The sequence below is a fragment of the Jaculus jaculus genome, chromosome 3, assembly GCF_020740685.1.
Source record: "Jaculus jaculus isolate mJacJac1 chromosome 3, mJacJac1.mat.Y.cur, whole genome shotgun sequence".
NCBI lineage: Eukaryota > Metazoa > Chordata > Mammalia > Rodentia > Dipodidae > Jaculus > Jaculus jaculus.
In genome coordinates, this window is record NC_059104.1 from 167,859,575 (window position 1) to 168,002,694 (window position 143,120).

At 47.6% G+C, this 143,120-nt stretch overlaps 2 protein-coding genes and 1 pseudogene across 5 annotated transcripts; 1 reads left to right on the plus strand and 2 right to left on the minus strand.

Annotated features, from left to right (window-relative positions):
• Nucleotides 1-18,124: 18,124 nt before the first annotated feature.
• Nucleotides 18,125-85,371, minus strand: Slco2b1 (solute carrier organic anion transporter family member 2B1). Of its 4 annotated transcripts, none has more exons than XM_045146063.1 (15): nt 85,072-85,371; nt 71,953-72,135; nt 67,322-67,455; nt 65,786-65,923; nt 62,972-63,134; nt 59,103-59,336; nt 58,794-58,892; nt 54,447-54,628; nt 37,197-37,299; nt 31,720-32,077; nt 25,636-25,801; nt 22,972-23,135; nt 21,260-21,324; nt 20,809-20,929; nt 18,125-19,611 (listed from the first exon to the last, which is right to left on the minus strand). In XM_045146063.1, the coding sequence occupies exons 3-15, from the start codon at nt 67,430-67,432 to the stop codon at nt 19,431-19,433; spliced, it is 2,085 nt and encodes a 694-aa protein (XP_045001998.1). In that variant the 5' UTR covers nt 67,433-67,455; nt 71,953-72,135; nt 85,072-85,371; the 3' UTR covers nt 18,125-19,430. The 4 variants fall into 4 exon arrangements, 3 of the variants coding, with proteins under 3 accessions (XP_045001998.1, XP_045001996.1, XP_045001997.1); XR_006636294.1 differs by lacking the exon at nt 71,953-72,135 and having other exon boundaries at nt 18,125-18,820; nt 19,377-19,611; XM_045146061.1 differs by lacking the exon at nt 71,953-72,135.
• A 15,620-nt stretch (nt 85,372-100,991) lies between these two features.
• On the minus strand, nt 100,992-101,793 carry LOC105943892 (annotated as a pseudogene).
• Nucleotides 101,794-136,082: 34,289 nt separating this feature from the next.
• Nucleotides 136,083-137,265, plus strand: LOC101598963 (olfactory receptor 2AT4). The gene is given in 3 exon segments (XM_012948308.2): nt 136,083-136,160; nt 136,403-137,132; nt 137,135-137,265. Coding segments are annotated over 3 exon segments (939 nt in total).
• Nucleotides 137,266-143,120: the final 5,855 nt, after the last annotated feature.

The following is a 143,120-nucleotide window of genomic DNA, read 5'->3' on the forward strand; positions in this document are numbered from 1 at the left end:
CATTCATTTTCTATTCCCTGGGATCCTGAGCATTCTAAGGAATTCAAAGTGGAATGAAATACATTGTCTGTCTGTCTGCCTGTCTCTCCATTATTCTTAGAGGAGTACATAAAAGCAGATAAATCAAAAATGTTTTGGAGATTAAGAGGAGGGGAGTAGCACCTGACTGAAGTGCTGGACACTTGCTGGGCAGGGAGACATTTGGTTCACTCCTTAATGGAATTGTAGGCTTTGGATGTATAGGTGCATGGAACATAATTATAAGCAGAAAGGGCACACAAAAGATAATGGTGCCTAAAGATCATGGTTCATATATCAATTGAAAAGAAAACTTTATTTATTTTCAAGCAGAGAGAGAGAGAGAGAAGAGAGACAGAAGGAGAGAGAAAGAGAGAGAGAGAGAGAGAGAGAACACCAAGGTCTCTAGCGGCTGTTGCAAATGAACTCCAGATGCATGCACCACTTTGTGCATCTGGCTTTACATAGGTACTGGGGAATCAAACCTGGTTGTTAGGCCTTGCAGGCAAGTGTCTTAACCTCTGAGCCATCTCTCCTGCCCCTATTGTTTTAAAAAACTTATTTTATTATTATGAACTTTGCAGTATGAACATATTGCATATTGGCCACATTCCCATCAGATTATATTCTCATATCTCATCTCTCCCATACCCATTCCATTAAGGGCCCTCATCAGTGGGGCTGTTGGTATTCACTGTGGAGTCATGAATGTACCAGTCAGTCTCAGTGTGGAGGGGACAACCATGCCTCAAGATATACCTTCCTACCCTGTGGCTCTTACAATTTTTCCACCCCATCTTAAGCACTGTCCCCTGAGCTTTGATGGGCATGCTATAAGTCTACTTTAGTGTTAAGCTCTCTGTAGCCTCCATATTTCTGCTTAGATGAGTGCTGAGTCTCCTCAGTGTTGACCACCGTGTCCCTGGAGGAAGTTGTCAGGCTAGCAGTGAGAGCAGCATTTGTGTTCAAAGCGTAATTTCCTCTGTAGTGTCTCCTGGGGCCTTGAAGATGTGGTAGAGATGACTCACCTCCTGCTAGGCAGTCTGCCATCTTTTCTTGTCTTTCTGATGGATGTTGGTTCTCTCCAGTATTTGTAGCCATCTGTAAAAAGCAGATTCTCCAGCCAAGAGTGAGAGTAGCATGGATCAAAGGAGGTAAACATAGTCCTTCCCAAGACTTTTTGATGGAATTACCTTCTCTTTTTTAGCCAGAGAACAGTGGGAGCATTTCTCTCGAGTCCATGACCTTCTGTCCATAAGATCCTGACTTGGTTCCCAGTGCCAAGGATGAATTCACTCCCATTGAGTGAGCTTCATCCAATCAGAGAGCAGTAGATTATCCCTATAGCCTGTGGACCACTATTGCAAAATCAGTGTATACAACTGATTTTGTAGCATTTAGGATCCCATTCTTGTTCATGCTGTGGGTGACCATTATTCCCCAGCAGCTTGCATAGCCATTTCTAGCACTATGAGGGCTAGCCAGCAGGAAGCTGGCTGTCTTCACAGTTCCAGTGAGATCTCTCATATCCTGTGCTCACAGCCTGGGCTGTCTTTAGCTCTGGTGGGGAACCAAGTAATTTGGCAATGGTTTGTATTGTTTGGGGGACCTCATGGGCCTACTTGTCATGACCCATTCTTTAAAAAATGTTTTATTTGAAGCCAGGTGTGGTGGTGCATGCCTTTAATCCCAGCATTGTGGAGGCAGAGGTAGGAGGATCATAGTGAGTTCAAGGCTACCCTGAGACTACAGAGTGAATTCCAGGCCAGCCTGAGCCAGAGTGAAACCCTACCTCGAACCCTCCCCCCCAAAAAAACTGAATCAAAAAGTAAAAATGCTTTATTTGTTTGCAAGCAGAACGAGAGACAGAGAGAGACATGCACACACAGAGAATGGCACACCAGGGAATCTAGCCACAGTAAATGAACTCCAGATGCATGCACCACTTTGTGCCTCTGGCTTTACGTGGGTACTGGGGAATTGAAAACTGGGTCGTTAGGCTATGCAAGCAAATCCCTTAACTACTGAGCCATATCTCCAGCCCCATGACTCATTCTTTATATCCTTGCCAAGGTGCTTGTCAGGAAGCTGGGCACACAATAAATGTTTAAACTATATTTGCTGACAAATGTTTCCATTTTCTCCTTTTCTGACAGGGGCATCTCAGAACTTTATTGAGAGAACAATTCATTCTTTCTTTAAAAAAATCTTTAAAATATTTTATTTATTGATTTATTTAGAGAGAGAATGGGTATGCCAGGGCCTCTAGCCACGGCAAATGAACTCCAGATACATGCATTACCTTGTGCATCTAAGCTTACGTGGGTACTGAAAAATCAAACCTGGGTCCTTAGGCTTCTCAGGCAAGTGTCTTAACTGCTAAGCCATCTCTCCAGCCCTAAAAAAATATTTGGGCAATTGGGTGGAGAGATAGCTCAGTGGTTAAAGGTGCTTGTATGCAGAGCTTGACAGCCTGGATTCGATTCCCCCATAGTCACATAAAGCTGGATGCACAAAGTGGCACATGTGTCTGGAGCTCATTTACAGTGGCAGGAGGCTCTGTCATGTCCATGCTTTCTCCTTTCTGTGTGCCTCTTTCTCTCTCTCTCTCAAATAAATAAATCAATATTTTATTTATTAATTTTCAAGGAGAGAGAGAGAAAGAAAGAGAGAGAGAGTAAGATACTGTGAACGAATTCATGTGCCACTTTGTGCATCTTGCTTTATATGGGTACTGGGGAAATGAACCCAAGCTGTCAGGCTTAACAAGCGAGCACCCTTGGCCACTGAAAAATCTCTCCAGCCCCACTCTTTCTTTCTTTATTTTTAAAAATTATTTATTTATTTATTTGAGAGCGACAGACACAGAGAGAAAGACAGATAGAGGGAGAGAGAGAGAATGGGCGCGCCAGGGCTTCCAGCCTCTGCAAACGAACTTCAGATGCGTGCGCCCCCTTGTGCATCTGGCTAACGTGGGACCTGGGGAACCGAGCCTCGAACCGGGGTCCTTAGGCTTCACAGGCAAGCGCTTAACCACTAAGCCATCTCTCCAGCCCCCACTCTTTCTTTTAAAGAAGAGTCTACAGGTGCCTTTCTGGATGGCTTTGGCAAATCCCCAAACACTTCTGGGTTTGTATGGACCCCGAATCTCCATGGTTTGTGTTACACTCTGTTCTCTTCAGAGACATCAACTTTTCTACACTTAAAAAATATTTTATTATTGATTTGAAAGAGAGAGAGAGATAGAGAAAAGAGGAAGACAGAGACAAACAATGGGCGTGCTAGGACCTCTAACCACTGCAAACGAACTCCAGATGCATGCACCACCTTGTGCGTCTGGCTCTACATGAGAACTGGGGAATCTAACTGGGGTTATTAGACTTTTCAGGCAAATGCTTTAATGACTGAGCCATCTCTCCAGCCCCCTTTCTATATACCGTAAGTACTATTTCCTCTTGTTCATATAATTAATATAGGCTTCCCTCTTTTCAAGTTCCCCAGCTTCTATCCCCGGCGAGGCAGTCTGTGATACAGATAAAGGGTTAAGTTCTGTGCAGGGACGATGGCGGTAGTGTGGAAGCTGGAGGCCATGGAATCAAGTGGCTTTGCCATGAACTTGCTCTTTCTTTTTTTCTCTGAGTGCGCATGCACACGCTCTTGTGTAAGTTCTCGCCTGCAGATGTGTGCCCCCTGTGCGTACACATGGGGAAGCCAGAGGAAGACATCGGCTACCCTCTTCCATTTTATTTCCCCAAGACACCGTCTCTCAGTGAGTCTAAAGATCCTTGCTTTTCTGTTGGACCGGGTGACCAGGGGGCCTCAGTGATCCTCTTATCTCCAGACCCCTCAGCACTGGGGTTATAGGTCTTCCCACCTTTTAAAATGCATTTTGGGGCTCAAACTCAGTTCCTCATGCTTGCATAAGATTCTGAGGAATTCAGATTTGAATAAAATAGGTTCTCAATTTCTCTCTCTTTCCCGTGGAATCACTCCCCCCCCCCAGTCCTTTCCCCTCTGTTTTTATGGTTTTGTCCCATGGAATCACAGCACTGAACAGAGCAGTTTAGATTGTCCAGTTCAACATCTTGACCTTGAAAATGGAAAAGCAAGCTCAGAAAGAAAGGGCTAAAACTCAAAATTTCCTTATCTCCAATGTAAGAGATTTTGTTGTTGTTGTTGTTGTTGTTTGTTTGTTTTTTAAACCCAGCTACCAAGTTCAGTGTCTGTGAAAGCCTCTTTGCATCCCTAGAAGAGAGAGAGAGTTTCCTTTTCCACCTCCACTGCCCAGGAAGAAACCTAGGAGTCTTCCAAGTATTCTGGTTGTGTCCTACTGATTCATGCCTGGGCTGGAGCTGGGCAGGCAGTATTTAAGAGCAAGTATCCCCAGCCTAACAGAGTTAATTATGTTCATCAGGAAGAGAGAATAGAAAGGAACAAGGCGCTCTGGTTATCTACTGGGCTTTAATCAAATTGAAAAATGAGGAAATCCATCCCCCAGAGGCAGAGGGGGTTGGAGAGCTTCGTTTCCGCTGGCTGCGGGGCCTGTAATGGATTGGGCGTTGTCCAAGGTGCTGACGTCTTCACTTGCAAGGAGTTCCTGGGAGGAGATGGGAGAGGACCACTCCAGCTCCTAGGAGAGAGTTCAGGAGATACCTAGGGAGGGTGCGAATCGTTGGGAGAGACTAGAGTTCCAGCTCTGACTCCTGAATCTTCCTTGAAAAACATCCTGTCTGCTTTCAGGAAAACATTCCCTTTGTGACCAGAGTCCTGGGTGCACAGAAGGAGTATAGAGAGGGAAAAACCCTAGCTTTCTTGCTGTCAAGAAGCAGTGTGAGAGCGAGGGCACAGTCTTTGACCTTGGAGGCTTCCTTATCTTAGAGGAACATGTGCTTTCTGATTTTCTGCGCTCGTCGTTTCAATGACAGAGACATAACGTTGCCTTTGGGAATTTATTGATCTGGGGAAGAATGTCACTCAGCTTCTCACTGGAGTAGAAGCATGATGTAAGGAAGGCACAGCCCATGCCTACAAGGAGCCTCCAGTCGGACTGGAAGACCTGCTCCCAATCTAGCTGAGGATTCAGGGAGACATCTTACATATAGATATGGAGACAGGATAGATAAATTACCTGTGTGCACAATAATCAGTTAAAGAGCTCAAAGCTTTACACGTATGAGTGAGGTTACTGGTGTCAGATATTTAATGACAATCATGGAAGGCTTCCTGGTAGAGGTAAGTTTGAATTGAATTTTTGTTTTTTACTTTTCAAGGTAGGGTCTTGCTCTAGCTCAGGCTGACCTGGAATTCATTCTGTAGTCTCAGGGTGACCTCGAACTCACAGCAATCCTCCTACCCTGGCCTCCTGTCTGCTGGGGTTAAAGGCATGCACCACCACACCTGCTCTGAATTGAGTCTTTAAACAGAAGTGAAGTCTGGACAGCAGTTAAAAGTGCTTGCTTGTAAAGCTTTACGGCCTGGGTTTGATTCCTCAGTAGCCATGTAAAGCCACATGCACAAAGTGGCGCATGCATCTGGAGTTTGTTTACTGCAGCAGGAAGCCCGGGAGCAGCCATTTTTTTTTCTCCTCTCAAAAAAAAAAAAAAAAAAGTGGGAAGATGGGTAAGGCTGTGTGTGCTTTTAATCCTAGCATTCAGGAGTCAGAGGCAGGATGATTGTGAGTTTGAGGCCAGCTTACGCTGCCCACAGAAACCCTGTCTCAAAATGCAATAAATAAATAGCCAGGCGTGGTGGCACACGCCTTTAATCCCAGCCTTTGGGAGGCAGAGGTAGGAAGATCGCTGTGAGTTCGAGGCCACCCTGAGACAACAGAGGGACTTCCAGGTCAGCCTGGGCTAGAGTGAGACCCTACCTCGAAAAACTAAATAAATAAATAAATAAAAAGAAAGAAAGAAAGAAGAAAAGAAGGAAGGAGAGCAAAAGCAAGAGATTAACCTTAGATATTAGGACCCTTGAGAACCAGGACCAATCTTCTCATTCTAGGTTATTTTTTTTCCCTTTGGGATAACTGCAAGCCTGGTTAGAATGAAGGTTCTCATTTGATAAACTGCCAAACACAAAGAGCGTGAAGGAGCACATGTGGTGGGGGTGGAAGACAGCGGGCTGGGTGGAGCAGGCACCCAGTAGGGCCTTGGTTGGATGGGAGGGGGGCTGCGGCTGGGGTGGTGGGGCGATGGTGGGTGGTTGGGAGGCCCAGTGGGTGCCCGAGCCTCTGAAGCACGGCGTTTGGAGCAGTTCCCTCCTGTGTCTGGAGCTGAGGAGAGGCACTTTATCGAATCTTAAATTGTTAAAGCTGGAGACCATTAAATCACAAAGCCATGGGCTTTTCGAGCCGCACAATCATGGCAAGTTCAAGTATTAAGACCATCATATATTAAGGACGGCAGGATCAGTGTTTTGCAATTACAGATCTGCAGAATGTTGGAGCCATAGAGAAAAAGAAAATCCATACTAGAGATTCTTAAAGTCCAAGAACCTCAATGTCAAAAGGGAGAAACGCCCTAACAATTTATCGACCTCTCCCCCCCACTTTTATTTTACCCACTATGGGTGATTGGAATATCCTCCCATTATCCCATTTAATTCCTACCATAAGTCGTAAGTCACTCAGTTTTGTCCCTACTCAATGCCAGACTTATGACAAACATTTATCAAGCACAGGCTTGTATAACCTCCATTACAGAGGAGTCATTACCTCTGGGCACAACCCCCCCCCCCACCTGCCAAATGGCAACTAGAAAGTTCTCCATTATGTAAGTTGCACTCTATCTCCCTGTAGTGTCTCCACATTGGTCCATTTCAAGTCCTCCGAGCTACAGCGAACAAGTCTAATCTTCCACTCATATGACAGCTCTTCAGCTGGTTAAAGACAGCCCTAATTTCTTTCCTCTCTAGGCCAAGCTGGCTTGTTGATCATCTAGCTAGAAATGGGACAGAAAATCAAGGCATATTTGTACTGGAGAGGCCCTTGGAGGTCACCTTGTCTGGATGCTTCCTTTTTGCTGCTAGGTCGCATAGCATGTGAGGCTGGGAGCCTGGACTTTGGAAGGGAAACAGTCTGAATTTGGAACCCAAGGATATAGCATGAACTTGCTGTGCAAACTCGTGTTTCTGGACCTCCGTGTCTTTACCTATCAAGTAAAGAGAAGAGTAACACCGACATGATAGGGTTGATGTGAGGATAAATGGGATAATGCGAGGGAAGCTCTCAGCAGAGTGCTTGGCACACAGCAGGCAGTCGATAAATATTAGCTATAATTATTAGAGGCCCAGTGGGGGCAGGGACTTGTTCAGGATCTCAATGCAGCTCAGTGGCTGAGCTGGGGTTAGACCAAGGACTTCTGCCTCCAAACCCAGGTGCTGTCCCACGCTTCTTTCTATGATCCTCAGAAAAAAAGAGCCCCAGAGAGAACTGGGGTCCTTGTTCACTAAACCAGTTAGAATGCAAAGAAAAGATAGCCTGCCCTAGAGAGGATTCTATCTTCTGTTCCCCTATCAAGAAGGCTGGAGGAGGGCTGGAGAGATGGCTTAGCGGTTAAGGCACTTGCTTGCAAAGCCAAAGGATCCCCATTTGATTCAATTCCCCAGGACCCATGTAAGCCAGATGCACAAGGTGGCAAATATGGCTGGAGTTCATTTGCAGTGGCTGGAGGCCCTGGTGCATCTGGTCTCTCTATCTGCCTCTATCTTTCTATTTCTCCAATAAATAAATAAAACATTTATACACACACACACACACACACACACACACACACACATATATATATATATATGAGAGAGGCAGAGAGAGGGAGGGAGGGAAGGAAGGAGAGGGAGAGAACGGATGCACCAGGGCCTCCAGCCACTGCAGATGAACTCCAGATGCATGTGCCCCCTTGTGAATCTGGCTTACATGGGTCCTGGGGAATTGAACTTGGGTCATTAGACTTCCCAGGCGAGTGCCTTAACTGCTAAGTCATCTCTCCAGCCCAATAATATATATATATATTAATATATAAAATATATTAAAAAATATATATATATATATAAAAAGTCAGTGGGGAAAAAAAAGAAGGCCAGGGGAAGGTGGTCCCACCATTTCACATTCAAGCCATAACAGGTGGCAACCAAGCATGCCCGGCGAGTTCAACCCTATCTTCTTTCAAGAACGCCTTCCACTTCCTGTGCACCTCTGCCAGGAAGTCTCCCCTTGCCTAGCACACGCTATTCTACCGTGTAATTGAGCATTGCCTAGTTAGAGCTGCCTCCTCTTCCGTACTTTCTCATTTTTCATGTCCACATCTTGTCTTCCCAGCTAGGTTGTTATCATTGTGAGAGTAAAAGAAACCACTAACGAAGGGGCCGGAGAGATGGCTCAGCAGTTAAGGCACTTGCCTGCAGAGCTTAGCTACCTTGGTTTGATTCCCCAGTACCCATGTAAAGCCAGATGCACAAGGTGGTGCATGTATCTGGAGTTTGTTTGCAGTGGTTGGAGGCCCTGAAGGCCCTGATGTGCCCATTCTTTCTTTCTTATCTCTCTTCTATTTCTCTCTGCTTGTGTGAGATGAATAAATGAACACATATATATATATATATATATATATTGGTTTTTCGAGGTAGAGTCTCACTGTGGCCCAGACTGACCTGGAATTCACTATGGAGTTTCAGGGTAGCCTTGAACTCACAGCGATCATCCTACCTCTGCCTCCTGAGTGCTGGGATTAAAGGTGTGCGCCACCACGCCCGGCTAATAAAAATATTTTTTAAAAAGAAACCACCAGTGAATAAGTACCTACTATGTGCCAGGCATTATTCTGAACACTTGTGGGAGACACCTTCCACACAGCCTCAGTGAAGCCTACACACCTCCTCTTGATAGCCACACTCATTTTTGGGCTGTGTGTGTGTGTGTGTGTGTGTGTGTGTGTGTGTGTGTGTGTGTGTTCATGTGTGTGACAATGCACATGTGGCAGTCAGAGGACAACTTTTGGGCGTTGGTCCTCACTTTCTACCTTGTTTGAGGTAGGTTCACTTTTTTTTTTTTCTTTGAGGTAGGGTCTCACTCTATCCCAGGCTGACCTGGAATTTACTCTGTAGTCTCAGGGTGGCCTCGAACTCACGGCGATCCTCCTACCTCTGCCTCCTGAGTGCTGGGATTAAAGGTTCACTTTTTGTTTACCACTGCATTCATTAGGCTAGCTGGTCTTTGAGCTTCTGGAAGATTCTCCTGTCTCTGCCTCCCATCTCATCCTAGGTGCTCTGGGATTATAGATGCCCGTGCCACCGCCACCGAGCTCAGGGACTCGTGCTTGCCCAGCACGAGCTTTCTCCACCGAGTCACCTCGCCAGCCCCCTGATGATCATACACTTTTGCATCCTCCTCCCATATTGCACTAAGGTTGGTCTGGGTCACAAACAAAATTTGGCAAAAGTCATAGTGTCTCATTTCCAAGACTGAATTATTTATAACAGGACACCAGGGCTTCCCTCTTGGCAGCACATACTCTTTCATGGGTCATTCACTTTAGGGAGGAGAAGTTAGCTACCTTGAGACAAACAGTCATTACAGAGTCCATGTCAAAAAAGAACAGAAGGTTCTGGACGACTGCCATCCTGGGAGTGGATCGACCAGCCCCGGTTGAGCTTCAGTGCTGGTGGACACTACCCTGCCACCTCAGTAAGCACTTTGAGCCAGCATCTCCTATTTAACCCACCAGAGGGTTCATGACCCTTAGAAATGTGTGGGGTTAAAAAATACTGCTAAACTTTGGGGTCATTTGTTACTCAGCAAGAGATGACTGATACACTGCTACGATTGTATACTCACTCCCTGGTAGGGTTTTGATGGTGGAGTTTGTTTTGCCCTTTTCCAAGTTAATAAAACCAAGGCGCACTCAAGTGTGGTGACTTCCAACATCTGGTAAATTGACAGCTGAGATCTGCCTTCCTGTCCGCTGAATTCCAAAGCTGAGGGTCATCTCACTGTGCCTCCTCATGCTTCCCGCAGAGCCTGAAGAAATGGGGACAGGAAGAAAGAAGTCTCTCTGATAGTTTTTCTCCCCTTCCTTTTTCCATTCCAACCTGGTTAATTAACATCCACTCCATCTACTGTGTGTCTGTGGTCCAGAGACACACAAACTTAAATAGAAGCAGTATGAGGATTTGAAAATGGGCATACCTCAGCTCTTGAGTAACCTTGGACAAGTCTCTTGAAGTTTCTTTTTCTGTTTTTTTTTTTTTTAATTTAAAAAATGTTTTTTGAGGTAGGGTCTTGCTATGGGCCAGGCTGACCTGGCATTCACTATGTAGTCTCAAGGTGCAATCCTCCCACCTCTGTCTCTTGAGTGCTGGGATTAAAGGTGTGTGCCACCCGGGCATGGTGGTGCACGCCTTTAATCCCAGCACTTGGAAGGCAGAGGTAGGAGGATCACCATGAGTTTGAGGCCACCCTGAGACTACATACTGAGTTCCAGGTCAGCCTGAGCTTGAGTGAGACCCTGCCTTGGAAAACAAATTAATTAATTAATTAATTAATTAAAGGTGTGTGCCACCATACCTGGCTGTTTCTCCATTTCAGTTTAATTTTTTTAATATTTTGTATTTATTTCTTTATTTCACAGAGAAAGAGGGGGAGAGAGAGAGAGAGAGAGAGAGAATGGGCATGCCAGGGTCTCCAGCCACTGACAACAAGCTCCAGACATGTGCACCCCCTTGTGCATCTGACTAATGTGGGTCCTGGGGAATTGAACCTGGGTTCTTTGGCTTTGCTGGTAAACTCCTTAGCCACCAAGCCATCCCTCCAGCCCTGATTTTTTTTTTTTTTTTGAGGCAGGGTCTCATGTAGTCTATTCACTGTGTACTCAAGGATGAGTTTGAACTCCTGATCCTCCAGCCTCCTCCTCCCAGGTGCTGGGATCATAGACATTCACCACCATGACCAGTCCTCCAAGTCTTTGTACTTTCTGGGCCTCCGTTGCTTTCCATATTACATGGGAAGAATGACCCTTCCTGCCTTCTGTCCTGGTGAACCATGGAGTGTGGGCGAGCAGGGAGAGGTTTGTTTTGAGCAAGGAGAAACTGTGCCTTGGGAGGGCACCCAGCCCAGCCCCACCCAGCTCCCTCTGTGTCCAGGGGACAGAGGATTGTGAATGTCATCAAAAGCCCTGGCCCACTCTCCAGCCGCTGCACATCATCATGTCCACGCTGTCAGGCCCCGCTGAGGCCCGCAGAACTGGTGGAAATTTCCTCCAGCTGCCGGGAGCTTTCTGGGTGCCTCTATCTCTGCAGCTCCCTCTGCGCGGACACCCTTCCCGACTTCAGCCGATGCACTCCTGCTCCTCTTCCCAGACAGCCGATGCCCCGCTTCCGGGATGCCTCCTGATTACTGCTCTGGCCTCCTGCCTGAGCTCCTGGCTTCCAGCTTTGCCCTCCCACCCCGAGACCCCGTGACCCAGCCTGTGGCCTTTCTGAAGTCCAAATCTTGCCCTGTCACTCGCCGCTTAAAATAACCCATCGATGGAATAATCCATCAATCAATGCTTCAAGGGCTCTTCCTTGCCCTCAGGAAGGCATCCACAGCCTGGGGCTGGAACTCCAGGCTTGGGCCCTTGTTTCTCCTCGCTCTCCTGCTGATGTCACGTGCAGTATACTCCTGCCACGTTGCTGTTGTCCCCGTATCCCAGACACTGTCTTGTTCATGCAGTCATTTTCCCCATCCATCTTCATGCCTTCTGTCTGGAGAAGTCCTTTCTCCTCTTTAAGGCCGGCTCTGTCATAACCTCCTCCAAGAAGCCTTTCTGGGCTGTTCCGTGGGTGCCTCCCTCTTCCCTTTCATTATGTGACCGCCCAAGCTTTTGTTACTGCGTGTCCGTCTGCCCGGAGCTTCCTGAGAGCAGAGCGTGTCCCACACCTGGCTGTGAACCTGTAGGATATGTCGCCTGTGGGGTGGAGTAGATGAATGAATAAATGAATGGGGCTGAGTCCATGCCTGAAGTCTCACTTCTCAGCAGCCCAGAGCGACTTTCCCATGGCAAACCCATTTCAGAGCCAAAAGGGAGGCACAACGCAGGGAAGGCTCTGGAAAGGAGGAAGAAAATCAATAAAAATGTAAATCTGGTGGAGAAAAGCTGTCCCAAGCTGGCTGTGGCGAGAGATAAGACTGGGCTACTGAGCACTGGCTGACAGCAGGGGAAGAGATTAGGGGACAAGTGGAGCTGCGAGCTGAGGCCAGGGGGCCGGGCAAAGGAGGTGCGCCTTGGCCCACTGTTTTCTCGGCCTCTCCCTCATTCTCTTGCTCCAGGTGCCCATTAAACTCTTTCAGAGACAGGAGAAAGAAAGGAAACTTACAAACCCTGATCACTAGGTGCTGAGTCCGCCAGCCTGGACGGATGGTATCTTATCTGACTGCTCAGCTGTGGCAGAGGGAGACAGGTCCCCTTAACCTCACCTCGCAGGTGAGAGCTGAGCCCCGAGGAGTTCAGTCCGATGTTTAGGGCCCCGCTGTAAGAGGCAGCCTCAAGGTCTGAACTTCAGTGTATCTGCCAGGCTTGGACCTTGTTTCCGCCCCCCCCTCCTCTTGAAGGTTTTTGATCTGAGACACTGACCTCTTAGGAAGTCTGTTTATTTATTTATGGATTTTTCAAGGAGAGAGAGAGAGAAATGGGCATGTCTCCTGCCACTGCAAACAAACTGCAGATTGTATGGACTGCTTAGTGCATCTGGTTTTACATGATACTGGGAATTTGAACCCAGGCTGTTAGGCTTTGCCAGCAAGTGACTTTAACCGTAAAGCCATCTCCCCAGACCCTCTTTAGGAGTCTGTACTCGGGCTGGAGAGATGGCTTAGCGGTTAAGGCGTTTGCCTGCAAAGCCAAAGGACCCTAGTCCGACTCTCCAGGACCCACATCAGCCAGATACACAAGGGGGCGCATGCACCTCGAGTTTGACTGTAGTGGCTGGAGGCCCTGGTGTGCCCATTCTCTCTCTTTCTCTGAAGTTAATAAATAAATAAATAAATAAAAATATTTTTAAAAAAAGAAGTCTGTACTGGATTTCAGAGGTGCTTGGCTTCTAAAATCGCATACACATCATGTACATTGTGGGTTGGGTCAGGGTAAATTAATTAATTTATTGACTACTTATTATTACTTGTTTATTTAGGTTTTTAATATAAGGCCTGGCTACGTAGTCCAGGCTAACCTCTTGCTTCAGCCTCCTAAGTGATGGGATTATAGGCATGTACCAGTATACCCAGCTTGGATTAAAAATAAGTTTTTTAGGGCTGGAAATTGGCTTAGCTGTTATAGTACTTGCCTGCGAAGCCTAAGGATCCAAGTTTGACTCCCTAGAACCCACATATGTCAGACGCACAAGATGATGCATGCACATACGGTGGCACATACATCTGGAGTTTGATTGCAATGGCTAGGGGCCCTAGTGCACCAATTCTCTCTCTCTTTCACAAAAAAATAAAATATTAAAAAATAAATTTTGGAGCCGGGAGTGGTGGCACACGCCTTTAATCCCAGCACTCAGGAGGCAGAGGTAGGAAGATCGCTGAGAGTTCGAGGCCACCCTGAGACTACATAGTGAATTCCAGGTCAGCCTGAACCAGAGTGAGACTCTCCTACCTCGAAAAACCAAAAAAAAAAAAATTAATAATAATAATAATTTGCGGGCTGGAGAGATGGCTTAGCAGTTAAGGTGCTTGCCTGCAAAGCCTAAGGGACCCATGTTTGACTCTCCAGATCCCACGTAATCCAGACTTACAAAGGTGAGGCAAGCACAAGGTCGCACATGACCACTAGATGGTTCAAGTGTCTGGAGTTTGATGTCAGTGGCTAAGGCCCTGGTGTGCCAATTCTCTCTCCCTCTCTTGCTCTCTAAAATAAAAATTAAAAAAAAATAAATTTTTTAGGGCTGGAGAGATGGCTTAGTGGTTAAGGTGTTGCCTGCAAAACCAAAGGTCCCAAGTTCAATTCTCTAATACCCATGTAAAATCAGCTGCATAAGGTGGTGCTAGCATCTGGAATTTGCTTGCAGTGGCTGGAGGCCCTGGTGCGTCCATTCTCTCTCTCTCTCTCTAAAAGGTAAATGAATAAAATATTTAAAATGCCGGGCATGGTGGCACACGCCTTTAATCCCAGCACTCAGGAGGCAGAGGTAGAGGATCACCACAAGTTCGAGGCCACCCTGAGGCTACATAGTGAATTCCAGGTCAGCCTGAGCTAGAGTGAGACCCTGCCTCGAAAAAAACAAAATTATATATATGACTTTTAAAATGGAGTATATGTCTAAGAATGAACAGTGGGTGGAAACCAAGAGGACGGCTGGGTAGAGGGAGCAACATAAGCAAGGGTGTGTCCAAGGCACGCTCAGGCAGTGGTGAGGAGCCTCCTGCGCCCCTGCTCCTCAAGGGAATCTGCCTGCCCTGGAACCTTGCAGCTTCTACAAGCACAGGGAACCTGAAGCTGTCAGTTCTGGGTCCCCTTCTGTCCGCTGCTGGGGTCTCCGGCTGGTGGAATCTGATGCGGGCTGGAGAGACACTAAGCTTGTGGCTCTTCTCTGACCAGAGATGTGCGTTTGTGGCCAGGTGGGGGAGTGCTTCCTGGAGCCTCACAGTGCCATGCACCCCCCCCCCTTGCTTTCTCTGTGCTCTGTTTGGCTCTTGGCTGCACATCTCCCTAAGCCTTCTTATTCAACCTGTTGGATGACTTTAAGAAATTTTATTTACTTGAGAGAAAGGGAGGGAGAGAGAGAGAGAGGGAGCATACCAGGGCCTCAAGCCACTACAAACAAACTCCAGATGCATGCGCTACCTTGTGCATCTGGTTTATGTGGGTCCTTGGGAATCGAACCAAGGTCCTTTGGCTATTGCAGGCAAGCGCCTTAACCGCTAAGCCATTTCTCCAGCTCCTCAACCTGTCAGAAGACTAAAAGAAGGACAAGGGTTTCTTCATCTCTCCAGCTCTCAGCATCCCCCAGAGGCAAAGGCTCCCCAGGTAGCAGGGATTCTCAGGCCCAAGGAGGCACTTAACAATGATTCCTATTGGCATACTTTGTGAAATTTTATAAGGGTGAGACACACTTTAACCACTTTTTTCCCCATTTCAACTTTCTTTGTGGCTCAGTGAGTCACTGGCATTTCTGGGACCTGGTCAAGGAGAAGGCAAGTTGGGGGTGGATTTAATTGGATTCACTGGAATATATTTATGTCAATCTCGAGTTGTCTGTATATAGGTAAATCACCGTAGCCATGTCTGCATACAGAATGGCTTCCAGGAATATTCTTACCACTCACTCACTGCCTGCCTCATTTGGCACGGTGACATTAAAGTGTCATAGGCCAAGGTCATGGGCTATGTCTGTGTGGTATGTGGCCCTGGAAATATGATGGAAATAGAGGAAGAAGAGGAGAAATATCTGAAATATATGGAGTCAGAAGACAGTCACTGGGAAACTTTTGTAATCATCAGTGTTAAAATATATTTCAGAGGTATGAAAAGCAGATATTTTATTTTATTTTGGTTTTTTGAGGTATGGTCTCACTCTAGCTGAGGCTGACCTGGAATTCACTATGTAGTCTCAGGGTGGCTTCAAACTGTCACCGTTCCTCCTACCTCTGCCTCCTGAGTGCTGGGATTAAAGGCGTGCGCCACCATGCCCGGTGGTATTTAATTTTTTTTTATTGAGAACTTTATTGTAAGAACATATTGCACAATATTCATGCTCCTATTTTGTTATACATTAAGTTCCCTCTTCCCCACCCCCACTTCACTGAGGTCCCTCCTCGGTAGGTTCTCGGTATGGACTGTGGAGTCATGAGTGCACCAGTGTCTGTGGACAACATGGTGGGGAATGCCTCAGAAAATGCCTCCTCCTGTGGCTCTTACAATCTTTCCCTGAGCCTTAGAGCATGTGTTCAAAGTTGGGCAAGGCAGTTATGTCATTGAACGAATATGCTATTTTTTCCGGATGAATTGATGTTTTTACTTTTTTTCCTCATTCTAGGTAAATGTTTGCTTTCTTTTTAAAGGTTTAATATAATAACCCTAATATGAAAATCCAAAATTTGAAATGTTCTGACACCAAAACTTTCTGAGTGCTCACATCATAGCCTAAGTGGAAAATTCCATACCTGATCTCCTGATATGTGATGGGCTTCTGTCGCACGCAGGAGTTGTGACAATGCTGTATAAAATTACCTTCAGGCTATGTGTATAAAGTGAAGATGACACACGGATGGATTTTGCATTCCCAAGACATCTCATGATAACTATGCAAATACCTCAAAATCTGAAAAAAATCCCAAACCCCAAATAATTCTGGTCCCAGGGGTTTGGATAAAATATATTCAACCCATATTTATAATTTTGAATTATTTTCCTTAAACATATCTCCTCACATAGTGTTAGCTTCAGTTTCCACAAGACCCGGATCTAACTGGACCCACCATTGATTTTTTGTTTTTCAAGGTAGGGTCTCTAGCCCAGGCTGACCTGGAATTCACTATGGAGTCTCAGGGTGGCCTTGAACTCACGGCGATCCTCCTACCTCTGCCTCTGGAGTGCTGGGATTAAAGGTGTGTGCCACCACGCCTGGCTCTGATTTTTTTTTCTATAGTCTTGGGCAAGTTATTTAACCTTTGAGTTGGCCACTGTTCTGTAAGAGGCGCGTGACAATTAGACAAAAGGACAGGGACAGCCTTGTGACCTTATTCCATTTTTTAAACCATTATTAGAGGAAATAACGAAGCCAAAGGAAAATTAGACCAGAATATAAAGAGAGAGGGAGATATAATCTACTAGATATAATGAACTCAGTAAAACTGAAATCTAAACAATTGGGAACAATGTGGTTGATGCAAACCTCTAATGCAGTTTATGTGGAGAAACTTCTGTAAAGAAGAGACATTATGCAAAGACAAATTTAATAATAAGCTGTATTTATAATTCAGGATTATTTCTGCACAACCTGGGGAACAGGAGGGAAGGAGAAGGAATGTAAATGTACTAAGATGAGACTTTGAAATTCTTGGTACTATTTAGCATAGGCTCAGATATTGTTTAAACACAGTCAACTGTAGAACAGAGTAGGAATTAAATCTCTCTTCCTCCTTCTTTTCTTCTTTTCTCATCTCCTTTTTTTTCTTGTTTGTTTTTAAGTATATTTTATTTATTTGAGAGAAAGAGATAGAAAGAATGGGTACGCCAGGGCCTCCAGCCACTGTAAACGAACTCCAGATACATGCGCCCCCTTGTGCATCTGGCTTACGTGGGTCCTGGAGAGCTGAACCAGAATCCTTTGGCTTTGCAGGCAAACGCCTTAACCGCTAAGTCATCTCTCCAGTCCTCTTCTTGATTTTTTTTTTTTTTTGAGATAGAGTTTCATGTAGCACAATCTGGCCTCAAACTCACAGTGTAGCCAAAGTTGGCCTTGAACTCCTAACCCTTCGGCCTTCACGTGGCAAGTGCTGTGTATCCGTGTGCGTGTCACCACGCCCACCAGAAGTGATGTCTATACCTTCTTTCTTTCTTTCTTTCCTTCTTTCTTTCTTTCCTTCTTTCTTTCTTTCCTTCTTTCTTTCTTTCCTTCTTTCTTTCTTTCCTTCTTTCTTTCTTTCCTTCCTTCCTTCTTTCTTTCCTTCCTTCTTTCCTTCCTTCCTTCTTTCTTTCCTTCCTTCTTTCTTTCCTTCCTTCTTTCTTTCCTTCCTTCTTTCTTTCCTTCCTTCTTTCTTTCCTTCCTTCTTTCTTTCCTTCCTTCCTTCTTTCCTTCCTTCCTTCTTTCCTTCCTTCCTTCTTTCCTTCCTTCCTTCTTTCCTTCCTTCCTTCTTTCCTTCCTTCCTTCCTTCTTTCCTTCCTTCCTTCCTTCTTTCTTTCCTTCCTTCCTTCCTTCTTTCTTTCCTTCCTTCCTTCCTTCTTTCTTTCCTTCCTTCCTTCCTTCCTTCCTTCTTTCCTTCCTTCCTTCCTTCCTTCCTTCCTTCCTTCCTTCCTTCCTTCCTTCTTTCTTTCTTTCTTTCTTTCTTTCTTTCCTTTCTTTCTTTCTAAGGTAGGGCCTCACTCTAGCCCAGGCTGACCTGAGATTCACTATGTAGTCTCAAGGTGGCCTCGAACTCACGGTGATCCTCCTACCTCTGCCTCTCGAGTGCACACCCCACACCTGGCTCTATCTATACCTACTTCTGAACAGAGGACGAGGGCCAGGTGCGCTTTCCCACCTCAGAACTGGGCACACAGTGGGGGTGGGGGGTGGAGCCTCTGCTGTTGGCTCCCTCCCTGTGGGACATCTCTCTCCTGGTTTACAGCTCCCTGCCAGTGGGTATGTGACAGTCACAGACTGGACTGGGAGCAGATCAGAGCTCCCTCTCCCGCTGCCTGTCTTAGAGAGGGTCTGAGAGGTCAGGGGCTTCTGACCCAAGCCTGCTGCGGTGTAGCTCACTGCACAGACCTGGAAATTGCTCTTCCCTGTGTTAAGCCTGGGCCTCACCCTGACTTGGGCATCCCAGATAACATCTCAGAGAACCAGAGGTCACCCCCACCTTGTGTGACACAGAATCAGATATTAGCTACATAACCCCAGGGGCATGGGAAGATAAACAGACACGGGCCCCAGAGGAGAGACTAGGTTTCTATTTGCAAATGTCACGGTGACTTTGATGGCCCCTGGGTCAAGCTTGGAGAGCTTGACAATGCACAGATAACAAGGACCATGGATGGTGTTGTTGGTCTCAGAAGTTACAGGGTCTCTAAAGCAAAGACTGGACTTCCCTCACAAATTATGGCTCCCTCAAGAAGAAGGCTGGGACATTCTGAATGAGAGGGAGGGAGGGAAAGAGAGAGAGAGAGAGAGGAGAGAAAGAGAGAGCATGAATCTTCTTCAGTCAAGGCTCCTGCCCAGTCCCCATCAAGGCCCTTGAAGTCCTTAGGATGAGGCCAGCTCGGTCCTGCCTACCGGGCTCCTCTTAGAACCAACTCTGGGATCTGTCTCCAGGGGGCGCCAAATAGACACTTCTTGAAGGCAGCCAGGATTTGGGGGGATGGAATTGTGTAGTTGCAAGCAAATGGAATCTGAGACCTAGAGTCGACTCCCACCTGACGAGGAGGTAAGCAGAGGCCCCAGATGGAGGGCAGCCTGGTCTACTCTGGCTGATCTTCCTGAGAGCTGGGGGAAGATCACAGCGCAATCCCTCTATCCAGCAGAGCTTGGCTCTGGGTCAGTTGTCCGGCTGCTTCAGAAGTGCCCCCCCCCCAACAACTCTTTGGTTCTAATGCACAAAGGCTCAGAGAGGGCCAACTGGGGGCTCAAAGTCACGCAATGACTTGGTGGAAGGCCCAGAACTGAAATGCAGGGCTTTTGACACCCACCATGGATGGGCACAGAGCTGCTGCCTCTACCGGCCCAGCCAGGGCAGAGACAGCTCACGCCCTGGAATTCTCTGGTTTCTTCTCTGATCCGGCCACTAAGAGCTGCTGCTCAGGGGCAGGGCTGGCTGCAGTGGCCTTGTTCTTGGCCTCTTTGTTCTGCTGCCTCAGGATGGTCAAAACCAAGGCAAAGCACACGAGGGAGCCCGTTTTGAAGAAGCACTGGAGGCCGATGAACCTGAAGGAAGGACAAGGAAACCTTGAACTCGGGAGCCTGCGCTCGGGGCGTAGTGGGGTCGCCGGTCATCCAAGCAGAGAAGCCGAGGCACGCCGAGGCCTGAAGGGATACTACGCAGGACCCACTCCTGGGAGGGAGATGGCTCTGTGGAAGGGTCCTGGGAAGAAGACTGAACATCTCCCCTCCTGCGTCCCTGGCTGCTGTGTGACCCAGGCTGGCTCTGTCTGTCCCACCCCTTCCCCACCTGCCCCATTCCCCACGCTTCCTCTCGAAGGGCTGGGGGAGCGTGGCAAGCAGAACTTGGCTCGCCCCATCTCCACAGGGCAACAGGCCTCCCCTGTCTTGCTTAACTCACCCAGGATTTTGCCTGGCTTTTTCCTCTGCTAAGATGCCTCCATGGACAGCGTCCTGGCTGGCCCTGGTGCGCAGCTGCAAATCTTCCCACATCCATCCGCCCAGCCCTTGGGATCTATACCTTGGGGCTCCTTTGAGCCGCCCACTGTACAGCTGGAAAGACCGAGCCCCAGATTCCTGCATTGCCTCTGCCTGCTGACAGCTTAGGGGTTTGTTTGGTCTGGCTGTGCTAGGTGGGTTAGGATGTGGGACCTCCTACTTTCACTGTCGCTTTCCTCATTTATAGAAAGGGCAGCTGGCCAGGCTTGGTGACTGACCCCTGTAATCCCAGTACTCGGGAGGCTGAGGTAGGAGAATTGCCATGAGATTGCAATCAGCCTTGGCTACATAGTGAGTTCCAGGACAGGCTACAGAGTGAGACTTTGTCTCAAAAATAAGTAAACATATACATGAAGCTGGGTGTGGCGGCGCACGCCTTTAATGCCAGCACTCAGGAGGCAGAGGTAGGAGGATCGCCGTGAGTTCGAAGCCACCCTGAGAATACAGAGTGAATTCCAGGTCAGCCTGGGCTAGAGTGGGACCCTACTTCGAAAAAACCAAAAAACAACAACAACAACAAAAAAAAAAAAACATTAAAAGAAACCATATAACTGAATGTGAATTAATGCATGAATGGGGTAGCCAGTGTCTGGCTTGTAGCCTGGGTGGGTTCACCATAGACATAGCACCTATCACTTAGCAGATGCTCTTCTATGGGACCTTCTCCTCTTCTGGAGAGCTGTCTGGGGTTCAGGTTGTTTGGTTTTGCAGCACCCTGTCCATAACCCCGCCCCCAGGCCTCACCGTTTTCGCAGAAGGTCGTGGTCATAGTAGCGGCAGACGGCTCTCCGGCCACAGCTCAGGGCCCAGTGCATGCAGGTGGTGTCTATGGCACTGCCGTGGATCACAGGACTGAGCATCCAGGCTAAAGGAGAAGCCACTCAGGGGATGGCAGAGGCCCACATCCTCAGTCCCCTATTCCCACCAGTACATAAAACCCCTTGGGGTGCTGGGCCATGGAGGGTCTTTTACCTCTAGCTATCCCTTAGCACATATTCCAGGCAGTCTCCATCGGGTTTGGTGGGGCCAAGGCATCCCACCTTCAGACACCTGGGTTCAGTCTGCCATCCCGTGCATCTGTGAGCGCTAAGGTCCGGAACTGGGTCCCACTAACGCTCGGGTCCCACGGGCCTGATACCCAGAGGGCATGTGGAACCCCATCACCACCATCAAGGGCCCCCAGCAGGCTCTTTACCCAACACTCTCAGGAGCATGAACTGCATCCCCACGGCCAGGGTCTTGTCTTCTTTCTTTACTCCCCTAACGAGCGAGCGAACAGAACACAGCAGAGAGATTGAGGGGCCGTAGAGCCAGGCCGCAGCAGCCCACTCACATGAGCCCCTTCTCTCTCCCAGCACACCAGCCTCCTCCCAGGCCCCACACCTATCACCCCTGCTCCCCACACCCAAGCTACAGAGCCTGGTTCTCCTCCTATCCTAAGCCTACCTGTTGGCCGTCAGGGTCCAAGAAACCACCCTAGTTTCCCCTTAACCCCTGGTCCCATCAAATTCTCTGCTTCTTGCAGCTTGGACAAACAACACCTGGCCCAGTTTCCCCACTACTGTACTGGGATCCCAGCACTCTCAATTTCTCTTTCTTTTTATCCAGCCTGTTGTCTTTGAATATTCCCTTCTAATTTTTCTAGAAAGCAATGCATTAAAAGTACCGGAGAGGGCTGGAGAGATGGCTTAGAGGTCAAGGTGTTTGCCTGCAAAGCCAAAGGATCCTGGTTGGACTTTCTAGGACCCACGTAAGCCAGATGCACAAGGGGGCGCATGCATCTGGAGTTCGTTTCACAGTGGCTAGAGGCCCTGGTGTGCCCATTCTCTCTCTCTCTCCCTCCTTCTTTCTCTCAAGTAAATAAATAATATATTTTTTTTTAAAAAAAAAGAGGGCTGGAGAGATGTTTTAGCGGTTAAGCACTTGCCTGTGAAGCCTAAGGACCCGGTTTGAGGCTCGATTCCCCAAGACCCATGTAAGCCAGATGCACAAAGTGCAACATGCATCTGGAGTTCGTTTGCAATGGCTGGAGGCCTTGGCATGCCCATTCTCTCTCTCTCTCTGCCTCTTTCTTTCTCAATCTGTCTGTCCCTCTCAAATAAATAAATAAAAGTTAACAAATTAAAAAAAAATATTTGAAAGTTTGTAAGGCAGAAATAAGAAAATGGCCAGGCATGGTGGCGCACACCTTTAATCCCAGCACTCGGGAGGCAGAGGTAGAAGTATCACCATGAGTTCAACACCACCCTGAGACTCCATAGTGAATTCTAGTCAGTCTGGACTAGAGTGAAACCCTACCTCAAAAAACCAAACTTAAAAAAAAAAAAGTACCAGCAGAATAATAATAATAATAAAAGCAGAGTTGTGTTGCTCGAAGGTCTCTTTGTCCTAGCCACTACCCCAGGAGCCCCTCAGGTGACAGGCAATCTGTCAAGCCCAGCAGACACTCTCAGGATGAAGGCCAGGAAGATCTCGGACCAAGGGGAAGCACTGTGCACGGTTCTCAGGGGCCCTTCTTTGCACTTGGTGCCTGGAGAAGCCACAGGAACGTTCTGACTGTTTTGCTAGCTCCTCTCTGTGCTCCATGCATTGCGAGAGTGGTGGATCCGCCTCCTCCTCACCAGAGGTGCCCACACTAGGGAACTCCAGGGCAAGGCCTTAGGCCTCCCCTCCCCTGGGGCAAAGAAGGGCCTGAGCTACCAGACTGGGACCAGGTCTCTGAGCCTGTTTCCACATCTTCCAGATAAGGAGAAAGTCTCCCTTGAGCATGCTGCCGGGGGGCTAGCAACTAGAGCTGGAAGGCCCGGGTCTGTTGTGACATTTGAGTGTCCTTGTTCCTCCAACCCCGCTCCCCCTTGAATGCTTTGTGCTCTTGGTACACACCCGCCTTGCTAGTCCTGCTCTTACCTCAGGATGAGCATGAAGGAGGGTGTGTGGGTGACACTGGCCACCGCGGCCCCCAGACTGACCAGGAGAACGAAGGGAAAGATCAGGTGGCTGCAGGCAGATTCGCAGGAGCCTGCAGACACTGGGACGCCCTCTGCGACGCAGCTGCAGTTGGTGTAGAAAACCTGGGGGTGGGAGAAGCAGGGGGAAGAGAGTCTAAGAGCTCCCAAGGGCAGCAGCTGCGGGGGGCCTTGAGGCCTGGGAAGCTTGTGAAGGGGCCTGAGCGCCCACAGCCAGACAAGTAGAGCTAGCTGGCTGGAGTCGAGATGGGCCATCCATCAGCTGAACGCTGATGGTTTGTGGATCCAGGAAAGATGCCTGCACCCAAGCTGGCTGTGTCTAGACTGGGCCATGACGGTGAGGCCAAAGGAAACAGGAAAGGGAGCTGGAGAGATGGCCTAGTGGTTAAGGTGTTTGCCTGCAAAGCCTAAGGACCTTGGTTTAATTCCCCAGGACCCAAGTAAGCCAGATGCACAGGGTGGCACATGCATCTGGAGTTCGTTTAGAGTGGCCCCAGGCCCTGGCATGCCCATTCTCTCTCTCTTTTTCTCTCCATCTTTTGTTTGTTTGTTTGTTTTGTTTTTCAAGGTAGAGTCTCACTCTAGCTCAGGCTGACCTGGAATTCACTATGGAGTCTCAGGGTGGCTTCAAACTCACTGTGATCCTCCTACCTCTGCCTCCCGAGTGCTGGGATTAAAGGCGTGCACCACCATGCCCAGCTTTCTCTCTTTATCTTTCTGTCTCTCAAATAAATAAATAAAATAATAAAAAAGAAACAGAAAAAGGAGACAGCGCTAGGGAATACCCCAGGCTAGTTCCTGTCCCCCTCCCCTGCCCCCGTGTGTGTCTGATGGCAGCCTTCAGCCAGGGAAAGCTGTCTGTTTGCAAAACCTCCCACCCCCCTTTTCCCTCTCCCCTAGTGTTTATCATGAGCAAAGCCAAGCCCAAAAGTTTGGGCTTCCCTTTCCTGCCTCATAGATCATGGCTTCTTGATCAGTGGGTCCAGCCACAGATCCCATTCGTTTTCAAGGTGACCCTGCTGGACTGGGGATACTGAAGCCACCCAGGTCTCTCACCTCCCACCATGGCAACCTCAGACACTTTGTGAAGCCGGAAGCCCAAGGCGAAGCTGGGGCCTTGGAAGGACTTAAGCTCAGAGGCTGCTAGCGTGGACTAGATAGATGGCAGGCAGCTGGCCTTGGTGGCCTTCCTCAGACCCACACAGAACATACTGCTGCTGCCCTCATTTACCACCTTAGAGCTCCCTAAGGGCCAGGCCCCTTGACTCTGGGTCCTTAGCCCTCTGCACGGAGTCAGACCCTAGGAGGAGGGAGCTTGGTGAAAGTTTGCTGATTGACTGACAGCGCCAGTCACAGCAGCCTCCTCACTGGTCTGCATCTGCTCTTTATTTATTTTATGCTCTGATTTTTCAAGGTAGGGTCTCACTCTAGCCCAGGCTGACCTGGAATTCGCTATGGAGTCTCAGGGTGGCCTCACATTCACGGTGATCCTCCTACCTCTGCCTCCCGAGTGCTGGGATTAAAGGTGTACACCACCATGCCTGGCTGCTCTTTATTGTTATTACAGAGAGAGGGAGAGAAAGAGAGAGAGAATGAGCATGCCAGCGCCTCCAGCCACTGCAAATGAAGCTCTATACACATGCACCACCTTGTGTATCTGGCTTACATGGGACCTGGAGAATCAAACCTGGGTCATTAGGCTTCGCAGGCAAGTGCCTTAACCACTGAGCCAACTGATTAGCCCTGTATCTGCTCTTCTCTATCCAGTGGAGCCTCAGGTGTGATCAAGCACAGATGTGCCCATAGATACCCCTGATCAGCCCACGGCTCCCCTTTGCTGTGGAGATAAAGGCTGGACTCCCCTGGCATTCACAGCCCCTACTTTGCCTTCCACAACTCTATGCTGTTATCCCACAAATTTCCTCTGCTGTGTGGGGAGGGATGAGGAGATGGCTCAGTGGTTCAAGGTGCTTGCTCGAAAAGTCTGCTGGCCCAGGTAGGATTTCCCAGCACCCCTGTAAAGCCAGACGCACAGTGTGGCATATGCATCTGGAGTTCATTTCCAGTAGCGTTCTCTCTTTCTCACATAAATAAACACACAGTTTTAAAAGAAGAAACACTGGGTCTGTATTACAACTTGTGTGTGCTTTCAAATCTTTGTACACACTGTTGCCTTGGACTGGAAAGCCTTTCCTCATAGGTCCTAGCTTGTTTATTCACCCTGAAGGATCTGAACACAGATGCCAACTCCCTGGGAGCCGTCTGAGACCCTCCTGGGCACGTTGTACCTCCTCTACCCTTATGTGCTAGGAAGCACCAATTCTGCTTATTTACAGCCTGGTCTTTCCTGTAGTGTATTGCCTTGACTGTCACCATTGTGAGGACAACTGGTAGCAAGCTCGGGTTCACCCCCCAAGACCCAGGCTGGCAGCAAAGCTTACTGAGAGAACAATGCTCCACCTCTTGCCAATGGCAGAAGGGAGAGCAAATGACAGAGGGAAGCAAGCTAGAGTGACAGCGTGCAGAGGTGAAGTGACAAGCTTGCAGGGACAGGCAGAGGATACAGGATGCAGGATGCAAGGACTGGGCTGGAAATCGGCCTCACCTGGTGTTTGTCCAGAACCTGCTGGACCACTCGGCCTGTGCAGCCGGCCTGGCAGGGCGTGATGTATTCCACGCGGGCGCTGCTGTCGCACACGGGGTTGAAGTCATCTGATGGGCAGGCGCAGGGCTCTGCGCAGCTTGGAAAGAGCCTTGTCTCTGGCTGAGGGCTGGGCGGAGAGAAGGCGGGCAGAGTTGGTTAGCTTCCCTTCCTCAGGCCACCCAGGGTCCCAGAACGATGGATGGCCGGAGGTTTCAGCCACAGTAGGGTTTTGCAGCCTCACAGAAGGAGCTGTGGGGAGCTTTTTGGGTGGGAGTAGAGGCTGAGCGGGGAGAACGGTTGGAGCTCAGGGGCGTCTCCTAATGGGAGAAGAGGTGAGCCTGGGTCACAGGCGGCTGAGCACCCTTCTAACCCTATGCATTTCTGCAAATATTCCTGCACCTTGGCGGAACACAGGAGAAATTCCTTCTAGAAGCGAGTGTTAAATGAAGAGGCCATTCCTTCCATGAGTAGGATGATTATTTTTTTTTTTTCCCTCAGAAATGCACTGCTGCGCATGGTGAACAATCAGGAGACCAGCCACCCATGGGGGCTTCAACCTGCGCCTGTCACCAGGCCAGGTGCGCTTCTCACGACCTCCCTCTTCACTCTGGTGCCCTGCTCACTGTATCCAAGGACCCCCTCCACTGACAACCTGCTTCCAAATCCCAAGGGTGCCCATGACCCACCTGGCCAGAGTGGACAGGGACAGGAGTTGAGAGAGCGGGGAGGTGGAGTTCCAAGGATCAGGTCACCCTGGGGGGTGGTAATGGGGTGGACCCTGGCACATGAGGTAGGGGGCAGAGGCCCAGAGAGGCTGGGGCCAGTGGCCAGGTATCAGTGGAGGGTGCTGTAACTCGCCCTCTTAGGGTTACGGCTGGAGGTTCAGGTTGATCAGTGGGCCTGGCAAGCTTACCAACATTTTGGTCCTGTTTAAAGGGGGCTGGCAGGGGTTCAGGAGGCTGGGAGAGGACAATTGTCCAAATGTCCCCTAGAAAGGCTTAGGGGAAGGGCTGGGGAGATGGCTCAGTGAGTGAACTGATTGTTATGCAAGAAGGAGATCCAGAGTTTAGAGCCCCAGCACCCACGTAAAATGCTGGGTGTGGCAGCACACACCTATCATCCCAGTGCTGGGGTGGCAGAGACAAGAGGTTTTCAGGGGCTCGAGCCTTAGCTTGTCTAGATAATTCAGTGAGCACTGATGAAAGAACCCGTCTCCATAAATAAAGTGGAAAGCTCTAGAAAGAGAGAGATGACATTCACCTCAGCTCCCCCCACACACAGTCAGACATCTGCATGCACTCCCCCCACATTTGTGTCCATGCACACACACACATGCACACACCACACACACACACACACACAAAGAAAGTAAGCTGACAAGAGAGGAGGTGGGAATGCAGTGTAGGTGAGAGCCTCCTTCCCTAAGGCGAGTCTTCCTCTGACTAGGGAGGAAGGTCCTCCTCACCACAAAGGGCTTCTGTGTCTTATAAGGCCATGTCTTGCCAGTTTTCTCGTGAGAGGAAGGCTGGCTGGCACTGAGAAACACCAGAAGGCTGCCCAGACACTTCCCAGAGCCCACGCCAGCAGCTGGAAGGCTGAAGAGATTGGAGATGAGCGAGGATCTCCCTCAACGGCAGCTCTCCTTCTCGACCTGCTTGCTGCTGTGGGGAGTGTCCTGCTCCAGGCTCCATGGGGGCTCAATGGGACATAAAGGAGGACCTGCACTTGCTGGGCATGTGGAAGACGCTGGCTATGGGCAGCTGTGCAAATCACTGGCTGTACAGTTATAAGAAAGCGTCTCAGCCAGGCATGGTGGTGCACACCATGAAACCCAGCACTGGGTGGGTGGGGAGGGGCAGAGGTAGGAGGATCGCCGTGAGTTCGAGGCCACCCTGAGACTACATAGTGAATTCCAGGTCAGCCTGGGCTGGAATGAGACCCTACCTCGAAAAACAAACAAGCAAAGTCTTCAATAAAACCCAGAGCTCAACAAAATATGTCGTAAAACTATTGGCTAGGACGTGGACATGGTGTGATGAGATGCCAAAACTGGGGAGAGGAAGAAGACACCAGAGCAGGAAGGAAGGGCTTATTTCCCGCATGTACTCTGAACAGTTGTGGGAAAATATCCACTTACTTTTCACTTAAAATATCACTGGGCAGACCTGCCCCTCTCCCCCCCGCCCCCTGCCCCGCTCTGACCAGGAGTGTCTGGAGGGCACAGCTACAGAGCCCAGGATTGGCTCTGCACAGGGCAGGCCCTACTCCAGACAGCCAGGCTTTTTGGGAAAAGGAGAGGGAAGGAGAAAAGGTTGAGGTGATAAGAGTGGGAGCCAGGGTGCTTTGGCCCTGAGCTGAGGTGCTCCCCTGCCCCCTGCAGCCATATGTAAGATCCCAGATGAGGGAAGCTGGCACCTGAGGGCAGGGAAAGACGCCAAGGTGGTGGGTGTAGGGCAAAGAAGTGGGGGAATTCTATCTGGGTATTGGGCCAACCTAAGCCTGGAACCGTTTCCAAGAAAAGTGAGATCATTCTGGAGAAGAGGCAGGAAACGAATTTTCAACAACCTCTCCCAGGAGTTGGATGGGTGTGGTAGTTTGAATAGGTGACCCCAATATATTCAGTGTTTTATTAGTTTGTAATTTGCATCTGCAGCCACCTGGATGGAGGTGGTATCACTGGGTGGATTTCAGGGTCCAGCCCTAAGGTGTGGTGGTTGGTTTGAAATTCCAATATAAAGATTTGCAAAGTGTGCCTAGCTGGAGTTCCTGAAGTGTGCTGTGTGGCTTTTGGGCTTGTGGCTTCTTTCTCTCTCTCTCTGCTTGGACCTGTGAAAGCAGGGCCAGCTTCTTTTGCCATTATGGAGCTTCCCCTGGATCTGTAAGCTTCAATAAATATCCCTTCCTCCATAACTGCCTGGTCTGGAAGTTCATCTCAATGAACCTGAAGCTGTCTACTACAGAAATTGGTGCCAGAATGGGATGAGATTAATCTGACCATGTAGACTTTGGTCTTATAAAACTTTTGTTTTGGAGGAATGGACATGGACTTTGTGCTTACAAGTGAAGATATCTTCTGAAGTGGTAAGCCAAGTTTTATGGACCATTATGATGAGAGTTTGAGAATGCTAAGTGCAGAGAGAAGTGAACTTAGAAGCTTGGCTTATGAGCTTTCTAAGGGAAAGGAAAGATGCCAGAGGACTTTGTTGGAACTGGGCTACTGGCATAAAGGCTGGCTGCGTTCATCTGTCCAGGCCCAGAGAGTTTGATCAAGGTTAAATTTGTAATGGACTGATGTGCTTGGCTAAAGATACTGAACTGAGAGATTTAAGATTTTAAGTTGGAAAACCTCAAGCAAGTTAAAATTACAGGCACTGAGACTGGTTTTAGGTTGCTGAAGCTGCTATAGTCAACACATTAGCAATCTTTTTTTTTTAAATTTTATTTATTTGAGAGAAAGACAGATAGAGGGAGAGAGAGAGAGAGAGAGAGAGAGAGAGAGAGAGAGAGAGAGAGAGAGAGAGAGGGAGAGAATGGGCGCGCCAGGGCTTCCAGCCTCTGCAAACGAACTCCAGACGCGTGCACCCCCTTGTGCATCTGGCTAACGTGGGACCTGGGGAACCGAGCCTCGAACCGGGTCCTTAGGCTTCACAGGCAAGCAGTTAACTGCTAAGCCATCTCTCCAGCCCACATTAGCAATCTTAAGGAAGCTGGCCCAACTGCTTTACATTAAAACCATGGAGAAGATGCCTGAGGAAAGACTGATAGAAATGCAAACTCTTTTGGAAAGAGTTGACTGAAGAAGGAAACTGCTTCTCAAGGTTACGATTTTTGTTTTTGTCCCTGAATTAAGAATATGGTAGTGTCTTGCACACCTGGTATTAGTTTTAGAAGCATAAGAAATGTGTGGAGTGGTCATGAATTGCACATGGTTCCAGGAGCTGCTGCTGAGATGTGGCATGAAGCAGGGCCTGATGCTCTGATAGGCTGGAAGAGCCTTTGGAAGATGGACCATGGTTTGCATGGAAACCCAAAGATGTTTTGGATATACCAGGGCTGTGCAAAGGCTACCATGGAGTATACTGTTGGCCTGGGATGGAAGTGTTCCCTGGCTACTCTGCCCAGCTGGAAGGGCAGAATTGGAAAATCTGGAGAGTGTCAGTCTCTGGTTATATTAGACTTGAACTGCAGAAGTTTGGTGTTTGTTTGATGGTGGTTGAGTTTGCATTGTTCTAGTCTCTCCTTGCTGTGCCTTATACCAGTTGAAAAATGTTTACTCTGCACCTTTATATGTTGGAAGTATTTAACTTGTTTGGTTTTACAGGACTCACAGCTAAGAGAAAAATCTTAAATCTCAAAGGAGACTTGGGACTTTGGAGCTGTCTTAAGTTGGTCAAGACTGTGGGGACCTTTGAAATCAGACTAAATACAATTTTAAATATGTGATGGTTTTGAATCTATTGGGGGCCAGAGGAGGAATGTAGTACTTTGAATAGATGGCTTCCAATCTATTCAGTGTTTTGTTAGTTTATAGTTTGTATCTGCAGCCACCAGGCTGGAGGCAGTATTACTGGGTAGATTTTAGGGTCCAGCCCTAAGGTGTGGTGGTGAGTTTGACATGCCAATCTAAAGATATGCAAAAGTGTGCCTAGCTGGAGTTCCTTAGGTATGCTGTGTGGCTTTTGGATTGTGGGTCTCTCTGCTTGGACCTGTGAAGGCAGGCCAGCTTCTTCTGCCATTATGGAACTTCTCCTGGATCTGTAAGCTTCAATAAATGTCTCTTCCTGGGCTGGAGAGATGGCTTAGCGGTTAAACGCTTGCCTGTGAAGCCTAAGGACCCTGGTTTGAGGCTTGGTTCCCCAGGACCCATGTTAGCCAGATGCACAAGGGGGTGCATGCGTCTGGAGTTTGTTTGCAGTGTCTGGAAGCCCTGGTGCACCCTTTCTCTCTCTGCCTCTTTCTCTGTCACTCTCAAATAAATAAATATTTTTTAAAATCTCTTAAAAATAAAAAAACAAAAATCTCTTCTTCCTCCATAACTGTGCCTGATCTGGAAGTTCATCTCAGCAAATCTGAAGCTGTCTGCTACAACGGGGAAGCAGAGGGAACAGGAAGGGCGGGAGAGTGCAAGACACCACACACCTTTCTCTGGGTGGTTCCTCACACCTTTCTAGAGGCATTCTTGAACATTCGGGAACAACAGAACCTAAGAGCCTAAGAACCCTAAGCCCTTAGATCCCTAAGGTCCCTAAGAACCTATAGGACCACAGTTGCTAGCCCCCAACTCCCATTCCTCAAGTCTCCTCCACTGCTTTTCTGAACGTGACAACCCAGTCTCTGTTCACCGCCCCCTCCTCCCCTCCGGGCAATGGTGGAGCTCGCCTTCTCTTGGACAGGTCTAATCCTAGTTGGGAATAAAAAGCCTCCCAGCCTCTGGCCCATCCCAGACTTGAGTTTTCCTATTTCCAAATTTTTATCCTAATTTCTATGTTGCTGATGAGAGAGAGAGAGAGAGAGAGAGAGAGACAGACAGACAGACAGACAGACAGACAGACAGAGACAGAGAGAGAGAGAGAGACTGCCTGTCCTGGAGCTGTTAGGAAGGGATAGAGCACTGTAGCCAGAGTGGAGAGGTGTGGCGGTTTGATTAGGTGTCCCCTATAAGTGCATGTGTTTTGATTGCTAGGTGCCCAGCTAGTGGCATCTTGGGAAATGGAGCCTCTTGGAGGTGATGTATAGACGGGGGCGGGCTTATAGGTGTTACAGCCAGCTTCCCTTTGCCAGTTTTTGGCGCACTCACATCCTGCCGTGTTCCACCTGCTGTTGGCAGAGGTGATGTCCAGCCTCTGCTCCCATCATCTTTCTCCTGCCCATCACGGAGCTTCTCCTCCTGTATGCCCAAAAAAACCCTTCCCCCCTCACAAGCTGCTTTTGGTCGGGTGTTTTATGCCAGCAACTGAGAAGGCTAGCGGCAACAGGAGGTGAGAGTGAGGCGGGTGGTCCTCTGACCCGACCTCTGTCTGTCTACTCACCTCCCTGCGTACTCACCCCGGGTGCTGGGTGATGCCTGCGATCTGGTGGGTGGAGCAGCCAAGGCCGAAGAGGGGCAGGCTGAGCAGCAGGCACAACAGCGCCCCCAGCAGGCAAAGGACGCCACAGCGCAGGGGGCTCAGGTGGAGGCGCTTGACCAGGACGCCTCCCGTAACGATGCCCACGATGGCCAAGGGGATCATGAGGCAGCCAATGAGCAGGTTGGCGAAGGAGGCTGTGATGGAAAACTGGCGCTCCAGGAATTTAGGCAGGAAGGTGGCCATGCCTGCCACCATGGATGACATGCACACCTGGGCCAGGACCACCAGCAGAAAGATGGGGTGACGCAGCGTCCGCAGCAGCACCCTGGGGAAGACTGTTGGGGCGATTGGGGATGAGGTCAGCGCGGGAAGCCCACCACTACCCATGTCTGTCCCCTTGCCCTGTTCTTTTCTGCTCTTTCTTTCTTTTAGGTTTTTTTTTTTTTTTTTTTTTTTTTGAGGTAAAAGGTCTCGCTTTAGTCCAGGCTGACCTGGAATTCAGTCTGTAGTCTCAGGGTGAACTCACAGCAGTCTTCCTACCTCTGCCTCCCGAGTGCGGGCCTGCTTTGTGCAAACCCAGCCCGTTCTCTTCCTGTCTAGGCCTTCCATTCCATTCGACTGAATCCAGTTCTACCCCGTTACATTTGACTCATTTCCATTCAATTCTACTCTATATTCTGTTCAATTCTTCCATTCCATATATATTAATATATAATATTTAATACATATACATATACATATATATATATATATTTTTTTTACTCAGTGTATTTATTTCTATTCAATTCTGCTGGATTCCATATAGTTCTATCTCATGCCATCTCATTTGGTTCTACTTAATCCACCCATCTCATTTCTTTTCTTTTCCTCTATTTCTACGGAATCATTTCCCTTTTGACCCACGAGGCCCCTTCCACCCTGCCTAGATATGAACCTGGGCTTGTCCTCCCCTCTGTGTCCCCAGCCCCAGTCCCCATTCCTCATGGCTCGTCCAAAGTTCTCCTCAGCACACTTGACCTAACAGACAACACATTTTATTCACTTAGCTGTTTTATTGTCACCTCCTGCCCCACCATCCCCACATTTTATTTCATGGCAACTTTTTATTGGGTTAATTACTTTATCTCCAGAGCCCAGGATATAATAGGCACTTGGTAAATACGGTTTAATGAGTAAAGAAATGGACATTATGGACTAACAAGTGATACAAAGATTCAAATGCCTGGAGCAGAATCTCAGGCCCCCTGAGCCAATGAGCAGCCTTGGGTTGGGAGGAGGAGGAGATCTGGAGGGGGAGGAAACGGAATTCCCAGTAAGGGTGCAGCACAGGCAACAGCTTGGTGACAGGGAGCTGTTGTGGCACCAAGAATTTCCTCCGTCCTCAGCTAGCTCCTGCTTTGTGCCTCACTGCCCACCCTGCAAACCCGCTAAGCCAAAGGGCTCTGAATGATGAGAAAATCCTTTGCCTCCTACCATCAGCGCCCTCTTGAGTAGGGGTACCCAGGGATGTATAAGGGCAATTCAAATATTTATTTTTATTTATTTATTTGAGAGAAAGAGAGAGAGAGAGAGAGAGAGAATGGGCACCCCAGGGTCTCCAGCCACTACATACGAATTCCAGATACATGGGCCCCCTTGTGCATCTGGCTGATGTGGGTCCTGGGGAATTGAACCTGGATCCTTTGGCTTTGCAGGCAAGAGCCTTAACCTAAGCCATTCCTAGGGCAGTTTTTGTTATGAAACAATCTACTCTATCTCCACTGTTAGACATGAGATATGTGTGTGTGTGTGTGTGTGTGTGTGTGAGAGAGAGAGAGAGAGAGAGAGAGAGAGAGAGAGAAAGAGAGAGAGAGAGAGAGAGCGGGAGAATATGAATGAGAAGCAAGCCATTTGCCAGGCTGGGCTGGTAGGGGGAGGCAGCTGTGGAGGGAGAGGGCAGGTGGGCATTTACTCTTGCAGCAGCTGGACCCAAGGCCTCTGTGTCATGGAAGATAAGTTCTGTTTGTTCTCAGAGTACAGCCAAGCCAGCTAGGTTCTTAGTCCCATGGGCTGGGCCAGGATCTGTTTTCTTTGAAATCAGGACATAAGGCAATTCAAGAGAGATGAGGGGGGGCTGTGGGATTTCCTCCCTTCCAGCCCCACACTTGCCTCCCTTGTCCCTTGCAATCAAGCAATGTATCCAGCTACCATTTGGAAACTGGTGGGTAACGCTGACCCTCCAGTAGCTATTGTAGTCTTCCTCCCTTCCCCCTTTCTCTTCTTTTTTTCCTTCCCTCTCTCCCTCCCTCTCTTATTCCCTCAGTGAGCTTCCCAGGGCATTTTGTCCAATATGAGCCAAGGAATTTTAATATGGTTTGGCCCAAGGTGTATAGGTGCCTTTGCTATAAGGTGTAATCCAGAGAGGGGCAGGGACATACCCAGGTTTGTCCAGAGAAGCCAGGATGAGGCTGGGAGTTCCCCAGGCTCTCATAACTCCTAGCACAGAGCTGCACCCCATTCTACTGCACCCCAGTTCCTGCCCTCCCTGGCAGCACAGCTCCAGGAGGTGCATCCCGCCACCTCCGCGTTGCTCATTGCAGTGGACTGTGTGCCCATCTGCAGCAGCCAAAGCTTTCTCTGGTGCAGATGGAAAATTCCCAGAAAATGCCTTTCACTTAGCTACCTGAAGGGGAATTCCACAGCCTGCCTCCAGCTCAGAGGCCAGGGCCTCCCTCAGCTCAGACAAGGTCCCGCCATCAGACATGTTAGAGCCGCCCTAGAGAGAGAGAGAGAAAGAGAGAGAGAGAGAGAGAGAGAGAGAGAGAGAGAGAGAGAGAGAGGGAGGGAGGGAGGGAGGGAGGGAGAGAAAGAGAGAGAATGGGTACCCCAGGGCCTCCAGCAACTACAAACAAACTCCAGACTCAAACACCATGTGCATCTGGCTTACATGGGTCCTGGGGAATTGAACTGGGTTCCTTTGGCTTTGCAGGCAAACGCCTTAACAGCTAAGCCATCTCTCCAGCCCTCAAGGGCCTTCTTTAATTCAAGGGTGATGTCTCCCCCATCAGACAGGGGTTTCTGCTAGCTTTCAGGCCAGGTCTCATCCTTCAAACAGATAAGTTCTCTCTCCACTCGTACACCGTGGAAGACCTTGTATCCCCCTCCCACGCCTACTAGACATTCCAGCTAGGAATATTGTCTTCCCCCGAGAGTTCCCTCTTTCCTCTGCCTCCTTCACAAGCTTCCAGATGGTCAAGGCCAGGCCCTGGGTCAGATGGCCCCTCTGCAGAATCCTAGAAGCCAAGCTGGGTAACCAGCCTATGGTCAGCCCTGCCTCCACCTCCCCAGGCTCCCGTGGAAGCTAAATTGCCAGAGAGACAAGATGGCCTAGAACATCAGCTCTAGGATTCACTTTCACAATCCAGCCCCAATTGCTTTCTGGGCAGGAGCCAAAGCAGTGATTAATAAGCTCTTCCGTGGTGCAGCGTTCTGCAGCTGGGGGTAACCTGAGGTCAGGGAGTGCAGGCCCCTGCCTCTAGGCCCAAGCTGATGGATTCCAGGCAGCCCCTCTCCTTGGGAGTGATGGAGTACGGAGGGCTAGATTACTGACACCCCAGCGTTGCATCTTAGGAGACTCTGCCCCAGAATTGGGCTCAATTCTTTTTTGTTTGTTTGAGATAGGGTCTCACTCTAGCCCAGGCTGACCTGGAATTCACTATATAGTCTCAGAGTGGCCTTGTACTCATGACAATCCTACCTCTGCCTCCCGAGTGCTGGGATTAAAGGCTTGTGCCACCACACCCAGCTTCAAATCTTTTTGTTTTAGAGAGAGTCAAAGACACACACACACACACACACACACACACACACACACACACACAGAGAGAGAGAGAGAGAGAGAGAGAGAGAGAGAGAGAGAGAGAGGAAGAGAGACAGAGAATCAGCATTCCAGGGCCTTAACCACTGCAATCAAACACCAGATGCTTGCGCCACCTAGTGGGAATGTGTGACCTTGCACTTGCCACACCTTTGTGCACCTGGCTAACGTGGGATCTTGAGAGCAGAACATGGGTTCGTAGGCTTCACAGGCAAGCGCCTTACCCGCTAAGTCACCTCTCCAGGCCCTCAATTCTTCTTTTTTGTTGTTGCAGAAGTCCTTGGTGATGGGCTAAGGACTCCTGTGGGAACACCCTCCTAAGCCATAGCAGCTCCCTTGGCCAGCATAAGAACAGAGGGTAGGAGTGATCATGTGAGCACAGTTTAAAAATATATATGGGGGCTTTCCATGCCTCGTCCCATTTGACTACCATAGTAGCCCTTGAGAGAGGAGAAGGGAGGATGATTGATTCAGCCTTTTAGAAGAGGCACCTCAGGTTAGAGATGGAAAGTAAATCTGCAGGTGTTTCCACCCACCAGTGTTGGGCAAGCCTCGTATCTGGGCTTTCTGAGCTGCCACTACTGCTGTGCAAGAGCCTGGCACCCAATTAATGCCTATGGGACTGGGTTCTTTTTTTTGAGGCAAGCCCAACAGACTGGCATTTTTTATGTGAGGGAGAGAGCGAGAAGTGACATGCCAGGGCCTAAGCCACTGCATTTGGACTCCAGACGTGTGCATGCGCGACCTTGCACACCTGCGTCGCTGTGTGCCTGGCTTACGTGGGATCCAGAGAGTTGAACATGAGTCCTTAGGCTTCTCAGGCAAGCGCCTTAACCACTGAGAAAGCTCTCCAAGCCTGGGACTGGGTTCTTTAGAAGCGCTGTCTGGTCCTACTGTGCACTCTGGTTACTGACTAATTTCCTCATGGCAGGATCAGAGTTGGATGCATCTCAGCATCACCAGGTCTACCTCTCACTGCTGTGCTGAGAAATTGTCCTGGGAGGAACTGAATGACATTTACCAAGAGCCTCCCACTTGCAGGCTCAGTGGAGGATGGGAAGCAAAGAAGGGTTCAGACCCATCTGACCTTCAGGAGCTCACCACTTGGGAAAGGAGCTGATCACTTGGGGGAAGGGCTGAGCAAGGACAGAACTGAGCTGATGCAGAAGCCCTGAGGGTGCTGAGGGTCCAAAGGGAGGGAAGCAGTCTTGTTCCCTGTGGGAGCCAAGTGTGCCGGAGGACAGAGGGGCTCTCAAACTTGACCTAGAGGTCCCAAGGAAGATCTTTTTTTTTTTCGAGGTAGGGTCTCACTTTGGCCCTGGCTGACCTGGAATTCACTATGTAGTCTCTGGGTTGCCTCGAACTCATGGCAGTCCTCCTACCTCCTGCCTCCTGAGTGCTGGGACTAAAGGCGTGCGCCACCACGCCTGGCTGGACAAGGAAGATTTTGATAGACAGCAGTAAGACAAAATGTTTCCCAGCAGAGATGGTTGCCAGAGCAAAGACTCCCTAGGAGTGTGTGGCGTCCGTGAGGAGCCTGTGAGTATAGATGATGAATGAAGCAAGGCTAGGAAGGGCTGAGGCTCAGGCTCACTTACCTTTGATGAACTGGACCACCGTCAGGTCTGGGGCCATCTGAGCCAGGCCATCCTGTGTCTTCAAGGACTCCCCAGGGCTGTGGTCAGAGGGGGACTCCTCATTCTGGGAAGACACATAACCACGCCCAGTCAGCCTGATGCCAGCGATCTCCCCTGGAGATGGAAGTGGGATGGGCAAGGGAGCTATGTCGCATCATCAAGAGCAGTGGGGGTCACCAGCATTTCATTAGAGGTACTCAACAAAGGGTTTTAAAAGACTTGAGTAAAATTCTTTGTTAATAAATTTTGTTATGATCACCATCACCATTCTAGTAGTCACTGGCATGAGCAGAGGGTGGACATCACCACCTGGCCAACATAAGGTGGACCACAGCAACAAGAGGGTGTGCCAAACACTGGCATGGGGAAACTGGCTATAAAGCCCATAAGCCTGCCCACAACAATACACTCCCTCAGGAGGCATTAATTCCCAAATATCCATCAGCTGGGAACCTAGCATTCAGAACACCTAAGTTTATGGGGGACACCTGAATCAAACCACCACATTCCGCCTCTGGCCCTGATAAACTGATATCCATACATGATGTAAAATACAATGCATTCATCTCATTTTAAAAGTCCCCATAGTTTTTATCAATCCTAAAGATGTTCATACATCCCCATAGTCCAAGATCTTTTAACTGAGCCATAATACCAAAAAATAACCTCAAAAAACCATAATGGTACAGAAAGCGGGGGCAAATAATGGGCATGCCAGGGCTTCCTGCCACTGTAAATGAACGCCAGACACATGTGCCACTTTGTGCATCTGGCTTTATGTGGGTACTGGGGAATCAAACCTGGGTCCTTCGGCTTTGCCAGCAAACGCCTTAACCACTAAGCCATCTCTCCAGCCACCCACTCATCTCATTTTTTAAAAAAAAACAACCCTAACCCTATTTATTTACAAGAGAGATACACAGAGAACGAGAGAGAGAGAGAGAGAGAGAGAGAGAGAGAGAGAGAATGGACACACCAGGGCCTCTAGCCGCTACAAATGGAACTCCAGATACATGCACCACTTTGTGCATCTAGCTTTATGTAGGTACTGGAGAATCATGCCCCAGGTCACTAGGCATTGCAGGCAAGCATCTTAACTGCTGAGCCATCTCCCCAGCTCTTCCCCCATCTCCCTCTCTTTTTTTTTTAAACAGAGTCTCATGAGGCAAATGCTGGCTTTCTCCCATTTCATAACCCCCATGGGCCACCTCTCCCAGGGGATCCTTGCCCCAGCTTCCTCCACCTTCTTCCTCCCTAGGGTGGCCACTTACAGCCTGGCCCGCCCCAGCAGGACAATTCACTCAACTATTAATTCTGTGTGTTGTCTCCCTTGGGTTTTGGCAGGATTTTCTCATCTCACATTCCAGCAGGGAGCAGCTCCTAGCCTTTGAGGGAGGCTTGTGGCAATGCAGAAAACACTAATGGGCTTTGCCATCCTCACAGTGACCAAAGCCAGAAATGAGAGTCCGCCGAGCACAGCCATGGTGACCAGGGTGGGTTGATGCTGTTGCCTTGTGGGTAGGGATGGTTCCCGGGCACCGTGAAGGACCTCATAGTCATTTCTTCACCCAAGAATGGCTGCGATCGAGTTTCTGGATAATTTGTCAGACTGGGAATTCAGAATAGATATTAAGATGATTTTTAGAGGAAGGAAAGAAGTATGGGGCTGGAGAGATGGCTTAGTGGTCAAGGCATTTGCCTGCGAAGCCTAAGGACCTCAGTTCGATTCCCTAGGACCCACGTTAGCCAGATGCACATGGGGGCGCACGTGTCTGGAGTTCGTTTGCAGTGACTGGAGGGCCTGGCGTACCCATTCTCTCTCTATCTGCCTCTCTCTCTCTCTCAAATAAAATAAATAAATAACAATTTTAAAAAGAAGTATGTATTTTACAAACACTTGGGTCTGAGTCAAACCTGATTACGTGTCTGTCTTCCCTGCCGGGCTGAGAGCGCTTTACAAGCAGACAAGCAGGCATGTTGAAAGCTACTGCTCAGTATAGGGCCTGCGGCGAAATAGCGAGTTCCTGATAAGTCTCCCACAGAAAGAAGGGGAGCAAGAGGGGGTTCCTGCCAGCCTGTGGAAGGAAGACAGTCCGAGGAGAGGCACTCATGCTGGGTGGGCGCGCCTGGCCCCGAAGGCTTAGGAGACGGGCAGTGAGCTCCCGCGGAGTGCCCCGGAGGCCCAGCGGAATGGAAATTTCGAGATATGCCCTGGCTCAGATGCACGGGCTGGGGCCTGCCCTGCCTCCCCTGGGACCTGCAAAGGTTCCGAGTGCTTCTTCACACACGTGTAAACCAACTGAGAATGGGTAACTCGGTCCACACCACGCAACCAGAAAGTGGCAGAACCAACATCTGAGTCAGCTGGCCCAAGAAGAAAAGTCACGCGTCGTCCTGGAGCCTGTGGGCCAGTGACCCTGTGCAGAACGGGCCAGCCAGCAGGCACCTCTGTGGCTTGATTGGAAAGGGTTTGAAATGTCCCCACTGAAGCCTTCTGCAGGTGAGGTACCCATGACTCATACCTCAGCGTCACACTATCTGATAGAGCGGACATGAGCCACACGGTGGCTCCTAAGCACCGGAAATATGACGGGTCCAAATGAGATAGGTCACAAGTGGGAAATGTGCATTGCATTTTCAAGACTTAGCAAAAGAAAACTGGAAAGTATTGTATTAATTTTTTAAAATATTTATGGGGCTGGAGCCATGCTTAATGACTAAGGCATTTGCCTCCGAAGCTTAAAGACCCTGCTTTGATTGTAAGCCAGATGCACAAGGTGGTGCATGTGTTTGGAGTTCATTTGCAGTGGAGGCCCTGGCACACCCATTCTCTCTCTATTTGTCTCTTGTTCTCTCTCTCTCAAATAAATAAATAGTTTTTTGTATTTATATATGTCCAGAATAGTTTAGGTATAGTGGGATATATATGCATATATTTGTGTGTATATATACATAATACATACATATGTGTAAACATATAAGTGTGTGCACCCTTTAAAAAAAAACATTTTTATTTATTTATTTAAGAAAGAGGGAGGGAAAGAGAGAGGTGGAGGGAATGGGTGCACCAGGGCCTTCAGCCCTGCAAACGAACTCCAAATGCATGCATCACCATGTGCATCTGGCTTACGTGGGACCTGGAGAATTGAACCTGGGTCTTTAGGCTTCTCAGGTAAGTGCCTTAACCACTAAGCAACCTCTCCAGCCCATGTGTACCCTTTTTTGACACATGATCTCATACAGCCCAGGCTGGCTGAGGATGAACTTGAACTCCTTTTTGGAGGATGGGAACAGGCAGAATCTCACTGTGTAGCTAAGGCTGGTCTTGAACCCATGGCAATTCCCATGTCTCAACCTGCTGAAGGCTGAGATTACAAGCATAAATCACCATGCCCAGATGACCTTGAACTTCTGAGATTACTGTCTTTACTTCAAGTGCTAGGATTACAGATGTGTGCCTCCACACCTGGACTAAATATAACAATTAACTTAATTACAATTAACAATTAACTTAATTTTTTGTATTTTTATTATTGTTTATTTATTTGTAAGAGGCAGAGGCAGACAGAAGGAGAGAGAATAGGCACACCAGGGTCTCCAGCCACTGCAAACTAACTCCAGATGTGTGCACCCCCTTGTGCATCTGGCTTATGTGGGTCCTGGGGAATTGAACCTAGGTCTTTTGGCTTTGCAGGCAAGCACCTTAACTGCTAAGCCATCCTTCCAGCCCACAATTAACTTTTTTGACTTCTGAATGTGGCTACTAGCAAATTTAGAATCACTTATGTGGCTCCTGTAACTTTTTTTTTGGCGGGGGGGACTGTGCAGTCATAAAGAGAGTTAGGGTTGGAGAGATAGCTTAGCGATTAAGGCACTTGCCTGCAAAGCCTAAGAAACCAGGTTCAATTCCCCAGAAACCATATAAAGCCAGATGTACAAGATGACACATGCATCTGGAGTTTGTTATTAATGGCTAGAGGCCTTGGCACACCTATTCTCTTCCCCTCCCCTTCCCCCAGCGTCTTTCTTTTTCTTTTTTGGTTTTTGATTTTTGAGTTTTTGAGGTAGGGTCTCGCTGTAGCTCAGGCTGACCTGGAATTCACTATGCAGTCTCAGGATGGTCTTGAACTCATGGCAATCCTCCTACCTCTGCCTCCCGAATGCTGGGATTGAAGTGTGTGCACCACCATGGCCAGCCTCCCTCTGCCTCTTTTTATCTCTCAAATAAAATAAATTAAAAAATTTTTTTCAAAGGAGGGTTAGTGAATCTCCTCCATCCCTTCTTAATACTGGCTTCACCATGGGGAGTGGTCTGGGAGGGGTCAGGGGCCCACACAGCTGTAGGGGTTGTGCCAGGAGTGGGGTACAGCCCCGGGAAATAAGTAAGAGGAGACAGGGAGGAAAGTAGGCTTGTCCTTGACAGATGAGCAGGATCTTGAAATCTCTGCATCCCCATGTAAACAGTGAAAACCACCGTCTGTCACGTGCCCGACGGGTATCTCCCATCAGGGCTACCCTGTGTTTTCATAGCCACAGTGCCATCTCATTTCAGTTCACAGCCTGTCTGCTGCGGGCATTTTTTTTTTACTGTGCCCATTTGACAGAAGAGAGCTCAGAGGCTCCAAGAGGAAATGCTGTCAGCAGGGTATGGACAGAGCAGGCTGTCAGACTTGTGTTCCCTGCTATCGTGGCCCACGTTGTGAAAAAGGACATGAGCCTTGGAGACAAGAGGGAGCAAGGAGGCTGGAGAGATGGCTTAGCAGTTAAGGCATTTGCCTGAGAAGACAAATGACCCAGGTTCGATTCCCTAGGACCCACGTAAGCCAGATGCACAAGGAGGCGCATGTGTCTGGAGTTCGTTTGCGGTGGCTTCTTGCCCTGGTGTGCCTGATCTTTCTCTGTTTGTCTCTCTTCTCTCCATCTCTCCCACTCTCTGCTTGCAAATAAATAAATAAAAATAAATTATCTGTTTTTTAAAAAAAAAAAAAAAGAGAGGGAGCGAGGGACAGACTGGAGCCAGGCCAGGGAAGGTTGTGGCCAGCTGCAGGAGCAGAGCTTTCTTTGGCAGGTGTCAGGAGCACTTATGGTCCCTGGCTTCCAGTAGGTCTCCACCTCTTGTCCCTCATCTGTTTTGAGGACTGCTGACTAATAGTGGGTTCTCCTGACAGGAAACACCATGCTTCTGCTCAGAGCGGGGTTCAGGGTGATCCATCTGGACTGCGGTTTGTCCGGGTCAGCAGGTCTGGTAGAACTTCCCCTCTCGGGGCTCTCTGCTGACAGCTGCAAGCTTGCGGGCGCAGAAGCTGTGGGACCCATCGCTGTGTGCACCACTCGGCCCAGCCAAGGCCCTCATGGCTGCTGGGCCTCCACCATCCTGCAGCTGACCTCTGGGGCTGCTTCGTCCTGGAGCGAGGGCTGGCTGGCTGGCAGGTGGCAAGGAGCTCCTTGCCCACCGTCAGCCTTGAGAGCTCACCTACAAAATCAGCCACAGGCAAGGGCTCTCTGAGAGGTTCAGAGCCCTCTAGAGGGGACAGAGGCTTGGAGCAGAGTGTCTGGAGATCTATGCTTTTGTGGGGGGGGGGGGATGAACCCTGCCTCAGTTTCTCTCAGTGAAGTTCATGCAGGCAACTCTTTCCCCTTGGCTCTCTGAAGTTCTGACCCAAATACCAGTTCACCTGCTCTCACTGAGTTGATATTTTTGTCCACATGTTGATGCGTTTCCTTCTCCTTCTATGAACCATTTGTTCTTGTTCATGTTTGTTTTTGTTTTATTTCTCTGCTCATTCACCTTGAGTGTTTGGTGACTGATGGCGCACAGGCCCCAGAATGGGGTTTCCTGGAACTGAACCACAGCTGCATTTACCAGCCACGTTGCCAGGCTATTCATTCTCTCTGTCACTCAAGTCCCTCATGTGTAAACTGGGCATGAGAACAATCGGGTGGCAAGGATTAAACACACTTGAAGGTCCCAGCACACTAACACAGAGGATGTAATCAATGGTAGCTTAAAGGCCTGTTGCTTTGCTAAAGCCACGCCTGGATTTGGTGTGAGCTCCTTCAAGCTCTGTGGATCACGAAACACAGAAAACACAGGACAAAAGCATGACGCTTAGTGACTTGTTACTTTTCTCCAGTTAGAGCGGGGACGGTGAAGGAAATGGCAGGTAGCAAGGGCTGATAAGGGTGTGGGGCAAATGGATCCCTTGCATACGCTTGGTGGAAATGTAAACTAGTATAACCACTAAAAAAAGAGTATGGAGGGGCTGGAGAGATGGCTTAGCAGTTAAGGTGCTCGCCTGTGAAGCTTAAGGATCCATGTTCAACTCTCCAGATCCCACATAGGCCAGACACACAAGGTGACACAAACATGCAAGGTCACACATGTGCACAAGGAGGTGCATGTGACTGGGGTTCAACTGCAGTGGCTGGAGGCCCTGGCATGCCAGGTCTTTCTCTCACAAAAAAATTTGCAGCTGGGCGTGGCGGCACACACCTTTAATCCCAGCACTCGGGAGGCAGAGGTAGGAGGGTCGCCGTGAGTTTGAGGCCACCCTGAGACTACAGAGTTAATTCCAGGTCAGCATGAGCTAGAGTGAGACATTACCTTGTAAAACCAAAGAGAAAAAAGAAGAGTATGGAAACTCCCCAAAACTAAAAATAGAGTTAGGGATATAGTCAGTGGTAGGGCACTTGCGTAGCATACGCAAGGCCCTGGGTTCCATCCACAGTGCCACAAAGATAGATGATAGATGGATGGATGGATGGATTAGATAGATAGATAGATAAATGGAATGTTAGAAGTCTAATGTTAAGAGGAGGGACACCTACATTCTCATGTGCACTGCAGTGTCACTCACAATAACCAATATATAGAATCAACCCCGGGGCTGGAGAGATGGCCTAGTGGTTAAGGCGCTTGCCTACAAAGCCAAAGGACCTCTGTTTGATTCTCCAGGACCCATGTAAGCCAGATGCACAAGGTGGCACACACATCTGGAGTTCATTTGCTGTGGCTAGAAGCCCTGGTGCGCCCATTTTCTCTCTCTCCCTCTTTCCCTCTCTCAAATAAGTAAATAAAAATAAAATATTTTAGAACCAACCCAGGTGTTCATCTGTAGATGAATGGAGATGGGGAATGTGGCGTATATACATTAGGGAGTACTATCTTTAAAGGGAATGAAATCCTGTCAGTCATGACGCTTGGGATGAACACACAGTACGTTGTAGGAAACGCAAGAAGCCAGACACAGAACGATTTCCCTTGCATGTGGAGTGGAAGAAAGTGGAACCTGGAGAAGATGGGACGACAGCAGCGGATCCTGGGGGCTGGGGGGACGGACACAGCTGCAGGTGGACAGGAAGAAGATGTTCAAGGAATCTGCTGTGTGTCACAGTGACTACAGCAACCTAGCGTGGTATTGTACCCTTGAAAATTACATCAGCCAGGCATTGTGGTGTATGTGTACAACCCCAGCAAGGGAGAACGAGAAGTTCAAGGTCATCCTCAGCTTCAGAGTGGGTCTGAGGCCAACACAAGCAAAATGAAAGCAGAGAAGGAAAGAACGAGAGAGAGAGAGAAAGAGCATTTCTTTTTTTTTAATTAATTAATTAATTTATTTATTTGAGAGCGACAGACACAGAGAGAAAGACAGATAGAGGGAGAGAGAGAGAATGGGCGCGCCAGGGCTTCCAGCCTCTGCAAACGAACTCCAGACGCGTGCGCCCCCTTGTGCATCTGGCTAACGTGGGACCTGGGGAACTGAGCCTCGAACCGGGGTCCTTAGGCTTCACAGGCAAGCGCTTAACCGCTAAGCCATCTCTCCAGCCCAAAAGAGAGCATTTCTAAGAGAGTAGGTTTTAAGTGTTTTCACTGGATAAGCAAGTATGATAATTCAGATGTTAAATAGCCCGATTTAGCCATGCTATACAATATGTACATGTCAAGACATTTGGTGTACCATAGCATACATGTGCAAGTCTTCCTTGTCAAAAGACTAATCTGCCTAGATACAGATGACTGGGCTTCTGTGTGAGAATGGAAATACTTAGTAGCAGAGGCCAGTAAGTTAAAAAGGAGACATAAAGGGAAGAGAAAGGAAGGGAGGAGGGTACTTAATAGGTTGATATTGTATATATGTAAGTACAATGATTGTGATGGAGAGGTAATATGATGGAGAATGGAATTTCAAAGGAGAAAGTGTTGGGGGGGAGGGAATTAACATGGGATTTTTTTTATAATCATGGAAAATGCGAATAAAAATTTAAAAAAATAAATAAAATAAGAAAAGTGAAAAAAAGACTAATCTGATACAAATTTAAGTTTTAAAATAATTATAAGAAGTAAAAGCATTTAAGGAGAAATCAGAAAAAGGGGTAACTTTTAGTTTTGTTCCCTTAAAACCTGGCCAGATAGAGGAAGATGCCAAAAACAAGCCTTCTGGCTTAATGAGCCTACATGGCAAGTATCGAACCTACCTCCACACTTTGCTTCATTCGTTATTTTTAAATTGTGTGTGTGTGTGTGTGTGTGTGTGTGTGTGTGTGTAGGTGTGAGCACATGCATGAAGAGGCCAGAGGACCTTGGATGTCATTTACCCTCAGGGTTCTGTAGCATAAAGTGGAAACCACTTAAAGACATCGTTCCCCCCTTTCCCACAAAATCTCCCTTATACCTGACATATGAAGAAGAATTATGTGATCAGGCCAGGAGCGCCTCTTATCTGTCCTTTCGGGGCTAGGATCTGGCCATCAAGTTCTGGGCTTGTCTTGGCCCTTCTATGAACCTCAATCCTTTCACCCGAGCCTGGGGACCTCAGAGGGAGGAACTCAGAGGGACACAGGGGGGCAGTGTCTAGAGTTTCACCTTGACATGCCAGAAGGCTATGGCAGAAACACAGAAGTCCCGAGGGAACAAGAACAGACACCAGTAGGCCAACCCTAAATTTTGGGGTTTAAGAACCTTGCCCCTTGGAAAGAATGTAGAGACAAAGGAAGGGTAGGACTCCTTACAATGTGCTCCTCCAGACACAAAATGGCCTGGATATACATGACCTCACAGCCCCTGATACTACCTACACAAGACCATCATAATAGGAGGCAACGATCATGACATCAAAATAAAAGAAAGGGGCTGGAGAGATGGCTTAGCGGTTAAGCGCTTGCCTGTGAAGCCTAAGGACCCTGGTTCGAGGCTCGGTTCCCCAGGTCCCATGTTAGCCAGATGCACAAGGGGGCGTAAGCGTCTGGAGTTCATTTGCAGAGTCTGGAAGTCCTGGCGCGTCCATTCTCTCTCTCTCCCTCTATCTGTCTTTCTCTCTGTGTCTGTCGTTCTCAAATAAATAAATAATAATAAAAAAAATTTTTAACAAAAAAAAATAAATAAAATAAAATAAAAGAAAGACTGAGAGGTGGAGGGGATATGATGGAGAGTGGAGTTGTGGAGTTTCAAAAGGGAATGTGGGGGGAGGGATGGAATTACCATGGGGTATTGTTTACAATTATGGAAGTTGTCAATTAAAAAAAAAGCAATGATTGAGATGGGGAGGTAATATGGAGAATGGAATTTCAAAGGGGAAAGTGCTGGGGGGGGGGAGAGGGGTATTACCATGGGATATTTTTTATAATCATGGAAAATGTTAATAAAAATTGTGAAAAGAAAAAAAATGTCAAAAAAAAAAAAAAAGAACTCTGCCACTTTGTGTCCTTTCTTGCCCATTGTCCCAACCAAATAAGTGTATTGAGGTTAATGACTGGGAAGCAATGGGCTTCAGAGACTTAACAGGCTCTTAGGCAAATCATAACCATTGAAGAATGTGCATTTTTATTTTTTTTATTTAAAAAAATTTTTTTTGTTCATTTTTATTTATTTATTTGAGAGTGACAGACTGAGAGAAGGTGAGAGAGAGAGAATGGGCGCGCCAGGGCCTCCAGCCACTGCAAACGAACTCCAGACACGTGTGCCCCCTTGTGCATCTGGCTAACGTGGGTTCTGGGGAATCGAGCCTTGAACCGGGGTCCTTAGGCTTCACAGGCAAGCGCTTAACCGCTAAGCCATCTCTCCAGCCCAGAATGTGCATTTTTAAACGTCACAGACGTACTTCAGGCATCAAACCTTACATTCTAGAACACATGCACTTGAAAATCCCCCACTATTAGAAACACAGAACTTTAGCCAAGGTGTGGTGGCTCACACCTGTCATTATAGCTCCTGAGGGGCTGAGCTGCATAGTAAGTTTCAGCATATCTCAAAACACCAACCAATCAACCATCTGAACACACACACAAAATCAGAATTTTATGGCTGTATACATTTAGAATTCTAATCTCTCAAGAGTTATCTCAGAAATAACAGAGACACCTGTGAACTGTGCCCTGAGGGAAGGTCACAGAATCCAGTGACACTTGGAGCCTGCACTGGGCTGGGGTCTTGGATGCAAGCTAGAGGTCTGCCTATCAGAAAGCAGCTGGCTAGGCTCTTCCTGGTCCCTGGCCCAGCCTCAAGAGGACAGAGTCTCCAAAAGGCCAGAGCACTGTGGGGAGCCACTTGAATGTGCACACCACCACCCCTGAGATGCATGGAGACAAGAGATGTGTCAGGGAGCTCCTAAAAGGCCATTTGTTTAGAAAAGTATTTTTATTTATTTATTTGCAAGCAGAGAGAGAAGACAGACAGAGAGAGAGAGAGAATGGGCACACCAGGGCCTCCACTTACTGCAAATGAACTCCAGACGCATGCGCCCCCTTGTGCATCTGGCTTACGTGGGTCCTGGGGAATCGAACCTGGGTCCTTTGGCCCTCCTGTCAGGCACAAAATGCCATTGTCTCTGAGCGATCAATCAGGTGCTTTCTGACCTCCTATCCCTGGCTTTCCTCAGGGCAGGGCCTGTGGGATGGATGTCTTCAGTGAAATGAGTCAAAGGAGGAGACAGCCTTGCTTCTGTAGAGCTGGCAGATCGTGTCCAATCTCCTGCCCATTATACACATTAGGAGACTGAGGTCAGAGACTCTCTGGGTATATAATCCTTATACTATGCACCACCGTTTCCTGGATACCTTTTTTTTTTTTTTTTTTTTTTTTGCTGCTAGGAATTGAATCCAGGGCTTTATGTGTGCTGGTCAAGCACTCACCCACTGATCTACATTGCCATACCTCAAGATGTCTTAATTTTATTTACTTATTTATTTTTGGTTTTTCGAGGTTGGGTTTTACTCTGGCCCAGGTTGACCTGGAATTCCCTATGTAGTCTCAGGGTGGCCTCGAACTTACAGCGATCCTCCTACCTCTGCCGCTTGAGGGCTGGGATTAAAGGCATGCACCATCACGCCCAGCTTGAGATATCTTTAACAACTGCATTTACTTAGAAAGCAGCTGAGCCTTAAGTCTGGGAGATGATGCTTGAAGGGATTTCCAAAACGGAATTTTTAATTTTTTTTTTTTTTACTTTTAGCGTTTTGCCCATTTGTTCTCCCTGCAGGAGAAACACACGCTGCTTTTGGCAGCCGATTCTGCCTGGCTGGGCCTCTCCGTCTTCCTTGGGCCCATCTATACCTGGCTGTAGAAGGCCAGGCTTATAAGCAAACAACTGAGGCCATGGCAGTATCAAGGTAGCAGAGGAGAGATTCCTCCCACATCAGCTTTTTAAATTAAATGTTTACTTATTTGCAAGCAGAGAGAGAGAAGGCAGACAGAGAGTGGGCGCACCAGGACCTCCAGCCACTGCAAAGGGACTCTAAATGCATGCGCCACTTTGTGTATCAGGCTTTATGTGGGTACTGGGGAATTGAACCTGGGTTGTTAGGCTTAGCAGTCAATAGCCTTCTGCGTTTTAAAAATTAAATATTTTTAAAAATATTTTGTTTTTATTTATTTATTTGAGAGAGGTAAGAGGCAGAAATTGAGAGAGAGAGAGAGAGAGTGGGTGCTCCAGGGCTTCCAGCCACTGCAAATGAACTGTACCACCTTGTGCATCTGGCTTACATGGGTTCTGGGGAATTGAACCAAGTTCCTTTGGCTTTGCAGGCAAGTGTCTTAACCACTAAGCAATCTCTCCAGCCCCAAATTTAATTTATTTATTTTTATTTAATTTTTATTAACATTTTCCATGATTATAAAAAAAATCCCATGGTAATACCCTCCCTCCCCCGCCCCCACTTTCCCCTTTGACATTCCATTCTCCATCATAATTTAATTTTTTCTTTTTCTTTTTTTTTTTTTTTTTTGAGGTAGGGTCTCACTCTAGCCCAGACTGACCTGAAACTCACTATGTAGTCTCAGGGTGGCCTCGAACTCATGGCGATCCTCCTACCTCTGCCTCCCAAGTGCTGGGATTAAAGGTGTGCGCCACCACACCCGGCTTTCATAATTTAATTTTTGAGAAAGGGTCTCATATAGTCCAACCTGGCCTGGAACTCACTATGTAGTTGAGGATAGCTTTGAACACTTGAACTTGGGTCATTAGGCTTTGCACACAATTGTCTTAACTGCTGAGCCATTTCTCTAGCCCCCCAACCCCCACATCAGTTTTTATTTACTTTACTTGAGAGAGAGAAAGAGATGGGCATGCTAGAACCTCCAGCCACTGAAAACCAACTCCAGACGCATGCACCACCTTGTGCATGTGGCTTACGTGGGTCTTGGGGAATCAAACCTGGGTCCTTTGGCTTTGCAGACAAGTACCTTCACCACTAAGCTATCTTTCTTTCCATCCCCATCCACATTATTTTTTACAGCCTGACAGCTACTAGAAGCATATCACATTTTCAGCCCTCAGTTCTTTCTTAAGAACCTTTCACCTAGAGAAATCACCAGCGAAGATACTCAACAGTGGACACTGCAAGCCTTATAGTTGACCAGCCAGGCCAAATGAGCCAATGGGTGCAATAGTGGCACATCTGTCATGGTGGAAACCAACTGCCCTCTAATTGGACTGGAGGCTCCATGGGAGGGAATATACATCCCTGATACTGAAAACTTAAAACAGGGGTAGTCATGAGCCCTAGGGGTATAACGTCTGTTGCTGTTGGGCTAAATGTATATACTGTGCTTATCAAACTGCCCAGTAAGCACTTCTCTTAATGTTCATAACCTTACTTTAATGCTACTCTCACTTTTAGTAGAGAACCTTCTCTTTTCAGATGGCAGTGACCTTGGGATGATTCAGAAGGCGTCATGATACTGGAAAGAAGTGACAGGAGTGCTCAGCACTGCAATATATCTATCACACCTTCCAAGGCTCAGGGTCTATTGCAGAGGAGGTGGCGGAAAGAATGTAAGAGCCAAAGGAAGGGTAGGACTCCTTACAACGTGCTCCCCCCAGGCACAAAATGGCCTGGCTCTCCATGACCTCACAGTGTCTGACACTACCCACAGAAGACCCTCATAATAGGAGGAAGAGATGATGACATCAAAATAAAAGAGAGACTGATTGAGAGGAGGAGGGGATATGATGAAGACTGAAGTTTCAAAGGGGAAAGTGGGATGGGAGGATGGCATTACCATGGGATATTCTTTACAATCATGGAAGTTTTTAATTAAAAAAATAAATAAGGTGGAGAGTAACTAAGAAAGAAAAAAAAAAAGAACCTCTCACCTTCTATGAACCCCAACACCAATGAGCTAACAGAATATGTTAGACAGCCAGACAGGTTGACAGCCATTTCAAGGCTTCACAGTACACAGCTCTCAAAAGCCGACTCCCTGAACCACAGCAGCAGCCACTTGGGAATATTTCTCACAACCAGGGATCTAACCTCTGCCCCTTGCCTGCCCTATATAGAACAGCAAAGAATGGGAGGTGACTTGCCACAAGGACGCGTGGCTGGCACTGACACAGGGCTGAGCCCAGCAGACACTCGTCACCCCTGCTTGTTCTGCCCTGCCAACCCTTTGCCCGCCACGGCTCTTCCCTGTCCGAATTTAGGACCCAACTTGGGAAGCGTTTGTCACCAGCCTCGCAGCCTCTCACCTTCCTCCTGATGCGCCCAAGAACTCTTCCCCAAGTTCTAGGAACTCTGCCTCTGCCCCATTTGGCCTGAGCTGGACAGAACTACTTAGAAAATCCGAGGTTCCAAGCTGTCTTTTTTTTTTTTTTTTTTTTTTTTTTTGGTTTTTCGAGGTAGGGTCTCGCTGTAGCTCAGGCTGACCTTGAATTCATCGGTCCTCTCAGGGTGGCCTCGAACTCACAGCGATTCTCCTACCTCTGCCTCCCGAGTGCTGGGATTGAAGGCGTGCTCCACCAAGCCCGGCTTCTTTTCTTTCTTTTAAAAAAAATATTCATTTATTTGAGAGCAAGAGAGAGGGTTCCCCAGGGCCTCCTGCCACTATAAACAAACTCCAGATGCACGCACCACGTTTTGCATCTGACTTTAACTGGGGACTCGGACCCAGGCCGTCAGGCGTTGCAAGCAAGTGCCTTTAACCACTGAGCCATCTCTCCAGCCCCCAGCTGTCTTCTTTCTATTCAGAAATGCTCTCCCTGCCTCTGAGCCAGTGCACTCAGTTCCAGCCTCAGCCAGGAACTTGGCTTCCTCTGGGACGATCCTGGCAGGAGCAGCGCCACGTCTGAGCAAGCCCTGCTTGGGCGCAGCAGCGTCTGTGCCCATCCATGCCCTGCCCGCCAGGGCTCTGCTGTCCATCTTCCACTGGCCATGGCAGCCTTGGTGGCCTCCCTCCATATGCTTTCCTTGCCCTTCACTCCTTTATATGCCCAGCACCCCATGAAGAAGCTAACAAGCCCCCTGTTTCCCAGTCCCTGCAGGCTTGAGGCAAGGAGTCAAGGCCTTGGACCTTTATTTTGCCCCTTGTGACTGTCCCAGCCTCAGTTTTAACCCTGGGGAGGGGCAGGTGACAAAGCTCTATAGGGCAGCCTTGTCTGAGGTTCAGGCAGACTTGAGCTCACATTCTAATAAAAGACTCCAAATAAGGTAAATAGGACAAAAATAAAAGGGCCTTTTCAGGTTCTCAGAAGCAGGTCTCTTCCTTCCCTGCAGCAAACATATTCAAAGTGCCAGTTCGCCACATTAACTAGAATGCTTTGGGCCACAGAACATTCGCCAGGACTTCTATAAATTGTTGTTGGTGTCGTTGTGTGTGTATGTGCATGTGTTCATGTGTGTGAGTGCATGTTTGAGCACATGCATGTGAAGGCCAAAGGACAACCTCTGATGTCATTCATCAGGTGCAAGAGAGACCTTTCTGGAAACAGAGTCTTGCACTGGCCTGGAACCAGCCAAGTAAGCTAATCTGGCTGGCCCGTGGGTCCCAGGGAGTCTTCTGTCTCTACTTCTCCAGTGCTGGGATTACAAGAGTGTGATATATGTATGTATATATGCATGCATGTATGTATGTATGTAATCATGTATGTATGTCCAACCATCCTAAGGATCCAACTCAGGTTTTCATGCTTGCAAGGCAAGCACTTTACCATCTGAGTTATTTCCCTAGTCCTAAATTGTTCTTTTGAAATTATATCCCCTTAGCAACAAGTACCTTACTACATTTATGATTTTTGAGGTTTCAACAACCATCTCTCACACTTGGGCAAAGAGAAAAAAATATAAAACACAAAATTCCAAAATGTAATGAAATTTGTATGTATTGAAAATTAATGAAGTTGGGGGCTGGAGAGATGGCTTAGCGGTTAAGCACTTGCCTGTGAAGCCTAAGGACCCCAGTTCGAGGCTTGATTTCCCAGGACCCATGTTAGCTGGATGCACAATGGGGTGCATACATCTGGAGTTTGTTTGCAGTGGCTGGAAGCCCTGGCGTGCCCATTCTTTCTCTGTCTCTTTCTCTCTGTGTGTCTGTTGCTCTCAAGTAAATAAATAAAAATAAACAAAAAATTTTTTGAAAAATTAATGACGTTTGAATTCTAAAGTAGAATTAAATTTCTACAAAGCGCTTTTTAAGCTGGGGATATAGTTCAATGGTAGAACATTTGCCTGGCATGTATAAGACCTGAGTACTACAAAAACAATGTTTTTCTTTTGTTTTCTCTCCTTCCCCCTTTTATAAAAATTTTTTTTGTTTATTTTTATTTATTTATTTGAGAGTGACCGAGAAAGAGGTAGAGAGAGAGAGAGAGAAAGAATGGGCATGCCAGGGCCTCCAGCCACTGCAAACAAACTCCAGACACGTGCGCCCCCTTGTGCATCTGGCTAACATGGGTCCTGGGGAATGGAGCCTCGAACTGGGGTCCTTAGGTTTCACAGGCAAGCGCTTAACTGCCAAGCCATCTCTACAGCCCTCCCTCCCCTTTTTAAAAAATATATTTTTTATTTTATTTATTAGAAAGATAGAGAGAGAGATGCAGGCAGAGAGAAAGAGAGAGAACAGGTCCACCAGGGCCTCTAGCCACTTCAAATCAAATCCAGATGCATGTGCCTCCTTGTGCATCTGGCTTATATTGGTACTAGGGAATCAAACCTGGGTCCTTAGGCTCCACAGGTAAGTGCCTTAACTACTAAGCCATCTCTTATTCCTGGAAAATTTGGAGCCTCTGTTCTATAATTATCTACTCTTCCCAGACGGCTCATAGTTTCCTGTCCTTTCTCTCAGCTCTGTGACCTTGAGCAAACCCCTCTGCCTGGCTGTGTCTCTGCGTCCTCCTCTGAGGAGAAGTCCCTGAGAGCTAAGTAGGATTCCATGGATACCTGGAGCATCTTCCTTGTGGCTATTTTTCATCCAGGAGTCTGTCCTCACTTAGAGATCATGAACTAACCTCTCCATCCAGCCTGGCCCAGAGTGAGTGCTCACTCACATTCACTCCTCTACCCTACCCGAAATGGCCAGGATCCTTTCTAGACTCAAGCCTTGTTTCTATACCAGAACGTTCCTCACTACACATCCTTATATGTTCATCTCAGACCCCCGCTCCTCCAGGAAATCCTCCTACATCCACCCTCCACAGCCTCCACTTCTTAGTGTTCCTATAGCGCCTTCACAGCCGACCAATTCTTGGGCCATGGACTCCATCAGGCCTCCCTTCTTCACCCTGGCTGGCTCTGTGACCCTGGGCCAGTTACTTCTATCATGGAAGGAGCCTGCGATCATCCCTGTGTGGGGCTGTGGGAATGATGTAGTGGAGCCTACACGGGAAGGAGCTTGGGAAGCTGTGATGTTCACAGGCCGAGGGACGAAGAAGCTTCCTGTGACACAGAGTCTCTGGATGGGCCCTGGAGCGTGGGTTGGCTCAGGACACCAAGGGGACTTACCTGGCTGACAGCTGAGGCCAAGAGTTTCAGCCTGAAGTGAATCTCCTGCTTCTCCTTGGGCATCTCCTTGGGGAAGAAGAAATAGGGGACAGCAGCCAGTGCCACCATGCCAGCAGAGATGAGGAAGCCCAGCCACCAGGCACCCACCCATCGGGGGTCCTTTGAGGTCAGGTTGATTCCCCCTGGAAGAGAAAACCATAGCGATGTTAGTGAGGGTTGTGGTGGGATGTCTGTCACTCCCATGTCCGCTAGTTACTAAGCCAAGGCAGTGAAGGGGTCACAAGTTTATGAATAATTTATAACCTCTGGCAAGCTATTTAATCTCTATGCCTCTGTTTCTTCCTTGTGACATACAGATACATATAAATATTAATAGCATTAGGATATATATATATTGTAAGGTTGTTGTGAGAATTATAGCAACAAATACATGTGACGCTAAAAAGTAAATGTAATTAAAAAATTTTAAATCTCTGCTGGGCATGATGGAACACACCTTTAATCCGAGCACTCAGGAGGCAGAGGTAGGAGGATCGCTGTGAATTCAAGGCCAGCCTGAGACTACACAGTGAATTTAGCTCAGCCTGGGCTAGAGCAAGATCCCACCTCAAAAAAAATAAAATAAAATCTAAGCTGGGCATGTTTAGCATATGCTGGGAGGCAGAGGCAGTAGGACCAGCAGCAGTTCAAGGTCATCCTTGGCTGTATACAGAGCTCAAGGCAAGCCTAGACTACATGAGACCCTGATTAAAAAATAATAAAATGGAGCCAGGCGCGGTGGTGCACGCCTTTAATACCAACACTCGGGAGGCAGAGGTAGGAGGATTGCTGTGAGTTTGAGGCCACCCTGAGACTCCATAGTGAATTCCAGGTCAGCCTGGGCTACAGTGAGACCCTACCTTGAAAAACAAAACAAAAAATAAATAAATAATAAGAATAATAAAATAGGCTGGAAAGATGACTTAGCAGTTAAGGAGCTGGCCTGTGAAGCCTAGGGACCCATGTTGGATCTCCAGGTCCCACATAAGCCAGACGTGCAAGGTGATGCAAGGGCGCAAGGTCACACGTGTGCACAGGTGATGCAACCATCCGGAGTTTGATTTCAGTGGCTGGAGGCCCTGCATACTAATTGTCTCTCTCTTTCTCTTACTCTCACTCTCTTGCATAAAAAGGCCAATCTGTTGGGCTTGCCTAAAATAAAAATAGAAGATAAATGGATGAATAAATAATAAATAATAAATAAAATAAATTATACACACACACACACACACACACACACACACACATATATATATATGTTAAAATCTACCAAAGAAGACTGAAAGAAGGAAGGGAAGGGAGAGAAGGTAGAAAGGAAGGAAGGAAGAAAGGAAGGAGGGAGGAAACATACATGTATGTGTAAAGCACTTTGGGAAGTAAGCACTCTATGACACTCGCTCCCCCTTTACTAATTGTTACGGGATAAAAGCTTTACTACTTAACTAAACGAGGGAAGGCCTGCTATTGCGGTTCTTAGACCTACAAGGTGAAGATCACCAAAGCTGCTTGACAAAAGTACTTGGCCTCATTGAAGAGCCACTTAGAATAACTACAGGGTGGGTGGAAAGGGACTGAGGAATGTGTTCCGGGCTGGAGGGTCGGCTTCGTGGTTAAGGCACTTGCATGCGAAAAGCCCAAGGAACCAGGTTCTATTTACCCAGGACCCATGCAACCAAGACGCACAAGGTGGTGCATGTATCTGGAGTTCGTTTGCAGTGGCTAGAGGCCCTGGCATGCCCATTCTTTCTCTCTCAAATAAATAAATAAAATATTTTTTAAAAGAATGTGTTCCTTTAACAAGTTTCCCACCTCCATCACTTTAATCCCCCCTCCCCAACGTTTAACTAGGACTGTATCTTCATACACTTTCTTTTTTTAAAATATATATATATTTTTTGGTAATTTTGGAAGTAGGGTCTCACTCTGGCCCGGGCTGACCTGGAATTCACTATGTAGTCTCAGAATGGCCTCAAACTCATGACGATCCTCCTACCTCTGCCTCCCGAGTGCTGGATTAAAGGCATGAGCCACCACACCCGGCTTTTTAAAAATATTTCTAAGTTTTACTTATTTATTTGAGAGTGACAGACAGAGAGAGAAAGAGGCAGATAGAGAAAGAGAATGGGCACACCAGGGCCTCCAGCCACTGCAAACGAACTCCAGATGCGTGTGCCCCTTTGTGCATCTGGCTAACATGGGTCCTGGGGAATCGAGCTTCAAACCGGGGTCCTTAGGCTTCACAGGCACGTGCTTAACAGCTAAGCCATCTCTCCAGCCCTCTTCATACACTTTCTGGCCATAGTCCACAGTACACGTTGTCCCATGAAACTTCTTATGCCCAAGGCTGAGATAGAGACATCCTCAAATCTCCCTATGCCTTATAGCTTTCCCTCTAAATTGAAATATTCCCTTTTGGAGAGAGGAGGAAAACTCATTAGATTAGAGAAGCTCAAAGGCTGAGGAAGCTGAGCCCCTGCCCAAGAGTAACAAAGCAGTAAGCAGCTTGTTGGGAGGGAGCAGGCTCTCTAGCGGGGCTGCCTGCGAACTGGGGAAGGCACTCCAGGGCTGTGGAGTTTGTGAATGGTCACTCATGGTGCCCTAGGAGGCCTTTCCGTGATGCAGGTACCTTTTGGGTCACTCATGCTCTTGTAAGCAACCCAATAGAGCCATTGGTCCACCAAGCCAGACAGACTTGGGTGGAATCATTTCTTTGGGCTGTCCTCAGTGCCCTCTCTAGGGTGAAGAGACATTGCTCATGTCTCCCTAGGAAGTCACACAACACTCCAGCGTCGCAGGTGCCTTGTAACCGTACAAACCCACGGTGGCACCAAGCGCTCTATCCTGAGCTGCTCGGGGCCATGTTGGCACTCAGCAAATGTATCAGCAAGGTGGGCGTGGCATTGGTGCCAGAGGCACTAGATTCCTTCTTCACTTCCGTGCCAGATTGGAGAGAGCTCCCACAGGCATCTGCCCAGCCCCTCCCTGTGTACATGCCAGTCTGTGCCTGCAGCAGGCCAGATCCGCCCACCCTGCTACCTCCCCCATGAAGAAGATGCGCTTGGGAAAGTGGCATCTACCCATTTGCCAGCATGACGTTACCACAGGAAGAAAGCGCGTTCCTTCCTCTGGGCAGAGGTCTGGCTGAGAATCCAAAACACTGACTCTCGGGGCCTTGCTTTCAAGACAGTGAGAGGCTGCAGCCAGAGCTCAGGCATGGTACTGGAGCCCAGAGTTCTAGAAGGAAGGGCAGTGGAGGAGGATTCCATGGTCACTGTTGGACAGAGCTGCCCAGCCCTGTCCTGGCTGGAGGAACCTCTGAGCAAAAGCCACCCATGTCACCTGAGGGTTCTACTACCTGCTACAGGCTGAAGGCACATCTCGCACTTACTGGTGTGACAAGGAGACAGCTGAGAAGCCACCGTGACATGCTCTGACAAGAAGCTCCCCTGCCCCCAGTGGCTCCAGAGCTCCTCCCTCTCAGCCACATTCATACCAAGCTTCGGTCCTGCTCTGACCCTAGCTGGATCTGACGCCACTGTTTCCCAAGTGGTACCCACCCCCAACAGTTTGCCAGTCATGGTTAGATGTGTCCCTGAGATTCCCCCAGGCCATGCCCGCCCCCCGGGGGGAAGGCTTGAGTAACAACACATGAGGTAGCAAGTTGCTCCAAGTTTTCCCGTGTACTGTGTCCCCCTGCTCTCCTGAAGGTGCCCCTCCCCCTCCCAAGATGGCGTTCCTGAAGGCCAAGATCTGCCTGCATCGTGTTCGCACCTAGAGAAGGATGCATGTGCAACAAGGTGGGCTTGTGCCAACGATGGTGACAGAAAACACATCTCCGGGCTGGATGGATGGCTTAGCGGTTAAGGCATTTGCCTGCAAAGGCAAAGGACCCAGGTTCGAGTCCCCAGGACCCATGTTAGCCAGATGCACAAGGGGGCGCACACATCTGGAGTTTGTTTGCAGTGGCTGGAGGCCCTGGCACCCACATTCTCTCTCTCTCTCTCTCTCTCTCTCTCTGTTAAATAAATAAATGAATAAAAATAAAATATTTAAAAGAAAACACAGCTCCTCCTCAGCTGGCATCTATCATTTATCCCCACCATCTTGTTGGATTCAGAGGGGGCGCCCTTGGGAGACAGGCAGGACAGGAAATACCTCAAGGATGAGGAGGTGAGAGGGTAAGACATTTACCCACGGTCAGCGGTGTGCTGGGATTCCAACCTAGGTCTCGGGCTCAGTGCCTCCTATTAGACCGGTGGTTGGTCAGTGGGTGTCTGTGTGCCCTGGGGACACATTCCAGAGGCTCACCTTCTGGCATCCGGTCAATGTCCACATAGAGACGAAGCATGAGGCTGCCCAGCCCGTAGGCCATGCCCGGCCCTATCGTGGTCACTGCAAATAAAATCCCTGTAACACAAAGGCTTAGTGAGGATTGCCCAACCTCAGCAGGTATGTGCCTGCCTAGTCTCCCCATGGCAAGAGCAATCATGTCTCCTGGTCAGGGCTAGGTGTGTGTGGGGGGAGAGGGTGGTCTCAATTGGGCTCCTCCAGACCTTTCCCGGCCCCTCCTCCGCTCTGGCCTGACCCTCAGGGCTCAAGGAGTGGTAGCGTTCTCACCAAGGTAGAGGGGTGAGTTGCTGTGATGGGCAAAGTCGTCGATGTAGGAGATGCCAAAGGGCTGGATGGGCACACCGCCCACTCCAAGCAGGGTCTGGGCAGTGAACATGATTCCCACCACAGTCAGATGTTGAGCCTCAGCGTAGCTGGAGCAGCTGTCGTTGGAGAAAGCCGGGGCTCCGACCTCAGTGGGGGTTAGGCACAGGGAAGTGTCGAAGTCCTGTGACATGTCTCCTGAGAGATGACAACATAGGATTGTAGCTGTGACATGGAGCCCTTACCGGACGTGAGGTACTATTCTAAGTGCTGTGGATGCAAGTCATAGGATCCCTATCCCCCTCCCGCACACTCCACCCTCATCAAACCTAAGGAAGGGGTGCTCTTAACACCTGCTCTTAACACCTCGTTTCACAGGAAACTGAGGCAACCAGCAAGAGTCAGAGCCAGAGCTGGAAAGGGCTGTCTGGTGTCACATAATCTCTGCTCTTCAATCTTCAATTTTCTTTTTCTTCTTCTTCTTCTTCTTTTTTTTTTTTTTTTTTTGGTTTTTCAAGGTAAGGTCTCACTCTAGCCCAGGCTGCCCTGGAATTCACTATGGAGTCTCAGGCTGGCCTTGAACTCTCTGCGACCCTCCTACCTCTGCCTTCGGAGTGCTGGGATAAAAGGCATGTACCACCATGCCCAGCTAATTTTTTTAATATGTTAATTTGAAAGAGAAATAAAGAGACAGAGAGATGGTTTACCAGGGCCTCTTGCTGTTATAAACCAACTCCAAACACATGCACCATTTTGTGCATCTGGCTTTATGTGGGTACTGGGGAATTGAATGAGCTCATTAGGCTTTATAAGCAAGTGTCTTTAGTCACAGAATCATCTCTCCAGCTCTTTTTAATATATATATGTGTGTTTGAGAGAGACAGAATACAGTCTCTGCTCTTAAACTATCCTGTGCCACCTTTTAAATTTTTATTTTATTTACTTGGAGAGAGAGAGAGAATGGGCACACCAAGGCCTCTAGCAGCTGCAAATGAACTCTAGATATATGTGCCAGCTTGTGCATCTGGCTTTACATGGGTCCTGGGGAAATGAACCTGGGTCGTCAGGTTTTGCAGGTAAGCGCTTTAACCACTGAGCCATCTCTCTAATCCCTGTGCCATCTTTCTAAGCACAGACATTTGGAAGGATTATGGTAATCGTGGCTCTTGAGTGGAGGAGGAGTGATCAAAAGAGGTAGAATTTGGGCTGGAGAGATGGCTTAGCGGTTAAGCGCTTGCCTGTGAAGCCTAAGGACCCCGGTTCGAGGCTCCATTCTCCAGGACCCACGTTAGCCAGATGCCCAAGGGGGCACACATGTCTGGAGTTCTTTTGCAGTGGCTGGAAGCCCTGGTGCGCCCATTCCCTCTCAATCTGTCTCTTTATCCCCCCCCCCTTCTGTCACTTTCAAATAAATAAATATAAATGAACAAAAAATATTTTTTAAAAAAGAGGTAAAATTTGAACCTAGTCCCAAACAACAAGTAAGATTTCTCAGGGAAGAGTTTTCCAGTGCAGGTCACATGCACCCAGGGCCTCAAACGGGTACATGGTTGATAGAATGAGACTCTCAGAACAGCCAGGTCACAAAGAGTGTGGGGCCAACTTAGGGCTGGGGACCAGGCAGGAGAGGGAAGCTATCAGACCACAGGGGACTCTGGTGCCCTTGGCAGTCGTTCATGAGGAAGCAGTGTTAGCTCACGGCACAGACACAAACTGCAGGAAAGGACAATTTCTTAATTTAGCACCAGACATTTATTTCCTGACCAATATTTGGTGAGTAATATTTGATGAGGAGACCCTCTCACTATTATTATCCCAAACATGGGTGGAGAAGGGGCTTTCTCTGTAACCTTCCTTTTGTGGGAGCAGGGACTCTGACGGTGTCAATCCAGGCTGCAGAGCCACACCCCAGGGCTGGGAGACTCATGCTAGCCCAAAGTCAACTGAGATTGCCTAAACCCTACTGTGTGACTGGTTTTTACCCCTCAACTGGACCTCAAATTTTTTCTTTTTCAAGGTAGTGTCTAACCCAGGCTGACCTGGAATTCACTATGTAGTCTCAGGGTGGCCTTGAACTCACAATGATCCTCCTACCTCTGCCTCCTGAGTTCTGGGATTAAAGGTGTGCGCCACCACACCCAGCTTGAACCTCACTTTTTAAGCAGAATAGTTCAGTGGTTCTAGGTGGGGCTCTGAGCCCAGGTGGGCCCTGGGTGTCCCTCCCTTTCTGGCCTTAGTGCCCCGGGGAAACTGTGATAGCACCTGCCCATGGGGGTATAAGCATCTAGTTGTTAATGGTCCTGCTCCCACTGGACCTTAGATATGATGATTATTCCAGACACGATGTCTGCCCTTTCCACACTGAGATCTCCAATGCCTCACAGAGGGCCTGGCCCATCTCACAGCTGCATAAATGTTGGAGCCAGGATGGATGAAGGAAACAGCCTGGAGTGTCAGAACTGGACCGGGGTCCAGAGATTGGAGTCCCGCCCATACTGAGCCAACGTGAATACTGAGGTTCAGGCAGAAGGTTTTTGCTCAGGGTAGGTACAGAACAAAGTGTGACCTTGTGCCCAAAAAGCCATGCTAAAGTGAAAGTTCTAAGGAGGAAGTATGACTTTTCAGCATTCCAAGCTGTCCTTCTGACAACTGTCCACTCAGCTCTAGATACCCAGTCTACAATTTTTTTTTTTTTTTGAGATAATGTCTCCAGTGGCACAGGCTGCTCTGAAACTCACTGTATAGTCTAGGGTGGCCTTGGACTCATAACAATCCTCCTGCCTCAGCCTCCTCAGTGCTAGACTATACTAGGTCACCGTACACAGTGACAGGTAGACAGCTTTTTACCAACTAGGCTGTCAATAAGATTCCACCAAGCTGGACAAGATTTTACCATTCCTACATAAGTTCTTTTGTTTATTTATATGTTCATTCTTTTTATTAATTTTAAAGAGAGAGAGAATTGGCATACCAGGGCCTCAGCCATTGCAATCGAACTCCAGATGGTTGGGACACCTAGTGGACATGTGCAACCTTGAGCTTGCCTCACCTTTTGTGCGTTTGGTTTACATGGGATCTGGAGAGTGGAACATGGGTCCTTAGGCTTCACAGGCAAGCGCTTTAACCACTAAGCTATGTCTCCAGCCCTATGTATTTATTCTTTTTTAATTTTTTATTTGTTAATTAATTTTTTGTTCATTTATTTATTTGAGAGTGACAGACACAGAAAGAAAGGCAGAGAGAGAGAGAGAGAGAGAGAGAATGGGCGCACCAGGGCCTCCAGCCACTGCAAACGAACTCCAGATACGTGCATCCCCTTGTGCATCTGGCTAACGTGGGTCCTGGGGAATCAAGCCTCGAACTGGGGTCCTTAGGCTTCACAAGTAAGCACTCAACTGCTAAGCCATCTCTCCAACCCCTATAGATTCATTCTTTCTTTCATTAATGTCTTGGCTCTGGGAGACTCCTAACTCACCAATGCACAGAAAGTGTGCTTTGAGGCATGTATGGTGCCCAGGAGGCAGTGTGATCTGTGATCTGCGATTATTATTCCATAGCATTTATTCAGGAGCCATGTGACCTGCCACGTCCTGAGGTAGACTGTATTAGAAAGTCACTTTCACCTCCCAGAAACCACACTGACCTATGAGTCACCTGGACAGGATTAGAAGCCTTTGCCCCGCCCTGGAGCTACCTCTCCTCCAGTCTGGGGTCAGAGCTGGGAGGGAGAGGGGAGAGGGACCAGTGATACGGACACAGGCCTGTGGGTGTGAGTTCCTGTTCAGAGCGGCAACCTCTCACGTCACCTCCCGCCCAGCCCCGCTGGCTCTTACCAGGGCTGCTGTGGTCATAGTGGTATGGCTCAGAGATGAAGTGTGGCACTGTCATGAGCAGGCCTGCCAGGGCCACCAGGACAGCTCCGTAGCCGATCATACGGGGCCGGTGTACTCGGCTTCCAAAATAGCTCACCAACACAATCAAGGTCGTGTTCCCCACCTGCAAAGGGGTGAAGTGAGCCATTAACGGTAGGGCAGATCCCAGGGCCAAGATCCCCCATCAACCCTTCCCTACGGGCACTGTCAGTATTCCCCCTGTGGTAGACTGGCTGGCTGAATAAGAATCATGAGGGTGATGCCCTCAAAACGTTGCAGGCGGTTGCCAAGACTCTTGGTTTCCCACCAGAAATAGATAAAACCCTATTGCCAAAGACTCCACATGCCTGGGCTGCAGGGCCACTGAGAAATCAAACTGGGGCTGAATTGAAAACCTCCTCCCTGTAGACCAGCTGAAAGAAAGCTGGAAAAAGCTGCACTGCATGCAGCCCTATGGGGCAACAGAGGCTATCAGTGGTGAAAACAGTGGACACTGTAAACCTCAAGTTTGGCCAGTCAGACCAAATGAGCCAATGGGCGCAATAGTGGTATGCCAGTTATGGGGGAAACCAACTGCTCTTGAATTGGACCAGAGCCCACTCTGTGGGAGGGAATACATGCCTGGTACTGAAAATCTAATCAGAAGCTTATGGTGAGGGAGGTCATGAGCCTTAGGAGTGTAACGCCTGCTCTTGTCTGGATAAATGCATATCTTATACTCACCAAATTACCCTATAAATGTTTTAATTAATGTTCATACCCTATATTAATGATACTTTTACTTTTGGTTAGAGAAGCTTCTCTTTTCAGATGGTGGTGACCACTGGGATGACACCAAAGGCAACATAGTGCTGAGAAGAAGTGACAGAGGAGTGCTCAGCACTGAAACATCTCTATCACACCTTCCAAGGCTCAGGGTGAATTGTGGAAGAGGTGGCAAAAAGAACGTAAGAGCCAAAGGAAGGGTAGGACTCCTTAAAATGTAATCATCCAGACAGAAATTGCCCTTGATATCCATGACCTCACAGTGCCTAGCAATACCTTCACAAGACCCTCATTAACAGGAGGAAAAGATGATGACATTAATATAAAAGAGAGAACAATGGAGAGAGGGGGCGTATGATGGAGAGCGGAATTGTACAGGGGAAAGTAGGGGACGGAAGGGAATAATCATGGTTTATTGCCTAGAATTATGGAAGTTGCCAATAAATTTTTTTTAAAAAGAAAGAAAAGTGTCATTGGACTCTGTCAAAAAAAAAAAAAAAAAAAAAAAGAATTATGAGGGTATCTCTTCCACAGGCCGATTCTGAGCCAGGCATGGTGGCTCATACCTCTCCTCTCAGCTCTCAGGAGACTGAGGCAGGAGGATCACTGCAAGTCCAGCATGGGCTACATAATTAGACACTCTCTTTAAAACAATCACAAACACAGCCAGGCGTGGTGGCGCACGCCTTTGATCCCAGCACTCGGGTGGCAGAGGTAGGAGGATCGCCGTGAGTTCAAGGCCACCCTGAGATGACAGAGTTAATTCCAGGTCAGCCTGGACCAGAGTGAGACCCTACCTCGAAAAACCAAAAAAGAAAAAAGTAAAAAAAATTAAAAAATAAAAAACCGCCATGCTGATTCTGGGTCCCCTGGGAAGGGTCTTGCTGCCCCTTTCGAGGGGAGGAATGAGGACGACACTGGAAAGTCAGCTTCCCTCTGGAGGACAGTGGGCAGCCATGGAAAGGGATTTGAGTTCCAGGGGCAACATGAGGGACGGACACAAATAAAGACAGCTGGCAGCCAGAGGCTTGAGGCTTGGAATCTCCAGGCTTATAACCTCAGTTTTAGGATGTGATCCAGAGGGGGACCCAGAAGCTTGCAGGGTGGAGTGGATGGAGCTCCCCTGCTTCCTGTCTGGTGACAACGGGTGGGCTCCGGACCCCCGAGCTGGACTGGAACCATCTCAGCACAGGTTGGTGGGAGCAGATTCTGGAAAAATCATTCTCTAGTTGTTTTTTAAGATCTGAGAATGGCGAGCCAAGACACACCGGAGGATGGGACGCTGCAGCTGGTGGCTCTGGGGTTTAGGACGGATGCGACTATTACGCAGGGAAGAGAATTTCACAAAAATCCACTGGGGTGGGAGAGAGAAGAAGCAAGTTCATTTGCTGAAGGTGCCAACATCTGGGGAGGTTAGGACTGGGGCCCCACTGAGCTGATCTCCAAATCCCCTCAGCTTTTCTCCTCCCCGCCTGGCCGAGGGCCACAGTCAGAGGCCTGAAGAACCCCAGGGAGCTTGGAGGGCAGGCGCTCCACCCGTGTCACCCCTCCTCCTGCCCCTTCAAGGTCAGCCAGACGGGGGGGGGGGACTGTCTGGGAGGTAATTTAAGCTTCTCTTGAGACAGTCGAAGTGATAGCCAAGAGCTGTGTGTCTAAGGTGGAAAGGAACCACAGGGAAGATGGACGGATACAGGGACCCTGGCAAGCTGGAAAATACCCCGTGTCCCTCAGCACAGGGGCACCTGAGGGCAAGATGGATGGGTCCTTTCCCCAGTGAGGGTGATGAAGAGCTTAGGGCTGCTTTTGGGCTTCAGGCATGAGCATGTGGCTAGCCAGGACACTGTAGGAGAAGAGCTAAGGTTTTGGGGAACAGGCAGTGATGGGTGGGGGGGTACCTGAGGACTTAGCGAGGGAAGGGTTTGTGGTGGGCAGCGAGAAAGGAGGCTGGTAGAAGATAGGGACCCAGGACTCCCTCACCATCCACCGCCATAGTGGGGCCAGGGTCAGTACCTCGTTGAAGGCAGCCAGCAGCCCCGAGGTCTGGCTGGAGAGACCGAAGCGCTTCTCCACGGTGGAGATGGAGCTCTTGAGGTAGCCGGAGATCATGAGTTGTGCCAGCTGCAACAGACTGTGGCACAGGATGAAAAACTGTCGGAGGGGACACAATGACGGTGGAGAGAGGTTGTCAAAGGTGGGTGGTGGCTGGGAGACAGAAAGACAGAGTTGGGAACAAAGGGACAAAATGGTCAAGAGAGAAGCGAGAATGGGGGTGAGTAGTGGGTGGAGAAAAGGTGATGGAGAGATGTTAGAAAATGAGAGAGGGGGGCTGGGGAGATGGCTTAGGAGTTAAGGCACTTGCCTGCAAAACCATAGGAACCAGGTTCAACTCCCCAGGACGCACGTAAGCCATATGCACAAAGGGGCGCATGTATCTGGAGTCTGTTTGCAGTGGCTAGAGGCCCTGGTGCCCCCATTCTCTCTCTCTCTCTCTCTGCCTGCCTATTTCTGTATCTTCCTCTCTCAAATTAATGTTAAAAATAAAATATTTAAAAAAAAAAGAAAATGAGAGACAGAGAGAAGAAAATGAAGAGTAGGAGGAAGAAAGGGGGTGGAGAGGAAAAGAGGGTGAAAGAGAGAATTAACTAGAATAGTCTATGGCCTCTCACACAGTCTGACGGACTATATTCTTGGGATCTGGGGGCTACCAGAAACCCACATGATTGAGAACAGAGATAGTGGGAGCCACTCTGCCCACCCCAGGACCTGGGCTGGCCCTTCCTCCTCGGCCCACTACCCTTCCAGAAAGTTCTCCCAGATTCCTCCAGGTCTGTCCCTAATCCACTCCCACCCAGTCCTTCCCCTGGGGCTGCTCAGGAGAACACACTCCCTTTCCCCTCACCACACACACTGAAGACTCCAAACTGTCCCACTGCACTCTAAACAACCTAGCCTTCCTGCAAAAAAAATTTTTTTTAATAAATAAATAAAAAGCAAGTAATAGAGCTGGGCATGGTGGCGCACGCCTTTAATCCCAGCACTCAGGAGGCAGAGGTAGGGGGATCACCATGAGTTCGAGGTCACCCTGAGACTACATACTGAAATCTGGGTCAGCCTGAGCTAGAGTGTAGACTCTACCTTGAAAAGCCAAAAAATAATAGTAATAATAATAATAATAATAATAAATAGCATGTGTGAGCAACACCTGGCACCCAGTAGGTGCCCATTGTGGAGCCTGGACTCATATTAGAATAGGATCAGAATCGCAGGGGCTGCTCTATTCCTCTAGGGAACTGAGAGGCGAGGGGTGCTGTCCCTCTACTATCCACAAGGCAGCCCATCTTTGTCCGAAGAAAGAATGTTCTAGGCTCCTCCGGGTCTCAGCTGCCTGAGGCCAAGCTAAGCATTCCCACAGATCACCTCTTTGCCCCTCCCAGCCACCCGCCCTGTAGGTGAGAAAGCCGGAAGGCAGGGTCTTGCCTGGCACTCTGCCGCCCCGCGCTGCTGGGCTCAGCTGCCCCTTCCCTGCCCGGCCCCAGGGACAGGCACCTTGAGGCTGTGAAACATGCGTGGCCGTGAGTCCCAAGGCTCCACGCTGACTTTGTCTTCTCCAGGAATGCTTTCTGTGTCCATCGTAGTCTTGATGTCCCTGTCTGGCATCTGGGCTCCCTCACCTGCTGGCCCTGTAGGATATCCATTGAGAATATGAGGTAAAAATCCCAGAGACTGGCTCTGACCCAGGTAGACCTTGCAGCCAAAATATTTCAAGGGTAAATGACCTTGATGGTTGGTGAAATAAGGCTCCAATCAGCCTTCTTCTTTTTTCTTTATTTTTATTTTTTTTTTTGGTTTATTTTTATTATTTGAGAGCGACAGACAGAGAAAGAGGTAGATAGAGAGAGCGAATGGGTGCATGAGGGTCTCCAGCCACTGCAAACAAATTCCAGATGCATGCGCCACCTTGTACATCTGGCCTATATGGGTCCTGGGGAATTGAGCCTCGAATTGGGGTCCTTAGGCTTCACAGGCAAGCACTTAACCACTAAACTATGCAGTCCTTTTCCTTTTTTAAATTTTTAAATTTTTGTTTTTTTGAGGTAGGGTCTTGTTCTAGCTCAAGCTAACCTAGAATTCACTATGTAGTCTCAGGCTGACCTCGAACTCACAGTGATCCTCCTACCTCTGTCTCCCTAGTGCTGGGATTAAAGGTGTGTGCCACCATGCCCGGCTCGATCAGCCTTCTGGATCCCGAGGTCATGGTGCTAGAAAGAACCTTCTTGAGAGGCTGTGGGTCTCGTGCGCACCCACTGGGGACACTCACACACACCTCTTTCAGAGGAGAAGCTGCTCACCTCCCCACAGGACAATACCTCAAGCAATGGTCCTGACATTAGGTGACAGATACACGGTCTCTATGCTGGTGTCCCTTGCAGGGTCAAGGCTGGGTCCATAATTGGGGGGACAAAGGCTCTTTGGGTGCTGGGACAGATTCTTCCCCCTCACCCCCAGTCTAGGGCACCACCTACCCATAATACCAAGCAGTCCAGTAAGTCCCCACATCTATACATCAAACCATACGCAGCTGGCCGGTGAGAAAGGACCACAGAGTTCAGGCCATTTACCACCTTCCCCAGGAGACAGCTGTTTTGGATCCTTGACTTCACTGTGCATGTTGGCTTTCTCCCAAGACACCTATGGTCACATATTTGTGTTCTACACACTCAAAGGCATCTCCTGATGCGGACCCACCACGGAGAGCCCGGAAGTCCAGCCTGAAACACCCCACCCAGCCTTTAAATGAAGGCCAAGGCCTTCCCCCCTCCTGAGGTTCCACTTCCTGCGGGAAGCTTCCTCCATTGTTTCGTGTCCCTCTCACTGCAAGCCGGAGTTTCCCCTCATTCAACATGGCCTTCGAAAACTGACCTGAGGACTCCTCTGACCCTGTGGAATCCCCTCCTACATCTCTAGCCCTGGAAGGCAAACTCAAGGAGGGCAAACACGGGCCTGAACTTCCGTAAGCCAAGGTTTTGTCCCCCTCACACGAAGTGCTTGGGAGTCAGATGATTATTTTCTTTTTTAAAAAAGATATTTTATTATTTTTATTTATGTATTTGACAGAGAAAGAGGGAGGAAGGGAGAGAGAGAATATGGGCACGCCAGGGCCTCCAGCCACTGCAAACAAACTTCAGATGCATGAGCCCCCTTGTGGCTAACGTGGGTCCTGGGGAATTGAACCTGGGTCCTTTGGCTTTGCAGGCAAATGCCTTAACTGCTAAGCCATCCCTCTAGCCCAAGGTGATTGTTTTCTTTACTGATATATGTGCTAGTCAATCTTTTCAACTTGGTGGGAATTAGAATCACGTAGCAGACAAACCTCTGGGTGTCTGTGAGGGCCTTTCCAGAGATCCACAATGAATGTGGGGTGGCAGTATTCCATAGGCTGGGTTCTCAGACTGAATGAAAAGGAGAAAACGAGCTGAGTGCCAGCCTCCCTCTCTCTCTCTTTCTCTCACCTCTCTGCTTCCTGACTGCAAATGCAAGGTGACCAGCCACCTGTACTGCTCCTCCGCCTTTCCTGATTCCCTGCCATGGTTTACTGTGAGCCAAAGTAAATCTTTGTCCTCCCTTGAACTGGTGTTATTTTTTTTTCAAGGTAGGGTTTCACTCTAGTCCAGGGTAACCTGGAATTCACTCTGGAATCTCAGGGTGGCCTCTAACTCATGGAAAGCCTCATGTCTCTGCCTCCCAAGTGCTGGGAATAAAGGCGTGCGCCACTACACCCGGCTTGAGGTTTTTTTTTTTTTTATTATGTGTTTTGTGACCACTGCAACAAGAAAAATAACTAATAGAATATATAATTTACATAGCATAAACCCTACTCATAAAGTTCACAAGGCAGTTCGTTTTAGCATAGTCACATAATTGCACACCTGTCATCACTACCTAGTTCCAGAACATTTCCTTGCCCTAGTAAGAAATCACCATTGCCCACCCTTCCTTCTCATAGTTCCTGTAAATCACCAACCCCCTGGTCTATGGATTTGCCTCTTCTGGAGAAATGATAGTATATAACATGTGACCTTTTGTAACTGACATCTTTTCAATATTTTCACTGCCAGCGCCTCTTGCCACTGCAAATGAATTCCATACACATGTGCTACTTTGTGCATCTGGCTTTATGTGGGTATTGTGGAATTGAACCTGAACCATTAGGCTTTGCAACCAGCGTCTTGAACCACTGAGCAATGTGTCTAGTCCAATTGACTTCCTCTAATTGCATAATGTTTTCAAAGTTCATCAGTGTTAGCACATATACTCCATTCCTTTTATGGCTAAGTAAAACTCCAAATGTGGCTGGGTGTGGTGGCGCATGCCTTTAATCCCAGCACTTGGGAGGCAGAGGAAGGAGGATCGCTGTGAGTTCGAGGCCACGCTGAGACTCCATAGTGAATTCCAAGTCAGCCTGGGCTAGAGTGTGACCCTACCTCAAAAAAAAAAAACAAAAACAAACAAAAAAAAACCTCCAAATGTGGATGAGCAGATTTGGGGTGTCCACATTTCAGTTGGTAAGCATCTGGGTTATTTCAGACATGTGCATATTTTTATGGAACATACAGCCTCATTTCTCTTGGGCACGTAAGTAGGAGTGGAATTACTGGGATTTATGGTAGTTTCTGTTTGACTATTTGAAGAATTGTTAAACTGTATTTTTTAGATGGTTGCACCAATTTACATTGCCATTAGCAATGTACGAGAGTTCTAATCTCCTTAAACTTTTACTTCTTCTTTTATTATTTTTTAGTCTTTTTGAGGTAGGGTCTCGCTCTAGCCCAGGCTGACCTGGAGTTCATTACGTAGTCTCAGGCTCGAACTCACAGCGATCCTCCTACCTAGGCCTCCTGAGTGCTGGGATTAAAGGTGAGTGCCACCACGTCTGGCCTTCCTTATAGCTTTTCTAATATTCGTCATTGTCCATACTTTCAACTACAGCCACCAGCAGATGTGACACGGCGTCTCGGTGCAGTTTGACTAACGCTGGTAACATCTTTTTATGGGCTTGCTGGTCATCTGTACAGCTCTGGGGAAGTGTCTAGAAATGTAACTGGAGGAATTTGAGGTAATGGAAGTGGCTGGGGAGGGGGCTTCCTTTTAGGACACAAACACCCAGAGGAAATAGGAAGAAACAGGGAGAAAACAGACTGTTGGTCTTAGGAAAGGGAGTGGGGAAGATACTGCTGAGATCACTGCAAAAACAGGAGGAGGCAAAAGGGCACAAAGAAAATGCTTGGAGACATCGAGAGGAGCATTTCTGAGCCCTCAGTTCTCAGAAGCAGAGCTCCGTCACCCCACCCACTACAGTCTAGCTCTGCCTGCTGGGGTTTCTCATGTATTGGCACATGAGTGTCTTCTTGGTTCTGTACTTTTGGTCCTGTACATCTCTAGTCTTTTTTTTTTTTTTTTTTTTTGGTTTTTTTTGAGGTAGGGTCTCATTCTAGCCCAGGCTGACCTGGAATTCACTATGGAGTCTCAGGGTGGCCTTGAACTCACGGCGATCCTCTTACCTCTGCCTCCCAAGTGCTGGGATTAAAGGCGTGCGCCACCATGCCCGGTTTCTAGTCTTTTTTTAAAAAAAAACTTTGCTTTTATTTATTTATTAGAGAGAGAGAGAGAGGCAGAGACAGGGAGAGATAGAATGGGCCCGCCAGAGCCTCCAGCCACTGCAAACAAACTCCAGATGCATGCGCCCCCTTGTGCATCTGGCTTACGTGGGTCCTGGGGAATTGAACCTGGGTCCTTTGGCTTTGCAGGCAAATGCCTTAACCACTAAGCCATCTCTCCAGCCCTCTAGTCTTCTGACAGGTGTGATGAGGAGAAAAAGCACAGTGGCCTCCTCTGTCTTGGCCCACCCAAACATAGCCAAGCCACCTCGGTGCCAGTGTGTCCAGGGGCTGATCCAAGCAGGCGACTGAGGCTGGGAAGACAGAAGACGCTGACCTGACATCCCAGCTCTGAATGAACCAGAAAGACTGGTCGGAAGGAGGGATGGAAGGTCAGCGTTCTTCAGAATATGAAGCCCCCCATCTCCAGGCCAGACTCTGGGCCTTAGGCTACAGCTCCCATGCCTCTTGTCACATCCCTGTCCCAGTCCACACGTGCACTCCCTCCTGGAGCCTGCTCACCTGACTCAGGTAAGCCTCAACTTGCAGACTTGCCTCTGGTCTTCCTGAAGCTTCCTCTGCCAAGGCCCTCAAAGTCTTCCTGTGATTGTTCTATCCTTCAGTGACATGTCTGTTTCTGGAGGGCAAAGTCCATGGCCCTCGCCTCTGAGTGGGGGAGGAAGCCCTGCAGGGTGCTTCTGGCCTCTGAGAACAATAACATATCCAGAACGCTTGTCAGCCAACAGCCTTGTTTATCAGGGAGCTGGTTGGTTGGAGCCTCTGTTGCAAGGCCACCTCTCACAGCCCTCTTCACTCCAGCACATGATATGGGGTGACCCGGCTCATAACCTTTGTCCATTCTTCACTGGGGAAAACTCGGGGCCATGCCCTCCCTCACCTCAGTACCTCCCGGTTGTAAAAGGCAAATCCCGAGGAAATGTGGAACTGAGTATAGGCTTCCTCAGGCTTGACTTAGATTTCCAGCATCCACCCACCGCCCACTGTGGAAACCTGGACACGCCTCTCCAGCGATCTGTCCGAGCTTTGGTTTTCCTCATGTGTTAGCTGGGGATGGCAGTGTCTACTGCTGGGGCTAGAGACATGCTGCCCCCAAATGCGGCACCTTGGGCATTCAGGTGTGTGTGTGGCGGGGGGGGGGGGGACAGAACAAGGCTGGAGAGATGGCTTAATGGTTAAGGCACTTGACTGCAAAGCCAAAGAACCCAGGTTTGATTTTCTGGAACCCACATAAGCCAGATGCACAAGGTAGTGCATGTGTCTGGAGTTTGCAGTGGCTGGAGGCCCTGGCTAGCCCATTTTCTCTCTCTCTCTTTCTTTCTACTTCTTTCCCTTTCAAATAAATAAATAAAATATAATTATAATTATATACATATAATAAACAGAATTATATATATATAATTATATATTTATAGAATAATATATATATAGAGAGAGAATTATATATATATAGAATAAACAGAATAAGCCCTGAGGTTTCCTTTCACCTTCCTCTCCTACCCTGTAGCAGGACATAAGACAGGAAGATGACTTCCTTCTCCTCTGAAGCATTTCACGTCATAAAGGTGTCCTCAGGCTGGGGAAATGGCTTAGCGGTTAAGGAGTTTGCCTATGATGCCTAAAGACCCCGGTTCAATTCCCCAGGACCCACGTAAGCCAGATGCACAGGGGGCGCACATGTCTGGAGTTCGTTTGCTGAGGCTGGAGGTCCTGACATGCCCATTCTCTCTTTCTCTCTGTGTCTTTTCTCTCTCTCTCTCTCAAATAAATAAAGAAATAAAATATTTTTTAAAAAAAATTTGTCCTCCCCAACTATGGGGAAAAAGCATATCCTTATCTCTGAAGAATCCAAACAAACAGGCTCTGCTAAGTTCTCAGTTACCATCGGATGGCACCCCCCACCCCCCCGCCACCCAGGTGAACTTCCTTATTAAATATAGCATAAAGACACAATTGTCTTTGAGTCTTGTGTTGAAAGCTCATGTGAAAGTTGTATTAAGTGACTGTGCGCTTTTCTCTAGCTAATTTTCTTTGGCTTGCGTGTGTGTGGGTGTGTGCCGTGGTGTGTATATGCGCCCCTCCAGCACACTAAGCATTTGTCTGAAGCGGGGAGAAGGGTGCTTACAGAAGCAGAATGTAAGCTCCATTACTCTGCCCATTCTGATTTTGAGCCAGTCTCTTACTAACACTGCTGGCACTGTTTTTCATGAACCGGAGAGAGGCCCTGATCTCTGCTCCCCTTTGAAGGACTGGGGTTACAGGCTCACGTGGCCATGCCCAGCTGTTTACAGGAGATCTGGAGGTTCAAACTCAATCGGTTCCCGGCCCTTGTACTTCAGCAGGAAGCACACTTAATGCTGAGTCATCTCTCCAGCTCCTAATGTGTCTTTTTTTTTTTTTTTTGAAGTTTATATATTTGAGAGAGAGAGGCAGATAGAATGAGAGAATGGGCCTGCCAGGGCCTCTAGTCACTGCAGATGAACTCCAGATTTATGTGCCATCTTATGTATCTGGCAGTGTCCCATTTGAATCCTTTCCTGCAGTGCAGGGATAGCAACCCCTCCTCCCCAGTGCAGAAAGCACCATGGGAACTTAAACCACCTGCCCATACCTTCAGCCTGAACGCTAAAGACCCCAGAAGCCCTCGGTGATTAATGTCTGGTTGTCACCTCGACTGGATTTAGAATCGCCATGGGAACACATCTCTTGGCATGTCTGTTGGAGATTTTTCTATATTAGTACCCACCTTAACTGTGGGCAGTGCCATTCTGTGGGCTGGGTTCCTGAACTGCATAAAAAGGAGCAGGCCAGGGCTGGAGAGATGACTTAGTGGTTAAAGGGTTTGCCTACAAAGCCAAAGGACCCAGGTTCTATTCCCTAGGACCCACATAAAGCCAGATGCACAAAGTGGCGCATGCATCTGGAAGCCATTTGTAGTGGCTAGAGGCCCTGGTATGCCCATTCTCCCTCTCTCTCTCTTAAATAAATAAATAAAATATTTTTTAAAAAGAAGGAGCAAGCTAGCTCAGCAAGCAGCCTTCACCTCTGCTTCCTCCCTGCAGATGTGACAATGTGACTCCAGCTTCCTGCTCCTGCCACACTTTCCTTGCCACAGTGGATCTCTCATCTGGAACTAGAAACCAGATGAAACCTCTTTCCTTCCAGAAGTTGCTTCTGGTCAGGTATTTTGTCCCAGCATCAGAGAGTGGTTGATACACTCTCCTTACCATCCACATCAGCATGACGCTATTCCATGGGCTTCAGAATCATGTTCGTCTTTTCCCCCTATGTCCAGCCTGAACAAATAGCTTAACTGTTCCCTATGGAGATTAATGAAAGTTCATTGATTCTTCAGGGGTAACTATCAATAGTGTTAGCCCTTGAGTCTCTCTCTCTCTTTCTCACTGAAAAGGTCTCACTGTGCAGCCCAGGCAGACCTCAAACTCTCAATCCTCCTGCCTCAGCCTCCTAATTGCTGGGCTTATTATTTACACACGCCATCATGGCCAGCTTCCTCCGATATTTTGAGGCCCTCTCACACAAATTCTTACCTTCCTGTAGTTTCCACAAAGCCTGAACTGTTACTGTGATTCTTATCCTAAGTTAATCAAGTCTCTGGCCATACTTCATCACCTGTGCTGAAAAGGGTTACAATAAATTTCCAGAGCCTGGTGTGGTGGTGCACGCCTTTCATCCCAGCCCTTGCAAGGCAGAGATAGGAGGATTGCCATGAGTTCGAGGCCACCCTGAGACTACAGAGTGAATTCCAGGTCAGCCTGGGCTAGAGTGAGACCCTACCTCAAAAAAAAAAAAAAAATCCAAATAAATAGGTAGCCAGTCCTTCTGTCTTGCCACAAACCCTTGCCTGCTTACATTCCTGCTCTGTGGCAGCAACAAGCATTGTCCCATCTAGAACCAGAGACTGAGATGAAAGCTTGTTTCGGAAGACCAGAGGAGGCGTGGAGGAAGTCTGCAAAGACCTTGCTGGGAACAGCACCCTTGGGCTCCCTTTATCCCTACTGGATGGCCAGCCACAGGGTAGTTTCCTTGTTTTCCTTCTTGTGGGAGACTCAGCCCAGCAGGAGGCCCTATGGGGAGGTTTGTCCCACATCTTGATGTGAGGGGAAGCAGGGGCTACCGCAGGGCAAGCATCACTGAGCGCAGTGCTAGGCTGGGCGTTCACGCATCTTCTCGCATCCTCTGAAGGTGCTGCTCAGGAGGCCCTGTGAGCCAGCGGGCTCAGAGGCAGGAAGTGGTAGCCAAGGTCCCAGAGCTGGTGATGCCTGACCCCCAATGGCAATCATCAGATGGAGTCTGTACTGATGTCCTTAGGCCAGATCTAATGGTCCTTGGGTGGGAAATTCTTATTCTTGGCCCAGCTTCCCTACTGAGTCCAAAGTGGCTGTGTGGGGGCCAGTCTGTCGTTCTAACGGTGCATCCTAAAGCTACTGAGCTAGTTCTCTAGTAGACAATAGTCCCTTCCTATGACCTGAAGAGCACCGTTGGAAAAGCAGGAGGGAAACAGAAAGCCATGGGACACCCTGCCCAGGGAAGTACAGTTTAGTGGAGTCTAGAACCCATAGCCACAGCCTGGATTGGAACCTTGTGGGGAAATACAGCAATGGGTGCTAAGAAACGCTGAGAGCTGGGAAGGTTTATATATACTGAGGGTGACTCCAGGTCGGCCTCTGAGAGGAAGTCTCAGAACACAGGGGGCCAAGGTAGGAAACTTTCCAGAATGTTCCACAGAGAGCAAGACCTAGGACCACTGAGAACTGGGGTACCCTGCAGCTGACAAGCAGACAGCTCTGAGCTTCAGTAAGACAGGAATGATGAGCCCCACTTCAAGGTGCGTCACGGAGACCAGCTTTGTCAGTTTTGGCCCCAAACTTGCCAGTGAGTTTGCAGGTGTGGCCACCATGACTCAGAATAGCTTATTTTCCTTCTTGTGGGAGACTTCGGCCCAGTTTACCCCTGATCCAGGAAGGAGTACAGACCCCTGGTAGACCTCTGTGGCTTCTTGTTCCCTCCTCATCCCTGTCCTCACCCTGACTCTCCAGTCCCTGCAAGGTCCTCACCAGCTGCATTTGCAGGACTTCTGTGTTTTCTCCTACATTTCCTGTGGAAACAGGAGAGTCTCCTTCCCCATACACTGTGCCAGGCCAGCAAAGTGACCTGCAAGGTGAATGAAAAGACAGAGGGTGTAACAGGGAGACCCTGGCTCAAAGCCCCCATATAGTGGTGTACCTGGAGACAGATGGTACCCTCTAGACTTGTTCTGTTTAAGGGTACATCTGGCCCAGGGACCTGTTTGGGACTTTGTAGAATGCTGGCTCACAGAGTGCTTTTTACTTTCCTAATGTTTTTATTTAGTTACTAGCAAGGAGAGAGAGAGAGAGAATGTGACAGGGCATCTTACCACTGCAAACAAACTCCAGATTGCACGCACCACATTGTGCATGTGGCTTTATGTGGGTACTGGGGGATTGAACCTAGGCCATAAGGCTTTGGCAAGCAGGTACCTTTAATCACTGAGCCATCTCTTCAACCCATCACATTTTTTTTTTTTTTTTTTGCCGGGGGTTGGGGATTGAGGTAGGGTCTCACTCTAGCCCAGGCTGACCTGGAATTTGCTCTGTATTCTCAGGGCGGCCTCGAACTCTTGGCAATCCTCCTATGTCTGCCTCCTGAGTGCTGGGATTAAAGAAAATTGCATATCAAAATCCAGATTTTTGTTTTTGTCTTAAAAGAGCAGCAGATCTGATACAGAGTCCCCATTCCCATATGGCATCACTCCGGATTCCAAGGCCCTTTGAGGGCGACTGCAGGCCCACTTCTCACAAGCCTATGGGTTTCCCTATCTGACATTCCCAGCAACGGTGGGCTTGGGGGCCAGCTGGACAGGAATCCTGGCTGGGTTAGATACTTTGAAGGTGAGGAAGAAGACAAAAGGAGTCTGTAGATTGCCTAGAGTCACCACGGTGGGGAGAGAACTACGTTCCGCTGGATCTGGAAGCAGATCCACATACTGACAGCTTCCCCAAGCCAGACCACTGGGGAGCAGAGGACAGCAGCCAGTCCCTGACGTCAGGCAACCCTCAGTGCATACATATGGGCAGGAGGGCAACAGACATGAACCTCAGACTCAGTGACAGGTACTCAGTGCGATGACACAGGGTCGGGCAAGGCTGTGGAAATAAGGGAGAGGCCTCAGTCTCAGGTAGAAGGTGCTGAAAGGCTCCAACGTCAGAGAAAATGGAAGTCTGAAGGTGTAAGGATCGCTCGGCCCAAGAGTGCGGCAAGGCTGGAGCTCAGGCTCAGGACAGAGAAGCGCTCAGCTTTCCATCTGGACATGCTGTCATGGCGACCCAGGGTCACTGAAAGCCAGCTTCACAGGGTGATGGTTTGTTTAACGCGGTGCATGAGGTTGAGGGGCAGAGGTATCCTGAGTGGGGTTGGATGGGGATTCCAACATGTGAGGCTGAGGCAACAAGCCAGTCCAAACCTCCCTAGTCAGAGACAGTTCTGCCCTGTGCCCCCATCCCAAAACAGAGTGGAATGGGGACTCTGCTTTCCAGGTGCTGTGGTTAGGAGACCATGTTACTGGAAGAGCCACGAGCCCCCAAGCAGGTGCCCGAGCCTAGGAAGGGAAGTATTCCTTCGGGCAGGAGGCAGCAGGCCATTCCTGAAGATGGTGGCGGCCAAAGAGACCAGGCTCACAGCAGCTAACCCTCACCCAAGTCACTCTGGGATCCGGCAGCCCTGTGGCCCTTCCCCGGCTCCCCTTGGCTAACCTCTCTCCCTGTGAACTGCTCCATACACCAGGCAGTTCCCACAGCCCTTTCTCCAGCTGTGGTTGGCCCCTCTCTTGCCACTTACGTCCCTTTTAAAATTAAAAACAATTTTTTTGTTTATTTTTATTTTTACTTATTTATTTGAGAGTGACAGAGAGAGAAGGAGGCAGATAGAGAGAGAATGGGCGCACCAGGGCCTCCAGCCACTGCAAACAAACTCCAGACGCGTGCGCCCCCTTGTGCATCTGGCTAACGTGGGTCCTGGGGAATCGAGCCTCGAACCGGGATCCTTAGACTTCACAGGCAAGTGCTTAACCACTAAGCCATCTCTCCAGCCCCCTTTTAAAATTTTCACTTATTTATTTATTTATTATTTATTTGAGAGAGAAAGAAGGAAATGAATTCCCTCTGAACAAGGACTGTCCAGCATACTTTTTCTGGTGGATTGGGTTAGGTTTCTGCTGAAATCCTCTGGGAAGAAGACTTTGGATTCAAATATTTATTTTTGCCACACTGTAGTGATGTGACCACAGGTGGCTTTAAAAAAAAAAATTGTTAGACACAGACGGAGAGAGAATGGGCATGCCAGGGCCAGTAGCCACTGTAAATGAACTCCAGATGCATGTGCCACCTTCTACATCCTTTGCAGGCAAAAGCCTTATATGTTAAGCCATCTCTATAGCCCCTTGGTTTTTTGTTTCGTTTTGTTTTTCAAGGTAGGGTCTCACTCTAGCTCAGGCTGACCTGGATTTCACTATGTAGTCTCAGGGTGGCCTCGAACTCCTGGTGATCCTCCTACCTCTGTCTCCTGAGTGCTGGGATTAAAGGCAAGTACCACCATGCCCCACCCTTGTTTGTTTTTAAAAATTATTTTATTTATTTGGCTTGGCAGGGCAGAGGCAAAGAGAGAGAGAGAGAGAGAAAGAATGGGTATGTGAGAGCCCCCAGTCACTGCAAATGAACACCAGACACATGTGCTGCCTTGTGCATCCGGCTTACATGGGTTCTGGGGAATCAAACCTGGTTCCTTAGGCTTCATAGGCAAATGTCTTAACCACTTAAGCAATCTCTCCAACCCTCAGGGGGCTTGTTCAATCTAAACCTGCCCTCAGGTGGCTTGTTCAATCTAAACCTGCCCTCAGGTGGTTTGTTTAATCTAAACCTGCCCTCAGGTGGTTTGTTCAATCTAAGCCTGCCCTCAGGTGGTTTGTTCAATCTAAACCTGCCCTCAGGTGGTTTGTTCAATCTAAACCTGCCCTCAGGTGGTTTGTTCAATCTAAGCCTGCCCTCAGGTGGTTTGTTCAATCTAAACCTGCCCTCAGGTGGTTTGTTCAATCTAAACCTGCCCTCAGGGGGCTTGTTCAATCTAAACCTGCCCTCAGGTGGCTTGTTTAATCTAAGCCTGCCCTCAGGTGGTTTGTTCAATATAAGCTTGCTTCAGATGGCTTGCTCAATCTAAACCTGCCTTCAGGTGATTTGTTTAATCTAAGCCTGCCCCCAGGTGGCTTATTTAATCTAAACCTGCCCTCAGGTGGCTTATTTAATCTAAACCTGCCCTCAGGTGATTTGTTTAATCTAAACCTGCCTTCAGGTGGTTTGTTTAATCTAAGCCTGCCCTCAGGTGGCTTGTTTAATCTAAACCTGCCCTCAGGTGGCTTGTTTCATCTACGTCTCAGTTTACTTCTCTGAGAAGGCAGAGTGCAAGCTTCGCAGTGGTATTGGTAGGGCAGAAGGAAAACACCCTGCCTGGGTCCAGCCCTCTTTGATCCTCAATGGCCAACTCCCTCACTTCTCCTTGTCTGACTGTCCTCAAAGTCCAGGCCCCCTGAGAATGCTCAGCCTAATATAATCGCCCCTAAAGAACATTATAATCCTCTGGCCCCAATACATTCCTGCTGTTCCCCAAATTCATCATGTTCTCTACACTTCCCACCCATCGTACAAGCTGTACCCTGGACTAGACTATTTTTCCTCCCCAGCAAACCACTTCTCATCTCTCACCCATCCCAGCAGAGGAATGAAGTTGTTGAGTTGAGCTAACCACAGTGAGAGCCAACGGGGTCCAATAAGTGCCGGGGGGGGGGGGGGCATGGTGGCCTGGGATGGGGCAGTGTGGAGCTTGAGGGCTCAAGTTCCCAAGATGAAGTCCTCCCCCCAGTATCGTGGAGGGGCGTCAAAGGCAGCAAAGGGGCGCTCTCCCGGCAGGCACTGGGCTTGGCTGTCATCGGAGGGAAATTCCTTCTGGAAGGGCCCTTGGGTGGTCTGTCAGCAGGAAAATATCTTGAGACCCAGCTGCTGCCTCGCAAGGGAGCTCTGTCAGGGTGGGGGTGGGGACCAGGCACTTTGGTGGTTTCCGAGTTGGGACAAGGACCCTGTGCTGGAACTTTCTGTTCCTGGTTCTGGCCCTGACTGCCCCATCCAGACCCTCGATGACCTTAAAAATAGGGATTCGGGTTTGGCAGGGAGTGGGGCCTGTCCTGAGCCCATGGGGAAGCGGGCATGTCTTGCTCGGTCTAAACAAGAAGCTGACTTCCAAGCCCAGAAGCCTTTGGCCCAAGGCCATGCCTCCCACTCCACGCAGCCCAGTTCACCGCGGTCTCTCTGTGTGCGTTTAGATAGACTTCCTGCGTCCATTTACCCAACCTTGCTGCACAGCAGAAGCCTGAAGTCCGTGGGAGGCTTTTCCTTCTACACACACATCACCTTGGTGACTGTCTTAGAGCTGTCTGGGTACCAGAGACCTGGGTCTAGAGAAAGACTCGGTTCCAGACCTGTGTCCGCCAGGCAGAGGCTGGAGACATGAGAACCCGAAGAAAGAGAATAAGGGGAGGCCCCCGAGGCCCTGATTTGGGCAAGGGCTAGCTGCGTGGTGGCCTGGAGCAAGTAACTGAACTCCCCCAAACCTCTTTGAACTCAGAGCAATGCTTCACACAAGTGGGGTTCCCGTGAGTGGTCCTGGGGCAGATTCTCCAGGTCACACAACCACTGCTTTCCCCAAATACATTCTATAGGTCCCAGTTGCCTCTAAGCCAAAGTCCCTGTGCCTAACTTGGCAGACAAACTCTTGGTGATGGGCCCTGTCAACTTATTTCTTTGTTTGTTTGTTTGTTTGTTTGTTTTTTGAGGTAGGGAATCACTCTGGCCCAGGCTGACCTGGGATTCACTATGGGAGTCTCAGGCTGGCCTCGAACTCACAGCGATCCTCCTACCTCTGCCTCCCGAGTGCTGGGATTAAAGGCATGTGCCACCAGGCCCGGCTCCTTGTCAACTTCTTTGGCGTAATTGTCTGAGATCCTGCCTAGTGACCGCCATTAGTCTCACTGTATTGGGCAGCTCATGGTCCCCACAAATGTGCCAGGTTCATTTGCCCTCTAGGAATGCACATTCTGTTCAGAAGTTGCTGATGTTCCATTCTCCCGCAACCCTACTTGCCCCTCGCTGGGGAAGACCACCCTCCCCTGCTGCTGGCCAACTGTTTCTGCCTGTTTCAAGTTTTGCCCCCAGTCCTAGAGCTTAAACCCTGGGCTTCATACATGCTAGGCAACCATTCTCCCATGGACCCTCTTTTTATTATTTATTTATTTGAGAGTGAGAGAGAAAGAGGCAGAGAGAGAGAGACAGAGGGAGAGAATGAGCATGCCAGGGCCTCTAACCATTGCAAAAGAACTCCAGACACATGTGCCACCATGTGCATCTGGCTTTAAATGGGAACTGGGGAAATTGAACTCAGGTCATTGGGCTTTGCAGGCAAACACCTTAACCACTGAGCCATGTCTCCAACCAGACTTTTAATTTTTGAGACAAGGTCTCAGTAAATCACTGGCCTTGAACTTTTGAGCCTTCTACCTCAGCCCCTCAAGTAGCTGGGATGTCAGGCCTGTGCCACCAAGTCTGACAAGCCTTGGCATTTGGGGCATTTTTATTCATGTGTCTTAAGAGTGTGACTTCATGGATGAGCTGGGACCTGAGATGCCCAGCCTAGCTCTGCTCAGCTCTGGCTGGGCCCCAGGAATGGGAGGAATCAGGCCTTGCTCCAACCACCTCCAGTGTACCAACATGGGCTTCTTCCTCAGCATTCTTTTTTATATCAAAAAAAGTTTATTTATTTAAGAGAGAGAAAGAGACAGAGAGTGAAAGAGAGAGAGAGAGAGAAAATAAAAAGAGAGAATGGATGTGTGAGGGCCTCCAGCTACTGCAAAAGAACTCCAGATGCATGTACCACCTTGTGCATCTGGCTTAGGTGGGTCCTGGGAAATCAGTCCTTAAGCTACACAAGCAAGCACCCTAAGTGCTAAGCCATTTCTCAAGTGCCCCCCCCTCCAGCATTCTTTTATTTAAAATATTTTATTTATTTATTTACTTATTTATTTATGAGAGATTGAGAGAGAGAGAGACTATGGGTGTGCCAGGGCCTCCTGCCACTGCAAACTTCAGACACCTATGCCACTTTGTGCATGTGGCCTTATGGAGGTACTGGGGATCCAGACCTGGGCCATCAGGCTTTGCAGGCGAGCACCTTTAACCACTGAGCCATCTCTCCACCCCGCCTTCCCTGGGATTCCGGCAGTAGTACCAGGACCAGGCTGCAGCCTGGAAGGGCACAGCAGCGTCACCACAGCTCCCTGGAGGCATTATGGGCAGAAGGAAGCCCATCCCTGTGCAGGGGCCACCACTCCACTGCCTCCTCTACAGGACAAGCTTATCAGCACAACTGGGGACCAAATGACTGTCCTGGGCGCCTGTGCCACCTGCTGCATGGATGGGGAAACTGAACCCCAGGAAGCAACAGGAGCAGAGTGGGCACTGACTGCATTGTGCCCTGTGATGGGATGAAGACCAGCTCACCGTCTGGTTCTTAGCTGTCTTTATAAGCATGGCCCAGACCAGCGTGGCCCCTCGACCCCGGCGTGTGGCTCTGGAGGCGGAGGAAGTGGCAGATTTCCCTAAAATAGGCAGTGGGCAGGAACTCCCTGAGCCAGGGCACCAAGGTGGAAGAGTAGGTTCTTGAGATCTCATCATGAGAACTGTAGAGGGAGATTATTTTCTTCAACCTCTTCCTGCCCAGACAGGAAAGCTCTGCCTGTTGTCCAGGGACGCGTGCAAGCTGGCAACCTGGCTCTGCCTCTGGGGAGGACAGCTGGCCACGGGTGAGCCTGGGACTCTTCTCAGACTGAGTCTGTTTGCCTAGCCCTCTGCATCCCCTAGGCTTCCTCCTGCCATGCTGAACCTGGCCACAGCCCAGAAGGAGGCTCAGGAAGAACAGCCAGAGGTGGCTTATGGTGAATCAATGTGTGGACCCTGTTATGTGTGTGTTAGGGGCAGCTAGATAATATTCCAAGCCGGGCATGGTGGCGTACGCCTTTAATCCCAGCACTTGGGAGGCAGAGGCAGGAAGATCACTGTGAGTTGGAGGCCACCCTGAGACTTCAGAGTGAATTCCAGGTCAGCCTGGACTACAGTGAGACCCTACCTCAAAAAAAAAAAAAAAAATCAAATCAAAACAAAACAAAAAGGTACAGGGGCAGGTGCAGAGCAACGCCCTGTTGAAGGGTCTTCAACTTTCCCACCATACCAAGCCAAGGCTGGCAAGGCATTTGGTTTGCCAATGGCCCATCCACCCTACCTCAAATCATCCTGACTTTGCCAAGGTGTGGTGGTACCCTTACTGTGATCCCAGCACTCGGGAGGTAGGGGTTAGGAGAATCACAAGTTGGAGCCTAGCCTGAGCTATAGCAAAACACTGTCTCAAAACAAAACAAGACAAAAACCCAGCCTCCCAAATCTGACCTCATTCTTCTCTGTCCTTTGAGGCCCCCTGAGAGGAAGCGTCCGTCCCCACCCTTCCTGGCATGCGTGGCCCCAAGCTGCGGCTATACCTCAGCTGGAGCTGTTGCCTGGGCCTGAAGCTCTCACTGTGGTGTTCCTGGGAGCAAGCCCAGCCTTGCCTGAGTGGGTGTGAGGTTGACAGCAAGGGAGGACAGGCTGTGGCACAGAGTCCAGGGGTCATCACGACGGGGCTCCCAGCCCAGCCTCCCTGTCTGAAGAGCCTTTATTTCTTCCACCACCCTCACAGATGCCACATGTTAGATCTGTCCCTCTGCCACAGGGGCACTGCCCTCCCGCTTGGTGCCTTTCCTATCCCACTTGAAGCTTGGCTTCTGGAGGCTTCCAGACATTACTCCCTCCCTTCGCCTCCACACCACCACCCACCATCTTCGCAAGCCTCTCTCTGAGTCTGCACACAGCGTGTGGATTCTTTCTTTCTACAGTCTGTCTGTCGGTCCCCTCGGGCATCTGTCCCGCGTGTTGGGTTTCTTCCCTTCTGCCTTGCACTTCTCTGTCCTTCCAAGTCTTTGCTGCAACCCTCCCCCAGGAACGTGTCAAAGGGGGCAGCTCTTCTCTTGCCCTGAGGTCCTGCTGATCTCCTATGTCCATGTTCTCTCTGGCCCTTCTCTCCCTCTCTCTCTCTCTCTCTCTCTCTCTCTCTCTCTCTCTCTTTCTTTTTTATGTGGCTCTCTGTCTTGTTCATCTCTACATTATTTCTGTCACACAAGGAGACTGATTTGATGAAGGACCAGACCTGCCTTTCAGTGGTCCTGGGCTCTCTGGTTCACCAGGGTGGTTTAACTGGGCTCCCTGCCTCCAGCTGAGTATACAGCATGGCTCCCTAGTCAAGTCCCCTCATTCATCCAGCCGCCCTCACTGCTCTGTGACCAGGTGCTGGCTCCTGGCAGAGCCACGTCTGGCTCCCACACACATCACCAAGACTTTACTGTCTCGCCTATCTCACCGGGAACCCAGTCTCCAGATTCCCTTCGCCTGGACTTACCTATCCTGGGTCCCATGACTGTTGGGGGTGCAGTGAGTTACAGTCTGGAGTTCAACCTCAGGGCCTGGAGCTTAGCAGGGAGGAAGTGAGGCAGTCAGGGGCCCCTGGAGATAGCCTGGGAGAGCAACTGCAGGGGCGCATCCATGCAGGAACTCCAGAGCCCTTCAGCCTTTGGAAAGCAGCCACCTCTCCAGGCAGAGGAAGCCAGTGGGGCTCCAAGTAACCCCTGTCCTCCTGGGCCACTTGGCCCCCCCACTTTCTGCTCTGGCCCCTTATTTCTGCCCTGGTGCTCACTCCAGTCCCCGAATCCCTCTGATCTCTGGCTGGGACAGCCCAGGGCCAGAGTCCTATAGGAGGCGGGTTTAGTCCAACCCCTTTCCCCACCCCACTGGGTGGAAGCTTAGACTGCTGAGTTACTTCCCAACTTTTGTCCCTGTTGTTTTACCTGGGAACATTTCCCCCCCTAATGGTTAGAAGCAGAGAGGTGAGAGGTGAAGAGAGGGTTGTTGACCCTCTCTTTAGAGCGCCAGGGCCATTAAAGAAACAGACATGCGGGGCGTGGTGGCGCACGCCTTTAATCCCAGCACTCGGGAGGCAGAGGTAGGAGGATCGCCGTGAGTTCGAGGCCACCCTGAGACTACATAGAGAATTCCAGGTCAGCCTGAGATAAAGTGAGACCCTACCTCAAAAAACCAAACCAAACAAACAAATAAAAAACAAGCAAGCAAGCAAACAAAAAACCAGACATTCTAGAATGTTCAGTCTCCTTGCTGTATCCCCAGTCTCCGTTTGCACCTCTTCTCCTGGGGAGCTGCTGTCATTCTGGCCGGCCACCTGCCCTGAAGAGCCCCTGTCCTCGGCTGCACACCCATCCCCTCGTTTTCTCATCCTCTTAAGGGATTGCCTGTCCTCTCCCCAGCCTGCTTCAAACCACAGAGAATCTGTCCCCGGAGGCACCACAGCCAGCCCAGCTGGGGACACTGGGTAGAACTGCACAGCCTGCATGGAAGTGGGAGGGAGAAGAAAAGGGGAGCAGACACACGTGAACTCCCCAGAGATTTCTGGACTGAGGCCAGAGACCTTCCAGCCGGCCAGTGTCTGGAGCAGTCCCATCCGAGCGGAGGTGCGGGCAAGCCCCTGAACTGTTTGGAGTATCAGTTCCCTTGGCCTGTGCAGAGCAGCAGTTCACCCTTGCTGGGCTCTTGTGAAAGCCCAGTGAGCTAGAGATAAAGAAGCCAAGCCTAGAGGCCAGCTTGAAGGAGAGGCAGGGCCTGCGGGCTGGAGAGAAAACAGTCAGCTTTGTTTAGCAGATGCTTGAGGCTCCCTGGGTCCCATCCAACCTGCAGGCTGGGAAGCCCCTCATTTTACACATGAGGCACTGAGTCTCAGGCACTAGCCAAAGATCATCCTGCTATGGTTGGGGGTGGGGGGTGGGGAAGGGGACATGCCTTGGACCTCTGTTGCTTGAATCATGCTTTTTTTTTTTTTTCGTCTACTCAGGCTGTCTTCTCAGAGGAAGATTCTACAGTCTCCTAAATTCCAGACACAGCGGTGAGCGCAACCACATCCCAGGAGGGAAGCCTTTGCAGGGGATGGGGAAGTAGGTTTGGGGTCTGGCGCTATCATCTAGCTAGGGTAACGATAGAGAAACTTTTGCTAGCCCCATTCTACTCAGCTTTTTAGTGGCAGCCTGAGGAGGCTGGCAAGAAGCAGGAAGTGTCTAAAGTACAGATCTACCTGATACTTAATAGGCACGCAGTCGAATGCTCAGTGTTTCATGAATGATGAGGGAGTGATTGAGAGACCAGAAATGCGAGCATGTAACCCACCAAGGGAAGCCAGAAGTTGGTTTAGACTAAAAAAAAGACCAGACCCTAATCTGCTTAAAGAGCCAAATTGCCAAATTAGATGTGTGCCTGTAAGTCCTTCAGGGAGGAACCTTCCAGACTCCAAATCGAGCATACACAGGTGAGAGAAGGAACATTCCTTTAGACTTCCGGAAGCTCTGGTGTCCCCACCTTAGCCCTGAGGCAGAAGACATTTTATCTGTGGAACCAGAATATTCCTGAACTGAGATTATGGAACTGGAACAAAGGTCAGGGGCCACCGGGAGCCTCTCAAATGTAAGCTAGCAGGTCCTCAGACCAGCTCCTAGAGACCTCACTGCAGGAAGCCCAGGCTCGAGGGTGAACCACGCTGCCCTGTAGCCTGGTTTAGCTTACTTGTAAGCATGTGGTATTTGCTCTGGCCTGTGCGTTTTGCATAGCCCCATGGGTGTGTGCATCCCAAAACCATCTGCAGGTTCCTGTTGTTTGCAAAACTTGGTGCCTTTTTTTTAGAGTCTCCCTGCTGCTGGCAAAGCCTGGCACGGCTTACGAAACTCTGCAACTCTCAGGGCCCATGACGTTCAAACAACCCTGTGCTTCATGCCAAGTCTGATGCTCTTGTAACATCCCAGGCAGTTGGCAGAACCTGAGCCTGTCTTCTCTCTGAGTAGCCCATGCAGAGACGGGCCTTTCCATAAGCCAGACACAAGACTTCATCTTATGCAACGGTCTGGTTCAGGGTTACAAGAGAAGGGTGCAGGGCTCTAGATTACAGATTCGGGTCTCTGTCACACGCCTGCTGTGGGACTTGTGGCAAATCTTATGTTGTTAAGACTCGGTCTCCCCGTATGTTAATGATCGTGGCACTGGGTCATGGTCACCGGGACTTTGCTCAGACGATGAGGGAGTAGGGACAAGAAGAGGAAGAATGACCAGAGCCTTCTTCCCCTCAAAGAGCTCTAAACTGCCCCCTCAGCATCTTCACCCCCACTTCCTTCCAGGCTGCTACCCAGGGAGTGGATATCTAAAAGACATGATAAGTGAGAGTGTCCACGGATACTGGGCCTTCCTCCCCTGAGATCCCTGCTAGGCAGACCTACTCTATTATCTTTGCACACAGAAGCCAATATCATGTTTGTTTCACCTATGCCACTCAGATAAGTGACTTTGTCCAAGGCCACCTTACCTACAGCAGGGGCCAGGTGTGAGCCAGGGGCAGCAAAGATGGATGCATTATGCTGAGGTCCCCATGGGAAAAGGAATAGGGAATGACTAGATCCCGTTCTCCAGATTGGGAGGCTGAGGCCAGCAGGATGCAGTGTGGGTAGGGAATTGCTGTCTGTCTCTCCCCAGTCTTGTTTCCCTGGCTAGCAGCAGAGGAGAAACAGCCCCCAATCCTGCCAAACCTCAGGCCTTCCCGCTGTATTGGCCTGCTCCTCCATCCTGATGTGAGTCAGCTCACTTGCAAACGTGTGAGAGACAAGGTCTGCAGGGCAGCTCCAGGAGATACTGGGCCTCACCCACCTTGCTTTGGCCTTTCAGCCTATTCAGCCCGACAATGCTCCTAGCAGCTGCTTAACATCTTGCCCAGGGCTGGTTCCCACCTCCTAGCCTATGGAAGCCACCCATCCCAGGTTCTTTTATATATATATGTATATATATATATATTGTTCATTTTTATTTACTTATTTGAGAGTGACAGAGAGAGAGGGAGAGAGAGAGAGAGATAGAGAGAGAATGGACGCGCCAGGGCTTCCAGCCTCTGCAAACGAACTCCAGACGCGTGCGCCCCCTTGTGCATCTGGCTAACGTGGGTCCTGGGGAATCGAGCCTCAAACCAGGGTCCTTAGGCTTCACAGGCAAGCGCTTAACCGCTAAGCCATCTCTCTCTCTCTAGCTCCATCCCAGGTTCTTGTGGCCCAACAGCAGCCTTCCCCTGGGTCCTAGTGCCTTCATACTATGCTAGACATTTCTGAAAGTGGTAGGCCTACATATACCCAGAGATAACATGTGTTTAGTCATCTGACACTTTTCAGGCACTATCATTTCAACTCTGACCCCTTAAGAAACTCTCCGAGGTACTGTGTTCGCCGTAACACAGGATGGAAAGAAACCTTCTGGCATGTAAAAGCTTACCGTCTTGCCCACTCTTCTCCTTCTCTTCAGGGAGGCCAAACTGCCCAGAGGACTCTCTGGTGACTGGGGACCAGTCCCTTGCCCTCTCTGATCCTCCCTGTCCTTGTCTGTGAAATGCCTTCCCCAGGGCTAAGAAGGCTGGGACAAGCTGATGGATGGATGAGTGCTTGCCAAGTCCTGGAAGCTGAGCAGACACAAGTCATTGGTAATGTGGCAGCCTTGGGGATGTGGGTGATTCTTGTAATTCTGAAGGCAGAGGGTGAGGAGCGAGTAAACCATGGGCAGGTGAGGGAGTCTGACTGACAACCCTGTAGTGATTAATTACCAGGAAGAGCCAGGGAGCTCAAGGGCAAGTGGGGGTTCAGCAGGCAGGTTGGGTAGTCATATTAACAGCTGCAGCTGTGCAGGTGTTTTTTTGGGGGGGGGCTATCCCCTGTCACAGAGCTCTGGCTGGGCATTGGCTCTGCCACTCTTACACTGGTATTGGTCGGGTTCTGATCCTGTCTGGTGTTCAGTTTCCTGAAATAGGGAGAGGATTGGAACGGGTCTCATTCTTTTCCATCTTTTGGGAGGATCATATAAGCTAAAGCACGTGCCTCTGCTTTGTGAGGTGTCTAATGTGGGCTACAGTTATTAGCAATTAGTGTCCTTGGAGAGGAGACACTGATGGAGTTTAGGGCAGCAAAGCTGGAGAGGACATGGGAGCCGAGGTAGAGTGTGGGTGTGGGGGCGGTGTGTGGGGGGATACAGCTGCAAGGCCCCGCTCCAGCCAGGAACAGGTTTAAAGTTGGAGCTCAGCTCCCTCAAGACTTTGCAACGCTGCCCCCTGGAGGCAGAGTGGGGTCAAAAGTAATCAGGGAGGAGAGGGGAAGGCCCCGGCTGGCAAAAACAAATAAACAACAACAAAAAGGTTCTGCTTGAGTAAGATTCATGATTTTTTAACATATTTATTTACTTACTAAAGAGATGGAGTGAGAAAGAGAGAAAATGGGCATGCCAGGGCCTCCTACTGTTGTAAACGAACTCTGGGCGCACATGCCTCTTTGTGCGTCTGGCTTAACGTGGCAACTGGGGAATGGAACGTGGACCATTATGCTTTGCAGGCAAACGCCTTTAACTGCTGAGCCATTTCTCCAGCCCTGTATTAATGTTCTTTAAGGCAAGCCCAACGGACTGGCGTTTTTTTTTTTAATGTGAGAGTGAGAACTCCAGATGCCTGTGTCCCTTGTGAGCTTGTGTCACCGCGTGTCTGGCTTATGTGGGACCCAGAGAGTCAAATATGACTCTTTAGGCTTCGCAGGAAAGCGCCTTAACCACTAAGCCATCTCCCCAGCCCTGTATTATTTTTTGTTGTTGTTGTTGTTTTGAGGTAGGCTTTCACTCTAGCTTAGGCTGACCTGGAATTTACTATCTAATCTCAGGGTGGCCTCGAACTCACAGTGATCCTCCTACCTCTGCCTCCCAAGTGCTGGGATTAAAGGCGTATGCCACCAAGCCCGGCTTTGCATTAATTTTTATTATGGTAAAGTACACATAACATTAACCACTTTTTCTTTTGTTTGTGTGTGTGTGTGTGTGTAAGTAGGCAGGTACATGTGTACTTGTGTGCATGTGCACTTGTGTGCAAGTGTGTTTGGAGGTCAGAGATCAACATCAGGTGACTGCCTCAGCCCCTTTCTACCTTGTTCTTTGATAGCTGGTCTCTCACTAGACCTAGAACTCACTAACTCGGCTAAATAAGTTAACCAGCAAGACCTAGGGATTCACCCGTCTCTGCCTCCCTATAGGATGGGGATTAGAGGTACACTGCCATGCCTGGTATTTTCACATGGGTGCTGTGGATCCGAATTCAGGTGGTCATGCTTGCATGGCAAGGACTTTTACCCACTGAACCATCTCCAAACCCTGGTTTGTATGTTTTGGGATTTTTTTTTTTTTAATTTTTTTTTTTTTTTGAGTCAGGATCTCACTCTATATCCGAGGCTGGCCTGAAACTCACGGAAATCTTCCTGCTTCAGCCTCTTGGGTGCTGAGATGACAGACATGAGCCGCCAAGCCTGGCTTACAATTTTTCCTTACTTATTTCCCCCTTATTTTTGTTCGTTTGTTTTTCAGTTTTTGAAGCAGGGCTCGATGTAGCTCAGGCTGGCCTCAAACCTACGGTGTATAAAGGATGACCTTGATCTCCTGATTCCCCTGCTTCACCTCCCGAGTGCTGGAATTACAGGCAAATGCCACCGTGCCCAGCCCATCTTGCCCATCCTTGGGTGGACAGTTCAGTGGCATTAAGCACACGTGCGTATTGTGCAGCTGTCACCAGCCCTCCTACTCCACAACTTTGGCATCACCTTCCTGAACTGAGCCCGGCTGCTTGATTCTTCACTCCTCTGTTGGTGCGGTTGCCCTCCCATCGCTGTGACAAACACCCGACCAGAAGCAGCTCACGGGAGGAGTGCATTTATTTCAGGCTCACAGATTCCAGGGGAAGCTTCATCACGGCAGAAGGAGCTGGCTCCCTTCATCACACACCCACAGCAGAGAGACAGCAGCCAGTACCACCGGACACAAGCTGGCTTGGAGCACACGCCTTAGGACTGGATTTGAGATCCGCCTCCAGTGACACGCCTCCTCCAGCAGGGCTCTGTCTGCTGAGGATTTGAGTAGGAAGCTTAATCTTTTCTTCTTTTTCTAAAAGTAATTCATTTATTTGCAAACACAGAGAGACAGAGACAAACAGACAGACAGACAGACAGACACACACACACACACACACACACACACACAGAATGGGTGTGCCAGGGCCTCTTGCCTCTGCAAATAAGCTCCAGATGCATGCACCCCTTTGTGCATCTAGCTTTATGAGGCTACTGGAGAATCAAACCCAAGTTGTCAAGCATTACAAGCAAGAACTTTAACCGCTGTGCCATCTTCCCAGCCTGGAAGCTTAATCTTTTCTTTTTTCTTTTTTGTTTTTTTGTTTTTTTGTTTTTTTGAGGTAGGGTCACACTCTAGCCCAGGCTGACCTGGAATTCACTATGTAGTCTCAGGATGGCCTTGAACTCACAGCGATCCTCCTATCTCTGCCTCCCAAGTGCCGGGATTAAAGGTGTGGGTCACCAGGCCAGGACTGTAATCTTAATCTTAATAATCAAAAAATTACTGGAGTCTATGGGGACGTTACATTCAAACCATCACATCTATCTTCTCCCCTGAGGTGGGGTAGTGACTGGACTGGCATTCCATTTTTGACAGGGGAGTAGTGGGTATTTACTCAAGAGCCTTCTCTTGAGTAAATGGCTCTGGAAAACAATCAGTGATTTCTAGAAACCAGGGCTACAGTGGTGACCGTTCATCCTGAGGCTGGGGCGGGGCGGCTGGGGGATGGGGGAGGGCGGTTATGGCAGCTGCTGGGAAGCACATGGCGGCTCCATCCAGGAAGGTGAGTCACTTCCTCCCTGGTGGGTTGCGAACCTGAGGTCCACGGGAAGCCCAGCAGCTGACAGCTGCTTCTTGTGGCTGCCCTCCGGAGGGTCCAGGGCTCGGGGTACTTCCAGCAGGAGCGGGACTACAGTCAGAGCTAAGGCTGGACTGGGTGGAGTGTGTCAATTTCCTTTTCCTTCTCACTGTCTAGGGGGTGGCTCACTTTTTACCCATCTTTGCTGCTTAACCACAGCTTTGTGTGTTTGCATCTGGAGATCCCTCCCCTATTGACCCAGCGCGTGCCCTCTGTTCTTTGCACAAGGTCCCAAGATTCCCTCACTCCCGGGGATCTGGTTGGCATATCTAAAGTGCTGTTGGCAGCTAGGAGAGCTTGCCAGGTGTTGCAGTCAGGTTCACATTGCTGGCAGAAAACACCCGACCAAGAACAGCTTATGGGAAAAAGGGTTTATTTTGGCTTACAGACATGAGGAGAAGCTCCATGATGGCAGGGAAAACAATGGTATGAGCAGAGGGTGGACATCACCTTCTGGCCAACATCAGGTGGACAACAGCAACAGGAGAGTGTGCCAAACACTGGCAAGAGGAAGCTGGCTATAATACCCATAAGCCTGCCCCCAACAATACACTGCCTCCAGGATGCCTTAATTCCCAAGTTGCCATCAATTGGGGACGTAGCATTCAGAACACCTGAGTTTATGCAGAATCCCTGAATCAAACCACCACAGTGGGTCAGTGCCTGGCTTTCTTTGTTCTCGAGGTAGAACACAGTGTGAGAGACCAGGCCTCAGGCCTCCCAGATGGAAGGGCTTCTTCTCTGGCTCCGGCAGGGGGTGGATTTCCCCAGCAAACAGGCCTCATGCTAGGGAGGGGACAGAATCAGAGCTGGGAATCCTGCCTAAGGGTCCTCTGGGTGAGGACTCCAGTCTCTTGAGTTAAAGATGCCAATCATGGGCTGGAGATACCCAAGGGGAGGCAGTTTCCCATAAGCAAGCCAATCCAGTCTTTGGAGTGACTGAGGCCCGAGCTCGGCCCGTAATAAGCTATGAACACTGGGCAGTCATTTAATGTTTTTTTCTTTTCAATTTTTTTTATTAACAACTTCCATGATTATAAAAAATTATCCCATGGTAATACCCTCCCTTCCCCCACTTTCCCTTTTGAAACTCCATGCTCTATCATATCCCCACCCCATCTCAATCAGTCTCTCTTTTATTTTGATGTCATCATCTTTTCCTCCTATTAGGATGGTCTTGTGTAGGTAGTGTCAGGCACTGTGAGGTCATGGATATCCAGGCCATTTTGTGTCTGGGGGGAGCACGTTGTAAGGAGTCCTACCCTTCCTTTGGCTCTTACATTTTTTCTGCCACCTCTTCTACAATAGACCCTTAGCCTTGGAAGGTGTGATCTAGATATTGCAGTGTTGAGCACTCTTGTCACTTCTTTCTAGCACCATGATGTCTTCTGAGTCATCCCAAAGTCACTGTCATCTGAAAAGAGAAGATTCTCTACCAAAAGTGAGAGTAGCATTAATGTAAGGTTATGAACATTAAGAGAAGTGCTTACTGGGAAGTTTGATAAGCATAGTATATACATTTAGCCAGACAGCAGCAGACGTTACACCCCCAGGGCTCATGACTACCCCTGTTGTAGGTTTTCAGTATCAGGGATGTATTCCCTCCCATGGAGCGGGCCTCCAGTCTAATTAGAAGGCAGTTAGTTTCCACCATGACAGACGTGCTACTGTTGCACCTGTTGGCTCATTGGCCTGCCTAGCCAAATATAAGGCTTGCAGTGTCCACTGTTGAGTATGTTCACTGGTGAGTTCTCTCTCTGCCATTGAATTGCATGAAGAATGGCTTCTTCCAACTTTCTGTCAGCTGGTCTACATGGAGGAGGTTATCAGCTCAGCTCCAGCAGGATTTCTCAGTGGCCTTGCAGCCCAAGTATGTGGAGTCTTCAGCAATAGGGTCTTATCATCTACTCCTGCTGGGAAATCAAGGACCTTGGCAATGGCCTATAATGTTTTGGGGGCATCTGGGGCCTCCCTGGGACCAACAACTCACTGGATGTTATCCCATCCTTGGCACTGAAAATTTTCTAGCAAAAATCTACAGCTCCTGAGTGTTCCATTGCCCAAAAAAGTAGGTTTCCATATGATTTATTTATATCCTCTTAGATTTTGATTAGCCCACCCTCCACCTTTCCTTTACTCAATCTCTTCCCCTGACCTCACTTCATTTAATTGTTTTAAAATTTTTATTTTACTTATTTGAGAGAGAACAAGAGAGAGAGAGAGAGAGAGAGAGAGCACCAGTGAGAGAGAATGGGTGCACCAGGACCTTTAAGTCATTGTAAACGAACAGATGCATGCACCCAACCCTGTGCATCTGGCCTAAGTGGGTCTCAGGGAATCAAACCTGGGTCTTTTGGCTCTGCAGGCAAGCTCCTTAACCGGTAAGCCACCCCTCCAGCCCATTCATTTAAACTTTCAAAGCTTCAGTTTCCTTAACTACAAAATGGATGAGTTTCCAGGTACTCTGGCACATGCCAGCATCCAGGGGAATCACTGGTGGCTCGAGGCCAGCCTGGGCTGCATGCAAGCCTGAGCTATCTAGTGAGAGCCTCCTCCAAAATAAAATAGAATAGAGGTAGCTGGGTGTGGTGGTGCACGCCTGTAATCCCAACACTCGGGAGGCAGAGGTAGGAGGATTGCCATGAGTTCAAGGCCACCCTGAGATTCCATAGTGAATTCCAGGTCAGCCTGGGGTAGAGTGAGACCCTACCTCAAAAAAACCAATAAATAAATAAAATAGAGTAGAGGTATCCATCATGACTAATGTTCACTTTATCAGGCCTTGTTCTCTGCGTTGTATTGATGGACTCAACAATCTACTGCAGATGAGAAAGCTGAAGCTTAGAGAGAAGGGCACTTGCTCGAGGTCACACAGCAGAGCGGGACCAGAATCTGTTTGGAGTGGCCCCACCCACCAAAGGCCTAGCTGCTGGAGGGTGGTCTGTGGACCCAGTCATTCAGCCATAGGCCCTAAGCCTAGGGTTGTAGTGAGCTGAGCTAGTGTCTTTGCTTAGGTTCCAGGTCTGCTCTACTGATGCCTGTTTGGGTGACCTTGGCATGTCACTTTCTTTGTCACGTCTTAGCTTTCCTCCCATAGTAACCCTAGCTGGTAACTCAAGGTCTCAGCTCCAGCCCAGTCCCTTCCTGAGCTCCATGTGTCCCCTCACTCCAGGCGGACACCAGGCACCTAAGGGTCAGCATAGAGTTCATGACTCCCCTGGAAATCCACACACCCCCACCTCAGGTCTCTGTTTGAGCTGTCAGTCTCTTAAAAACATATTTATTTATTTAATAGAGAGAGAGAAAATGGGTACAATGGGGCTTACTGCTATTGCAAGTGAACTCCAGACTCACGTGCCACTTTGAGCATCTGGCTTTATGTGTCTATTGGGAAATCGAACTCAGGCTGACAGGCATGGCAAGCAAGCACCTTTAAGTGCTGAGCCTTCTCTCCAGACTTGTCAGTCTCTTTAGAGTCAGGCTTGTCTTCCACCATTGCTCCTCAGCCCATGTGGTAACTCTGTCTTTCATTTCTCTGTCTGAGAATCCACCCCCATTCCCTCTGGGCTCTTGCATGGTGATCTTGCTCTTTTACATCTCCACTCTTCCTGATCCTGATCCATCCTACACACCCAATCAACCATAGCTTACGTACCAAGCCGTAGATTCCTGCACCCAGCCCTTCTCCTCAGAATGGTTTGTTCCTTAACCTTTAACATTTGATGTTCATCACCAGGTGCCCATACACTCCCTTACCAGCCACATCCAGGTCACCATGCACACTCACTTTCCCTGCCTGAGCCTGTGGTCAAGCCCCTTTCCTGCATCCTTCATGGTCGCCTCTCTCTTCTGAGGCCTTTGGCTAAGCACTGGTGGCCCAGGGTCACCTTGTCACAGGGCAGCAAAGTCCTAAAGAGAAGCAGGAGTGGGGAATCCCAGCCCTCCCAATGCAAAGCTTCAGGCGTCTCTAGCTGTGGTGGTGCAAAGTACTCATAAAAAGAATTTTTTGGGCTGGAGAGATGGCTTAGCGGTTAAGCGCTTGCCTGTGAAGCCTAAGGACCCCGGTTCGAGGCTCGGTTCCCCAGGTCCCACGTTAGCCAGATGCACAAGGGGGCGCACGCGTCTGGAGTTCGTTTGCAGAGGCTGGAAGCCCTAGCGCGCCCATTCTCTCTCTCTCTCCCTCTATCTGTCTTTCTCTCTGTGTCTGTCGCTCTCAAATAAATAAATAAAATTTAAAAAAAAAAAAGAATCTTTTTATTTTTTCGAGGTAAGTTTTCACTGTAGTCCAGGCTGACCTGGAATTCACTATGTAGTCTCAGGGTGGCCTCGAATTCTTGGCGATCTTCCTACCTCTGCCTCCTGGTGCTGGGATTAAAGGTGTGCGCCACCATGCCCAGCATGAAAAGCATCCTACTGACCTTTCATGGGGCCTGTCCAGCCACTTTCATTTACAAAGGAGACAGAAAAGAAAAGAGAAGTGGAATTGCTTTCCTAAGACAGCAGCTGTTAGTGGCGGAGCTGGGATTTCAACCCAGGTATTTTGGGGCCGGGAAGCAATCCCGTCCTGTCCTTCCTTTCTGGTCACACGGCTGCCCCCTGGTGGTAGTGAGGATGACAACCACGCCCGGGGCACTGAGGTTGGACTCTTCTACAAGAGCTCCCCAAACCAGGAGGAACCCAGGCTCTCCCTAGATATGGATGTATTTATAACTCCTTTTCTTCCTTGGCACTTTATTTTTTAAGCCTCTCATGTCTGTCAGCGGAGGTGGAGGTGAGGAGCAGTGGGAGTGAGACAGAGAGACACTGCGCGTCACCATTTCCAGCCCTTCCAAGGCAGAGCGGAGCCAGGATGGGGCACAGACAGCTGGCCTCTGCTTGGGCTGAGGGCCAAACTACTTTTCTGGTCTTTTAAAAAATTTGTAACTGTTTTTTTTTGGGGGGGAGGAGTTTCAAGGTAGGGTCTCACTCTAGCTCAGGCTGACCTGTAATTCACAAGGTAGTCTCAGGGTAGCCTCGAACTCATGGTGATCCTCCTACCTCTCTGCCTCCTGAGTGCTGGGATTAAAGGCGTGCACCATCACACCTGGCCCCTTCACCTCTTTTTTTTTTTTTTTTTAAGATATTTTATTTACTTGAGAGACAGGGGGAAAGAGTGTATGGGTGCTCCAGGACCTCTAGCTGCTGCAAGCAAACTCCAGACTCATGCTTCATTTTGTGCATCTTGCTTTATGCGGGTGCTGGGGAATTGAACTTGGGACCAGCAAGTTTTGCAAGCAAGTGTCTAACCACTGAGCCATCTCCCCGGCCTCATCACCTCTTTATTTTATTTTATTTCATTTTATTTTATTTGATACAGAGAGAAAATGGTCATACCAGGGCTTCTAGCCACTGCAAACTAACTCCAGACACATGTGTCATCCTATGCATATGGCTTACATGGGATCTTAACCGCCAAGCCATCTCTCCAGATGCCGTCACCTCTTTTTAACCCACACCATATCAGTTCAGCTTATACTCAGGAATGCTCATTGAACAAACTACTGTTTTACAGAAAAGGAAGCAGATTTTCAGATGTGCCAGCCTGTCAGTGAGATCTGAGCCTGCCCCACTGTAATGCCCTCAGTGAAAGGTGAGCGGATGTGCCCACAGCCTCAGCCTCGGCACCAACCCCCTTGCCGACGACTCCCCACGCTCAGGTCTTGGACGAGCCTTGTCCTCCAGCCCCCACCCCAACCTGCGAGCTAACCTTTAGTCCCCTCTGCTGTCCCCTGCTTCTTTCTCACTCGACATACTGGAGCCCTGGCCCTGGGTCCACAGCTCTTCTTCTCTGCTCAACATCATGTTCCTCTCTGTGATGGTTAAGCTTGTCAACATGACAGGATCTAGAAGCGTCTAGGAGAAAAATCTCTGGGCATGTCTGTGAGGGAGTCTCTAGGACGGATTCACTGGGGTGGGAAGACCCACCGTAAGTACAGGTCACACCATTCCGCGGGCTGGGGTCCCAGACTGAATGCAAAGAAGGCTGAGCCCCAGCATTCAGAGCTCTCTGCGTCCTGACTACAGATACAGTGTGAGCAGTGGCCTCACTTCCGTCATGGCCTTCCCCGCCGTGACAGCACATTGAAAACTGCACCCTCAAATCACTGGCCAAAATAAAACCCTTTCCTTCCTTCCTTACTTGTTTTGTCAAGTATTTTGCTATAGCAACAAGAAAAATAACTAATACGATCCAGGCATGGTGGTGCACGCCTTTCATCTCAGCACTTGGGAGGCAGAGGTAGGAGGGTTGCTGTTAGTTCAAGGCCAACCTGAAGCTACAGAGTTCCAGCTCAGCCTAGGCTAGAGTGAGCCCCTACCTTGAAAAAACAGTTACTCATACACTTTCTCATTCCTTTATCCTCTCACCTCTACTCACTATTCCCCACCAACAAGGGTGGGGAAATATGCTGAAATAGCTCCAGTTTTATAACTACAACAACATCCCCCAACCCTTTGCTTTGCTTTAAATCTTTGTGTTACACCAAAATTCACTCACTGAGACCCACCTTCAAGCTGAGGGGGGATTAGTCAGGTAGGTTTATGCTCAGGTAGCCAGTCAGGAGAGGACCCAAGGAGGGGACCAGGAGAGATGTCATACCACTTGGCTGCTTCAGCAGAACCTGCGTTCAGGGTCTGATCCAGTCTCAACCAATCAGCTGTCTCTGAGCCCTTCCGGCTCAGTGTGCTGGCCTCTTCCTGAGCCCTGAGCCCTGTGCCCAGTCCAATTAGCCCTCTCTCAGACTCACCTGAGCTTGACAATGAAGCCTACAACATGAAAAATGTAAATAAATGTTTGCAGGGTTATGGGGGCAAGCTTCCTCTATCTCCTCTGCTTTTTGGCTGTTCATCTCTCCTGATGCCTAAACCTCCAGAACTGCTCTGGTAGGTGCCCCCCTCCCATCCCAGAGCAGGGCACCCCCACTTCCACAAGGGCTCTCCCTACTCCTGCCCACCACACGGCAGGAGCTCTCTGCACTTCCTTCTCTTAATTCATTAAAGTCTCTCTAAACCTTATCCTTTGGCATGTGGATGTTTGTTTTTTGAGGTAGGGTCTCACTCTAGCTCAGGCAGACCTGGAATTCACTATGTGGTCTCAGGGTGGCCTTGAACTCATGGGGATCCACCTATCACTGCCTCCCGAATACTGAGATTAAAGGCGTGCACCACCACGCCCGGCTGGTATGTGGATTTTAATTCATTTTATTTTATAGAGAGAATTGGCATACCAGGGCCTCAGCCACTGCTATCGAACTCCAGATGCTTGTGCCACTTAGTGGGCATGTGCAACTTTGTGCTTGCCTCATCTTTGTGCATGTGGCTTATGTGCAATCTGGAGAGTCAAACATGGGTCCTTAGGCTTTGTGGGCAAGTGTCTTAATGGCTAAGCCATCTCAAAAGCCCTGGATTTTTCTGTGTGTGTGCAGTGAAATATATTTATGTACTTAATTCCTTATATTGGAAACAAGAGGGGCATCCAGAATTACTTCCTTTAAAAGATATCAGAAAAGTTAGTATACCAAATTTGTTTCAAAATATTTAACTTTGATTATATAATTGCCTCATTAAACTATATCTGTTTTTGAAACTATGCAATATCTGAATAAACACAAGTAATTTAAGCTTACCCTCTTGTCCTGAAAATATTTTTTTAAGGGTGCATTTTATTTATTTCTTTTCTTTTCACAATTTTTATTAACATTTTCCATGATTATAAAAAATATCCCTTGGTAATACCCTCCCTTCCCCCCACACTTTCCCCTTTAAGCCCTGGATTTTAATTCTTTAAATTTATAAGGCAAAAATCTGGGAAAACCCCAAATTTACTGGTGCATTGGTGTATGCTGATAAGACTCTTGTTACAGAGTGATGATGGTGAGAAGAGCTGAAGCCCTTGGCAGCCAATTAGGTCATAGGAGCAGATCCCCCACAAATGGGGTTAGTGGCCTCACAGAAGATGTGGACAAGCTTTTCTGCCCCTCAGCATGTAAGGACACAGTGAGAATGGCCCATCTACGAAAGACAGAGCAAGTCTTTATCAGCTATCAAATCTGCTCACACCTTCATATTGAACATCCAAGCTGGGTGAGAAATATATTTCTGTTGTCTATAATTACCGAGTTTGAAGTGTTCTTTCAATGTGTTTTAATTGCATGTCTCTGTGTAGAGTCTATGTGTGGTGTGGTGTGATGTGTAGTATATGCAGGTGTGTGCACTGTGTGTGTGTGTGTGTGTGTGTGTGTGTGTGTGTGTGTGTGTGTTTAGATCATAGGAGAACTTTGGGTGTCAGCTTACTGCTCACCCACATACTTCCTGGGAAAGAGCTCTTTCTCTCTCTCTCTTTTCACAACCCAGATCAGTTGTCTGTCAGCAATTCCCTAGTGTCTGCACTACCCCAGAGACATAGATCATATTGGCAAAAAGCTCCACTCCTGAGTCTTGGGATCATATTTCTCAACTACATCAATAGGAGATTGCTGACTTCCGAAGCCCCTAACCACCAGAAGCACTTCATTGGCTCCTAGTCGAGCCCTTGTCCTTGGTCCCTGCATCTGACATCGAAGCTCAGGCCTCAGATGAAACTTCGGTGCTTCATCCACTAGGTCCCTGCACTGTAAACTGCAGCGGACGAAAGGCTCAGCATCTACTACGTCTGTACTGTACCCGGGCTCAGCAGGGGCATGCGCACATACTGCAGCAGGTCAGGCAAGGACTCCTCTCGCTCCTTCTTCGCATGTTTCACCCAGTTGATGACAGCCTCAAAGGTAGGCTCTTTAGTATCCACCTGAATTTCCTCACACTTGATTAGCTTCTGCACCTCCCCTTGACTTAGGAGAATGACCTCTTCATGCTACACCACTTCAGGAAAAAGCTTCTGGCTGAAAACTTCAGCTGCTTGCATCAGGTCAACACAATTGTGAGTTTCAGCCAAATCCCTGATACCCAGGCAACTAGAAGGGTCCAGCTGACTTTCTAAGAACTCACAACAGGCTTGCTTCACACCTCACCAGTGAACATGGCACAGAAGTAATCACTGCAGGCAGCCAGCACAATCCGATGGGCAGGGAAGTCTTTCTGCTCCACTCTCAAAGTCACATCACACAGGGTATTGCTCTTCCTGAGGGAGTTCATTGAGTTGAGGATGGATTTAGCATGAGTATTTGTCATTATGTCTTTGGGGGCCATAATGCCACCCATCAAGCACTGGGCTCTGACACGCCTGGCGGCTCTGGCCCAGCCCTGTCCGAGGGGTTCCGGGGGGGCACGGGGCTTGCAGGCGGCTCGGTGGGAACCGGAGCAGCGCCACCACCCCGACCCTGATGCTCACGAGCAGTGACCGTGCTCCTCCAGGCTCTGGGCCACATCATTCTTAATGAAAGTTATGGCTTGGATGAAATGAAATAAAAGGGCAACTGTGTCCTCTTACCATTTTTTATGACTACTCTTCCCTGTCCTTCTTCTCAACCACCACATTCCTGCCTGGGGTTTCTCCTATTATAATCCATTCTCCTTGCGAGAGAGTCCAAGACCTTTCTGACAAATGAAGCTGACTGTGTTCATTCCTGCCTAAGGGATGGGGCTGGCTTTCCAGTGTCCTCAAGCTGAGTTCTTCTCCTTAGCCTGGGGTGGAGGCCCTACTCCCTTTGACCCCTGTCTGCTTCTTTAGCCTCGTCTTTTGACACCCCCGGCCTTTCTCTCCAAACTGCACACCAGGTAGCTGGGTGTGGTGGTACACACCAGTAATCCCAGCACTTGGCAGGCCAAGACTGAAGGATTGTGAATTCAAGACCAACTTGGACTACAGTAGTGAATACCAGGACAGCCTGAGCTATAGAGCAGCATCCTTAAAGTTTAAACAGATAAGCAAATGAATGAGGTGTCTTCACACAAGCCTGTCATCCAAGTACCTGGGATGTCGAGGCAGAAGATCAGGAGTTCAAGTTTATCTTCAGCTATATAGCAAGACTCAGGCCCACCTGACCTCCACGACACCCTACCTCAAAGAATAAATAAGCAGGGCTGGAGAGATGGCTCCTCAGTGGTTAAGGTGCTTTCCTGCAAAGCTTAAGGATACAGGTTCAATTTCCCAGGACCCATGTAAGCCAGATGCACATGGTGGCGAATGTGTCTGTAGTTTGTTTGCAGTGGCAGGAGACCCTGGTGTGCACATTCTCTGTGTGTGTGTGTGTCTTTCTCTCACTCAAATAAATAAGTAAAAATAGAAAAAAAAATTTAAAAATAAACAAGCAAACACAATTATAAATCAAAAATTAAAATGCATCCCAAGGGGCTGGAGACATGGCTTAGCAGTTAAGGTGCTTGCCTGCGAAGACCAAGGACCCAGGTTCGATCTCTCTCCAGATCCCATGTAAGCCAGATGTATAACAGGCAAAGCAAGTGTAAGGTCACACATGCCCATTAGGTGGCGCAAGCATCTGAAGCTCAATTGCAGAGGCTGAGGCCCTAGTGCAACAATTCTCTCTCTGTCTCTCTAAAAGAAATTCTTAAAAATAGGAAAAAAAAAAAGTATCCCAAATAGAATTTTATCCCTCTAACACACCTGAATTCTTATCCCTTTGTATCTTTGCTTTCCCCTTTCTCATTGGCCAAGGAGTGCTCTCTACATCTGTGTATCATTTCTAATTTGGAAAGGTGTCTTCCATGAGCCAAGCCTGATTTATTCCCTGTGCTGAACCTCCCAATGCCTACTGCTTGGACCACATTGGCTACGATGGCCAGATGTGACACTGAGTCCACTAAATGGCCTGCTTACTGTGATCAAGCTTGCTCCACCCAGTGTGGTAGAATGTCCAGATCTCCACGACAGCAGTATTGACTGGTTACTCCCGAGGAAGGAACAGCATTGGAAGCTGGAGGAAGATGAAGCCATGGAAGGTTCCCTGGAAGAGTTTCCCTTAGACCCATAAGGCATCTAACAAGGGAAAATGGCCTGGGAGATGGCTCAGTGGACAAGAGTGCTTGCTATTCAAGCATGAGGACCTGAGTTTGATTCCCTCCACCCACATGAAAGCTGAGTGTGGCCACAGATACCTGTAACCCCAGCTCTGAGGTGGGTGGAGACAGGAGGACCATTGGGGCTCACTGGTCAGCCAGCCTGGTCGAAAAACCAGTGAGGGAGATGGAGAGATGGCTTATTGGTTAAGGCACTTGGCTGAGAAGCCTAAGGACCCAGGTTTGATTCCCCAGGACCCATGTAAGCCAGATGCACATGGTGGCACATGCATTTGGAGTTTCTTTGTAGTGGCTGGAGACCCTGGCACAGCTATTCATTCTTTCTATCTAATCAATAAGTAAATAAATATAAAAATTTTATTAGGGCCGGGCGTGGTGGTACATGCCTTTAATCCCAACACTCGGGAGGCAGAGGTAAGAGGATCGCTGAGAGTTCTAGGCCACCCTGAGACATAGTGAATTCCAGGTCAGCCTAGGCTAGAGCAAGACCCTACCTCAAAAAACCAAAAAAAAAAAAAAAAAAAAAAGGAAAAGTAAACCCAGTGAGCTGTAGGTTCAGTGAGAAACCCCTGTCTCAGGGAATCAAGGCAAAAGAATGATAGATGACATTCAACATCCTCCTCTGGCCTCCGTACATGTGTGCATGGAGTGTGTGTGTACGCACACATATGTGCACATACACTGCACATAGTACACACACATACCAAAAAATGAAGGGAGGTAGAGAGAGAAGAAAAAGGAAGGGAACAAAAAAGAAAGAGGGGCTGAAGGGGCTGGAGGGAAGGCTTAGCGGTTAAGGCATTTGCCTGCAACACCAAAGGACCCAGGTTCGATTCCCCAGGACCCATGTTAGCCAGATGCACAAGGTTGCGCATGCATCTGGAGTTCATTTGCAGTGGCTGGAGGCCCTGGCACGCCCATTCTCTCTCTCCCTCCCTCTTTCTCTCTGTCAAATAAATAAAAATTAAATTTTTTTTTTAAAAAAGAGTGGGAATGAACAAGAGAAAGAAAATGAAGACTGGGAAACGCTGTTCTGTCACCTGGGGGCTCCCCACTGGCCACAAGCATAGTACTTTCTACCTTTTCTGTGTCATTAGTGACACAGGAGCTAGACTGGAGATGAGTAATCATGGCATTTTGGGTGTGCTCAGTCTTTGGATTCTGATATCATTCATCTCTCCATCTCTCCAGCCCACATCTAAACATTTTTATACCTCTGGCAGGACTTCCACATTTTATTTTTACCAATTACATTGCAGCTATAACATAAGAGCAACACTTGAAATTCCTTTGCAAACACCTGGAATTTTTTTTTATCTCCAGTATTCATTCACTGCTTTATTTATTCATTCATTCATTCTGGCGCTCAGGATGGCTTTGCACCTGGTACACAGGTGCTCTATTACTGAGCCCATCCACTAGAGGCAGGAAGGGGAAAATATTCTTAGGAAAGTAAGCGGGGGCAGAGATTGTAGCTCAGCACAAGGCCCTGGGTTTCTCCTTTGCAGGGAGAGGAATAGGGAGAGGGAGGGAAAAAGGAAGGAAGAAAAGGCTGTGTGGACACTATTTTTTCTGGCACATGTTAAAAGGAAAGAGAAGTTTATTAATATTACCACTTTCACTTAGCAAATTGTGGTAAAGAGTCAGCATTAGCCAGAACTTTGAGCAAGGGCCTTGGCAGAGTGAGAATTTTAGTAAATTTTCAAATGCACATTTTAAGTGAAAGTTATAAAACAAGGCTTTTGTGTGTGACTTCTAGGCTCCATCCATGCTCCTCCAACTTGTTAGCATCCCTTGTTTTTATGAATTAAATTTTCTTTTTCCAGTTTTGAAATCTTATTTTTTTCCATTTTGACCTTTTCATACATATATAAAATATATTTTGATCTTATTCCACCTAATTACCCTCTCTTATCCCCCTCTTCTTTTCCGTTGAAAAAAATAGTTTGGGCTAGAGAGATGGCTTATCAGTTAAGGCCCCTACATTCAAAGCTGAAGGACCCAGGTTTGATTCCCCAGGACCCACGTAAGCCAGATGCACAGGGGGTGCACACATACAGAGTTCATTTACAGCAGCTGAAGGCCCTGGTATTCCCATTCTCTCTCTTTCTCTCCTGCCTATGTCTCTCTCTCTCAAATAAGTAAAAACAAAATAAATTATTTAGTTATTTGCATGCAGAGAGACAACAGAGAGAGAGAGAGAGAGAGAGAGAGAGAGAGTGGGTGCACCAGGACCTCTAGCCACTGCAAACAAACTCCAGATGCATGTGCCACTTTGTGCATTTGGCTTTATGTAGGTCTTGGGGAATTGAACCCATGTCATTAGGCTTTGCAGGCAAGCGCCTTAACTGCTAAGCCACTTCTACAACATATTCCTTTCCATTTTTAATCTACATAAATGCACATACATGCACAAACATGAATACTATGTAAACATGCTTGCCATGTTTCTAGTCTTTCAAGGAGAAATAGTAGCATGCTAAAACTCTCTGGCTTGATTTAAAAAAGAAAAAGAAAGAAAGAGAGAGAGAGAGAGAGAGAGAAAGAAAGAAAGAAAGAAAGAAAGAAAGAAAGAAAGAAAGAAAGAAAGAAAGAAAGAAAGAAAGAAAGAAAGAAAGAAAGAAAGAAAGTTGATTTTTTGAGGCAAGGTCTCTATGTAGCCCAGGCTGTCTTTGAACTCCAAGATGCTTTTCCCTGTCTCCCAAGAGCTAGGATGACAGAGGCATGAGCTACTGGCGATATTCAAAACTTTTAAACAGCAGCTGACAAAAACTCGGTTTAACATGAGAGGAATACCAGCGTATTTATACACTGACCGGAATGCCTCAGAAGACAGCAAGCACTGGCCGTGGAGGAGCGAGGGAGGGGAGCACGCGGGAGGAGCCCGCTGTGGGTGGCCACGTGACGAGCTCAGCCCTGGTAACAAGCAGCCGCAGAGGCTGATTGGCTGGTGGGGAGGGGGGCGGTGGCCTCCTGTGGGAGCTCCCTCCTGATTGGTGGGAGCGACAGGGGAAGTTGTGTGGTAGACTGAGAGAAGAAGGGAAGCTTCTCCTCACCTCACAGGCACGCTTGCGATGACTCCCTGGAAGGACTAAGGTCCCCCCTGAGTTAGATATATTGCCTGAGGTGGCCTCCTACGTTAAACTCAGATGAGGCACACTTACGTCAGGAAAACGCTTCTATAAAATTGACCTCATTTTTTTTTTTTTTTTTACCTCAGAGTACAGTAGTCATCTTGAGTCATAGAAAGTCTGACGAATAGTCCTAATTGTACTGACTCTTTCCAGTGGGAACATTTTTAATAATAATAAAAAGATGGAATTACCACATAAGCCGACTTGCTTTACAGACAGCAATATTCTGATTGTTCTAATTTATTTTTTGCCTAATCATTTATCTGTCCTCACAAGTGACTACCTCGATTTCTTGACAAGAAAATAGTCAATGGAATGAAATGTCAGCTAAATGAAATAGTGACGTTCATATATTAAATGTATGGGTCTTACAATATAAATGTATTATATACATAAACATATATATTACATATGTATATCATTAAAATACTATGTGATATCTCTTTTATATGGTTAGGAGAGGTAGGAAGGAGAAAACAAAGTTCCTTATCTATGTTTGTGATGATTATAGGGAGATTAAGGTCACATGAAGACCACTCAATGAGAAAAGAATAATTTCTTCAATGATTTCCACTTGCAAAAAACAAAAATGTTTGAACCCCTATAACTCACACCATACACAAACAATAACACAAAATGGGTCATAAACCCCAATGGATCAGCAAGACCCATGAAACTCTTAGCAGGAAACTTGAGTTAATCTTCATAAGCTTGAGGATTTGGTGGTGGCTTTCCAGCTGTGACACCAACGCAGAAGCAAGAAGACAATAAAGTGACAGCGGGGTGTGGTCAAAGCTGTTTGTGCTTGAAGGGCATGATCAAGAAATGAAGAAGACAATTTAGGCCCAGGGTGGTGGCTCGGGGACACGACCCCGGCACTTGAGAGGCTGAGGCGGGACCACCCTGGGCTACTGTGGTGGTTTGAATGCGAAATGTCCCCCACTGCCCATGTATTTGTGATTAAGCCTCACACTTAATCCCCGGTGGGAGGAGTCTTTGGGAGGTGGAGCCTTGCTGCAAGAGGTGTGTCCCCCAGGGCTGGCTTTTTTTTTTTAATATTTTTTATTCATTTTTATTTATTTATTTGAGAGCGACAGACACAGAGAGAAAGAGGCAGATAGAGGGGGAGAGAGAGAATGTGCGCGCCAGGGCTTCCAGCCACTGCAAACGAACTCCAGACGTGTGCGCCCCCTTGTGCATCTGGCTAACGTGGGACCTGGGGAACTGAGCCTCGAACCGGGGTCCTTAGGCTTCACAGGCAAGCGCTTAACCGCTAAGCCATCTCTCCAGCCCAGGGCTGGCTTTTGAGTGTTATAGTCCTAGCCATCCTTGCCAGGGCTAGGAACTCATTCTTCTTTTGTTTACTTTTCAATTTTTTTTATTAACAACTTCCATGATTATAAAAAAAAAAATCCCATGGTAATACCCACTCTGTCCCTTCTTTCCCCTTTGAAAGTCCGTTCTCCATCATATCCCCTCCCCCTCTCAATCAGTCTCTCTTTTATTTTGATGTCATCATCTTTTCCTCCTATTATGATGGGCTTCTGTAGGTAGTGTCAGGCACTGTGAGGCTGTAGATATCCAGGCTATTTTGTGTCTGGGGGAGCACGTTGTAAGGAGTCCTACCCTTCCTTTGGCTCTTACATTCTTTGTGCCACCTCTTCTGCAATGGACCCTGAGCCTTGGGAGGTGTGATAGAGATATTGCAGTGCTGAGCACTCCTGTCACGTCTTTAGGAACTCATTCTTGCTGCGACCTCCAAGCTGATGTGACAAGTCGTCGAGCCTCGGCTCTGTCATGCTTTCCCCATGAGACTGTAAGCCAAGGGAAACCCTTTGCTTCCATGTTCTGCCCTTGGTCCAGTGTTTTGTTCCAGTAACAAGAAGATAACTGCAACAACTACAGAATGAGTTCCAGGTCAGCCTGGGCCAAATGAGACCATAGAAATAAAAATAAAGGGCTGGAGAGATTGCTTAGTGGTTAAGCGCTTGCCTGTGAAGCCTAAGGACCCCGGTTCGAGGCTCTGTTCCCCAAGTCCCACGTTAGCCAGATGCACAAGGGGGCGCACGTGTCTGGAGTTCGTTTGCAGTGGCTGGAAGCCCTGGCATGCCCATTCTCTCTCTCCCCCTCTATCTGTCTTTCTCAAATAAATAAATAAAAAATGAACAACAACAAAAAATTTAAAAAAAAAAAAGAAAGAAAAATAAAAAGACAGTTTAGGGGCTGCAGAGATGACTCAGAGGTTAAAAGCTCTTGTTTGGAAAACTTTGATGGCCCAGGATCAATTCCCCAGTACCCATATCATGCCAGATGCACAAAGTGGCACCTCCATCTGGAGTTTATGTACAGCGGCAGGAGGTCCAGGCATGTCCATACTCATTTTTTTTTTTTTTGCTCTCTCTCAAATGAATAAATAGATATTTAAGAAAGGAAGGGAGGAGGGTACTTAATAGGTTGATATTGTATATATGTAAGTACAATGATTGCTATGGGGAGGTAATATGATGGAGAATGGAATTTCAAAGGAGAAAGTATGGGGGGAGGGAGGGAATTAACATGGTATATTTTTTTATAATCATGGAAAATGCTAATAAAAATTTAAAAATAAATAAATAAATAAGGGCTGGAGAGATGGCTTAGTGGTTAAGCACTTGCCTATAAAGCCTAAGGACTCCGGTTCGAGGCTCGATTCCCCAGGACCCACGTTAGCCAGATGCACAAGGGGGCACACGCATCTGAGTTTGTTTGCAGTGGCTGAAGGCCCTGGCGTGCCCATTCTCTCTCTCTGCCTCTTTCTCTGTCTGTCACTTTAAAATAAATAAACATAAAAAAATTAAAAATAAATAAATAAATAAATAACAAAAAATAAAATAAATAAATAAAAGGAAAGAAAAAATAAATAGATATTTAAAAGACAGTTTATAAGTAGGAGCAAACATTTGAAAACCAGACAGATAGATAGATAAGTATCTACTATCTAGAATATAAAAAAGTACTCTTACAATTTAACTAACAGACAGAGAGTGCAAATTTTCAAATGGGTAAGACAGTTGCATGACATTTCTCCAAAAAGAAAACAAAAACAAAAAAAAAAATGGCTAACTAGACCATGGAAGAATGCTTACTAACATCATTTGTTATTAGGACAAAAATCAAAGTCCCAATGAGTTACCATTCCATATGTACTGGAATAACTACGAAGTTAAAAAAAAAATATGAGCTGGGTGTGGTGGTGCACACCCTTAATCCCAGCACTTGAGAGAGTGAGGTAGGAGGATTGCTGTGAGTTTGAGGCCACTCTGAGACTACATAGTAAATTCCAGGTCAGCCTGGGCTAGAGCAAGACCCTACCTTGAAAAAAAATAAAAGCTTGCATGTAGTGAGGACATAGAAAATATGAAATTCTTTTTATTATTTATTTATGAGATGGGGGGCTATATATATGAAGAATGGGCATGCCAGGGCCTCTCGCCACTGCAAACGAACTCCAGATGCATTCACCGTCATGTCCATCTCGTTTACATGGGCTCTGGGAAATTGAATCTGGGTCCTTAGGCTTCATAGGCAAGCACCTTGACCTCTAAGCCACTTTCCAGTCCTGAAATTATTATACATTATTAGAATGTAAAGAGCTTCAAACAATATGGAACAGTTTGGTGTTTCTCAAAAAGCTACACATAAAAATATCATCTGACTGCACAATCCCACTCTTACATAAGCATACAAAAGCATGAAACACAGATACACAAAGCAGTTCATGTTTGTGTAGGCCCGTAGTATAATTCACAAAAACCAAAACGTGGAAGCAGCCCAAATGTCCATCAACTAATGAATAAACAAATGGTGATTATATATGTATCTATAATTATCTATGTCTATATGTACCATAAAGTATCATTCACCATTAAAAAGTCCTAATATATGCTACAACATGGAGAACCCTCAAAAATATTATAATCAATGAAAAAGAGCCAGAAACACAAACTTCCATGCAGCCCGATTCCACAATACCCATATAAAAGCTGGGGAACTGGGGCATACAACTGCAACCCCAGCACCCTCCAATGAGATGGGAGATGGAGACAAGAGAATCAGAAACTAATGGACCAACTAGTCTGGTGGGTGCCGTGGGACCAACAAAGAGAGACCTTTCCACACTAGATGGACGTTGAGGGCCAATACCTGAAGTTGTCCACTGATCTCACATGCACACGTGGCATGCACATGCCTACATCTCTCTCTCTCTCTTTCTCTCACACACACATACACACAGAGATATTTTTAAAAAATGAATTTTAAGGGCTGGAGAGATGGCTTATTGGTTAAGGCGCTTGCCTGCAAAGCAAAAGGACCCCCATTTGATTCCCCAGGACCCATGTAAGCCAGATGTACAAGGTGGCACGTGCATCTGGAGTTCGTTTGCAGTGGCTGGAGGCACTGGCGTGCCCACTCTCTCCCTCTTTCTCTCCCTCTTCCTCTGCCTCATTCTCTCACAGAAAAATTTAAAAAATATTTAAAAGATGAATTCTAAGTAAGCTACTTTAAAAGTCTTCTAAACCTAATCAAACCATTGGGAGTAAAACTGACTTCCATTGCACTTAGAGAAAATACTGCTATGATTGGGTCTGAAATTTCTCCCAGTGGCTCTTGTGTTTTTGGCTTGGTCTCCAATGCAGCAATATTCAAAGATACAAATTTTGGGAAATAACCAGATCATGAGGGCTTTGACCTCATCAGTGGATTCACCCATTGATGGGTTCATAGTTAAAAGGCTATTGGGGGCTGGAGAGATGGCTTAGCGGTTAAGCGCTTGCCTGTGAAGCCTAAGGACCCCGGTTCGAGGCTTGATTTCCTCAGGTCCCACGTTAGCCAGATGCACAAGGGGGCGCACGCGTCTGGAGTTCGTTTGCAGAGGCTGGAAGCCCTGGTGCGCCCATTCTCTCTCTCTCCCTCTACCTGTCTTTCTCTCTGTATCTGTCGCTCTCAAATAAAAATAAATAAAAAAATTTAAAAAAAAAAAAGGCTATTGGGAGGCAATGCAAACTTATGAGGTGGTATCTGATGAATGGGCACGGGTCCATGGAGAGTGTGCTCTTGGGGACTAGATCCTGTCCCTGGCTCATCCTCTCCAGCTCCCTCTGCCTTATGGCCACCACGAGTTGAGCAGCTTTCTTCTGTCAGGCTCTTCAGGGTTGCTTTGCCTAAAAAAGCAAATGGAGGGCTGGAGAAATGGCTTAATGGTTAACGCATTTGCCTGTGAAGCCAAAGAACCCAGGTTCGATCCCCCAGGACCCACATTAGCCAGATGTACAAGGTGGCTCATGCGTCTGGAGTTTGTTTGCAGTGGCTGGAGGTCCTGGTGTGCCCATTCTCTCTGTCTGTCTGTCTCTCTCTCTCTCTCTGCTTGCAAATAAATAAAATAAAAAATTTTAAAAAGCAAATGGAGTCAACTGGAAAAAGGACTGAAACCTCTGAAACTTTAAGCCAAAACAGATCTTTTCTTTAAGTCAGTTTTCTCAGGTATTTTGCCACCACAATGGCAATCAGACTAATATACATATATTTATTTATGAAGTTATTTTGAAGTCCCGAGGTTATAGTTCTATTACAAGGAGAATATTTATAAATGATACCATTTCTTCTACACATCCTCTTAGTGGCAAATAAAATAGGTATGCCAAATTCTTATTTAGTGATTTCTGTTTGTATTTCAAATAGCATGATACACTTATCATATATATAATCCCAGATATAGCAGTTAACTTCTTATTATTGCTGGGACAAAACACCCAACCAGAAGCAGTTTATGAAAGCAAAATGTTTATTTTGGCTTGTAGTTGTGAAGGGAAGATTCATCATGACAAGGAAGGCATGGCAACAGCAGACATCAGGCTGTCACATCTTGTCACAGCAGCAAGAGTGAGCTAAATAGCTCTGGTGTGGGGTGGGGAAGGACTGGGCAATAAAATCCAAGATCCTGCCCCCAGTGACACACCTCCTCCAGCAAGGCTCCACCTCCCCAAAGTTCAATCTGCTCTGGGGATCCAGTATAAGGCTTAATCCCACACACACATGAGGTTATGGAGATTCCACATGCAAACCACCACATCAGAGTTGTCTGCATTAAGATCTAATTTCTTCTTTGAAGGTGTCATAATCTCATACTCTGGCTTTTATTTTTGTTCTAAGAAATTTCTTTAAAATAACCTGCCTATTGTCTGTGTGGGTTTTTTTTTTTTAATTGGGGTAGGTCATTTTTAAAATATTTATTTATTTATTTATTCATTTATTTTGACAGAGAGAGAGAGAGAGAGAGAGAGAGAGAATGGGCATGCCAAGGCCTCCAGCCACTGCAAGCTATCTCCAGACGTGTGTGTCCCCTTGTGCATCTGGCTAAAGTGGGTCCTGGGGAATCAAACCTGGGTCCTTTGGCTTTGTAGGCAAGCACCTTAACCCTTAAGCCATCCCTCCAGCCCAGGGTAGCTTATCTTTATGTTCCCCAAATTTGGCCTTGAACTCACAGTCTTCCTGCCTCAGCCTCACAAGGTATCTTATAGGCATATACCACCACTTCCAGATTATATGATAACTTTAAAGTTCTAAAATCTTTATTACTAAGTGCAACTTCCATTAACATGGAAATTAGACAACATACTCCTAAACAATCAATGGATTACAGAAGAAATAACAAAGGAAAGTAGAACTTTTTTTTTTTTTTTTTGCTTTCCTCTACATCTGTGATAGAATGCTGATGGCCTCAATATTCTGAGGGTGTTATGCAGGTAACAACAGCCACTATGAGGTCATGACCGCAACACCTAATTCCGAAAGATGTTGTTTCAGAGCACTCCTCCCCATCTTCTGGCTCTTCCATTCTATCCATCCTCTCTTTTGCAATATTTCCTGAGCCTTGGAGAGTATGTCAGAGATATCTCATGCAGTGGTGAGCACTCAACAGATACTTATATTTTGATGAGTTTTTAGTTTCCCAGTAGTCAATGTCAACTGCAGAAAGAAATGTGAGAGCAGCAAAAAAATTTATGGGCACAAACGTAAATATTTCGAAGACAAATTGATGGACACAACATGTCCATTTAGGTAAACAATAGCAGCTTTCCCTTCTAGTATCTATGATTTTCCCAAGCACAGGCTTTCTCTCCTTTTCTGTTAAAAAAAAATTGCATTGTTTCCCAATTTTCTTTTTATAATAAATATTACTAACTATGAACTTTACTATATGAACAAATCATGTTTTGGTCCTATTCCCCTCATGTTATCCTTTTATATCCCCTCATCCCTGTCCCTATTTTAATGAGGGTCTCCTCAGTGTAATTGTTGGTATTCACCATGGGGTTATTGAGGAAGAAACCCCTTGCTTCTGAGAATTATATAGTTAAGAAGCCTAGAAGCTGGCTGGAGAGATGGCTTAGTGGTTAAGGCGCTTGCCTGCGAAGCCTAAGGGCCCATGTTTGACTCTCCAGATCCCATGTAAGCCAGACGCATAAAGGTGAGGCAAATACAAATCGCACAGATAAGAAATGCTTACCATCGCTCAGTATTCAGAACAAAAGACTGAATTTATCAGTAGCTTGAGCACGGCAAGCTATGCTGCATGACACGGTTTGCTTCTAAGCAGCACAGGGCTGTAGAAAATAGGGAGTCAGTTTTCTCAGAGCTGTGACCAAAATACCTGACAGAAACAACTTAAAGGAGAAATGATTTGTTTTGGCTCACAGTTTCAGAGGGTTCACCAACATCATGGGAGAGTGTGGTCAAGGATTTTCTTTACCTCGTTGTGGATAAGAAGCAGTTAGAGAATTACAGGAAGGGGCTACGGCAAATAGAGCCACAAACAGGCTCCCAGTGACTTGTGTATTTCACCTAGCCCAAACTCTTTTTCTCCTTTTTTAAAAAGCAAGCTCCTTTAAAAAGTATTTTTTAATTGCAAGCAGAGAGAGAGAGAAAGAGAGGGTGGGAAGAGAGAAGGGAGGCAGAGAGAATGGGCATACCAGAGCCTCCAACCACTGCAAATGAGCTCCAGATGCATGTACCACTTTGTTCATCTGGTTTTTTTGGGGGGGTACTGGAGAACAGAACCCCTGTCTTTGGGTTTTTCAAGCAAGCACCCCCCACCTCTTGTTCTTCATTACCTTCCAACGATGTCTTCTGCTACAACCAGTGCGGCAGGGTTCAGGTCCTAGAAGGGGGACAGTAAGGCATAGTCAAAGAAACAGCACCCAATTAGACATACAAAAGTGGGGGAAACACGGGGCTCTCTGTCCCAACCAGGATCAGAGGCACTGAATCTTGCCCCACGCTGTTTTTATTCTTAGGCGTACGCAGGTATAGCTTTACCTGTGCATCACAAATAAAGACCTTGACATAATACAGGCTGTCTTGAGAAAACTGCCTTGATTTATAGCTTGAGGCTCTAAGATAACAGGTTTGCTAGGAAGGAATTGAGCTGGAACAAACAGAGCATAGGACCTGTGATTAGGATTCAGTTTCTTTACCTAATTTGGGTTAGACTGCATTCCTTTATCTGCCTTTGCACCCATGCCTGTGCAACTCTTGCCACATAGGCATTCTTTTTATTTAAATATATATATATATATATATATATATATACATATATATATATATATATATATATATATATTTGCAAGGGAGAAAGAGAGAGAATGAGAATAGGTGCACCAAGCCCTCCTGCCACTGAAAACTAATTCCCGACGCACACACCACTTTGTGCATCTGGCTTTACATGGGTACTGGGGAATTGAACCCAGGCTGTCAGGGTTTTCATGCAAGCACCTTTAACCACTGAGCCATCTCTCCTGCCCGCACAGGCATTCTTGATGCAGAATGCTGTGTGCATGATCAGGCATGGGGAGCACAACAGTGGTCTCTGACAGCCTTCACGTTAAGCTCTCATGAAGGGGGCTGGAGAGGTGGCTTGACGGTTGTGGTGATTCGAATAGATGGCCCCCAATACATTCAGTTTTTTTTAATATTTTTTGTCCATTTTTTATTTATTTATTATTTGAGAGCGACAGACACAGAGAGAAAGACAGATAGAAGGAAAGAGAGAATGGGCGCGCCAGGGCTTCCAGCCTCTGCAAATGAACTCCAGACACTTGCGCCCCCTTGTGCATCTGGCTAACGTGGGACCTGGGGAACCGAGCCTCAAACCGGGGTCCTTAGGCTTCACAGGCAAGCGCTTAACCGCTAAGCCATCTCTCCAGCCCATATTCAGTTTTTTATTTGTTTGCAATTTGCATCTGCAGCCACCTGGCAGAGAGTGTCACTGGGTGGAACTTAAGGTGTGGTGGTGGGTTTCAGATTTCAATCTAAAGATATGCAAGGTGTGTCTAGCTGGAGTTCCTGAAGTGTACTGTGCTATGTGGCTTTTGGCTTTTTGGCCGGTGCTTCCTCTCTCTTTGCTTGGTCCTGTGAAGGCAGGCCAGCTTTTTCTGCTTTTATGGAACTTCCCCTGGGTCTGTAAGCTTCAATAAATATCCCTTCCTCCATAACTGTGCCTGGTCTGGAAGTTGATCTCAGTGAACTTGAATCTGTCTGCTACAGTGGTTAAGTGCTTGCCTGTGAAGCCTAAGAACCCCAGTTCAAGGCTTGATTCCCCAGGACCCGCATTAACCAGATGCACAAGGGGCGCAGTCTGGAGTTCGTTTGCAGTGGCTGGAGACCCTGACGTGCCCATTCTCTCTCTCTCTCTCTCTCCCTTTCTTTGTCAAATAAATAAATAAATGATTTTTTAAAAAAAGAACTCATGAAGGGATTAATCCAATGATTGGGTCAGAGCCCTCCGGATCTAATTACTTCCCCATAGCTACCAACTGTCAACCAGGGCCAAAGCACAAGAGACTACAGGGGACATTTCCTATTTCCACCATAACATCCAGAGGGCAGGAGCTGGTGGGCCTTTGGGGTGAGAATGTTTAAGGATTGGTTTGCCTCCAGCTGCAGAAGTTGAAGCTGTTTTGAGTGACCAATGAACTGTCCCCGAGCTGTCACTGAGCAATGAAATAATTCAAACAAGTTCTGATTATTATTTGCTACCATGCCTACAAAACAATAAGTCATTTCCTAGAAGCATGAGAACAGCTTTGTTCTCAGAAGTCATAAAATAAATCACATTTCCATCTACAATGTTATGGTAGTAGGTCTTTGAAGGTTATCTTTTTACAAATAAATCTTTGCCAATGGTTTTACTTTTCTGTTTTCGTTCATTTTCTTATGTAAAGCAAAATAAAACAGTAAACATTTTAAAAAAGAATATAAATCTTCCTTATTTTTTTTCCCTGCTTATTGCAATTTTTCCAACGGTTGCCTCCACTTGTTTTTTGGGTTTTTTTTTGGCCCAAGCCCTTTTATCAGTTTCCATCACACATTCCAAAAAGACTGTAGTCATTCATACACTACCAAAACCTGGCTTCTTAAGATTTATTAAGGATCTCTGTAGGGTTGTAAAAACAGGAAACAGGCTAGAGAGATGGTTCAGCTTTAAAGGTGCCTGATAGCAAAGCCTGACAGCCTGGGTAGCTGCATAAAGCCAGATGCACCAGTGTCTGGAGTTTATTTGCAATGTCAGGAGGACCTGGCACAGCCATTCTCTCTATCTCTCTCATTCTATCTGTCTGCCTCTCTCTCGGGAATAAATAAAACATTCAAAACTTTAAAAACCTTGCCAGGCGTGGTGGTGCACGTCTTTAATCCCAGCACTGGGGAGGCAGAGGTAGGAGGATCGCCGTGAGTTCGAGGCCACCCTGAGACTCCATAGTGAATTCCAGGTCAGCCTGGGCTAGAGTGATACCTTACCTTGAAAAACCAAAAAATAAAAAAATAAAAACCAGGAAACAGAACAATCCATCCAACTGTTGCTTTTAAATTAAGAGATTCAGGGCTGGAGAGATGGCTTAGCAGTTAAGCGCTTGCCTGTGAAGCCTAAGGACCCCGGTTCGAGGCTTGATTCCCCAGGACCCATGTTAGCCAGATGCACAAGGGGGCGCACGGGTCTGGAGTTCGTTTGCAGTGGCTGGAAGTCCTGGCACACCCATTCTGTTTCTCTCTCTCTCTCTCTCTCTCTCTCTCTCTCTCTCTCTGCCTCTTTCTGTCTCTGTCACTCTCAAATAAATAAATAAAAAATGAACAAAAAAAATGTGATGAGGGGCTGGGGAAATGGCTTAATGGTTAAGGTGTTTGCCTGTGAATACTAAGGACCCTGGTTTGATTACCCAGGACAAGGGGGCACAGGCGTCTGGAGTTCATTTGCAGTGGCTGGAGGCCCTGACGTGACCATTCTCTCTCTCTCTCTCTCTCTCTCTCTTTCTCTTTCTCTCTCTCAAATAAATAAATAAAATATTTAAAACTAAAATAAAATGTTGTGACTACTCGGCCCAGAAGTTCTATTTCTAAGGATGTATCTGTATCAGTTACTGTCCCATCTATCTATCTATCTATCATCTATCTATCTATCTATCTATCTATCTATCTATCTATCTATCTATCTATCTATCTATCTTCCCCTAGATGTGAACATGAGAGTTAAAATGTTAAGGCTGTAGAAAAATGAGACAATATTAAAAGCTGTAAGAGAAATATGTTAACTCACATACAAAGGCAAACCCATCAGCATAACTACAGATATGATAGCAGAAATCTTAAAGACCCAAGTGTGTGGAACATTATATTTTAAACAATGAAAATAAATAACTGCCAATCAAGATTACTATACCTTAGCACAGTTATTTTTGAAATTTGGTGGAAAAATAAAGTCATCCAAATAGAAGCACAAATGAAACCAATTCATGACTACCAAGCCAGCATTGCAGAAGATATGAAAAGGGATTCTGTACATAGAAGAGAAAGAAAGTCTAAATTAAGACAACAGAGGATAGAACACATACTGTGAGAATAGATGAAAAAAGAAGAATAGGAAAGATTCACTCATGCCCAACATAGTAAGACAACAAAGCCCTAATGTGAATAAGGGGGAAAAAATAACAAATATTCTAACCAACAAGGGAGATAACCAACAAAGTTACAGGAATCAGCCAACCCCTCTCTCAATAATAACCTTAAATGTTAGTGATCTTATCTCTGCAACTGAAGTATGCAGAGCAGTTGACCAGATTAAAATCAAGATCTGGGACTGGAGGGATGGCTTAGCGGTTAAGGCATTTGCCTGCAAAACCAAAGGACCCAGGTTTGATTCCCCAGTACCCATGTTAGCCAGCTGCACAAGAGGGCACATGCATCTGGAGTTTGTCTCAGTGGCTGGAGGCCCTGGCACTCCCATTCTCTCTCTCTCTCTCTCTCTCTCTTTCCCTCTTTCTCTGTCAAATAAATAAATAAAATGTTTTTTAAAAAGATCTGGTTGGGCATGGTGGTGCATACCTTTAATCCCAACACTGGAGAAGTAGAGGTAGGAGGATGACTACGAGTTCAAGGCCAGCCTCAGACTACATAATGAATTCCAGATTAGCCTGGCTAGAGCAAGACCCTACCTCAACACCCCCCACAACAAAAACACAATCTGTTGGATGTGTGGAAGAAACATCCCTCACAAGCAACAATATACATACATAAAAGGACAGAAATAAATATACCAAGCAAGTGAATGTTATTGATTTTTTTAAAGGTGCTAAAAACATGTATTGGAGACAAAATAACCCCTTCAACCAAAAGATGTTGGGAAAACCAGATATTCATATCTAAAAAGACTAGATCTCCTATTTCTTATCCTATACAAATATCGATTCAAAATGAATCAAAGACCTTAGTGTAAGAGCTAAGAGATGGTTTAGTGGTTAAGGTGCTTGCCTCAAAAGCCTGAGGAGCCAGGTTTGACTCCCCAGAACCCATGTAAGCAGAGGCACAAGGTGACGCATATGCACGGGGTCGCACATGTGTACAATGTGGAGCACGCATGAAACTCTGAAACTGCTAGAGAAAAAAATACAGGGGAAATACTTCAGTATATAAGCATAGGCAAGGACTTTCTGGAGAGAACTCGAGTAGGTTAGAAAATAATAGCAAGAATAATTTGGAAACTAAAAAGCATTTGTATAGCAAAGGAAACCACTTACAGAGTGACAAGCTGGAGAGATTGCTCAGCAGTTAAAGGTGCTTGCTGGCAAAGCCTGCTGGTCCAGGTTCAATTCATGCATCTGGAATTCATTCACAGTAGCAAGAGGCCCTAGTGCCCATTCTCTCTCTCTCTCTCTCTCTCTCTCTCTCTCTCTCTCTCTCTCTTTCTCATCAAATCACTAACTAACTAACTGAATAAATAAATTTTTTTTGTTTTGTTTTTTTGAAGTAGGGTCTCACTCTAGTCCAGGCTGACCTGGAATTCACAATGGAGTCTCAGGGTGGCCTCAAATTCATGGCAATCCTCCTACCTATGCCTCCTGAGTGCTGGGATTAAAGGCATGCGCCACCACACCTGGCCTAAATAATTTTTTTTTAATAGCCTACAGGGGAAAATTTGTTTGTCAGCTATGCCTCTGACAGAAGAGTAACATCTAGAACCTATAAATAACTTTAAAAGTTGGGCTGGAGAGATGGCTTAGTGGTTAAGCGCTTGCCTGTGAAGCCTAAGGACCCTGGTTCGAGGCTCGATTCCCCAGGGCCGACGTTAAACAGATGCACAAAGAGGTGCATACATCTGGAGTTCATTTGCAGTGGCTGGAGGACCTGGTGTGCCCCATTCTCTATATATATCTGCCTCTTTCTCTCCTTGTCTATTGCTCTCAAATAAATAAATAAAAATAACAAAAAAAAGTTAAGCCCCCAAATAAAGTAATCCAATCAATAAATGGGCCAATAAACTGAACAGACAGCTCTGAAAAGCACACAGGCAAGTAGCCAACACATGTATGTACAGATGGTCAACATCCTGACCCATCAGGGAGGCACAAATCAACACTGCGCTGAGCTGGCTGTCAGTAAGAACTCAAACAACAGTGAATGCCGGCGAGGACACAGGTCAAAAGGACCCCTTGCACACTGTTGGAGGGAGTATGAATTAATACAGCCAATGTGGACACCAAATAGAGGTCCCGGAAACAGAAAACTAGAACTACCATGTGTTCCAGCTATGCAACCACCGGACAGGTACTGAACGTCCTCATGCCACAGAGATAGCTGCGCATTCATGCTTACTCCAATACTACTTATGAGAGCCGAGATATGGAATCAGCCTAGATGCCCTTGAACAAATGGATGGATAAAGAAAAGATTGCATACATGATGGAGCTTTATTCAGCCATGAATGAATAAGAACAAAATTACACAATTTAAGGAAAAAAAATGGTTGGAACTAGAGCTCATCATGAGCAAAATAAGCCAGCCTCAAAAATTAAAAAAAAAAAAAAAAAAAAAGCAATGGGCTGGAAGGGATGGCTGAGCAGTTAAGGCGTTTGCCTGCAAAGCCAAAGGACCCAGGTTCGATTCCCCAGGACCCATGTAAGCCAGATGCACAAGGTGGCACACGCGTCTGGAGTTCATTCGTAGTGGCTTGGAGGTTCTGGCGTGCCCATTCTCACTCTCTCTCCCTCTCTCTCTGTCAAATAAATAAATATCTTTAAAAAAATTTTAAAAGTAAGTCTCACAAAGACACGTGTTTTCCTCTCGTGTGCAGAATGAAAATGTAAATGCATGCATACATATGTGTATATATGCATCTATATACATGTGTGCAAGATGAAAGTAAAAGGAAGACTGGGTAGAGGAAGGGCCTAAAAGAAGGGGACAGGAAAGTAATGGTGGACAATAGAGATAAATATCTCTTGTTCCCTCTGGTATATGGAATCTGGATTTGACTACGTGTGTGTCTGTGTGATGGAAGCAGAAGGGGCACTACTTAGGGGAAGAAAGGTGCCAGCAGAAGTGGGTAACAGGGGCAACATAAGGTACTGGGAGGTCAACATGAGGAAAGTACAATTAGACACATGTACGAAAATGGCATAATGAAACCCATGATTTTGTATGCTGACTTTAAAATTAATAAAATGATTAGAATAAAAACAAAAAGGGCTGGGGAGATGGTTTAGTGGTTAAAGTGCTTGCCTGTGAATCCTAAGGACCCATGTTCGATTCTCTAGGTCTCCATAAACCAGACACACAAGGTGACGCAAGCACGCTAGGTCACACATGAGCACTGGGTGGCACACGCATCTGGACTTTGATTGCAGTGGCTGGAGGCCCAGGTGCACCAATTCTCTCTCTCTTTCACTCTTTCTCTCTCACTTTCTTTCTCATAAAAAAAGAGAACACAAGTTGTTATGCTTAGAAAAGTCTAAAAGAAGCCAGATGCGGTGGCACATGCCTTTAATCCCAGCACTTGGGGGGCTGAGGTAGAGGGATCACCATGAGTTTGGGGTCAGCCTGAAACTCCAGAGTGAATTCCTGGTCAGCCTGAGATAGAGTGAGACCCTACCTCAAAAAAAAAAAAAAAAAAGAAAAATGCCAGGTGTGGTGGCACACTCCCTTAATCTCAGCACTCGTGAGGCAGAGGTAGGAGAATTGCCGTGAGTTCGAGGCCACCCTGAGATTACAGAGTGAATTCCAGGTCAGCCTGGGCTAGAGTAAGACCCTACCTTGAAAAACCAAAAAATAAAATTATATATATATATATATATATATATATATATATATTTATAGAGAGAGAGAGAGGAAGTCTGGGAGAAACATACCAAATCAGGAATGGTGACTATCTGGGGCCAGCAGAGGCACGATGGGAAGGAATAATTAGGAAGAGAACTTGCACTTAACAGTGCTCTGTGTTGATGAAAGTCATTCATCGTGCGGATGTATACTTACTACTTGAGAATTTTTTTCATTGTTGACATCATATATGCATCAGTAAGAGGGACAGCGTCAGAAACAGCGCTGAAGCTAAAGGAAGAAATGAGAAAGACTGAGGCGGGGGCCCCGGGGCTTTTGCTTTTGACTTGCCTGCAGCTGGGGCAAATATGCCCCCCTCGTAACTCTGGGCAAGCTCTTCTTCACGCAGGAGCAGCACGCGGTGCACACTCAGGCAGCAGGGCTCGGCCCTACGGGACGTCACAAGAAACTAGCTCCCGCTGCGAAGTGGCTCAGCCGTTGAAGGGGCTTGCTTATCACAATGGCTCTTGCTTGTTCACTGCTTAGGCTCTTGGGTGAAGCCTCTACCATGCCCAGTCACCTGTGACATAGGAAACACTGAAATAGCATTAAACCCCCCCCCTTTTTTTTTTTTTTTTTTGCACATAAGGAAAGGGAGGTTTCATCAGATTCAGGACTCAGACAATAGGTGACATGCTGGCTGCTGGACCAGAACTGGAGCCTCAGTCCAAGTCCCAGCTCCTGCCTCTCTCCACCTCTGGTGAGTTTGGGCAAATCACTCCACTTCCCTAGAGGTAGGTTTCCTCGGATGTCAAGAAACAGACAAGCTTGATTTCTCCTCCCTGGTGGCTGTGAGGTCGAGATGAGAAAACAGTTCCAGTGGTGATAAAGTTCTAGGGCCCACGAGGCTTATCACGGGCGGTGTTTCATTACCAGCAAACCCCAGAGCCAAGATTCACACAACCCTGGGAAATTGATGTCTAGCTGGCGAGTTTGGTCCCATAGGACCTCCAGCTTGAGGGAAGGGCCCCAGCAGACCTGGCTTCAGGGAAGGGCCAAAGTTTACTGGTCTGCGTGGTATTGCTCCTACCTGGCTCTTCCCACCAAAGCTGGGTGTGACGGCACCACACAAGACACCTAGGTGGACCAGACTTGGCAGGTGAGATGGGCTCTGGAATGCCCAGAAGCCGGCAAAGGCTGGGGTGGGAGACAGGCTTGGAAAGACAAGGGACATGTTGGGTCATGGGCAGAGTCCATGAATACACACCTGATCTGTGAATGCCACACCCCCCCAGAAGCACACCAGCTGTGCCCCTGGTCTGTGTGACCCTGGAGCAGGAGGCCAGGCCAGGCAGGGGTGAGCAGTCATATGCAGGTGCCTGAAGACCACATCTTCAGACTCACAAGGAGGCACAGTCCATGACAATAGACCTGAAGACATCTCATGGGGACACCCTTCCCCAGCAGAGGAACTGCAGGTCAGAGAGAAAGGAGGAGTGTAGAGTGAGGATGGAAACCAGGGCTTTTCAAAGTTAGTGGACCTCCGTTCTGGGCCTCACACATACCCTGCTCTGGTTCTGTGGGAACAGTACAGGGGGAACCTCATGAGAACCCTGCGTGGATTTGCAGGTCATCATGAGATGCAATGACACTAAGACTGAAGCGCTGAATTTAAAAAAAGAAAATGGGAGAAGAGCTGGCTCAGTGGGTAAAGCACTTATTGCATAAGCCTGAGGACCTGAGTTCTGATCCCTAACACCCACATAAAAGCCGGGAATGGTGGCGTGTGCCTATATAGCCCCAATGCTGGTGTGTGTGCATGCACACACATGCACATGTGTGTCAGAGGCAGAGAAATGAGGATCCCAGAGACCGGCTAGTATAGCTGACTTGATAAGCTGTGGGTTCAGTAAGGGACCCTACCTCAAAAAATAAGGTGGAAATGGATCAAGAAAGATGTGTGATGTCAACCTTAAGCCTCCACAAATGTATGCATACATATGTATGTACACTCACATACATGTGTCCAAACATACACAAATACCACACGCATATATGCAAAAAATGGAAGAGGGGCTGGAGAGATGGCTTAGCAGTTAAGGCGCTTGTCTGCAAAGCCTAAGGACCCATGTTGGACTCTCCAGATCCCATGTAAGCCACAGGCACAAAGTGACAGATGCACACGAGGTGGCGCACACGTCTGGAGTTCACTTGCAGCAACTGGAGGCCCTGCTGTGCCAATGTTTTTTTTTCTCTCTCTCCCATAAAAAAAATGGGAGAACACTTGCTGGCCATCTTGCTAACCACAGCTTGGGCCATGAGACATTAATCTTCAAACCTCTTTTGCTACCAGATTCACAGAGGATCTCAGACGTGTGCATTGAGTTGAGCATGATGGCACATGCCTTTAATCCCAACGGGAGGCTGAGGTAGGAGGATTGTTGTAAGTTCAAGACCGGCCTGAAACTACATAGTGAATGCCAGAGCAGCTTGGGATAGAGTGAGAACCTACTTCAAAAAACAAACAAAAACAAAACAGAAAGAAAGAAAAACGAAATATGTATTAACCTGGAAGAGACCATCTTTTCTGAAGTCCCCATTTTACAGATGGAAAAGCTAAGGCTGAGAAGCCCAAAGAAATAGAAAGCAGGAAGGATGGTCCAGCAGCCAGGACTTTTCCTGGTTGCCAAATGGGGCTCAGACCTTTCCTTGCAGCAATTCACCTGCAAAAACATCTTTTCTTCTCACCCTCACAGGCTGAGGCCCTTGAGGAGGCCCTGGCCTTCCCTGACCCTTGGATTTTTCATTTGTTGAAGGAGCCTCAGTACCCCCTGGCTAGACACTTAGGTGATGAGTTTCTTCCTCTTTCTGGCACAGTTCTCGGGCCATTCCAACAGGAGAAATCCTACCAGGGAAAGGGCCCCACAACAATACCATTAGTAGCCCAAAGTACCAGAACAACACTGTAATATGTAATTAAAACAAAATCACTTCTCCTGAACTACAAAATAAAGGTTAAAAAAGGTCCAGAGTGTTCTGATTTTTTGCTACCACGCTGTGCCAACGCTTTTTTTTTTTTTTTTGGAAATCTCAAATAGCAAATTCGTGCTAAAACATTTTTTGGTCCTCCTTTCTGGCCACAGCTGCTGCGCTGTGGCGCTCTGGCCTGTTCTACTGGAACGGTGGCTCTGGGGAGCAAACTGTGCTTGAACACAAAAGCCTCAACTGGCCAGTGCCCTGTGGACTGACTCGGTGGGGCAGCTGGCTCCAGGCGGGACCTCTCTCTCATGGATCACCCGGCTTTGGTGCTTTCACGCACTCTCCCTGTGACTTGGGACAATTGCAGCTCATTTCCGAGCCTCCTTCGGGGCCTCCTGCTGTGTGATGAAGAGGTTAGGTTAAAACGATTTCACCACTAATGGCTCCTTCATTGCTATTTCATGATTCATCAGCGAAATGGGACAAGTTGAGGGAGTGCATTGCGCTCCTGTCTGCAGCCCAGGCTCCCAGGAAGGGTGGAGGCGCATTACTCAGTAGAAACAATCAGGCCCCATTACCACCCTGAAAGTGCTCCTGGCTGGTACAGCCACAGCCACGTGAGTAGACTGGGACAATGCAGTGTGATCGTCATGGTGGAAAAGTGAAGCACAGGAACTTCGACAGCTCCCCGCTCCCCCCAGCCAGCGAGGACCACTGAAGGCCGGTGGAAGGGGGAGCATCTCGAATATGTCCCAGAAGCACTAGGACACGGCGAGGGGTCCTGGAGGCAGGACAGGCTTGGAATGGTGGGCTGCTGGCGAATGCCTGAGTACGACAAACACAATAAACAGCTAGATACAAAGACACACAGAGGGCTGGAGAGATGGCTTAGCGGTTAAGCGCTTGCCTTGAAGCCTAAGGACCCCGGTTCGAGGCTCGGTTCCCCAGGTCCCACGTTAGCCAGATGCACAAGGATGCGCATGCGTCTGGAGTTCGTTTGCAGAGGCTGGAAGCCCTGGCGCACCCATTCTCTCTCTCTCTCTCTGTCATTCTCAAATAAATAAATTAAACTTTTAGAAAAAGGACACAGAGATCAGTTAAACATATAGGGACATACATAGCATATTTCCAGCCACTCAGAAGCCTCCTCATCCCAAACCCAGTCAATCCTGTGCACAATGTCATTGTTATGACCTCTGTATGCATAGATGAACTTTTTTTTATGGTTTTGATCTTCGTCTAAATAGTATCACATAGTATATAAGCTTTAGCTGTGCTTTCTTTCATCCAATATTATGACAATTATTTCAAATGTGTCTTCCTGCATATAGCAGTAATTCAAGTAATTCAACATTCTTTTTTGGTTGCCACGTAGCACTCCATTGTATGAATATACTACATTCTACTGTTGTTTCCACTGGAGAACTATAGGTAAAATCTGCTATGAATACTTTTAAAGTAAAGTTTTATAACTTAAGAGTCACTATTTAAATTATTTAAAACACTAATGGTTCTTAATAGGTTGTACACCGATTACCACTAATAAGTTATGATGCATTTTCCTCACCCCCAGAAGTCCTTGTTTATCAGGCAGCCCACTTCCCATTCTCTGCCCCTGAGGAACATGAGTTATATATATATCTGCCTGTTCAGAAAGTTCCTTATAAACGGAATCATACATTAGATAGCTTTTTATATATGGCTTATTTTATGTAGTCTAATTTGTAAAGGTTCATTCACTTGTTCTTTTCATGGCTAACAGTCCACTGTATGGATATACCACATTTTGGATAGCCATGCATCGGTTCATGGATATTTGGGTAGTTGAGTTATTCTATTTCTTTATTTCTTTATTTTGAGGTAGGGTCTCGCTCTAGCTCAGGCTGACCTGGAATTCACTATGTAGTCTCAGAGTGGCCTCGAACTCACAGTGATCCTCCTACCTCTGCCTCCCTATTCTATTTATTTTTGTTTAGTTTTCTTTTCTTTCTTTTTCTTTCTTTCTTTTTTTTTTTTTTTTTTTGAGACATGCTTCTCAGGTTGGCTTCAAACTGTATATGCAGTTAACAGTGACCTTAAACTCCTGAATTGGGGTTACAGATGTATACCATGCCACCTGGTTTGTTAGCCTTTTTTTTATGAGAAAGAAAGAGAGAGACAGAGAGAGAGAGAGAGAGAGAGAGAGAGAGAGAGAGAGAGAGAGAAATGGTGTGTCAGGGCCTCCAGCCACTGCAGTCAAACTCTAGATGCGTGTGCCACCTTGTGAGCATGTGTGACCTTGTGCGTCTGACTTACGTGGGATCTGGAGAGTCAAACTTTAATCCTTAGGCTTTGCAGGAAAGCACCTTAACTGCTACGTCATCTTTCCAGCCCTTGTTAGCCTTTTTTGGCTGACCAAAGACTTGCTGGTTTTTCTCATGCCCATGTTTCCCTGCCTAGTTGGACCCCCCCAAAAAAAACCCTGATTGATGTAATTTACCCAGGCTTTCCTAGTTGTGGCAGTGGCCGTGGTGGGCTTCCATGATCTACTACAACCTATTTAGAAGTAGGAGTCAGGTAGCCAGTGCCCACGGAGTCAGGAAGAATCACACGTAAGAAGAGAAGAGAGGATGCCACTCGGTAAGTGCATGAGCCACTTCATAGCACAGAAAACCCTGGAGGAAACAGCCCCTTGGTGGAACTTTGAGTGAATGCAAAAGTAGACACAAGTTTAAGGACTTGGTTTCAAGAGAGCTGGCAACCCAAGGCAGGTGTCATGAAACCCAAGATGAGGGGCAGATGAAGCCTTTCCAAAGTGAGTTTGTGGTCATAATCCAATAATTAACTGTTTGTATCTGATTCTCTCAGTAAAATCTTGGAAGACGGGGATTTTTTTTTTCTGTCTTCTGCACTTTCGCTGTGACTTAAAGAAAGCATAAAGACTTCTATTCAATAGGTTGTCAACTTAATACGTGACAGATTTTTTTTTGAGTTTGGATAGTAGAAGCCAATACCTTAACCCATCATCAGCCCTCGGGAGCTGATTACAAATAACTGGGCTCATGTTAACTAAGGATAAACATTATGGAATTAGCACTCTAGAACCCTTTGCTCCTCTTATATTTTTATTGCAGCTTATCTGTCAGGGCCTTGCTTTTCTCATGCCCTGAGGCAAAGTGTTTCCTGCTTTGGAAAAAAAATCTTCTTTTTATTTAGTTGTTAAAAAATAATGGGCTGGAGAGATGGCTTAGCGGTTAAGCACTTGCCTGTGAAGCCTGAGGACCCCGGTTCGAGGCTCGGTTCCCCAGGTCCCACGTTAGCCAGATGCACAAGGGGGCGCACGCGTCTGGAGTTCGTTTGCAGAAGCTGGAAGCCCTGGTGCACCCATTCTCTCTCTCTCCCTCTATCTGTCTTTCTCTCTGTGTCTGTCGCTCTCAAATAAATAAATTAAAAAAATATATATTGTTTATTCATATTTATTTGTTGGCAAGGAGAGAGAGAGAGAATGGGCATGCCAAGGCCGCTTTCCAGTGCACGTGAACTCAAGATGCAGATACCACTGTGTGCATCTGGCTTATGTCCTGCCACCTGGGCCCACTTCATATCACCTCCCAAGAAGGTAAATCAAATTGTGAATATATCAATGAATAAATCCACTGAGGAGGTGAGAGCTGTTATGACCCAGTCACTTCTCAAAAGCACGCTGGCTGGCAGCCAAACCCTTAACACATGAGCCTTCTGGGGACATTTTATATTCAGACCATCACACTTTATTCATCCTGATAATAACCTACATGACCTCGCTGCTGATGAAGGAGCACAGTTCGTAGCAAAAGAAGTGAAGCAGTAAGTCTCATGCACGTAGGAGCCATAGATTTTCCAACGCACTCCATCACTCAGAAGTAGGTAGGCTGGATGAATGAAGAAATAGCCCGCTGAAAACTGAATTTGGGTGCTGGCTGGGTGACAGTAACTGGAAGGGTATTATGGGTGCTGCCTGACAACTGAAAATAGGTGCTTATGTGCAAAACACACGGGCCTGAGATCCAAGGTAATAGGAGTGCCTCTCTCATGAGCCCTAAGAGCCTGACTGAAATATTTGCTTCCTTCTCCTCAACCTGAGATTCCGATTTTTTTGTTTTGTTTTGTTTTTTTGAGGTAGGGTCTCACTCTGGTCCAGGCTGACCTGGAATTAACTCTGTCATCTCAGGGTGGCCTTGAACTCATGGCAATCCTCCTACCTCTGCCTCCCGAGTGCTGGGATTAAAGGCGTGCGCCACCACGCCCGGCTTGAGATTCTGATTTTTTAATGAGAGAGAGAGAATTGGCGCGCCAGGGTCCCTCGGCCCTGCACTCAAACTCCAGACGCAATGCACCACCTTGTGCTCACACACGCCCTTGTGTATGCATCACCTTGTGTGTTTGGCTTACATGGGATCTGGGGAGTTGAACATGGATCCTTAGCCTTCGCAGGCAAGCACCTTAACCACTAAACCATCTCTCCAGCCCGGGAGATCCTGATATTTTTAGGTTACTAAGAAAGCAATACATCTACCAGACCTGGAATAATTACGCCATTGACCTGGGAGCTGATATCGTCATGTGAAATTTGGGGTCCTCATGCCACTGAATCAACAGGCAAAGAAGGGCGCCACAACTATAGATGATTTGAAAGAGTAAACCAAGACGAAGGAGGCCTCTTTCTGGAACCAGAAACTTCCCTGGAAGGTATAATCGTTTTCCTATGTGTGATTGTAAAACTTAATGAAAACCAGCCAATGAACATAGGTGACTCTTCTCTATTAGCAACCCCAGATCTCATCCTTTTGAGCCCTATGCAAGCCTGTTGTAGTGGTCAAGGCCCTACACAGGAAATAGAGTTCTGCATCTAGACACCAGCTCTGCCTTGAGCCATCAGTGTTAAAATAGGTGTTATTTTACCTCCAAGACCTCTTTTTTTTCCCAAATTTTAATTAACAACTTCTATGATTATGAACAACATCTCATGGTAATAACCTCCCTCGCCCCCCCACTTTCCCCTTTGAAACTCCATTCTCCATCCTTTCCCCTCCTCATCTCAATCAGTCTCTTTTTATTTTTATTTTTATTTTATTTTTTAATTTTTTAATTTTTTGGTTTTTCAAGGTAGGGTCTCACTCTAGCCCAGGCTGACCTGGAATTCACTATGGAGTCTCAGGGTGGCCTCGAACTCATGGTGATCCTCCAACCTCTGCCTCCCGAGTGCTGGGATTAAAGGCATGCGCCACCACGCCCGGCAGTCTCTTTTTATTTTGATGTCTTGATCTTTTCCTCCTCTTATGATGGTCTTGTGTAGTGTCAGGCACTGTGAGGTCATGGATATTCAGGCCATTTTGTGTCTGGGGGGAGCATGTTGTAAGGAGTCCTGCCCTTCCTTTGGCTCTTACATTATTTCTGCCACCTCTTCTGCAATGGACCCTGAGCCTTGGAAGGTGTGATAGAGATGTTTCAGTGCTAAGCACTCCGGTCACTTTCCAAGACTTCTTGCTCCTTTTTCCCACTTCCCCTTATTCTGTTGTTACTTCCTAACTCCCCTGATATTGTGAGGATAATGAGAACAAAGGCTACAGCATTCATGTGAAATTCTAGGCCCTTGAGAGTTGTTAAGGAAGATCTGCTTGTTGTCAACAAAGCCCCCGGGTGAACCCACCTCCCTCACATACATGAAGTAGGAGATGCCAGGAAGTGATCCCTGAGGGGGCCGGGCATGAGGGTGCTGGGTGTAGAGCCAGGGGAGCGGCATCCTGAGGAACAGTGCCCAAGAGACCTGCCTGGGAGGAGGGGCCTGAGGGTTTCACAGGCCCATGGTTCCGCCCAGCCTGCCTCCACCAAGACCCGGTGTGGAAAACAGCAGACACCAGTGTGGACCGGACTCAACAGGTGAGTGTTGCTAGCCATGGAAAAGCCAGAGATGAGGCAGAGAAAGCTGGGAGAGGGAGACAGGGACAGGTATCTCGGGAATACAGGCGTGGGGGCTTGCTTACAAAGCCTGAAGGCCTCCATTCGATTCCTCAGTACCCATGTAAAGCCAGATGCATAATGTGGCTGGAGTTTATTTGCAACAGCAAGAGCTCCTGATGTGTCCATTCTTTCTCAAATAAATAAATAAGAAACACAGGACTAGGCCTGACAAGTAGTCTCCCATGCTCTAAGATCGTATATGAGCTATAAGACCATGGAGTAGATTTGCTTCCAGGTAGGGCAATGGTATGTGATCACAAATGGGATTCAAACCATCAGGGCCAAGCCTTTCCCCAGAATCAGGAGGCTGCTGACAGCAGAGCCACTGGAAATGCCAGCAAGCTCTGGGGTCTTTTGCTGCTCAGCTTCCCTGTGGGCACTGTGTGGGCACCATATATATAAAGGAAATCCTTCAAGGCCATAGATGAGGGAAACAAGGATCAGAGGCAAAAGTGACTTACTGAGGATCACACAACATTGGGAACAGTCACACGTGTGACAGCTATGACATGCATGGCATCATGAAGACCGAGTCTTGGCACCAGGGGAAGAGCTGTCCTCTCCCTTAGGGGTATGGACTGTGCGACATCTGTTTCGTCAGCCCCCTCAACTCTGCCAAACACACACGGGGCACTCAGAAGCTGCCTCACTGAATTGGAAACCCTTTAGAGATCTTTTCCTCAATGGCTTCGCTGTAATGATGAGAAAGACAAAGACTGGGCTCAAAGTGACAGGGTCAAGGCTCTTGATTGACAGGCTGGGCTCAGATTTTTTTTTGAGACAGGTTGGCTCTAGGAACATCCTGTGTTCTCTCTCCTCACCACTTGTGACCTTGGATGAGAGCCTGTCCTTGTCTTTAGCTTATTGTGAAGGGACAAAACCACCCCTGGCAGGGTTGTGTGATGAGAAGAGATGGTGAACATCAAGGGCAGGTTGGGCATCGGGGTGACTGGTGTAACTTGCCCTTCTTTCCCACCACCAGCACTGGATGGTCCCTCCTGGGATCCTCTGGGGCAAGACCTTTGGCCCTAAGCACAGCACTGAGTTATTTAGAGGTGACATAAAATTCAGGTTAAAACAACCCCAACCTGTAAGTAAGCACAAGACAGTCCAGGAAAACTTCAGGATCTCCCATGATGACCTGGCTGGCTGGCTATGCTTTAAAACTTTAAGAAAGTAGGTCGCTTGAATGCCACTGCTTTGCTGATAGCCCAAGTCTGGGCTGCCTGTTAGACAATCCAACACCATCTTGTAGTAAAAACACACAGGCTGACTCTTCACCAGGTTCTCTGCAACCAAAGGAAAGAGGATGGAGGAGGGAGGTAGGGAAGAGGGGTAGCTGGACTTGCTGGTCTCCTGAAGTCCCTCTTGCTTTATCCTGTGACTTTGTGTCCCTCAGCTCTGTGTAAGCCCAAGAGGACAGCTCATGACTGACTTTCTTTTTATTATTATTATTATTTTATGGGACAAAACTGGCTTAGCCCCCTTTTTGAGGTAAGCCCAACAGACTGACCTTTTATTATTATTATTATTATTATTATTATTATTATTATTATTTTAGAGACAGTGGAAGACAGGGAGAATTGGCGCACCAGGACCTCAACCACTGTAATTGAACTCCAGACGCTTGCACCACCTAGTGGTCACATGCGACCTTGCACTTGCCTCACCTTTGTGCCTCTGGCTTATGTGGGATCTGGAGAGTGGAACATGGTCCCTTAGGCTTCACAGGCAGGCGCCTTAACTGCTAAGCCCTGGCTTACTCTTTTTGCAGGTCAGGGACATAGTGTCAAGGAAATGTTTGAATATCCAGACACCAATTAGGTTCTATCATAAAAAGATCCAGAGAAAATTTAGAAATTTAGTTATGTCTGATATTATTAATTGAAAAATCAAAATGGGAAGTAGAAAACTGTCCAAATATTGTTTCTCTTTGGGAACTTGGCTCTGGCACCTGGGAAAGCCCCAGGACTTCCATGCCCAGTCTTTGACCTGTGATGGGCAACTGAAAAAATAAAGTTCCACATATTATATGAGTGGTTTATGCCTGAGAGATGTTTTGTTAGAAAATGAGAAATAGAACTGACTCTGTGGAAAAAATAAGGTCAAACTGCTCATGGAATCATTTGGGATTGAGGACGTAGTAATAGTTACTTAGCCCAAGGGACAAACTGAAGGTTGAAAATAAATCAGTATTTTCTTTCTGCTTAAAACCCTCACGTCTGTGGATTGCAACACTTATGATTCCTCTGGGAGGGTTTTCTTTCTTCCTTTTTTCTCTTGGAGCCACCACTGCAAGCCCATCACCAGTTCTCCTCTACCAACCATGCCCTGAGCTTTTCCAGGACTCCATGGCACCTTCTGAGCAGAGTCCAGGGAGGTCTGCTGGGTGGTGGGCACACGGTGTCAATCAGGGCACCTGCTGAGTCACAGTGGACACGAGGGGGTAGCAGCCTATGGACCTGCACAGACGCCATCTTGGACTCTGTCTTGCTGCAGAATCGTGGGGGAAGCCACCATCCAGATTCCCATCAGAAATGACTCTTCCCACCCAGAACATTGTCACTGTCTCTTGTAACAGTGTCTTGTAACAATGACGAAGAGCCCCACGCTCACAGACAGATAGATGCTTCAACTTAGAAGGAGACAGCAGAGCCACACCGAGCAAACGAGAGGAAGGAGCCAAGCTTGGGTTAATAATTGTGGTGGGAAGGCAGCATGGAGTAAACTCCAGAGACAGCTGTCCTTCCTAAGTGCATGGTGGTGACAAAAGTGTTAGTGAAAAGAAATTCTTGGGGGCTGGAGAGATGGCTTAGCCATGAAGGTGTTTGCCAGCAAAGCCAAAGGATCCCGGTCTGACTCTCTAGGACCCACGTTAGCCAGATGCACAAGGGGCGCATGCATCTGGAGTTCATTTGCAGCAGCTGGAGGCCCTGGCATGCCCATTCTCCCCGCCCCCCCCGCCTGCCTCTTTCTCTCTCTCAAATAAATAAAAAATATATTAAAGCATTCTTGGGGGCTGGAAAAATGGCTTAGTGGTTAAGATGCATGCCTGTGAAGCCTAAGGACCCAGGTTTGATTCTCCAGGTCCCACGTAAGCCAGATGCACGTGGTGGCACATGCTATTGGAGTTCATTTGCGGTGACTGGAGGCCCTGGTGCACCTGCTCTCTCCCTACCCCCTCCATCTCTAATAAATAAATAAATAAAAATAAATCTTTAAAAAATTATTGGGGCTGGGGAGATAGCTCATGGGTTAAGATGCTTGCCTGAAAGGCCTTACAACCCTGAGTTCAATTTCCCAGTGCCCATGTAAGGCCACATGCACAAAGTGGGACATGCATCTGCAGTTTATTTGCACTGGCTGGAGGCCCTGGCATGCCCATTATCTGTCTCTCTTCTATCTCTCTTTGCTTACAGATAAACAAAAAATTTTAATATTTATTTTTTATTTGAGAAAGAGAGAGAGAGAGAAAGAGATAGACAGAGAGAGAATGGGCATGCCAGGGCCTTCAGCTGCTGTAAAGGAACTCCAGATGCATGTGCCACCTGTGTACCTGGCTTACTTGGGTCCTGAGGAATCAAACCTGGATCCTTGGCTTTGCAGACAAGCATCTTAACTGCTAAGTCATCTCTCCAGCTCCCCACCCCCGCAACTTTTTTTGAGGTAGGGTCCCACTCTAGCTCAGACTGACTTGGAATTCACTATGTAGTCTCAGGGTGGCCTCAAATTTATGGCGATCCTCCTACCTCTGCCTCCCAAGTGCTAGGATTAAAGGCATGCACCACCATACCCAGCCTCCAAAAATATTTTTAAAAATAAAAAATAAGTTTAGAGGGTGCACACGCATAAAGATATTGAGACCCAAGGAGATAAACAACCCCTCTTATGGCAGTCAAGGCCCAGGAAAACCACAGAGGAAGTGGGGAGATGAGCAAGAGAGCTGCTTCCATGCTGAGCCTGACAATCAGCGCCAGGATGAAGGAGACAGATGCGGAGGACACTCAACACCTACCGAAGCAGAAATCCAGAGGCTCCTAATAGCTCATCACTGAAGTAGACTTAAAACACACCCTCCAAGGCTCAGGGAATTTTGAGGAACAGGGGGCAGAAAGATTGTAAGAGCCACAGGCTGGGAAGTCACGCCCAAAGGCACTGCCTCCCTGCAATAACTGCCGCTCCCCCAATGTATAACCCACAACCCCATGGGGGAGAAGGGCCCCCAGTGGAATGAGGACAGGGAGGAGGGAAAAGATGGTACCAACACATGATGTATCCATACAAATTATGCTCTTAATATAAAAATAAATCCTTGAGGCAAATTTCAAAGACAAGTAGTTAATTAGTTGGAGAGATGTGATGGCCCCAGAAGAATCACATAGACCATGGAAAGGAAGACCTGAAAAAGTCCTTCCCTAGCCCTGAGCCCAACAACTACTGTATCATTATGAGATTCTTTGCTTAATGCCTTTCTTTATCACTAGAATTTCAGCCTTGTGACATTCAAAATCTCTATCTCAATCAACAAATCTACTTCCATCCAGCAAACAAGACATCATTTTTATACTACGAGTAATTTCTCTGTACTTGATTTTAGAAGGAGAGAGGGAATTCTGGTATGGGATGAAGCACTTGGGGTAGGAAAGATGCTATTGAACTTCTAGCATCGGTGGTAAAGAAGTCGGCTGCACTCACTAGACAGTGATCATCATGTGAGTCTCTGCTCAGCATCTGTGGTTGTTCTGTTCACAGATGGGCCTGGTTCCCAAATGTCTTCCCTGTCCCCCTCCTGAGAATCCAGCTCTCACCTCCATGGAGACCACAGCCTATAATGGATCAGGGGACTCCCTGACTGTCTTCTATCTAACCTGAAAACCTTCTCTTAAAAAAATCCCTCTTCTGGGCTGGAGAGATGGCTTAGCAGTTAAGGCCCTTGCCTGTGAAGCCTAAGGACCCATGTTCAACTCTCCAGATCCCACGTAAGCCAGATGCACAAAGGCGAGGCAGTACAAGGTTGCAAACGCTCCCTAGGTGGCAGAGGGTCTGGAGTTCAATTTCAGTGGCTGAGGCCCTGGTGCACCGATTCTCTCTCTCATGCTCACTCTAAGATAAAGGAAAAAATAAAATAAAATAAAATCTCCCTTCCTTTCTTCTTTGTGTTTCTCCTCTTCTACCTGCTCATCCTGGTGGGGAATGTCCTGATCCTGGTGGCGGTGGTCACAGCCCCATCTCCACAAGCCCTGGACTTCTTTCTGATCAGTCTCTCAGCCCTGGACATCCCTTTCAAGCTGCTGTCTCTATTCCTGCTGGGCGATCACTTCCTCACCTTCCCTCCCTGCTCACTGCACATGCATCTGCCCCAGAGCTTTACGTGCTCAGAAGCCGTCATGTTGGTGGTCATGGCCCACAACCGCTACATGGCCATCTGTCGCCCTCTGCAGTGCCCTGTCCACATGACCCCGCAGACCAACGCTGCACTGGTGGCCAGTGCCTGGCTCACTGCCCTCCTCCGACCCATCCCAGCAGTCATGAAGACCTCTCAGATGGCATGTAACAACACTGCCTGCCTCTGCTACTGCTTCTGTGGCCAGCTGGCTCCGGCCCAGTCCTCCTGCTGCGACACCACCCCTCAGGCCCTCGTGGGTTTCTGTGTCACCGTGGTAGTGTCCTTCCTCGCCCTCCTCCTGGTGCTTCTCTCTTATGTCCACATCCTGGCCTCGGTGCTTCGCGTCAGCTCCGGAGAAGGACGGTCCAAAACCTTCTCCGCCTGCAGCTCACGCGCCCTGGTGGTGAACACCTAGGACTCATCCACTGCCATAGCCTATGTGTCCTACAGGGCTGAGCTGCCCCTCGACTTCCACGTCATGGAAATGGGGTGTATGCTATTCTCATACCAACCCTTAGTCCTCTCATTTAGACGCTGAGAAACAAGGATATCAAGGCAGCTATCAAAATGGCATGTCACCAGATGCCAAAGAACATTGAGAAACCCTGAATTTAGCCCTAATGGTATAAATTGAACTTTTTCTCATGAGTGTCAACAAAAGGGAAAATGTGGGAAATTCAGCCAGCTGTAATTAGAACAGTAATTCTCAAAACACAGAACTATGTGTTCCTCCATTCTAATCAAATAGTATTTTTCTTACTTCATAGGCAAAATGGATAGGGGTTTTTGATTATTAACCTATGAATCCCAAGGTTCACAAGACAATGAATGTAATTAGGGGGCACATTTCTATTAATTCAAACAATCTTGATTTTTCAGAGACTCCAAGTATTTGGTTGGCAAGAAATTCTTTTCTCTTGGGTGTATTTTTTTTTCAAGCCTTCTAAAAATTTCTGACACATAAACGTGAATCACGCTTGTCCTTTTTGCAAAAGTACCCTCTCAGAAACACCTCTCAAAGAAAAACTGAAATGGCTATTTCTTTTTTTTTTCTTTTATTTTATTTTATTTTTTAATTTTATTAGCATTTTCCATGACTATAAAAAAAATCCCATGGTATTCCCTCCCTCCCCCCTCACACTTTCCCCTTTGAAATTCCATTCTCCATCATGTTACCTCCCCAGCACAATCATTGTACTTACATATATACAATATCAACCTATTAAGTACCCTCCTCTCTTCCTTTCTCTTCCCTTTATTGAAATGGCTATTTCAATCGTAGCTGCCTGAGAACTTACGGTGACCATCGTTAAATAGTCCAATTCCAGCCCCACAGAAGACGAACCACCATTAGCTAGACCCTTGTAGTGTCTCATGAGCTGAGCTTGCCCTTTCCTAGCTTATGCTCTGCTAAAGGTGTTTTTTAGCACACCTACTTGGGCAAAAGGCATCACAGTTCTTATAGTTTTCACTATACCGTGATTCCCTATCCATGCCCTTGGGTGGCTAAGTACAGAAGTTTCTCCTTATCAGTGGCATACAGTTCCCATAGCCAGCATTCTGTTTAGAAATATGGTATTAGGTTTTCCTTTTTCTGGCCTTAGCCTACAACCCATGCTCCTTAGTTCCTTATCCTGTGGTAAGTTCCCTGTTAAATATGTGTCAAATTTGTTCATCATGATCAAGAAGGTGGTTTTTCCTGGAATGAGGCTCACCCATTGCAATCTGGATATGCTGACCACAAAATTAAAAAGGAAGAATAAAGAAACCCATTGTTATGTATAATTAAAATATGGCAATAAAAATATTGGTAGGGGCAGGGTCTTACCATCATTGGCTTTAAGTACTACTGTGCAGAAATGCAAGTTGCATGTAGTGTCCATTATATAACTCAGCATCACCCTGTAACTTTCTTCTTAAATGCAGTAGAAGTGAAAGGTTTTATCTAAAAGTAAACTATTGTCCTTTCTTTTGCTACATAATGACATACTTCATACCCCACCAGATTCTTTTTTGCCTTGGCTGACAGGAACTCAGAGCCTGTTTCTCATCTTTTGCACCTCTCTTTCAAGTGCCTAAAAATATCCATTGCTCTTCTCTCTCCCTCTAAATTATTTGTTGTGATATTTTGCCCCATTTCACATTATCTTCAGTTTCTACAGCTGTCTCAAATACTTCTTGCACATAGAATATAAGTATAAGTATGTACATTTACAACATATACATGCATTGACATGATCATGAAGATATCTATTTAAAATAATGACCATGGGGCTGGAGAGATGGCTTAGCGGTTAAGCACTTGCCTGTGAAGCCTAAGGACCCTGGTTCAAGGCTCTATTCCCCAGGACCCATGTTAGCCAGATGCACAAGGGGGTGCACACCTCTGGAGTTCATTTGAGGCCCTGGTGCTCCCATTCTTTCTCTCTCTATCTGCTTCTTTCTCTCTCTGTCTGTTGCTCTCAAATAAATGAATAAAAATAAGCAAAAACATTTTTTAAATAAAATAAAATAATGACCACGGGGCTGGGAGATGGTTCAGTGGATGAAGATGAAGAATTTGTCACAACAAGGAGGAGAACCAGAGTTTGGATCCCCCCACCAGGCTCAGGAGGCAGAGACAGAAGATTCTTGGAGCAAGTTGGCCAGCTAGGCTAGCTGAATCAGCAAGCTCTGAGTTCGAATGAGAGGCCTTGTCTCAATAAGTTAAATGGAGGGTAATTGAGGAATACACCCAGTGTTAACCTCTGACCTCTACATGCACATATATGCATATGCACCCACACACATACACTTGTAAAAAAAAAAAATAATGACCACAAAAGAAACTTAAAAGACTAGATAGCACTTTGTGTTCCTTTTTCTTTTCCATAGATTGTCTTGGATAATCTCTATTTCCAGGGACTTTTTCTATCCCTGAGCTGTTTAATTAATGCTCATTATGGGAAGATCTACTAGACCTAAGCAGCAGGAAGTATTACATAATAATGAGACTTGGGGTCTAGACAAAGCTAGCAGTTACTACTGTAACACAGTGCTGCAGGAGGCCAGGCATGGTGGTGCACACCTTTTTAAAAAAAAAAATGTATTTTATACATATATTTTTTTTGACAGAGAGAAAGAGAGAGAGATGGGGGGTGCCAGGGCCTCCAGCCACTGCAAACAAACTCCAGACGTGGGCGCCTTCTTGTGCATCTGACTAAAGTGGGTCCTGGGGAATCAAACCTGGGTCCTTTGGCTTTGTAGGCAAATGCCTTAACCACTAAACCATCCGTCCAGCCCGGTGGCACACACCTTTAATCCCAGTGTTCAGAAGGCTGAGGTAGGAAGATGGCTATGAGTTGGAGGCCAGCCTGAGGCTACACCAGTGAAATTTCAGGTCAGCCTGGGCTAGAGCGAGACCTCACCTCAACAAAACAAAGCAAACAAGCAAACATGGCCCCCAGTGGGATTGACTGGAATCTCAATCTTAAAGGAACCCTCCTCACAGGCTGGGATCCCCTCCATTTTAGTTGCCCAAAAGGCCAACATTCAAAATCTGTAACCTCTAAAAGACACATGTGGCACTGGGCAAAGGCATATGGAGGAACTGTTGCTCTCTTTTACTGGTTCAACTGCCCAATTTGGGATCCTGTTCATGAGTGGTCATCGAAGCAGGCAGGGCAGCTCATCTCTAAGAACAGAAGAAAACCGTCCTGTGGAAATGGAATGTCAGGGCTGGGGTGTGCCGTCAGATGCAGGCAGGTGTGGGTCCAACCTGTAGGCCCCATGCTCATGCATGCCAGAAAAGTTAGGAATGCAGCTTAACACATTTGCAGATGAAATAATGTCAAGAGGCTTGGGCTGCGGGGCCACCGGGCAAAGGGCTGAGTCCAGTGTGGGATTTATCACTCAGAGCAGAGACTGATCCCTGGAACCAGAGTGTAATTTTGGCATGTGTGTGTAACATGTGTGGTGTGTATGCACATGTGTGCTGGTACTCTCTGGTGTACAGGTAGGGGAGGCCAGAGGAGAGCCTCAGATGCCCTCCCTGTTCTTTCTTTGAGATGGAGTTTCTCACTGAAACTGGAGCTGCCATTTTGCTTGTTTTATTATTTATTTTTCGTCAGATTGGCTACCCTGTGAGCCACAGAAATGTTCTTATCACTGTCCTCCACAGAACTGGATTTACAGGCATGTGTAACTATGTTTTTCTTTTCTTTTTTTTTTTTGTTTTTTGTTTTGTTTTTTTGAGGTAGGCTCTAGCCCAGGCTGACCTGGAATTCACTAGATAGTCTCAGGATGGCCTTGAACTCACATGGCTATCCTCCTACCTCTGCCTCCCGAGTGCTGGGATTAAAGGCGTGCACCACCACACCTGGCTCTTTTTTTTTTTTTTTTTTTTGAGGTAGGGTCTCACTCTGGTTAAGGCTGACCTAGAATTAACTATGTAGTCTCAGCATAGCCTCAAACTCATTGCAATCCTCCTACCTCCACCTCTCAAGTTCTGGGATTAAAGGTGTGCGCCACCATGCCTGGTTTATGTCCATTTTTCTTCATGTGGGTTCTGGGGTTCAAACTTGGGTCATGTCAGGCTATCTTGGGCCATCATGTTTACAAGGCAAGCATTTATCCATTGAGCTATTTCCTCAGCCTCAATAGCCTCTTTATAATAAGATGCCAAATTAGGTTCTTTGAGTCCCTGACAGCTCAGAGACATAAGAATATGTTTCTTTGTTGTTGTTGTTGTTTTGTTTTGTTTTTGAGATAGGATCTTGCTATGCAGCACAAACTGGCCTTGAACTTAAAATTACCTTGCATCAGCCTCCCAAGTTATTATAAGGAATTGTAGACATTCACAACCACCCCTGGGCAAGGGCTAAACCTTAGGACTCAAGCGGCATGATAAACAGGTCATTAGTGAGTGATGGAGGAACTGAAGGAAGGCAGAAAAGAGAGAGAGAGAGAGAAACCGTGCTGCTTCCCAACTCCTAAATGGAAGGAAGATAAAAAGTCTGGAAGAAAAATGTTTATCATAAGACTATTTGGGGCTGTGGAATAGCTCAGTGATGGAGTGCTTGTCTAGCATTCATGAGGACCTAGGTTCAAACCCCACACTGTAAAAAGGAAAGTCTTTCATTCAGAAGGATACTTGATGACCTTGAAGTAAAGATGTCAGAGAGTATAATGGGAAGGTTATCCAAAGATAAATAGCAGGAAAGTTCCATGAAATAAAGAACTAATTCTACTATGGAAAAGGGTACAGCATATCTCAAGACAAACTGGTGAAGGAAGATGGATGTCTGTGCATACCTTGACTAAGTTATCAAACTTTAAAGAGAAAGAAAAAATATTTCAAGCACTTCAAAAGAAAAACACTTCCCACAGCGTCAGTATCACAACGTGATGAACAGTAGTACTGAAATCAAGCGTAATGGCCACCAGCCAATAAGACATGAAGGACCTCAGGTAGGATGGCATCTGCAAGCTCTTCATTGGAAATGTATTACATAAAGCAAGCCAGACAACCAATAGATGAACAACAACAACAAAAAGTATTACTGGCCTTAAGAATCCATAATAGGACTGGAGAGATGGCTTAGCAGTTAAGGCGCTTGCCTGTGAAGCCTAAGAACCCATGTTTGACTCTCCAGATCCCACGTAAGCCAGATATACAAGGTGATGCAAGCGCAAGGTTGCACATGCCCACTAGGCGGCACATGTGTCTGGTGGAGCCAGTTCTATGTCTCTCTCTCAAGAAAAAAAAAAGAATCCATAATAGAACCCATAGTACGGGTGTGGTCGCACAAGCCTTTAATCTCAGCACTTGGGAGGTGAAGGTAGGAGGATCACTGTGAGTTCAGGCCAGCCTGAGACCACATAGTGAATTCCAGGTCAACTTGGGCTAGAGCAAGACCCTACCTCGAAAACCCAAAAAAGAAATCTACAATAAGGGACTGGAAAGATGGTTCAGTGGTTAAGGTGCTGGCCTGCAAACCCAAGCAGCGGCTAGTGTCCCTGACCTGCCCATTCCCCACCCTATGTGGCTGTCTCTACTTGAAATAAATAAAAATATTTAAATAAAATCAGAAACCAAAATAAATGACAGTGGTGAGCACTATTTAAATATAGAACCCAGACGAAAGAACTTTGTGAATTATAGCTACAGAATATAAATTAATGTTCTAAACTTTGACAAAGTAAGATTAATGATACAACTAACATTTTTGATGATCAAAGGGAAGTGAGAGCAAGTGTATAAAATTAATAACCTCTAAAATTAAAATGAGAATTAAGAAATAATGACCCTAATCTATTAACCTTTTTTTATAATCTTTTCATTTCTTAACCCTTAGGCTTCCTTCAGGAGTTAACATCTCTTGAGCGGAAGATACATTTATCTTTCCTTAGGAATTTTTTAGGTTAGCACACAAAGTAACGGGTTTCATCACGGCATCTTCACACATATGTATGGTGATGCTCTG

Coding starts and splice junctions, on each gene's coding strand:
- Slco2b1 (XM_045146061.1), bottom strand. Junction 32,078..37,196: donor GGTGGTCCAGTTCATCAAAG/GTAAGTGAGCCT, acceptor TCGCCCCAACAG/TCTTCCCCAGGGTGCTGCTG. Junction 21,325..22,971: donor TCCTTCATGCTCATCCTGAG/GTAAGAGCAGGA, acceptor CTCGCTCGTTAG/GGGAGTAAAGAAAGAAGACA.